We start from the raw sequence: 114,680 nt of genomic DNA on the forward strand, positions 1-114,680 counted from the left end.
CCAAGAAATAAACTAATTAGGAAGTAAGGCGAGCTACATTTCACTAGAATTGCACTATCACATTATTTATATTTGTTTATTTGTTTATTATACCCCATTAATTAATTAGAGCGTCATATGGTCAGAGAATTCTTATCATTTGTCAAAGTAATGATGAAGTGAATGCTTTAATAATTTACCAAAAGTTATAAAACATGATCCTTGATTTATGATTGAAATTTAAATTAAGTTGGTTGCACATGATCCTTGATTTATGATTTTTGGCAGCACACACACAAAAAATAATAAACTCTAATTAGGAAACACTGAAAATAATAAAAATGATCAACTCAAAAATAAGATAGCTATACAGCATATGAGCTTAACTAGTACTCCCTCCGTCCCATTGAAGATGACCCACTTTCCTTTTTAGTTTGTCCCAACTAAGGTGATCCATTACTTAAAATGGAAACACCTTTATCTTTACTTTATTCCCCTCTCTTACTTTACTCTCTCCTCTCAACACACAAAATAAATTTGCATAAAATCTCGTGCCGCCCAAGAAAGGGGTCATCTTCCTTAAGACGGAGGGAGTATTTGTTTTTTCTATCTTAATTAATTTGGATACAAAAATGGGAAAATTTGATGGAAACATGAGCACAGCAATGGCATAAGAATGATAAGATATATATACTGATAATCTCACCTTGAGACGATAAACAGATTTTATCCCTCAATAGTGATCAATACCAATTACCATAATATATTATCGCACTTACCCAAAAAAAGACACGTAGATGTGAAAAGTTTTATTGATTCATTCTCCCTCATATAAATTGGATTGGATCCCTACAGTGTTGGTAACTTATTAAACCATGTTGTGCACATTATTCACCAATAAACTAAAGTTCAAATTTAATCCTTTTTATATTTGCTTTAAAACTTTTTTAGATCTTTTATAGTACTCCCTCCGTCCCGCTTTAGCAGTCCCATTAATTTTTCTGCTCTCTTTTTGTGAAAATGATAAAAAATAGTTAAAGTGGAGAAATGGTAAAGAGAGACAATAATGTAGATAAGACTCTTTTCTATATTATTCTCTCTCTTAATTTACCATTTCTCCTCTTTAACTATTTTTTATCATTTTTACAAAAAGATGGCAGAAAAGTCAATGGGACTGCTAAAGCCGGACGAAGGGAGTATTAAATCTGTTATCTTTTGGTCTCAAACAATATGTTTTGGTTTAAAGTTAACCTTTTCCGTTAAATATAATGGAAAAACGTGATCAAATTAGTGACTTAGTTATGAATTTGATCAGTCATTAATCTAATTAATTTAATATTAAAATTTATAAATATTTTTTTACCTATAATAAAAATTAACTTTAAATCTATAAAATATTTTATAAAAATTAAATTACATTAAAATTTATAAATTATTTTAGCTATATTATTTTACCTATAATAAAAATTAAATTTGCAAATATTTTTAAAATTTTCATTCAATTGTATTTTTATTAATTTAATATGGTTTATTATAGTATGTATTAAAACATTTTATGATATTAATATATTTTGATATAGGTTAAAAATATTTTATAAATTTTGATATTGAATTAGTTAGGTTAATTTGTTAATTTGATTTATAATTAAGTCATAATTTGGTCCAGTCACGTTTGACAGTTAAATTTAACGAAAAATGTTAACTTTGGACCAAATCATATTGATTGGGATCTAAAGGTAATTTAAAAAATCAAAAAGTTTTTAAAAACAAATGTAAATGATAAAATTTGGACTTTAGTCTTCACCATACTACCGCTTTGGTCCACATTTCTATTTACATTTTTGTGATACAATGCAATTTTAAAATACAATAAATTTGTTATATTTTTCTTTTTGTTATTGTATTGCTCAAAATTATGAATCATTTTTTATAAATGAATGCTTCCGTTTTTTAAAAATAACAACTCTTTTCATTTTAGCTCGTTCTTTAAAATAGCAATTTTCAAACTTTCTATTTTAAGAAATGTTTAGACCCTTATACATTAATTTATTTACCACTTATACTATTCATGATCCACTAACATTAATTCCATTACCTTTTTTCTCTAGCTCTCTCTTACTCTACTATTTTTTTTTCTCTCTCTCTTACTTTATCATATTATGCATTAAAATCCGTACCGTTGCAAACCTCCTTATTTTTAAAAAACGGAGGGAGTATATTTAACTAAAATTAGTTATTTAACTTATTTAGTTAGTCATTTATGTTCTGTTTTGGGCATAGCTATGAAATTGGGCCTGATCTAGCACTATGGCCCAAACCATTCACCTTTCCATTCAATTCTATTGAGCCCATTCACTTTACTAGAATCTGACCAACTCATTTTTCAGTTATATAGAGTATTTATTTATCATCAAAATTGTTTGTCATGAGTCATGAGAATATTGTAAATCTTCTCTCCCTCTCCCATTCATTGTCTCTCTCACGCACGCATACACGTACGCATAGAGACAGACACGCAGAGTGATACGATTCTTTTGAGAATCTATCGGCGGATTCTACAAGGTAGACTAACATTTTCACCTTCTTTCTTATTCAATTCACAAATAAATTGAAAAGCTGTGTGTATCTTCCCTCTTTTCGTAATTTCTCATGAATTATTGGGTTTTATATTTTTCTCTGCCACTCTTTCACCTGTACCATTATTTAGGTACAAAAACTCGATTTTGAAGTTCTTGCTGGAATTTCGTCGGGGATTAAATTGAATTCTGGAATTTTTGTCTTCCTTTTCAAAGTTTTATCTTGCTCGTATCATCAATTTCGTGATTTATTGGATATCCTCTTTACCGTGTGTGTCTAATTTGTCGAATTATGTGATGGCCAATTTTTTAAATATTGCATGATAGTAGTAATAATTTTTCTATTCAGACGAACTTTTGGGTTTTTGAAATTTAATTTGAAAATTTCCGGCTTGAATTTCTAGGATGAAATATTTTTAACTTGTCTTGCTTATCTGAAGTCATTTGTTCGAGTTGTTACTGCAGCAAGTGGAAGATAATTGTAATTTCATTACCCTATCGGTCTGTATTGGGAAAAAGTTATACTCCATGTGCCAATATTGCCTTTAGATTTGTCCTTTTTTTTTAAATTTTCATGAGTCTTTTAGTTTAATGATGTCACTGGATTAATTTTGTTAGAGAATGGAACTTGCCCTGTCAATGCTTTCACCGTTAGTAGTATGATTTTAGGAATTATGCGAGATGCTTGATGATCATGAAGGTTCAAAGTTAGTTTTCGGTTAACATTTGCTACTTAGCTATGCCCTGTTCCATCAGTCTTGGAGACAATCAAAAGATAGGATTTTATACTTGGTCTTCAGTTTTATGTATGGAAGGCAAATCCTGTTGAAAAATTATGCCTCAGATATCGATTCTAGTTGAAATATATCAATCCTCAAAATAATATGTATGCTGGTTCATAAAAGCAGTATACTTATATCAGTAACTAGATCTGAACATATGAACCATAGTGATTTTATTCATATTTGAATAGTGTATGTGCATTGCCATAGAATCTTATTGCAATATAGGCCTATACGGTTGCTGTAATGAGTATGAATACTGGTTCATAACAGTATTATGCCACAAACTAGATCTTAAGAAGTTAACCATGTTAAGTGAATACAGTGTATATGCATTGTCATGTGTCTACAGGGAAACTAAGTAATCTAAATTGATTTAAATGTTTTTCCATGCTTTCTAGCTGCATTAGAAATGTGCAGAAGTGGAGATAAAGCTTCATACTTGTTTTCTTCTGCTCACTCATGAGTCATGACTCATGAGTCATGAGTATGAGCTCACCGAGATATTTGTAATTTTGCTGTTGCGAGCTCCTCACCGGTCCCTCCTATACATAGGGCTAAGGGCTGTAGTTAGTTTGCTGGAAACAAATTTGTTAGATCTCTACTTTTGCAGCTCCCAGATACTGAAACTCCGTGTGAAGTTTTGAGGTCATAAGTCCATTTGCGATATTTTATCCTCTTTATTAGCCGTAGTGACTAGTGTTCTCAGGTTGGAAAGAAGTAAGCAAAATAGTCACCTCTCCTTTTAAGTTTAGAAAAGATTACGATTTTTTATCCGCTCTATTTTGGAAGAGCTTAACCTTCCATTTTTCATCTAAGTACGGAAGGGTGATAACTAACTGCAAGAGGTCAAGAAGAATTACTCGTTGCTGAATACAGAATTTAGTAGCACTTATTTATTTTCCAAAAGAGTGTTTTATTTACTTAAATATGATTATAATAAGTGAGAATTATCTTTTATCAAATCTCTAGTCAAGCTTTACTCCTGAACACTCAGAATGTAATGAATGGTCTATGGAGATTCTTTTTGTCAACTGTTTTTGGTAACAACACGGGGACCCCATTTCGATGTTTGAATTATTTGTACATGACGTAGTTATATAATATCTTAAACTTGAAAGGGTATTATACTGTCTTGTATCAACAGATTTTCATATGTATTTTTTTCTGTCAAATTTAGGAATGGGATATCACTATGCCTTGACACTTTTATCATATAGTCATTGTACACTTTATCCTTTTTGGTAACCTCTGAATAGAATCTTAATTTGGAATATATGATATGATGGTGCATTGCATTTAACTTTAAGGAGCAGATAAACTCTGTGAGATTATTATAGGTGAAAAGAATAACTATAATACCTATGAAAATCTATAATCTGTGCCAAAAAATTAGTTGAATTCGAATATCATCTGAATTAGTTGCATACTATGTGAATTTATCCGCATAAAGAAGAAAATAAACCTGACTTCCATGATTCTCCAATCCTGCATTTTTGAATTGCATCTAAGTTATCAGTTAAAGGTGATAGTGATTTACCTGAACGATTTAGCTGGACGAGATGTGGACCCCAACATATACTTTCTCATGATGTGTTCTTTCTGTCTTGTCTTCTACAACTTGCATTTTTTCTCTCTGCACCAAAAATGTATGGTGGATTATATTCATTATAACTCACGATATAGCTAACACAGCATGTCAGTTTTTGTTGGATTCTCGGCTGTGTATATGTTGGCATATCCTGGCTCCTATACCAAGATCTTCTTTTGGTTTATTACCAAAATATATATGCACTGGGGTCTTCTTTATACATGATTGATGTAATTTTAAGTACTAGTATTAGTTAATTTATGACTCATTAATCAAAGTTTGTTGCATTCACCAGCAATCTTTGGGGCGTCATGTTAAACTCTCTAAAACTCTCTCATCAGATCTGATTACGCGGTGTGGAAGTGGTGCTCAATTTGCCAAATTCGATGCTTTATAGTAAAATTTAGTGTCTATAGCATTATTCCGACAATTGGTAATTGCAGAACTCTCTATTCTAATTGCAGCTTAATAATTCCGGAACTGCTAACAGATGGAATTTTGCAATATTTTTTCAGGCTCCTTTGTCCCAGAAACAATGAACCACCAATATGGTGAAGACCAAGTAAGTCTAGAAAACCCGTTCCAATTAGTTGTGTGTGCGTGCGACCAACTCACTCGTAAAATGACACTGCCTTATAGGATCGAGTGAGTGTAGCTGGATTTGATATCCCCAACTCTCCCGAAGCAAGTTACAACAACGTCTACCCTGGAAACGAAGACGAGGGGCGAGAACCACCATCCCTACCTCCCCATCTGCAGCATACTTTGTTGAATCAACCTACGACGAGTGATCCTTGTGCACCCCTCCCATCACCACAGAATGTTACACTAAATCATCTTTACATAGAGAATCGAGAACCTCCTCGCACAGTAGTTGCACTTGGGGTCACTCATCGTTTTCGTTCAAAATTTGTCACGGTTGTGCTGTACAAACCTGTTCCAAGAAGATGAAGATAAAGCAGCAGCAGCAGCAAGAGGTGATTTTCTTGATCACGGACCTCATCATCGTCTTAATTTGGCCTTTCTTTTATTTGTATCCTTGTTTGAGTAGTGGTAGTAGGACTTAGCAAAACTTGATTGATTTAGCATTGAAATTTATGTTTCATCAGGTTGCTGTGGTGAAAATTTCTGTGTTATTTAGAAATTACATGTGAAGTACATAAATAATTACAGTATTTAAATAGTTTGAAATAGATCGGATGCAGTTATGATTTGGTGTTCCATAGCCTCTTTCTGTAATCAGACGATTCATTAACTTATGTTCATACTTCATACCAAAAGGATCAAATCGAATTAATAAATTTAAACTAGGGAGTCGAGAGAGAATTTTTCACTTAATGCTCTTACAAAAAAGTTTTCTATATTCGAGGCACGTTGCTGAAAAGTAATGGAAAAGCATCAAGGATAGTATATAGAGGACTCTGTTTATCTTCCCAAAAATTTATGCTAAGAATCATTACATCATTATTGGACGAAATGACTGCCCAATCCAATAGAAAGACAATAGCTTACTAAAGAAGTTTAACAATTATAAAAACTGCTATTGCATTTACAACAGCTAACATTTTACAATAAGAAAATTGAATCGAGAGGATGTGAAGAAAGTGGTATTAAACAGCCGGGCCGGCTGTGGTGAAGCAGAGAGCGGGGAAGCAGGGCGGTGGAAGGAGCGCCGGCGAGGCAGGGCGGTGGTTGACTGGTTGTGGCGGGTGAAGTGATTTCTGCGGATTTGGGAGAGAGAGAAGTGGAGGCCTAATTTTGTAGAGGGTTTAATTAAAATATTAAATACTACTATCAGTTTGCCTTTTGTTTGGGCTTTTATTGTATTTAGATTTAGATTTAACTATTTAAGATTAGATTCTTCAATGAGAGATTTCGGATAAAGGGTCCAATTTCGCAGGCCTTTCGAAATTAAGGATTTAATTAGTTTACCTTTCGAAATATGGATCGTGGCATGCAATTTTTCAGAATAAGGGATTTTCGAATTTTTATATACTTAATCATTTTTGTTATCAATATTTTTTGCACAATATTTATGAATGGACCAAATTATCCTTAATATTTTCACTACAATTTTAATTCTTTTTTCTCTAATTTTATTTTCACCTAAGTTGTAGATCACAGCTCATCACCGCCGCCTCCACCCTCATTCTCATCGTCCATTAGCTGTCGTCCCCCCCTTTCTCTCTCACTTCCGATCCATATGGAAAAAATCAATTACAAAAACTCAAATTCCCCCACCCTCTTAACGCGATTGCGTCCTCTGTCCAGCAAGCTAGATTCTCAACATCCCTCTCGATCTCCTCTCTTAAAGGAAGATCTCGCCGCCTCTTCTTCTTCGCTACAGGTCACCTGCTACTGTCTGGCGAGGGTAGCCGCTATTGCTAGCCGCGGTCAAACTGCCGTCGTCGCAGGTCGCCGCTTCCCGGTGCCATTCCAGCTCGGGCTACCCCATTTTTCCCAATAAGTTCTTAATTCAATTCCACATTCTTTAAGGTTTGACTCTAATTTTAGGTTGTTCGATTAATTCAATTCAGTTTACGGATTACATGGATGCAAGTACATGAAAGAAAATTGGAATTGGATGGTGGGAGAGATAAAGATATACCTTTGCAGTTCGATTACCAATTGAGTGGTTTATGCAATTGTGAAGAAATTTGGCCTTAGTGTGAAGAGGAATCGGACAGGGAGAGAGAGGGATTAAGAAATGGAGCTTTGGAGCTTTCAGTAGTTCGCTGGCGATGAAGTTGGAATTAAGAAAATAAATTGGAATAAAAAATACTCCATTAAAATTGAGGTGAGAATTTAGGGATAATATTGTCCATTCATATATATTGTGAAAGCAATAATAAGAAAAAATAAAACAAAACACATAAAAATTCGAAAATCCCTTATTGCGAAAAATTCGCATGCCACGACCCCATATTTCGAAAGGTCAGCAAATTTAATCCTAAATTTCGAAAGGCATGCGAATTGAGACCCTTTTTCCGAAATCTCTCATTTTAATCAATGCGCAGGCATGTAGTATAATACTGTTATTCAATACTTAGGCAACATCTATATATTATGTAGTAGTACACGCTTAAACATGGACTATAATACTGTTATTCAGTATTGGTTCTTCTTTGATTTTTTTATTTTGTTGATATTAGTCTTTTTTATTATTGTATTTTTTAAACATGAGTTTTTATGATTTCTACTTTATGGGATTTTATAAAATATGTATCTTAAAAATTACTGTAACTTTTTAGTTAAGTAATTAAATTTATATATTAATTTATTTAATATTTTATACTCCATTACTCCTTTGAATATTTTATATTTTATATTTTATATTCAAGCTATATGGAGTACTGTGTTGATAATTTTGTGTATATGTAAACCCTTAAATTTTGGGTTTAAATTATTTGTTGATTTGTTTATTGAAATATTGAAAATAAAATATACTGTAGTAGAGAATAAAGTAATTTCACCATTCCACCACAAGTGATGGATTTGTTAAATTATTTGTTGATTTTGGGTTTAAATTATTTGTTGATTTGTATGCAAAACTATATACTCCCTCCATTCCACCACAAGTGATGATTTTTTTAGGCACGAGAATTAAAAAAATGATAAAGTAAGAGAGAGTTCAAGTTTTTTTTTTTTTTTTTGGTTAAAAAGGGAAATTGATCACTTGTGGTGAGACAATTCAAAATGGAAAGTTGATCACTTGTGATAGCACAACTCAAAAGGAAAAGTTAAACACTTGTGGTGGAACTAATGAAAAGTATATTGTAGATAATCTTGCTTTCTACAGTTTGTAGTTTCATATTGAAAACGTAAACTATTATTAAAATATATTTTTAAATATTAAAATTAGAATAGTTGTTATAAATGATGTATACATAAAATGTTGTCAATATTATCCAACAAATTGATTTGAAAATCCTAATATAGACAAAAGAATAGGTATATTTTGAAACCAACCATATTTTGAAATGGTAAGAAATTTCTTAGTTCAAATCTATTTTCAACTTATTATAAGCGAAATCACATTAAATTTATTTTTATGTATGATTTTTGCATCTTTTTTCTTTGCTAAGGCGTCAAACATAAAATTTATTATTAGATATAAAAATTACTGTTATGTAAATTGATGGCATGCAACTTCATTATTATTGTCTGATGGCAGAACAATTTATTATCGCTTTAAGATTTATATCAATGTAAATGATGATTTTACTTGCAATCACATTAAATTTATTTTTGTGTATGATTTTTGCATCTTTTTTATTTGCTAAGGCGTCAAACATAAAATTTATATTAGATATAAAAATTACTGTTATGTAAATCGATGACATGCAACTTCATTATTATTGTCTGATGGAAGAATAATTTATTCTCGGTTGGAGATTTATATCAATGTAAATGATGGTTTTACTTGCATAATTGAGGTGGACAAAAATGATAATATGGCATCGTGTGATACTAACGATTAAAAATAAACATAATTTATTTGGAGGAAATCATTAGATGAAATACCTTATTTACTTACGATATAAATATTTTAGAAAGCATTAAAGCATCCACAATGGCTTTAGGTCAGCCACAAACTCCTCCTGCCACATCACCAGCACTAAAATTCATCATCAGGACAAGCAACTGGACAAGCAATAGGTTAGCTACATCATCAGCACTATTAAAAAAAACAACTAAATTTACGAAATTAAACACAAAATACGAAATTAAATTTACGACACATGTACGGAAAAATTCATTAATTTCATTTAAATAAAAAAAAGTGCGTCCAAAAAAAAATTACATAATAAAAAAAATACATAAAACAAAAAAAACTATCGTCGTGCAGTCCTCCGCGCCCACAACTCTTCAATTAAATCCTTTTGGAGTTGAATATGGGCATCCACTTGGCGCATGTCGGCATGTGCCTGGAGGCGGTCGGTTTCATCGTGAGGTACCCCCCGTCATACGTTGGGGGTAGCCACGCCGTGGCTTGGACCGGCTTGTAGCCGCCGGTCTATCTCACCGGACGTATAGGCCTCCAATGCTTCGTACATTTGCCGTTCGTACTCCTCATCACTACTACCACTACTACAACCCGCGTTACTCATTTCGCGTTGTTGCTCTTGTACAGAAATTAAGAGAGAGAGAAAACTCGTTAAAACAAGTGGTGCGAATGAAAATGACGTGAAAATCGCGTATATATAGTGTTTCGATAATTTAATTAAAAAAATGCGCTGGCCGATCGCTCGCCGATCGCCAGCCTACAATGGCGGCGAACGCATCGGCCAGCGCCCGGGAATCAGCGAGCGCTCGCTGAATTTCTCGCTGATTCCACGCTCGCCGATTGCAATGGTTCGGCGAGCGGACCGGCCAGCGCCGAGAATCGGCTAGCCGGTCGCTCGCCGACCATTGTGGATGCTCTTATGATTCGATAAAAATACCCTTATTTAAGGTAATTTATTTTAGTGATAAGATTTTGATATTTACCACGTGGTATGTAATCTTGAGACTTTTGGATAAAATGAAATATATTTGAAAATCTAAATAGTTAGGGCATCAGCAATGGAGTGGAAAATAGCCCGGACTATGCAGGCATGCAATGGGGCGAACTATTGCCCGGATTATGCACAGTTCGGGCTATAGTCCGCCATTGCGGATGGTCGTCCTACGCCTCGCCCCATACACATGTCCTATGTATAGTCCGAACTATAACCCGTCATTGCGGATATAGCCCGAACTACTGTTTTCTAATTATTTTTTTTATTTTTTTTACTATTTTCCACTCTATAAAAATATTTTATCTTCATTTCTCACACTCCCAATCTCTTCCGATCTAAGTTGTGTGAGCAATTTTGGTTTCTTCTCACAAATCACAAATGTATTAAATTTTGTTTCAAATAGAAAATCTTTTTTTAGGAGTAGGACTATAGGACTATAATGATTAAAAAAATTTATTGTTTACAATTTGTGTTCATTAGTCAAAAAATTAGTTGGTTCGTGCATAGCACGAGTGTTAACACTAGTTTTAACAAATACTGTAATTCATTTTAGAGCATCCGCAACGCTGCGTGATGCGGTCTCGGTCTCGTCTCGACGAGACGAGACGGCATCGAGACAGCGATGCGGCTACCGTCTCGTCTCGACGAGACGAGCTGTCTCGACGCGTGACGCGTCCCGGCGAGGCCGACCTCGAGCTAGCGAGACACGCGCCCGGCGCCACGTGGCTCCGGGCGGCTGGCGTGACGCCCACTCGCCGACCCGCGAGTGGGCGTCGGATTTATGACGTCATAATTCAATTTTTTTTTTTGAAAATCAGATTTTTCGAAAAAAAAAACGGTAATATGACCGTTCAACGGTCATATTTTTAAATTTTTTTTTATATTCTATATATACTTTTCTCCATTCTCCATTTTACACACAAACACACATCTATTCTCTCATCTCTCTTTCTTTCCTCTCCAATCACTTCTATAAAATCATTCCTTTATTTTTTTCTTCTCCCAAATTTAATCAATTATGATCCATTTGAGCAAATGCGTCGAATAATGGAAGAATCGCTAGAAGAAGATCGACATAGAGAGGAGGAAGCCGCCGCGCCTCCTAGGCGACGCCGGACATACATCCATCGTAACCGGGAGGAAGCCACCGCAAGGTTGGAACGTGATTACTTCAGTCCAAACCCGGTGTGGGGAGATATCTACTTCCGTCGCCATTTCCGTATGTCACGCGCACTATTTTTGCATATCGCGAGTACATTGGCGGCACGGGAAGAGTTCTTCAGAGAAGGGTTCGACGTTGTTGGCCGTCCTAGCCACACGATGCTCCAGAAATGTACTGCGGCGATCCGTCAGCTTGCTACTGGACAAACGGTGGATGCGTTCGACGAATACCTGTACGTCGGAGAATCCAATGGGAGACTTTGTTTGTTGAACTTCTGCAAAGGCGTCTGGGCAGCCTTCACCGCCGAATTTCTGAAGAAGCCAACCACCGCAGATTGTCAGTTTCTGCTTTGTCTTCACGAACAAGTGGACGGATTCCCCGGGATGCTCGGGAGTGTCGATTGCATGCATTGGCAATGGAAGAATTGCCCTGTGGCGTGGAGGGGGTCATACACGAGCGGCCACAAAGGCACCCACCCCACCGTTATACTCGAGGCCGTCGCCGACTACCGGCTATGGATTTGGCATGCGTATTTTGGGGTCCCCGGCTCGAACAACGACGTCAACGTGCTCAACAACTCCGACCTCTTCGCTGAAGTTCTGAATGGTAAAGCGTCGGCCATCAACTTCATTGCTAACAATCGCCAGTATAAAATGGGGGTACTATCTTGCCAACGACATCTATCCGAAGTGGCCAGCCTTCGTGAAGACGTTCAACAGGCCTGCGGACGAAAAACAGTCTCTTTTTGCCCAGAAGCAAGAGTCTGCTCGCAAGGATGTGGAGAGAGCGTTCGAGGTTCTCCAATCTCGATTCAACATTATCAAAGCCCCGGCTCGACAGTGGTTTATGGAGAATATGGTCAACATCATGTATACGTGCATAATCCTGCACAACATGATTGTCGTCGACGAAGGACCTGAGGCGGGAAATTGGTTCGACCCTAAAACCCCGGGAAGCTCAACCGCAAGTAGTCCGCCTCGAACGGGAGTGCATCCGTCTTTGCAAGAGCGGTTGTCTATTCGGGCAAGGACACGTGATTCTACCGCCCACGCCCAACTCCAGGAGGATCTAATGGATCACATTTGGGCAAAATTTGGCAACCGTTAGATGATCGTCACTAGAGAACTCCTTCTTCTGCTTCTTTGCCTCCATTTTTTTTTATTTGAGTTTAAGTGTGCAATTTGTAGTTTCTAGTTTTTTAATTATGTTTTTTTTATTTTTTTTAGGTATTTAAATTGTAATTTTATTTTATTTAATGAAGTGTGTTTTTTATTAATTGAATTTGTTGAAATTAAAAATAAAAAATAAAATTGAATGAATATTTAAGAGATGGTTAAGAGATGGAGAGATGCAGGTGTTGTCTCTTAGTTAAGAGATGAGATGAAAAGTACAGTGAGGCCCATGAATAGTAAAGAGATGAGACGGTTAAAAGACGGATAGGATGGCCTAAAACATTCCTCTGCTCTTTTAAGTCTTTTCCATTTTATTCCACTAGAGAGAAATTGATTTCTTTTCGGAGTATTCAATACCTATTGTGAATTTATTACCTTGTCAAGAGGAGTGTGAATACCTTAAAAAAATTACTTTTATATCGAATTTAGTGATGAAATTGATCATTAAAACCTCAAAAGAGGAGATTAAAAAATTGAGTTAACAAGTCACTTTGGTTATTCTTTCTTGCTATATTGTCTAATATCGTGAAATTTATTAAAAATTAACTTTTTCTATGAATTTTGTACTTAGACATATAATATCACGAATTTAAATAGTTGTTAATCTTTTATTACTAGTGACAAAATATAGTTACATTTCATGTTATTACATTACATCAACATAAGATATGATTATCATGGAAAAAAGATATGATTATCATGGAAAAATGATAGGATGTGATTACAAAGTCCCTATATATTGTTATCCATCTCATTTTAATGTAGTCAGAATTTGTTGTCTATAGAAAAAATTCAATTACTATTTAAGTTTATGATATCATATATTAATTTTAAAGTTTATGGAAAAAAACAAATTTTTAAAAAGTTTAATAATATTAGGTGTTAATATCTTTTTTTTTCTTTAAAATTTTTCCGTCTTTCCCTTTTTTATCCGAATGCCGTAATGTCGATTGACCATGTCTATTAATTACGTAAAATTATTAATTTATTAGTGCCTTCACTCATCACACAAAAAAACCACGGATAATGAAAATTAAAAAATTGAAAACAATGAAATGCTTGATGATCTAAAAAAACAAGGTAAACACAAACAATTCTGCAAAATTGAAGAAACCTAAACAAAATCCCGTAACAAACCTTACCGAAATGAAGGAAGAGCGCAATGTAGAGCGAGAAGCAGATACAGCAGGTTATTCTTTACAGGAAGAGTGGGAAAGAGGGAAAGAGAAGAAGAAACAATTGGCGGTTTGATGGAAACACGATTAAAATCCCATTAAAAATTGCTTAAATTGGTAATCTCGTTAAAAAATTGCTTAAATTGGTCAAAATTGTGATTAAAATCACTGACTGTTAAATATTAACGAAATTGTTAACGGATGACCAATTGTGACCCGATTTGAAATGTACAGGACCAAAAAATTCAAAAGATAAAGTTTATGACCAAATTAATAAAATGAACATTTGTTGATGATCAATTTTGACCTTTACTTTTTATTTTATCATTATATGGAGGCTAAACGCCCGCTTACGTGGTATTCTTAGTTTTACCACAAACGGCTGAGATATTAATCCTTAAAATTATCAAACTTTTGTTAAATTTTGATAAACATTAAAATTGGTATATAAAATAAATTATCCAAAATAAAAGCTTTGATTGGGTTATAGACGGAAATAGAAAGAATAATGAGCATGTTAATTATCTTTGGAAGAATGTCTCATTGTCAAAATTAATTATATAGTTTTACGGAGTATTAACTGTATATATGCTTTTGGAAGAATCAAAATCAATAAAATAGTTGTATGGAGTATTAACTATATATGCTATGCTGATTATCTTTGGAAGATGTCTCATTGTAAAAATTAATTAAATAGTTGTATGGAGTATTAACTATATTGATTATCTTTGGAAGAGTGTCTCATTAGGGCATCCACTATAGGGGCGGCGTGCCGGCTGCCCCCTTCCCGGCGGCGCCGCGGCGGTGTATAGGGGGGAAGGCGTCCGCCCCGGGGGCGGACGAATTTGTTGGGGCGGAAGGGGTATCGCCGGCTTTGCGGCGAGGACGGGCCGCTGGAGAGAGAAAAGCAGCGGCCGCCGCGCCTACCTATTGCGCGGCGACACCGCCGCGGCGGACCGCCGGTTTCCCTTTTTTTTTTTTAATTTCAATTTTTTATTTAATTTATTGACTTATTTAAATAAATATCCACCAATTTGTCTTCCACTCCACACCCATTTTCACTCCACCCCCAATTTCACAACCCTAGATTTTACCGAGATGCACGGAAGAGACGAAGATTCACCCGGCACGGAAGAATCGGGATATGGATACTATCCTTCTTCCCAGCCATCTCAGCTGTGGGGATCGAGTCCCACCCCCCGGGGATCGAGTCCCAGTCCCCCTCCATTCCAGTCGTGGTCACCGACATCCCCGCCATGGCAACAAAGCCAATATCGGGCTCAATCTTCTCATCAGAGGAATTTGGGTCGTTCGGCGTTTGGAGATTATCGACCCACTATGGACTCGCCCAACCATCCGCGGCCGGATACCCCTTCTCACTCTTTCCAGCGCACCCAGACTCCCTTGTCTGATTTCGATAGGTTCACACTGGAGCAGATGATGGGGATGATGAGTCCGGGCCTTCCGGAGACCCCGCCGACGAGATCTGGCGGCGGCGGCGGTGGTGGGAGAGGCGGCGGCAACGGTGGTGGTGGGAGGGGCGGCGACAACGGTGGTGGTGGGAGGGGCGGCGGCAACGGCGGTGGGGGGAGAGGCGGCGGCGGCGACGGCGGTGGGGGAGGGGCGGTGGCGACGGCGGTGGGGGGCGGGCCGGCGGCGACGGCGATGGGGATGGCAGCGGCGGTAGCGATTCGCCGGTAACAAGTCGGGCCGTACACTACACCAAAGACGAGTCGATTGCTGTAGCGAGGGCATGGGATGCCGTCACATCCGACCCCTGTGTTGGCACCGATCAGACCGAGATTGGCTTTTGGAAGCGCGTTTTGTTGACCTACAATGAGTTCAAGCCGAGAGGCGCCAAACCGCGTGACGCGGAACAGATCCGGAAAAAGTTTGGGAGGATTCTGACACCCACCAGGAAGTTCGCGGGCATCTACGGCAACAACCTTATCAATGCTGAGAGTGGCCGCAACGAAGCCGACGTGAAGGCTCTCTCCGTGTCCCAATACAACGCGCTATACAAGCCTAAGTTCACCCAGTGGGAGGAGTTCCGCGTTCTCGAGAACTGCCCGAAATTCAAGGTCATCTGTGCAAAGGAGACCGAGGGTCACGCGGCGAAGCGCAACAGACGCAACAGAGCCGGGAACTACAGCAGCAGCAGCGGCGGACACTCAATCGACCTCAACGACGCCCAAGCGGAGGAGCCCTCTGATACACACACCAGGCGCTCACGCCCTCCGGGGCAGAAGGCCAGTATCCGCAGCGCCCGGATGTCTGCAGGTTCCTCCCGCTACTCGGCGGCCGAGTCTGGATCGCGGGGCGCGCAGGCGCCTTCTGGAGCTCAGTCCGTGGACCATGGGGCCCATGTGGTCTTGAACAGGAACCTGAATGTGCAGTTGATGAAACAACTGCAAGATAACTGCCGTTTCTACGAGTCGGCCACCGACCCGATCACCAAGTCGATATACTATGAGCTGATGTGTAGGATCAGAGAGGAGCTGGGGCTGACTGGTCCAGGGGCGACACCGGGGGCGACGGGGGGAGTGGGCGACGAAGATGAGGCCGATGTTTCCGACTCCGCCACCGAGTAGATGGTGGCGGTGTTTTTATTTGTTTTTGTATGTTTTTTTTTTAAAATGTTCGTTGTGTAATTTTCCGGTATCCATGAATATAATGAATATTTGGTCTTATCGCACTTTTTAATTTTATTATTTATTGTCTCGTTCTTTAATTATTTTTAGTCCGATAATTTTAATTGTAAAATTGAATTAAAAAATACAACAAGAAAAATAAAGTGAAAGTTGTCCACCAAAAAGTGTCCACTATTGCTGCGGACACTTTTTTTGGGGGCTGTGGACAAATAAAATGGGGCTATGGATAAAAAAAAAAGTTGTCCACCAAAACTTGTCCACCTATAGTGGATGCTTTTATCAAACTCAATTAAATAGTTGTACGGAGTATTAACTATATGTACTATGCTGATTATCTTTGGAAGAATGCCTCATCGTCAAATTCAATTAAACAGTTGTACGGAGTATTAACCATATATGCTATGCTGATTATCTTTGGAAGAATGTCTGATTGTCAAAGTCAATTAAACAGTTGTATGGAGTGTTAACTATATATGTATGCTATGCTGATTATTTTTGGAAGAATGCCTCATTGTCAAAATCAACAAATTAGATGTACGGAGTATTAACTATATATGATATGTTGATTGAGTAATTACCCAGTCATACCACCTAAAGACGTGTAATGCATATCTTATCATTGATATTGGTCGAAGTTTTGTGATAGGTACACCACACCGTACATATGTCCTCATGAATACGGGGGTGTTCTTATCGGCATATTATTTAGTTTTATGCAAGTCAACTTATATTTGTATAGAGAATTTTTATGCAGCTAATGTGTGTTTTAGGGAGATTCGATATAGAGAACAGAAAAACGGATATCTGAAAGTCGTGCAAAACACTTTCAAATCAAATCAATTTCGGTGGTTCTACCAAAGTTATTTGATCGGATAAAATTCAGAGAATGCAGAACATTCATATTTCTATTCGAGATATGAACCAGACGAATTGATCAGATTTTGAAGAAGATGAAACGATGCAGCTGTTGACGAAACAGTGCATCCGTTGGGAAAAATTAACCGAAAATAACTAATTTTCAAAGGTTTCCGAAATTGCAAATTAGTACTTCGATTTTCAGAAACAGCTCGACCCCAGCCAGGGGCTCTGCCCCTTGGACCCCGCTACCCGGGGGCGCTGCCCCCGGACCCCCGTTCATCTGTTTAGGGGCTTCGCCCCTAACATCATAATGAATTCAAATAAGCGTGCACTCCGCACCTCCATACATAAATAATGTATCATTATAACAATAACAGATCAAATCAAGTTAATCCAATTATACTAAAATATCCAACAATGTGTACCTGTAGATAAACTTCAAATATAAATTACCTAATAGTAATATTTTAAAGATCTAGCAAAGACATTATCTTGTGAGTAAAAATTCACATATTATTATCATGTGGTGCACTAGTCAATTATGATTACAGAAAAGAGAGAAAAGTAAAAAGATAATATTTCTGCAATTATAATTTTAGTTGAACGTACCATAATTAATGGTGTAGCTGATAATGTTCTCTGTGACTGGAGTATTTATTTTGTGTGGACCACAAGATTAGCTAGAGAGTTTACCAATACCATCTCGTCTCAATTTTTACTGCTTTCGTTACATATGATATCACCATTCACAAATAAAAATGTGCTATCCAATACATATAAGTCAACTGTGTTACTGCACCAAATTCTTACTTAAAGAAAGAACACCGTTTCAATTAGATATTACTCCGAATTAAGCATCAAAGGAATATTATTGCTATTTCCAGCATAAAAGGGCATGAGATGGAATTGCCAGCACCTAACTGGGAGCATTTTGTCAACCGTTATTAAATTACAAAAATATTTATATAACATAATATATCGTTGACAATTATAAAAAAATCATTTAAACAATCAAGCTTATTATTATTCAACTATGTCTATACTAGTTTAATATCAATGCGAGTTTGATTAATGGTGCTGTGTGCATCACATGTATAAATATATTTCCAGTAACATTTTATTAGATGAACACTGTTAATGCAAATCAAAATGATTAACTCCGTCATTTTACTATGTGCATAAGGAAATGAACTTTGGTGTTTGATTATTATGATTTATGTAGTCTATAATGGGCTGAAGAATTCATCCGCAGTGCTTAATATCTAGTTTGTGCATAATGAATTACATATTTTTTACTATATTCGTTAGTCATTAGGACTTTTTACTACCAAAAAAATGTCAAAATATTTGAGAGATTGGATGTCATTATAGGGGTGGCAAGATGGGCAGCGGGTAATGGGTAACTCCCATCTCGACCCGCTACCCACCGGGTATCGGGTACCCACTACCCGACGATAACGGGAAATGGGGAGGGATCGGGTAGTGTGTTTTAGAGTTTTGCGGGTAGCGGGTATACCCATTACCCGCGCGGGTATACCCGTTAGTCCCGATAATACTCGTTATTATTAGTATTAGCCATATATCATTTTTTAATATTCCCTCCGTTCCATATTAATAGAGGCGTTTCAAATAGTTAAGGTGGAGAAAAAAAGTAAATAGTTAAATAATAATAGTCATATACGCACTCATTTTGAAAAATTAAAAATAAATAGTTAGAATGGAGAAAAAATGAACTAAGAGAGATAATAGTGTAGAGAAGCTTATTTACATTATTATTTTGCCAAAATAAGAGAAGAAAATGAAATGTCTCTATTAAGGCAGAACAATGGGAGTACTTTATATAACCTATGAGTTCTTTTGAAACATTTTTATATTATAACGAACATACAATAGAAAACTCACCGTAACTAGCAATTGAGTGTCCCCTCACTTTTATTTTCAATCTATTCAAAGTTTACCATTGATAAAGTAAATTAGGGAACATTGATGGTTATAATGGTTTTCAAAATATTTATTAGGATTTCAGGTCAGGTACGGGTATCCGCAATGTCGGATACGGGATACCCGACACGGGTATCGGGTAATCCCGTTATTTTGCGGGGCGGATTTTGGGACAAAATTTTTGGCTAAAATCGGGTATGGGTACCCTACTTGTTGGGTGCGGGTACCCGCGGGTAACCCGTTTTGCCACCTCCAAATGTCAATAAACACTTGGAAGCTTCTTGGTATGAAGGAATAGAATAAGAAGGAAATGGAATGCAGATGAGGATGAGGATGAGAATTGAATGTCATTCCATTCTTGTGCTTGGTGAATGCAAGGAATACAAATGGAATGGAATTGTGTAGTGTGTAGTGTGTGTAATTTATGTGTAGTGTGTGCTGTGTGGAAAGAGTGTAGTGTGTGTGGAGTGTATGTGTAGTGTGGATTTTTAATAATTAATAATTAAAAATTCTAAAATTTTAGTTTTATTATAAAATCTAAAAACTATAAAACTGAGTGATATTTTAAATATAATATAATAATTAAAATTTAAAATAAGAAGAAAAGAACACAAGATGGAATGAAATAGCTATTTCTTAGCAAAATGGAAAGAATGACCATTCCCAAAGAAAATGAAATGGTAATTCCAAATAAAATGATGATTCTCGAGATAAAAAAAAATACCATTTAAACAAAGGAATGGAATAGTATTCTATATTTAAACAAAGGAATGGAATAGTATTCTATTCCCTCGTTCCATTCTAGGAATATAATCAAATGCGAACTCTAAATATTGTACAAACTCCAAACTATGATCTTGACCTTTAAAAAATGTCAACAGATTATAAAATAATAGCAACAGAAAATATCAACACAGTGTCAACATTGACACTGTGTTAACATTGTATTGAAATTATATTGACATCAAAATCTTAAAATTTTATACGGTGCTAACATTTTGACACTATATTAAAAAATTTGAAATTGTACAATTTTTCATTTTATAACTTCCCTTCCATTCCATTATATACCAATGGCCCCTGAAGTTAGGAAATGACAACATCCAAATAATAGAATATTGATTAAATTGTTGGCATCAAATTAGAATATGCTCTCACAAACTCTATAAATACCACTCCACCTTCTCCATTTGAGAGCACACCTACAAAACTTAAATCTTCTTCTCTTCACTTCAAATCCTCACTTCCTAGTGTTGAAAGAAAGCCGAAAATGGGCGAAATCAATGTGCCTCTTCCACCCTTGTCCATCACTGCCGACAGTACTAAGTTCTCTCTGCCGGTAGATTCGGAGCACAAGGCAAAAGTCCTGAAAGTCACCTCCTTCGCTCAGCCCCACATGCGATCCTTCCACCTAGCCTGGATCTCCTTCTTCACCTGCTTCATCTCCACCTTCGCCGCCGCCCCCTTGGTCCCCATCATCCGCGACAACATCAACCTCACCCGCTCCGACATCGGCAACGCCGGCGTCGCCTCTGTCTCCGGGAGCATCTTCTCCCGCCTCATGATGGGCGTCGTCTGCGACCTCATTGGCCCCCGCTACGGCTGCGCGGTCCTCAACCTCCTCGCCGCCCCCGTCGTCTTCTCCACCGTCTTCGTCTCCTCGCCCCAGGGCTACGTGGCCGTCCGCTTCATGACGGGCTTCTCCCTCGCCACCTTCGTGTCGTGCCAGTACTGGACCAGCGTCATGTTCAACAGCTCCATCATCGGCACCGTCAACGGCGTCGCCGGTGGCTGGGGCGACATGGGCGGCGGCATCACGCAGCTCCTCATGCCCTTCCTCTTCCACCTCATCAAGATCTCCGGCGCCACCCCCTACACGGCGTGGCGCATCGCATTCATGATCCCGGGATGGCTCCATGTCATCATCGGGGTCATGGTGCTGACCATGGGTCAAGACCTGCCAGATGGCAACCTTAGCACTCTCCAGAAGAGTGGCGATGTTGCAAAGGACAACTTTTCCAAGGTATAGTAATTAATTAATGTCATTAAATCTGTTCAAATTTAATTTAATTATTCTACTGCAGGTATTCCGCCACGCTCTCACAAATTACAGAACATGGGTTTTTTTCCTTCTCTATGGCTTCTCCATGGGAGTTGAACTTTGCATTAACAATGTCATTGCTGAATATTTCTACGACAGGTCAGCTCACTTCGCTATCCTTTTATAAAGTCAAATAATTTACTAAACTGATAAATTAAATTGTTTTGTTTCAGGTTCAACCTGAAGCTACACACAGCCGGAGTAATCGCGGCCACGTTCGGAATGGCGAACTTCTTCGCGCGGCCCTTGGGCGGCTACGCCTCGGACATAGCCGCCAAGAGGTTCGGAATGAGGGGCAGGCTGTGGATCCTATGGATATTCCAAACACTAGGAGGAGTGTTCTGCATGTGGCTGGGGCGCTCCAACTCACTGGTGATGGCCATCGCCTCCATGATCCTCTTCTCCATCGGCGCACAAGCCGCCTGCGGAGCCACGTACGGCATCATCCCCTTTGTTTCCAGAAGATCGCTAGGGCTGATCTCCGGCCTCACCGGCGCCGGAGGGAACTTCGGCGGCGGACTCACGCAGCTCGTGTTCTTCTCCGGCACGCGATTCTCCACCGCGGACGGCCTCACCTACATGGGAGCCATGGCTGTGGCGTGCACGGTTCCGGTTGCGATGATCCACTTCCCGCAGTGGGGGAGCATGTTCCTGCCGCCGTCCAAGAGCGGGAAGCACACGGAGGAGAGCTACTATGCTTCGGAGTGGAGTGAGGAGGAGAGGGAGAGGGGCTTGCACGGCGGCAGCCTTAAGTTCGCCGAGAACAGCCGGTCCGAGCGTGGGAGCCGGGCCGAGATCGCAGCGTCCTTAACCCCGCCGGGCTCCACTCCGCTTCATGTTTAGCCACAACCTTTATTGTTATATTTTGTGTAATCTAAAAGCGTTGTATATCATGATTGGTCGTATTTAGTTGTAAATGTACAACCATGACCGGCGCTTTTTTAATTCTTGTCACTCTATTGTATTTTGTACTTACTGGATATGGATCAAAATGTTGGCTTCTTGCTTCGTTGTTTCGGGGACCATAAATCAAATTAATTATCAGTTCTAGCAAAAAAAACCAAATTCGCTTCTAAATTGATAAAATATTTATTGAAATTCGTTTTCTCTATGTACGTGTGTATAAGTTTGTGTTAAAATGACAACATTTCTTAAAGTGACACCAGCAATTTTATAAACGCTACACAACAATAATATAAACGCTACACAACAATCTATAGATTGCTGTCTAGCGTATTAGATATTGTTGGCTGACAAAAAATTGCTGTAAATTGTTGACTAGTGTATTGGTTTTAGTTGTCTAGTGTATTAGATATTGCTGGCCGAGAAAATTTACCCTTAAGCATTTTTTATGATTGTCACATGACAATTGATTATTCGTCCACGTGTACAAATGATTGGCTAGGAATAGTGATATGGTGTTATTTTAAGAGGTGTTGTTATTTTAACGCACCCTTGTGTGTGTGTGTGTGTGTATATACACAATGACGGACCCAGGATATAAAACCCGTGGGGTCGGACTCGGTTGAAGTTAATACTTACTCCCTCCATCCACGAATCCACGAATAAATGTCCCGTTCACTTTTCGCACCTATCTACATTATTCTCTCTCTTACTTTATCATTTTTCCACTTTAACTATTTATTATCATTTTTACAAAACAAGTGCAAAAAAGTGAACGGGACATTTATTCGTGGACGGAGGGAGTATAAAAGATTTTAAAACTTTTTTTTCTAAATAATACTAATATTTTATATATTTTAGAAAGAATTATAGTGTAAGTAACATTATATTTTGTTATGCAAATTATTGATTTCTACTAATATCCACATCTATAATGAACACATCACATAGTATTATAGTACAATTTAAATATTTGATGTGTTCTTGGATAGTTATATTTCAAAGTATTTATATTTTTTAATTTCTGATATGGTATGTGATTTACCAATATTATCATGCAATTATATTTTTAATTTTTTAAAAGGTACTACTAATAAATTATGATAAGCAAATTTAGTAAATTGTTTTGTATCTACTGAAATTATACTACTGGTAACTATCAAAATAAGAAGAAACTTATAAAACTGTGATGCTATCACACACAAAGAATAGAATACGAATTATGATGATTTCCAAAAAAAATGGATAATAATAATGAATTAAAATATTTAAAAAAAACGCATTTAATAAGCCCAAATACCCAACTCATTTAGCCCAAATCTCAAAATACGTAGTATACTAAATCTCAATAAATGAATATTGAACCAAATCTCATTCTTTCTTCCCGCTATTCATCTTCTTCCCCAAACTTCTGTACTGAATAATTCTCCATCTCTCCTCTTTCTTTGCTTCTGTATTTCCCTTTCCTTCTTTGTTCTCTAATTTCAGTTCTTTTCGATGTTGTGGAGACGATGTCGTGGGATCGGAGGTAGGGATTTTGAAGGTCGGAGGGTTGGGTAATGGTAGATTCCGGCGGTATTCATGGACGGATGGTGGGGTCGGCCGACCCCACCCGACCCCACCTGGGTCCGTCATTGTATATATATATAGGTGTGTGATCAAATTCTAACTATGTTATGGTAATAACTAATAACTAACATCAATTTTGTATGTTAAAAACATCAACACAAAGACATAAATTTATCAATCTTCTTGTGCTGATAAAATTATGTCTTTGTGTTGACATTTTAAATTTATATGTTGTATTGATATAATTATGTCTTTGTGTTGATAATTTTAATGCACAATATTGAAAGTTATTAGTTATTACTGTAAATTAGTTAGCAAACTAACACAACCCTATATATATATATATAATATATATATATATAGGGTTGTGTTACGGTCAGAACAGTGTTACGGTCAGAACGTCAAATCATGTACATTTTATGCACATATAATGTACCACACCCATATGTAATAATGTACCACTCCAAAATAATGTACATTATATGAGGATGTACATTATTTTGGGGTGGTACATTATTACATATGGGGGTGGTACATTATATGTGCATAAAATGTACATGGTTTGACGTTCTGACAATATTTAGCGTTCTGATCTGAATACATCCCTATATATATATATATATATGGGGTGCACTATGGTGCCACCATAGATAGGATAACACCATACCACCAATATAGTCCGTTAGATCTCGTCTATGGACGCCTAGGATTAAGTTTCGTGAAAAAACACGGGTTTGCAGTCTACTGCATTAGATATTGCAGTCGTGGTAAACTGCAATATTGTTGTGGTAAGACTGCAATATTCAATGAACAACACTGCAATCTGGTAACGTAAAATTAGAAATTTCCTATTTTACCCCTCCGTGTTTTTACACGTGGCAGCATGACAAGCACACGATTTTCAGATCCAATGGCCTAAAATGGTGGTATGGTGTTACAATAAAGAGGGTTGTCATCTTAGTACATCCCTATATATATATATATATATATATATATATATATATATATATATTATATATAGGGGTGCACTAGGGTGCCACTATAGTTAAAATAACATCATACCACCAATATAGTCCGTTAGATCTCATCTATGGACGCCTAGGATTAAGTTTCGTGAAAAAACACGGGTTTGCAGTCTACTGTATTAGATATTGCAGTCGTGGTAAACTGCAATATTGTTGTGGTAAGACTGCAATATTCAATGAACAACACTGCAATTTGGTAACGTAAAATTAGAAATTTCCTATTTTACCCCTCCGTGTTTTTACACGTGGCAGCATGACAAGCACACGATTTTCAGATCCAATGGCCTAAAATGGTGGTATGGTGTTACAATAAAGAGGGTTGTCATCTTAGTACATCCCTATATATATATATATATATATATATATATTATATATATATATATAGGGGTGCACTAGGGTGCCACTATAGTTAAAATAACATCATACCACCAATATAGTCCGTTAGATCTCATCTATGGACGCCTAGGATTAAGTTTCGTGAAAAAACACGGGTTTGCAGTCTACTGTATTAGATATTGCAGTCGTGGTAAACTGCAATATTGTTGTGGTAAGACTGCAATATTCAATGAACAGCACTGCAATCTGGTAACGTAAAATTAGAAATTTCCTATTTTACCCCTCCGTGTTTTTACACGTGGCAGCATGACAAGCACACGATTTTCAGATCCAATGGCCTAAAATGGTGGTATGTTGTTACAATAAAGAGGGTTGTCATCTTAGTATATCCATATATATATATATATATAGGGGAGTGTTATATTGCTAACTCAATACCTAATTGCTAACTACAACTAAATAATAGCCATTAGATATTCAAATTAAGAGCCTAGATCATTAACCAAGAAATATCAATACGATCAACAAAAAACGTCAATAAAGCCATATGATTAATTCCATAAAATATCAATAGGGGTATTAATGTCAATTAACTACATGTTTAGTTATAACTAACTTTTAAAAGAAATCCCAAAACTTTAAATTCGTATAACATATATCAAATTAAAGATAATTTTATAAGGATTCCAACGATATCTTATATGCATATGTTCCGACGTCAAAATTTGAAAAAAAAAATCGAAAATTTTTCAATTTTTTCGTAAAGCAGAAATGTCAACATACTATATAAAATATGTCAATATAAGCAATGGGTTAACATTGTTAAAGCATCGTGTTGACATTCTCAAAGCATTGTGTTGATATTTCCGAAACACTATATTGACATTTTCATCTAAAACCCTAATTTGGCGTTTTTTTTTTATCTTTTTTGATTTTATTAATAAAAACGAAAATTACACGTGGCAAATTGTAGACCACACGTTTTCTAAAATCCTATGGCCTTAAATTAGTTGTAGTTAGCAATTAAATGATGAGTTAGCAATTGATCACTCCCCTCTATATATATATATATATATATATATATATATATATATATATATGGATGTATTCAAATCCTTTTCTAATATTATGTTCTATTGTTCTTTTTAATCTTGGCCTTCCATTTTAGAGATCTAATGGCCCAAAATAAAGGCTGATTTATTTACTTTTAATCCTTAAAATTCACGAGAAGGGCTGATTAGTAATACTTAATGGAGTTGGTTATGGTAACTCCTTGATTTTCTCCATATCATGATCCCAGCGGGTTTTTTTACAGAATTAAACGATACACTCTTTTTCTTTCTCGAATCTTTCTCCCTTTTTCTCTGTTGAAGACATTCCAACGTTGAAGACAAGCGCTGTTGAAACATTCTCCGTAAACTATTATTTTTGGTTTGTCGTCGAAAACCGTTTTTGGGAGCAATCGTTGATTGATTTCATTTTCTACAAAATGGAAAAAAGGTAATTAAATTTCTCCATTGTACAATTATAAAACCGATTGGCTCACTTAAATACAGATTAGTTGGAGTAATGGTTCATTGCAAATAATTTTTTGTGATCGATACAATAAGTTTTTATGATCGTTTTCGTAGTCTGTACATGTTTGTATATTTAACGCAAGTTTCATTTATTCCCCAAGGGTTTAGCAATGCTTGGGGGCTAGGGTGTAGTACGTAGTAATTACCACGTCTTCTCTTCAAAGTGAACGAGTTTCAGTTAATCCTCTAGGGTTTACAACTCCGCTGGTTTAGGTAGTTCTTTATACCTATACACGTAATGGACATGTAGCATTATATAATGCCTATAATAGACTCTGTAATGAACGATTAATGATATGTAATGCATATGTTTGCTGAGGCGTTTTTTCTCTCGTTTTATATAGTGCTGTATGTTTGGCGCAAGTTTCATTTATTCCCCAAGGGTTTAACAATCCTAGGGGCTAGGGAGTTTAGGATTTTCAATTCGGTTGGGTTAGGGAGTTCTTTTAACATATACATATACTGGACATGTAGCATTATATAATGCGTATAATAGACTCTGTAATGAACGATTTATGATACGAAATGCATATGTTTGTTGAGTCGTTTTTTCTCTCGTTTTATACAGTGTTGGTTGTACCTAAATGTTCTCCAGATTTGAAGCATATGGTTGGTCAGAAGTTCCAATCGCTTGATTTTGGTTTCGCGTTCTATGATGTATATGCCCGCACTGTTGGTTTTGATACGCGCAAACAAGGCATGAGGAAGACATACGGTGTTACTACTTGGTACTATGTCGTATGCAATAGGAGGGCAGCAAGAAGTCGAGCGAGGGTCATGCTAGCAGCTATACGAGCCGCCTGATTTCAAAGAGAGAAAAGGCTAGAAAGGAGGCGAAAAGACCTCTTAGACAGTGTAAGGCGTGCTATGAGATGGTCCAACACGACTCTAGAAACTGTCCAATGCTTAAAGAGATGGCGAAGGAGAAAGAGCTTTGCAAGGGAAAGAGGAAATCTTGATGTTTTTTGTACCTACTAACATTGTTAGTTTTCGTTTTCGGTCTAGTCTTATTAAAACCAACAGTTTATGCATAATAAATGTGCATTTTTTGGACGTTAATGTGCATTATAAGTGAAGAAATTGTTCATTATTTTGTTCTAGCTGTTAACTTATCACTTTAAACGTTTTATGCATAGTAAATTTGCATTTTAAGACCGTTAATGTGCATTACAATAACAGAAGTTTTCATTATTTAGTTGTAGCATTTAACTTTATATTACAAAAAATTGTGTTAGCCTTGCATTATTAACCTTTTACCGTACATTATCATTCACGAATATGTACATTATTGCAAGCAACGAATGAACTTGTTGTAGATTCCATTTCTGGATCAGGTCATCAATAAGCACATTCTGTTCATTATTCGATTTATTTCTCCAATTAATCCTTAACAAGCCTAGCAAGTGTTCATCAAAATCCAGTTAACTTGTTAGCCTTTTTCACATTATTAATCAGTACATTGGCATTACTTGGATCATTACATACATTATATATGCTTTAGTTATCAAGAGCTATGTATTGTTCAAAACTGGCCAACAAATAAGTCGTCTTTTCTACCTTTTAAAATACATTATCCAAAAAAAACCACATTGTTCAAAAAATGTAAATAGCATTTCAATGACTACTACTCCAATCAATTCAGCCTGTACTCTTCGACCCACTTCTCGAAGACGAACTTAGGCGGCCTCTCCTTCCAAAACTCGGTGGCATATCTATGGTTATTTGCACCTTTGGAGTTATGTGCGGAAGTCAGCAGCGCAGTAGCAACCTTAATTCTGAACATTTCCAAGTCGCCTTAGCACCTCTAGGCTAAGGCGACAGGAATCAAATCATCAATCGCTTGGTCAAAAGCAGTTCGTCGTTGCTTAGATGTTGTAGTACAGAAAGCAAACATAGATGTATAAGTTTGTGTTTTGTAAATGCATAAACCAATGGTCAGTGAAAACATAATGCCAAAAACCTAACAGAGTAATGCTCACATTCCAGCACATAATGCACGAAATTAAATGACATTCACTACACCAAACATCAGTTATGCAAACCAACCCATAGAATCTACAGATCAAACGATGCACAGCCGATGCTAATATAATGCAATGAATCAGACATATAATGTAACTAACAGTAAGTCATGCTTCTCATTTTATAATGCAATAAATTAGACTACTAATGCAGTAATGTCCAATGTGTAATGCAACATACCAAACTAATAATGCCTAATTGAAATTAATACCAATCATAATGCACAGATTAGCCTACATAATTCACAAAACCAACAAATAATGCATCAAAACAGGGGCACCAAGTATGTAACCATCAAATAATTCATGCAATCATATAACATTCAATGAACCAAATACCGATTGCTTATTGATTCTCAAAATTAACCAAAGAATGAACTCAGGAGCATTGAGCTTTTCCAGTTATGCAAACCAACCCATAGAATCTACGAAACACACGATGCACAGCCGATGCTAATATAATGCAATGAATCAGACATATAATGTAACTAACAGTAAGTCATGCTTCTCATTTTATACTGCATTAAATCAGACTACTAATGCAGTAATGTCCAATGTGTAATGCAACATACCAAACTAATAATGCCTAATTGAAATTAATACCAATCATAATGCACAAATTAGCCTACATAATTCACAAAACCAACAAATAATGCATCAAAACAGGGGCACCAAGTATGTAACCTTCGTCATCTGTTGGTTGGCTTGTGTATGTTCTGTCTCTCTTCGTCATTTGTTCTCTGTAAGACACAAAATCGACATCGGTTTCATTCTTGAATCCAAATCCACTACAAACCCAGAAAGCTACCGAAAACAACGCAATTTTACAGAATCGAAAACAAAACCGACCAAATCAGTAAAGGTTTGAACCCTAAAATCGACGAAACAAAAAAATAACTCAGAAATCAACTACACACTTCAATAATGGGAAGAACCCTAAATCAAATGCTCACAATCTCATATTTTCCAAAAGAAAACAACCACAACTTTTGTGCATTATTCGAATCGAAGTTCAATGGACGCTAAAAACTGTGAATCGCTTACTACGTTGTCTCCTAAAAGTAGACAATCGACGATTAGGAGTGTTTCTAACTCAAGAAAGGGATTTTTGAAGCACACCGTTTTTGTTAGTTCCTCTTTAATCGACGACCGGCGGCACGCTCAAAACAAAATCGAAACTTTGTAGTTGTGAATCATCGATCCACGGTGCTCTTCACAACGAGAATCGACGGTGAGTGCATTTTCGACAGTGAAACGGCGTCGAAGGGTTGAATAAACGGTGAAAATCGTCTTTTGGATTGATTTTGGTGGGAGGAAGTGGCGGCTAGGATTTGGAAATGGGTGGGAATTGGGGGAGACGAGATTGAGTCGTGGGTTTGAGGAGTGATACGATTGGAATGAGAGAGAGAGAGTGAGTAGATGGAAGGTCTATGAAAATCCCACTGAAATCTCGCTCCTTCCGTTTTAATTCATGGTTGTTTTACAATTTTACCCATATAATGCACAGAAACAATCTAATAATGCAACACGGGATGATTTTGTGAGGCTTCATCTAATCCATCCATCATACTAATCTAATGGTTGATATTAATAAAGAAATAGACTCTAAGGGGGCAATAGGACCCTAATGCTCCCCTATATATATATATATATAGGGTCTTGTTAGGTTGAGATTATTTAGCTAAATTGAGAAATGAGATGCAATATGGGCCACTAATCCACAAGCTAAACAAAATGTCAACAAATACAACATTATGTCAACAAGGGGGTAAAATTGTAATTTCTTTAATAAAAAAAGCGTGAAACATCCAAACTGATTTCAAACCAATTTCTAAAATTTCTCTAAAATCTCTCTTCCAAAATCTTCAAATCTTCATCTGCAAAATCTCGCTGATCTTCAAAATTCAAAACGTAAACATTCAAAATCTCGCTGATCTAAATGACGAATGAAGAGGAAAATCTGAAAGACGGATTGGTAGGAAGAGAGGCGGTAGACGCCGCTGGAGGCTTCTCGGAGGAGGATTAGTCGCTCGTTGATGAAGATCGGGAGGGTTTCGGTGGTGGAGGAGAGGAGGAAGGTGAGTCTGTACACGAAGAGACCTAATCGCATCTCGATCCCCGATTTGTCTAATCCGATGTTGATGTAGATCGTGCCGAGCACGATTCCGACTCCTATGGCTTGCAATGTGTTGCTGACGAGCAATTGTTCGTTCTGTAAATCAATTTCCAGAATCGGAAGGATAGGAGTGTGATTTCGTGGATTCTCGAGCTTCCAGATCTGATTTTGTGTTCAATTGGAGGAGGAGAGATGGATTCGATTGATTTTTCCGGCTACTGCTCCGGCTGTTCTAGTGGTTGGAGGTCGGTGAGGATTTCCATGGCAAATTTGAGGGGATCGAGCTAGGGGGGACGGTGAAGCTGTTGGAGAGGAGGAAGGCTTCGAGGGAGAAGTTGTCGCCGTGGTGGATCACGAAGCAGCAGCAGCCGCCGCAGGGCGTGCCGCCGGAGCTCTTCTCCGTGCTGTAGTAGGTGAAGAGAGCGTTTGTGCCGTTTTGGAGCCACCAGCAGCGCAAGGGGGCGGCAGAGGTGGTGGAGCTCGATCGGATTCTCCAGGTGTTTGATGAATTGATTCAGAAGGTGTGTGCGTTTATGCGTGTGAAAGTTTAGAGTGAATTGTCTCTCTAATCTAATTATTAAGATTCGATTTTTTTCCAGAATAAAATGTTCTTTTTTCTTGTTTATAGTGATGGTTGAATGTGTTCTGTTTTTCTAGCAAATGTTTAATTTCTTTTCAATGAGGGATTTTTTTTGGTGGATTGTTTTTCTTATTCTTGAGCTGAAATTGTTCTTGATGGAGTTGCTGTCTTACTTAATTCTGCTGATTTTTTATTGGTCTTGATATCTTACCATATCTAATCTCTCTCTCTGTTTGCCTCTTGAGCTAAGATTTCCATAGCTTCTTGGTTCCTGAAAGAAACATATTGATCTATTTGAGAGAAAGAGTGAGAGAGAGAGAGAGAGGAAAACATCTTGATCTTGTAAGGAATAGAGTGAAAAGCAGCACTCTCAATATTGATGATGACGATGATGATGTGCAGAGCCATAAAATAGTAGTTATCTTTTAATTACAAGAATTGTTTTAGTTGTTGACACTATATACAAGTTGTTGACAAGATGTTGACATTTCGCCTTCCGATATGGAAGGCGAAATGGAAGGCTTCTCGATCGACGTTGCCGAGTTCCCCAATTTCTTAGGCGTCATTCTGCTCGATAGCATTGATTTCAACGATCTCTTTCTCGGAATCGAAGACGGCGACGTTTTGCCCGATCTCGAGATGGATGCCGAGAGCTCCTCGCCGACAGCATTGATTTCTACTCTTTGTTGGATTTTGTAGTGAGATTTGCAATTTTACTCATTTTTCCTGAATTGGAATTTGTAGATCTAAAAATTGGAACAATAAGATTTGTGAGATATTGAATCCTTGTGTCGAAATTGTTAAATTTTTTAATTGACTAATAGATTTTGTGTATGTTGGTGGAAGCTCTGCGATGTTTCTGAAAGTAAGTAATATGTCAGCTACACTTTCAAGTCATGTCAACTACACGTAAAAGTCATGTCAACAATTATATGTCATGTCAACTACACTTTCAAGCCATGTCAACTACACTACAAGCTATGTCAACAATAATTATAAGCCATGTCAACTACACTTTCAAACCATGTCAACTATACGTACAAGCCATATCATATCAACTGCACACACATATAATGTCAACTATGTGTACAATCCATGTCAACTACACATCAAATGTCAACAACTATGTAGTTGACATCAAATGTCAACAACTGTGTAGTTGACATAAAAAAAAAATTAAAATTGAAAAAAATTAAATTTTTTTTAAAAAAAAAATAAATTTTTTTTTTTTTTTTTTTAAATGTAAAAGAAATTCAAAAAAAAAACATGTCAACTACACGTACAAGTCATGTCAACTACATGCACAAGCCATGTCAACAATTATAAGTAATGTCAACTACACTTTCAAGCCATGTCAACTACATGTACAAGCCATGTCACGAAATTATAAGTCATGTCAACTACACTTTCAAGCCATGTCAACTACACTTTCAAGCCATGTCAACTACATGTCAATTGATATGTGAATTATAACTGTTATTTTTTAGTTGTTGATATTTTAATACGAGTTGTTGACATTCGATATTCCGCCATTTTAGAAATGAAATGACGATAATACCCCTAGTTGGCATAATCATGTCAACTATACACATATAATGTCAACTATAAGTTGTTGACATTTGATGCAGCCACTCATTCATAATTTTCGTGCGATGTCAACAGCGTGTAGTTTATGTCAACTAGGGGTATTATCGTCAATAGCTTGCACATCAAATGTCAATAGCCTGCATCAAATGTTAACAACTTATAGTTGACATTATATGTGTATAGTTGACACGAATTGTATATGTAGTTGATATGATTTGTTTATATAGTTGACATGGATTGTACACATAGTTGACATGAATTGTAAATGTAGTTGACATTATATGTGTGTAGTTAACATTAATTGTATATGTAGTTGACATAGATTATATAGGTAGTTGACATGCATAGTTGATATTAAAAAGGGGAGATAACTAAATCTTAGCAACTAATTTTCAAATGAGAAATATTACCAAACAATAGAGTGCAAAATATTTCATGCTTTAATTTGGAGAAATAAAAGAGAGAGACACGTAACATTTGCCTCAAAAGCAGAATTCTTTACGTATTTTCCGTTCCTTTCATACTTGATAAATCATCCAACAACAATAAAAAAATTGTACATTTAACATTTCTTCAATATCGAGAATATCAAATGTCAACAACTAACAAATAACACTTATAATTGACATATCAATACCGAAAATATCGAATGTCAACAACTCGTATTAAAATGTCAACAACTAAAAAATAACACTTACAATTGACATATCAATACCGAGAATATCGAATGTCAACAACTAAAAAATAACACTTATAATTCACATATCAATAGCCAAAATATCAAATGAACTAAAACAAAGTTGAGATATCACAGTTAACAGGCAAGAAAAAGCAATAAAACTGCTAGACATTCAATTCAATCATCAAATAAAAGTTCAATCATCAAATTGGTCAATCATCTGCGTCGGACTCACTACCAGAGGAACTCCCTGAATCAGAATTTGTAAAAAACAAGCTCAAACGAATGAACATCTGTTTCTGTTTCCGTTTTCCATACTTTCACCCCAACACAATGTAGAAACGCAAGAAGAATCAGTATCAATACCACTCGAGGATGACGAATCGCTGCTTGAGCTGCCAGAACTGCTTGAGCTACTGCTGCCATTGCCTCTACCATCATTCTCCTGTCCAACAACACCATCATTCTCCTGCCCAACAACACCTTCTTTCACAAACTCAATCTCCACAACAACAGGGAAACTCGTTGCTGGCATATCGTCATCAATATCTACATCTTCTTCATCATTTTGTTTCATCATCTTGCCACAATCATCATTCTTGTCGCTCAATGCGCCCTACACAACATTACCAACAACATGAATAAACAGTGAAAACACCACAAAAAAGACAAAATCTTGATGCAAATTTAACTTACCACATCAGCATCAGTAACAGGACTGGAGAGCAGCTAGATTGTTGTTCATCATCAACGCTTGCCGCTTTGTCTTGCTCACCATCTTCTTCGAATTGGTCACAAACCGATCAAGTTCCCACAGCGTTTCCGTATCAAGAGCCTCAATATCAAGCTCAATTTCATTGACATCCTGTGCCAAATGCTCATCCCTCTTCCTGATTATCTGTACAAGTTGAGCCATCTTCTCTTGGGGTAAATTCTGTAATCCAAATCCAAGTTTTGTTGACATCCAATTCCTGATAATACTTCCAATTCTATAAACAAATCAACAATTAAGCTTGCAAAAAATTCAAATCCTATAACAAAAGCAAATATTGGAAAATCAATCTCTCAAATGAGTTCACATCCAATACAATTGAATCATCTACTGCAAAAATATGGTAATATGGTTGCAACAGAAGCAAAAATCTCATAAAAATGTTGATAGCAAAAACACAAGTTAATAGCAACTCATCAAATCATGATCAAGGAAAAACAACTACTTAGTCTACAGTCATCATAGCAAGCACTACAAGGCAAAAAAAAAAAAAACAGAGACGTATCAAAATGCCTCTATTTTACAGAAATCAGTAAAATTTCACATTAATTAAAATTAAAATTCATAAAATCGGCAACAACAAGTTTTACAGAGGAAGAATTGCAAGCGAATTAGACTAGGAGGTAATTAAACCTAGTAATCGATGCTTCTAGCGAATTCTGGACCAGCAATCGAATCACGTCGCTCGCAAAGCATCAAATAGCTCTCTCTGTCGAATAGCATCAAATTCTGGATACATGCTCCTTCACACCGATGTCGGCGATGCGCTTCGACACATCCGCCGTGGAAGACGACCAAAGCTCGCGCACAGGATCTGAAGTCAGCGGCGGTGGAAGACGATTCATGATGTTCAGAGTGAGAGTTTTGACGGAAGGATCATGAATAAGCCCCTGCAATTACCATTCTGCCCTTTCAAAATAAATTAATCTAAAAATATTTTTTGTGTGGTAAAATCTGGACCACTCATTTAATAAAAATGAGTGGCTGATATTGCATCTCATTTCTCAATTAGCCTAAATAATCTCAATTGATCATGATCATATATATATATATATATATATATATATATATATATATATATATATATATATATATATATAAAGTATACTCCTATTTTAATGAAAATAAATTGACTTTTTATAGTATACTGGATTTCAGGAGTAATGACCATATCTCAGTTTGAATAGTTTTTAGACTCTCACAGAACATATTCCATAGAATATTTCACACTCCATACTACAAACGAGTAATCAGCTACTCTACCTATTGATCCGTACGACATATTCTACTTATTAGGTGTAATTAACTTTTGTAATGTATAGTGAGTACCGGAGTAGTAGTATTTAATTTTTTGTTTTTCAGTAATTGTTGATTACATATATCTAATTATATTACTGTTAAATATGAGGTTGGTTATTCGAAATTATGAGTGACAAATAAAGTTTGGTTGGTTATTCGAAATTATTAGTTGTATGTACATATTTACATTCGTTTATGAACGTGTTGTGGTCTGATAAATAACCCATTGCGCAGACTATTTGCAATTTGACAAAAAAATGTTGAAAGTTGTTGATTGATAGGTACATCTCCCTACAACCAAACATAAAAACAGCTTCCCTAATTTCATCCGAATAAAATACATAAAAATAGACAAACGGTTGATTTCCAATACAAATAAAGAGAAAAGATATAGACGTACATAAATTCAACATACATAATGTCCTTAATTTTTTTATCAGTTCAAATTTTTTATATTAAAACTGATTTTATTGTTAATTACTCCATTCATCGCACAATATGTGTCACATTTGGTAAGGGCACGTGTTTTAAAAAATGTAAAAAATAGTGGATTGGATAAGTTAGACGATAGTGTTAGTGGAATATGAAGTCAATTTTTTATATTGATTTTATAATAGAACGTGAGTGAAGTAAGTTAGTGGAAAGTGAAACCTGCTTAATATTTATAGTAAAAATGAAATGTTACTCTTATTGTGAGACGGACCGTAATGGCAAAAGTGACTCTTATTGTTGAACGGAGAATATATTGTTTACTTACTAAATCACCCCTTATTATAATTTAAATCTTAAATTTCTTCATTCATTTCTATCCTATCAAACATTAAACGTTTTTTCATCATATCAAAATTTCTCATTAATGATAATAATACCGTTTTTTCGCATAATCATTTATAAGGGGCATCAAACGAAATGATAAGAAGTCAATGTATATCAGCAATAGAAAGAGCTGCATATCAATTTTAAACTATAGCCAGCTAAGATAAGTAATAAGAACATAGTTATCAATCAATTGGGTATAAGAGCATTCCCAATGGAGGTGGCGAATTCTCGGCGATAAATCGCCGGTTATCGCCGAATTATCGCCGGCCATTGTGGCGAAGTCGGCGATAATTCGGCGATAATGTTGCCGTTGCTTCGCCGAGTGGCGTTCTAACGCCGGATTATCGCCGAGCGATCGCCGGCCACTGTGGCGACGCTCGGCGATAATCGGCGATAATTAAAATTTTTTTTTTTTTTTTTTGAACCCAACGGCTATTTTACATTCCACCCCTATAAATATTTCCTCCACTTCCTCCATTCATCACCCACAATCTTCATTCTCTCCATTTTCAATCTCTTCTCCCAATCTTCAATTTTCATCAAAATTATGAGCTTTTGGAAGAAAAGTTCCCGATCGGGTAAGGATAAGGGTAAGGGGAAAGAGTCGAGTTCACAAATTCCCAACACGGATGAAGCAAACGAGCAGTGGATGCAGTCGTTGTTGGCGATGGGTTCTCCTCCCGGCCAACTTCCATACGGGGGTCCGTCTCCTTTGCAGACTCCTCCGGCGCGGAGACTTTCTCCGTACTTCAACTCTGCCGGCAGAATGCCCTTTCCAGCCGACGATGTGTATCGGCCCCAGTTCGACACCCCCGGATCAACCCCAGGCGACCAAGAATCTCAGGCCGCGACACTGAGCGCGGAGGACTTCGAGGTGGAAGAAACGCCCACCGAGCCGCCTTCTAGGAGCGGGAGGGGGAAGGCGCCGGCGTCGTCGGCTGCGACTGATACGGGTTCCGATGAGAGGCCGAAGCGGGTAAGGACTACTTACACTCTGCAAGAGTCCGAGCTGATAGCCGACTGCTGGGCGGACACGTCACAGGACGCGGAGCGCAGCAACTACCAGACTGAGATCATATTCTGGGAGCGGATTGCCGCGAAGTACAGGAGCCACAAGACTGCCTCAATGAAGGACCATGGCAGCGAGGCGATCCGTCGGCATTGGGAGCGCCTCATGAGGGACTGCGGGCACTTCAACGGTATTTATTCTAACTTGATGACTCACATGACGAGTGGCCAGAACGAGCACATGGTCCGAGATGAGGCCATCCGGATGTATAGTAGCCAGTACTTGTCGACGAAGGGCTTCAAGTATTGGAACATCTACGATAAGCTGAAGGATCTCCCCAAATTCCGGACGGGAATGCACGACGCGCTGCACGGGAAATCGGTGCGCTCGCGACTTAGCGTTTCGGAGAGCGAGGGGAGCGCGGCCCACATCGACTTGAGTGGGGATGGTCCGCACGAGCGCCCGGAGGGAGTGAAGAAGGCGAAGGGGAGGCGGAAGGGGAAGGGCGCAACGTCGGAAGTCGCGTCGGAATCCGTCATCGACTTAGAAAAAGCCACTTATTCGAGCAATGTCGCCAATCTGACCCAGATGTACACGCTGTACTTCACCGGCGGCGGGACCCCTGAAGAAAAGGCGGCCCTCTGGAAATGCATCCAACACCTGCAGAGTACGCTGGGGCTCGATCCCGACGCCCCTCCGGCCCCTCCGTCTTAGATTTTTTTTTTTTAAATCTTTGTTTATTTGCGTTTTTTATTTGTAGTTTTTTTTTTCTCGTTGTATTATATTTTCCAATGATTAATACAACGATGAATTGTTCATTATTAGTCTATTTATTAAATACATTTGTAGGGAAAATTAAATAATATAAAAAATAATGATGTAAAAATGAAATGTTGAGTTAGGGAGAAATAAGGGAGAAATAAGGGAGAAACCAATGTAGCACTTGGCTAAAAACTGGGGATAAATTTTGGTGCTGATGTGGCGCTGATGTGGCAGGAGTTAGGGAGAAATAAGGGAGTTTTTAGGGAACTCCATTGGGAGTGCTCTAAGTCAACCAAAATTTCTTAATAGTGCAATACAGAGTATAAAATTTTGATATTTGCAGCGGTCAATGGTAGCCCACATTTATTTTGGCATATTCGAAATTAAGCTATAAATTAATGATATACACACCTATATATCAAGTTGTGCTGAGCAGCTTCTTGTTACGATCCAAGGACATTAAAGTACAAAGATAGAAGATACTCCTAATTTAGTTGGAAATCAAGAATTATAGCATAACAACTAATATAATACTAAGATTTCTCATAAACTAAAACTAGACTTAATTGTATATATTGGTATTATATCTTGTTCAGACAGTTTATATGATAAACAATTCAGTTGCGTTCCCAAAAAAAAATACTCCTCACATATTTGACATCAGAAGCAATTTTAATTTGAGGATAGATCGCCTATGCATATACATATGATTATATATGCTTATAGATATGATTAGATGATTAGATGATCAACAAGGATTAGTATAGGAGCCCACTTGTATGATGCCATGTTTGGTTCAAGATTCAAGAATTATGTATAACAGCAAGTGGCCGTCAAAAGTCAAAACTAATACTCTCTATACAATAGACATGTTACGCCTAATTAATAAGATAGTGGAGTATATACTTATCAGCTGTTGCACATGAATTATAGTACTATGTGATAGCCTTTCAATTCACATCCGTACGTATATAATATTTCTGTACTATACTATATAATATTAATATACAATAATTATAAATATGGAGTCAACTAAACTTGATGCACATGCTCTCTCTAATCTCCTCGTCACACGCCTTGACTTTGTTGTAAATTGTAATTATTGGTCGTTTGTCGTCTCAAGCGCACGGCACGATGTCGCAGCTCAGATGTATGAGCATAGAGCAATATTCCATTTTTTGTTAAGGAATCAATATTCCTTGATCACTTCATCGTCTATTACATTGTTTATCTGAATATCTCTAGATTTTCAAGTATCAATGTCACTTCTGTTTCTACGTTGTTGTTCCTGAGGCCTGCTATTTAAATTAATTATGTTTTTTAAATTATTTACTGTTTATTGTATAATATGATTTCAGAAAGAGGCATTGATATATTATTTCGATCTCGATGTTAATAAATTATACTCCTCTGTTATTTTAAATATGAAAATTATTTTCATTTTGTCCTTTAAAAATAAAAAATTTCTATTTTAGAAAAAAAAAATTCTAATAAAGCAGAACCCATTGTTTACTATCATATTTTTTCTATTTCTCTTTTACTTTATCAATGGTGCATTAAAATCTGTACTGTTTCGAAAGTTTTTCTCTTTGAAAAATGGAGAGAGTACTATAAACTATAAACACCTTTGTTTAACAATAGCTTACGCTTATAGAAATTAATATTAAAGAATTTTGCGTGTTGTCGTGATTTACGTACAAAACAATATTAGTAGTTCCTTCCTTTTTTAACATAGATCGATTGAGGACCAGATCAGAAGTAGTACTTCCCACACAACATTTTACTATTTGCATATGGTATATATATAGTTAGTGGGTAGTGATAAAATGCAAACTTATATATTGTACAAACTCAAAACTCCTCAACATAGCTTCAACACAGTTTCAATACAATATCAACACAGTGTAAAATTTCAAGATTTTAATGTCAACACAGTATCAACACAATATCAACACAGCATCAATCATTGACTGCCGTTGAAATTCTGTTGACATTTTTCTGTTGATGTTTTTTTTGTAATCTGTTGATATTTTTCAATGGTCCAGATCATAGTTTTGAATTTGTACAATATTTAGAGTTTTCATTTGATCACATTCCTATAGTTAAATTTATATAATTGTAGTATCATCTTTTCCTCTTTGTGAGATGTTCTCTCATAGGATTGCATCCAATTATGATTAATACAGTATATGTTCTCTCATAGGATTGCATCCAATTATAATTAATACAGTATATATTCTCTCATAGTGTAAGGTTGGTGTATTAATAAACCTTAATTAACTGGCTGTGGTTTTCACATATCCTCGTGTGTGGACGTGCTCAAATTCGATTCACGAAGGACGTGCTCAAATTCGATTTTGCCTTCGTAATAATTTATATTGTATCTGTAATAATTTCATTATTCATAGTAACGAGAAAATAGAATAATAATATAATAAAAATAATAACATTTACTTAATGTACAGTACGTGTATAGTCATAAGTCAACTCTCCATTAAATTAGCTACCCACAAATAATGGCGAAGTTTCTTATATAATTAACTTAATTAAATTTGACCTTTCTTTTTTCAATCTTCCAGATCCAGCTGCATTTCATTAAATAAAGAACCCTTGGTAAAAAAAATACTACGTACTAGTAGTACTACTATGAATTCTAAAGAATTTATATCGAATTTAAGTGATTAACAATTCCAACATCGTTTTAATTTTAAACAGATACAACAAGTTTTTCAAAACTTGAATTGTGTACACAGAATCAAACACTTAAACTCGAATGTTTGCATCAATTCATCACTAAAACACTGTTTTTGCAATTACTGAACCCTGTACACGCATAGATATGAAGCACATGAACAATTGTTAATATGTACTTACATTAATAATCGAACTCCGAATGAAATTTTGTTTTTGGCATTTCAATGAACTTTATAAAGGATAATATTAACAATTGCACCTGATATTTATCCATCAACATTTTTTTGTGTCAGATGCAATGTATGCATACGTATTACTACTCTTCTTAGGTGCGTTCGATTGTCATGACTGATAATAATGAGACTATCCATTTAGAATTAAGTTGTTGGATTATTTTAGTTGGAGGGGGAGACTATGACTAATTATCATGAGACTATCCATCTATGATTAAAAATTGTAGGGTTCAATCTTATGAACCAAACATGATACATATTTAATCATGAGATTTAATTTTGTCAACCAAACACCCCCTTAGTTTATCATGAACTGAAAATTCAGCCGCCTACTTACAGATCTCATTAATGTCATGTTTCTTGCAAGATCAAGACATAAATGGCATATATATCCATGAAACGAAATTTGATAAAATCCATGAAATGAAACTTTTGTGGGATCGAATTTTATCTCATTGAATACAACCAATATATATGCCATGCTCTATGGAAGGTAGAGCTAACTTAAGTCGTCGGACCAATTAACAAAATTTTACGATGGCACTCATGGTGGCTCGACTGCATCTCAATCCTTAACAAACAAATAGACCAGAACGTATACGTATATGTCATTCCTTGCAATTAATGGTGATTAATATAAAAACAACTACTATGAGTTGTTGCACATTTTATGATTCTAATTATGATAGCCTTTCAATTCGCATCCGTACTTATGACTTATTTTGTGTTCCTACCTACTACTACTACAATTTTAAATATAAGTTTTTTAAATGTCTTATTCGAATAATGATTTTAATTAAAATTAACGATACAGTCAATTCTAAATCAGCTGCACATGCAATTTATCTAATTTCCACGTCATCGGCTTTTGACTTTCTCGTATCTATCGGTAGTCTCATTAATGCCGCGCGCCATCGATGGGTAGAAGATGGAAATTGGAAAATGCAATGATATTGCACAGCTTTAATTTGCTTGGAAATTTTAAGATTTATCAACTTAAAATATTGTGATTTGTAAATCTAGATCCATTGTCCGGCATGCTCAACTCCTTAACACGTTAGATTTATTTCTTTATTTTTTAAGTAAATGATAAAAAGGATTAATCTTTCATTTGATTCCACTCCATGTGTCTTCTGTTATTGGATATAGATAGATATGTCCGTTGAAATATATATATTCAACAGTTGGATTTTTACTAACAACTTTTGTTCTTTAAATCGTGGAAAAATATGTGACATCAACTCTAAGAAAAGAGATTGGAGAGTAGATAATGTTAGTGATCATTATTACTCAATTATAAGTGAAAGAAAGTGGTGAATTATGTGTAAAAATAATTAATAAATTAACATATCAAGGATAAATTATTGTGAGGCAATCTCTACAAATGTAAAGAGGTTAATATTTGTTAATATATGATGAAAATGGAATGATTAGGAAGAGAGAGTTTATCAAAGGATACCAATTTTAATTTTATCGGTAACTAGCTAAATAAGTGTCGGTACTTTTAAATGTTGTGAATGTAGATAATATATATCAAAAAATAAATAATATTTTGAAGAATTTCATAGATAAAATTATTTTAATCTTATAGTAGTATTAAACAAACAAACTCTAAATATCTGTAAATTACAAATTATCCATAAAAGTTTACTAGGATAATAAGAATGTTATTTGTAAGATCTTATAACCATATGAGCATTAACAGATCAAGTTTGGGCCGACAATGGGCCTAACCTAATTAAGAAAACAAAAGGCCCGCTCTACGGGCCGATGGGCTCTCAGGAAGAAGAAAGGTTACAAAAAAAACACTTGTTAACAATATAAAAACTATCAATAACTCTTGCACCACCAAGTTTACAATAGTAAGCAAAAATGTTTTACTAATAACATTAATGCATTTAACAAATGTCACTTGTTACCACATACATACAGAGAGAAGGACAAAAGAAAGAGATGAAACCATGGCAAAAGGATGAAGATAAAAGGAAATCCTAACAAATACTGTGTGGAAAAATGGATGACATAAACCATATTCAGCAGTAGTAGACTAGTAGGTGGTCTAATTCAAATTATTCAATGAGAATTGAATTATAAGCAATCACCTTTGTTTAGCAAATTTGCAGTGAACAGAAAGAAAACAAGATTCAGCATCATGTACTAACTAGGATTTAAGACACAGGTGTAGTGTATCAACTTCTTCATTAGCAACTTCATCTTATCTCCAAACTCATAGGCAATGTTTCCAAAGGCAGAAATCTCTTGGTGCTAGAAAGCAAACTCATTTTGTTATGATTTTCCAACTTCATCCCAACATCTAAAACAAGTATTGCCACTTCCAAAACATCATGTTGTGACTAGTTAGTTACAACATTATTACACTGCCCACCAAACTACAAGAATAAAAAATTCCAAAAATAAAGACTTCAGGCTTCAACAAATGCCACCCCTTCATTAATAACTTGGAACATTGATCATTTCTGACTCATACATCAAACAATCCAAAGCATGAACGAATTTCGTAAGCCAATAATTAATCTATCTTAAACCAACCCCAGATTTCACCTCACCAATTATATCAAACCCCTCCTTAGCTACCCTTCAATTAACTCAAACAAGAATAACTGACACCATTATGAACAACTGCGAATTTGTAGCTAGTTTTTTTCATTCTTATAAACGAATTGAATTCACAATTATGGCTACATAAAAACCCATCAACAGAACACAACCAAACACTTTAATAGCTACATATTACAGCGTGTGTTTATTCACAATAACTACAGTGGCCCGATTTCTTACTAAAATCCCTTTTTAAATTATTACAAGAGTGTAAATTCAATGCCCGTAGAGAAAGCGTAGTTGGTTCTGGAGAGACAGAATTGCAAGAACGAGAGTACATTAAAAAATATTTAATTTTTATGCCATCTGTCAACAACTAAATCTAGCACCAAGCATTTTTTCAACAAAACAGTAAGTACTACTAAAAGAAATTATACTACTGGTTAATTAAAGCTTCGGGAAATTGTTGGGTCTCGGTGGTGCATACCCGAACTCCACATTAGTATGATATTGTTCGCTTTGGGCAAAGCCCTCACAGTTTTGCTCTTGGGGTACTCCCCAAAAGACCTCATACTAATGGAGTAGGGGTAGCCCATTTATACACTTGCAAGTCTTGTTCATTCTCCGATGTGGTATATGGTTTGCTCTCTTTTAGAAATAATTATAATTGAAGGAAACAGCCATTCGCATTGTGATTTAGAGTTCTTGAATGCCTTGGTGTGGAAAGAGTGATGATAAAGGTTTACTTTTAAACCGTGCAAAACTAAAATACTGAAAAAAGAAATGACTTCACTAGAACGTATTAAAATGACAAAATAACTCCACTACTATGGAACGAAGGGAGTACTGGTATCAAACAAACAAATTCTAAATATTTGTAAATTACAAATCATCCGGAAAATTTACTTAACAAGAAATTAAGAATATCAATGTGTAACAACTTATAAGTTACTTGGGAAGTGATCAATTGCTAACCCATCATTTAATTGCTAACTACAACTAATTTAAGACCATGAGATTTTAGAAAACTTGTGGTCTACAATTTGCCATATGTGATTTTTGTTTTTATTAATTAAATCGAAAAAGATAAAAAAAAAAACTATCAAATTAGGGTTTTGGATGAAAATGTCAACAGTGTTTCAAAAATATAACACAATGCTTTGAGAATGTCAACAAAATGCTTTAAGAATGTTAACACATTGCTTATATTGATATTCTACATATATTATATTGACATATTTTATATACTATGTTAACATTTCTGCAATACGAAAAAATTAAAAAAAAAAGTTTCAAATTTTGATGTTGGAACATATGCAAGTGAGATCTCATTAGAATCCTTACAAAATTATCTTAATTTAACATATGTTGTGCGAAAAAATAATTTAAATCGAGAAAGTTATATGTGTTTTAAAGTTATGAGATATTTTTCAAAAATTAGTTACAACTAATTTGTTGTAAATTGACCTTAATACTCTTATTCACGTTTTTTGTTGATCGTATTGACATTTCGAGCTTGATGATCTAGGTTTTAATTTGAATATCTAATGGTTATTATTTAGTTGTAGTTAGCAATTAGGTATTGAATTAGCAATATAATACTCCCCCTACTGTAACCGTTACATATAAAAAAGAATATTTGGCAGACGATGGGCCTGTACTGATTTAGTGAAAAAAAATGCTTGCTCTATGGGCCGGTGGGCTCTCAAGAAGAAGAAGGGTGACAAAAGAACACTGGTTTTTGCAGATAACAAAATTATTAGAGAGTACTAAAACAATACAGTACAATTGTAAAAACCCATCAATAACACCACCTAGTTAGCAAAAATGTTTTACTAATGACATTAATGCGTTTAACAAATGCCACTTGTTACCACACACATACACAATACTAAAACTCAGGTGTAGTGTATCAACTTCTTCATAAGCAACATCTTATCTCTCTTAATTAGTGCAACAAAACAAACTCATTTTGCAATGGTTTTCAAGCTTCATCCCAACATCTACAACAAGTTTTGCCACTTGCAAAACTTCAAGTTGTGAACAATTAGGTACAGTACATTATTTACACAACACACCAAACTACAAGAATAAAAACGTCCAAAATAAAGCCTTTAGCAAATGCCAGCCCTTCATTAATAACTTGGAACATTGATCATTTCTGACTCATCCATCAAACAATTTAAAGCATGAAAGCTTTTGGTAAGCCACTAATAATATCTTAAACCAACTCCAGATTTCACCTCACCAATTATATCAAATCCCTCCTTATTAGCTACCCTTCAATTAACTCAAACAAGAATAACTCTCACCAACTCATTCTCCATTATAAACAACTGCGCATTTGCAGTTTCTTTCATTCTTATAAACGGTGATATTGATATATACAATTGAAGAATTAAATTCACAATTATGGCTACATAAAAACCCATCAACAAAACACAACCAAACACTTTAATAGCTACTACAACATATTACAGCGTGTGTTTATTCACATTAACTACAGTTGCCCGATTTCTTACTAAAAAACCCTTTTCGAATTATCACGAAAGTAAATGCAAAAAGATTCAATGTTTATGCCATCTGTCAACAACTATAAATCTACCATATCAATCTGCAGTTCCATGAAACACCACAAAATTAACCTTACATTAAAGAAATAACACAACGCATTTAATATGATTGCAAATTAAAGCTTTGAGAAAAATTATAATTGAAGGAAACAGCCTTTGTAATTTGTACTTGTAACCTGCAAGTTTGGATGTTATGTTAATCTACTATGTTAGTACCGTAATTACATATATTTTCCCTTTTTCTTTTCTTAAACTATCACTTCAAATTCTCAGGGTACGCTGGATACTTTAGTCGAAGAAATTAAAATTCTTGAATGCATTGGGGTTCACATTTAAACCGTTCTTAGTTTGATAATGCAAAACAAAAATAATTTAGCAATATCGTTTTAAAAGGGGGCAGGTTTCTCTGAGAACTTTAATGAAATATTTTTAATTTTGGACCTAGTCTAACCGAAAATACAGTTTTTCATTAAATGTGATTCATATCTGAGCAAATGTGGGTGATTCAAATTGAAAGATACTACTTAACTGATAATTAAGTGCACTCTGTATGAAGTAATGCATATTTAATGAAATTAAAAACCTTTAAATTTCCTTTACAATTTACATCTTACTATTAAGTTACTCGGGGCCACACCCCTTTTATATATTTTCGCTCATGATCACGTTTTAGTCCTATTGCTTACAATAATTTGAAGCCCCTAGATCTTTTTCATTATAAGGTTCAAATGTAGTAGTATTACAATATACTGTATACATATCCTTTTTAAAAATATGTGTATACATGTGACATACTATTACGGCAATTAATACACGTATGTACTATTATGAATTTTGAGAGCAATAATATTAAAACTCGGTAAGTCTATCTCTAACAGAAAAAAAAATTAATAAAAAGAAGATAAAAAACAGTAGATCACTAGATTGTACAAAAGTCAATATAATTGTTACCTAGTTGCATATATGCACTCATATAATTGTCCAAGAAAGTGTTCTGCAGATGTAGTGATAAAATGCAAAATGGCCTCTTATAAATTTTAGCTCTTGCTGGTAACTCTTGTAAAGTTTATTAATTCACATAATTTTAAGTAGTTTTTCATTAGTAGTTAAGTGTTTCTAACTCCAATTTTTTTGTTGTTAGATCAAGGTGAGAGAGCTAGCTCAAGGATCTAAGGTTAGACAGATTTTGGTATAGATAGCCCTTTTAATCACCGGCCACAGGATTCCTACCAACGAATTGATGGATTAAATGTGATCGCCACTATGCAAGTATTGACAATAATATCCTTAAAAATGAAGTTGGATTCTGTATTGTAATGATGCATTTATACATGATGGAAAGGTAGAAACCTGAAGAAAAAGTAAATAATTAGTTGTAATTGTTATAACAAAATTAATATGGTGTGAGGCTGTGAGCACAAAACATATGGATGAAGTTGGTGGAGAGGTAGAGACAGTAAAGAGCAGCACATGGTGAAAACCATAAAAACATAGAGTTACTCATGAAGTGAGGACTGAGGAGAGAGAAGCAGAAACGGGGCCTCTTGTCTACAAAATCTAACCATGTACTACTATAAATGCATTTCTTGTATTTAAATTTAGGGAAATTGGTCTCTAAAATCATGAACTTTGCCTAAAATTTGGTATTTCCCATGAACTTTGAAATTGGTATATAATATCACGAACTTTGCATTTTGTTTGGTATTTCCCAAACTCACTCAAATAAGATATTTTCATCAAAATCTTATTTAATATAGGCAACCTTGATATGTTTTATAATATTTGAAACCACTTTTTAAGTTCATAACATGTAGCATAAAAAGTCACGTTGAAAACTACGTTGATTTAATTGTGTCAAGTATGATAAAAAAGCCTCGTAAGTTAGTCAAATATAGCAATAAACATGCCGTGGGAAATACCAAACAAAATGCAAAGTTCGTGATATTATATACCAATTTCAAAGTTCATGGGAAATACCAAATTTTAAGCAAAGTTCATGGTTTTAGAGACCAATTTCCCTTAAATTTATTACAAATAATAAGTAGAAAGTAGGCATGCCTCCATGCATACTATTAATTATTTGACTTTATTTCTTTGGCAGAAATTCACGAGCATTCTCACCTCTCGTCACACATCTTCATTCCAACACCACCTATCTACATCTCGATTTCAGCTGGTAATACAAGGAAAATAAAAATAAAACATATCTTGCCATATAATGTATGAATGGTCATGAGTGATTTCAATATAGATAACTAGGAGTATAATTCTATTATATTTTTACAATACTATTGAAATTACTCAAATTTGTGCTCTTCTCAGTTGTAATTCAGTTAGGGGTCACACCTAAATATTAGGCTACATATATGATATGTATGCATTTATTGAAATTTAAAACCCCCAACCCCAAACACAATCAAATTATCACTATACAGTAGATAGCATTTATTTAATTCAGTAGAAAAAAACATTATAAGCACGCATTGGAGGTGTGACTATGAAAGAGACGTCTACCTATACACACCTCACCGCACTCATATATCTACATATATGCCTTTGTTGAATCCCCTATATAAGCAACCATATTTCATCTCATTTTCCATATAAACCATCAAACATATACATATCTCTCTCCATCTTTTTCTCTTCTTATAGAGAGATTAATCGAATCATGTCTACAAACATAATCTACATAGTATTCCTCGTCCTTGTCCTACTCTTCTCTCCTGCAATGTCAAGGCACTTGCCGATTCTACAAAGCGCGCCGTCCACAGCCCTGCCGGTGGAAGCGCGAGATGAGATAACCACTCCATTCAGGAACCACAGACAGCAAGCCTTTCACCGCGAGGCGATCAAGAATTGCATGCCAAAAGGGTCCCGCCGCTCCTCCGCCCCGAGCCGATACGTCAATTACCACATCTTAGGCTCGTCGTCCAACTGCTCCGGCAGCCAGCTGACGCCGCCGCCCACAGCACCATAGCCATTTTTATCGATTTGAATTAACGAAGCATGATTTCTATCTGCTTATTAGATTTTGTGCTAATGTTTTCGCATTGGAAAACTATATATGTATGCATGCATGTATGTCTATAGAATTGTATTTTAATTTTTTTTTTTTTTTGGGTGGCTGTGAAATGAGGAGTTGTTGGGTTTGATGTAATGAAGGAGAAATGATGTGAGATTGTTATTGATCAAAATATTTTTCAACTAATAGGGGGGCCCTATTGACTATGTGTTAACTCTGGTAGGGGCACGTTTGCTTCATCGATCGTACCATACCATATATAATTAAATGTTTTTTAGATGGTATTCTATTATAGGGTTGGTTCATTTATAGTATTACAATAAGAGTGATCACAATATGTTAGATGCATCGCAGAGGTAGAAAGAGGAGTGATAGTATTAAAGTTATACGCGTCCATCGAATTGAATATTGTTGCGCCGCGTTATACTTATTACCAATAATAACTTATAGATGATAAATTAAATATTCATATTCATGTAAACTTAATTTCCCGGGAAACAGTATTCTGAAAGTAAATGGGAACACGTGATTTCCATCACTCTTTTTCTTTCATTACAATTTACAACAACACTCCATTAGTAAAGTCAGGGACAGTAAAATTAGATTAATTTTATCAATTTGTTCTATACCTAAAAGATCAGGTGAAATAGCAGTACATAGACAGACATTAGACAATGGCCCCAGCAGTTATTTAAGTGCTGACTTGATTTAACGAAAACACGATGTCGATTTTGTATTTCGTCAAAGGTGTCTTGACTATTTGAGTAAAATATTAATGCTGAAAATAACACTAAGCTAATCTGACTTTGTCACACCATTTTAAACATTGCAATTAATACACCACCACTTTAACTTTTAATGCAATCACAACAATTTTGAGAAAACGATAGAACTACATCACTGAATAAAAAAACTTGAAATGCTGTAATTGGAGAAAATCATGTGAAAATGAAAAATATGGAGTATTTTAAAGAAAATCCAGCGAATGAATATACATCAACAAATATCGTGTATACCTAAGAAAACAAACCTGAATACAAACAAAACGTGAAATGGCACAGCAACAGAGTAGAAACGAAAACAATTTCTGATATCATCCAAACATTCAACAGACTCATCTGCTCGAGAATGACAACCTTCGGTCTACGGAGCTAAATCCATAGGCGAAGGGGAATCTAGAGTGCATAATATATGAGAACAGTGCCACCTGACTATTGCTGAGAGTCTAGGCAGCTTTCTTTGTAAATAAACGTAAGTGGTGATCACCTCGTTGTGTGCAGAAATTGAATTTCTGAGGCGAGCAAAAGTAAAAAAGCATAGCTCGCAGCATCTAACTGTACAAATCATCTTCATCAGCTCCACCAGCAGATGATGCGAAGGGGTCCGATGCAGCAGCAGTCCCAGCTGGTTGGTCAGCAAAACGGAATTCAGTTCCAAACCCACGTGACTGCTGCAAGGTCTGAGCAAATGCCTGGTATTTCCGTATGTCAGCATCACTCACACTTCTTCGAGCATATTTCATGGACTCCTCGAAATGTGAAGGCCTGATTTCTGATACTTCTTCTTCAACATCCTCTTCCATTGAATCGGGATTTGCTCCTCTTCTCCTCTCCCTCTCTATATCCTGAAAAACACATTAACGTCAATAACGTCGCTTGCCGGCATAATGCCAGTGGGCAACATTCTGGCTGAACTCACAAAATACCAGAGGCCAAAAGACTAAACATAAATTATCAACGCCAACACAAAATCACTCGGATCAAGTCCTCGATACCAACGTAAGAAGCAGAATACACAATATTTTCTAGTTATAAGCTACCTCACCGCTAAGAATCTTACTCAAACACCTAAAATCAGGGAATTTAATTGAGTCAATTCAAATAGCAACTGACATTATGAATAACACAGCAGAGAGTAGTGTGGATGGACTTTTCCTAATGTTGACTGATATGTAATGGGAATATGCATAATTTTCAAAACTGAAAGGATAACTCTACTTCAATGATAACCAGTATTGTGGTCCATGTAGGATACAGTAACCCTGAACCAGAGAAGTTAAAAGGGAAAGCTAACAAGAGTGGGAAGAAAAGCATACTTTCTCAATATTCTCTCTTATGGCATATTTGCAAGCCCTCTGGCATATTTCGGTGATATCTGCTCCACTAAATCCTTGAGTATATTTAGCAAGAGCTCGGAGATCAACATCCTTCGATAGTGGTGACTTCCGAAGACATGCTTTGAAAATCTGATGGCGTGAATCTTCATCTGGCAGGGGGATGTATATTAACTGGTCAAGGCGACCAGGCCGTAAAAGTGCTGGATCAATAATGTCAGGTCTGTTAGTAGCCCCAATTATGAAAACAGTCTTCTTGGCATTCATGCCATCCATCTCAGTGAGAAGCTGATTGAGAACTCGGTCAGCGGCACCACCAGCATCTCCAACACTGCTTCCTCTCTGCAAGGATACCAAAAAGCTTTGCCAGTAAGCTGTAACTGTATTTGTTCACAAATATGAAAACTGAATTTGCAGTCCGCCCAGACTACAGTAACATAATCGAAAGTAAAACATTAGTCAGCCTATTCTAATTATTCAGAAATTGGGAAGGTATATAACCTGTGTAGCAATGGAGTCAAGTTCATCAAAGAAAAGGACACATGGAGCAGACTGTCTAGCCTTGTCAAATATTTCACGAACATTGGCTTCACTCTCTCCAAACCACATAGTAAGCAATTCAGGTCCTTTTACACTAATGAAATTGGCTTGGCACTCATTTGCAATAGCCTTAGCTAGCAGTGTTTTTCCACATCCAGGAGGACCATAGAAAAGAACACCCTTTGAAGGGGACATACCGAATTTCTCAAACTTTTCTGGATGTTCCACAGGATATTGAACAGTCTACAACATAATAAGCAGATTATGATTAACTGAGATGAACAATCGCATATCAAATAAGCAAAGTCAGATCATCATTAGCAACTTATATTACCTCCTGAAGCTCTCTCTTAACATTTTCGAGCCCTCCAATATCTTCCCAGCTGCAATTCGGCACTTCAACAACCTGCATCAGTTATGACAATTAGCAAGCATAATTTACTATTATCAAGTGAATAAAATGATAGGCATAACATTCAGCTGAACATGCACTTACTGTCTCTCGTAAAGCAGAGGGGTTGCTTGTTCCAAGAGCAGTGTGGAAGTGCTCATTTGTAACAGCCATGGAGTTTAGTATCTCAGCATCTATTGTATCATCTTCCAAATCAATGACATCCATTTTCTCTCTGATACACTGAAGCGCTGCTTCAGTGCAGAGAGCTGCCAGGTCAGCACCAACATAACCATGGGTGTCTTTAGAAATCCTCTCTAAATCAACCTGCAATACCATTAACTTCGTCAAAAAGATGCTCATGTCAATCTAGTTATTTATAAAAGTTGAAATTCTTCATTATAGAAGTGCAGCCCATACATCCTCGGAGAGTTTCATATTCTTGGTGTGAATCCTCAGCACCTCGAGCCGTCCAACTTCATCAGGAACACCAATATCTATTTCTCTATCAAATCTACCAAACCTTCTAAGAGCCGGGTCAATGCTGTTAGGTCGGTTAGTTGCCCCCATAACAATGACATGGGCACGAGATTTCAATCCATCCATGAGAGTCAGAAGCTGAGAAACGATCCTCCTTTCAACTTCACCATGTGTCTTCTCTCGCTTAGGTGCTATGGAATCAATTTCATCAATAAAAATAATTGATGGGGCATTCTTTTCGGCCTCCTCAAATGCTTTTCTTAGGTTGCTTTCACTCTCTCCAGCCAACTTGGACATAATTTCAGGCCCATTAATCAAAAAGAAGAACGCTCCAGTTTCATTAGCAACAGCTCTAGCTATCAAGGTCTTTCCCGAACCTGGAGGTCCGAAAAGCAAAATTCCTTTAGGTGGTTTGACACCTATAGACTTGAAGAGCTGAGGATGCCTCAGAGGCAATTCCACTAATTCACGAATCTGGGCCATTTGCTTCCTAACACCCCCTACATCATCGTATCCCACCTCATCCAACCTATCTTCATCCTCTCGCCTCAAAGGCTCCCCTTCACAGAAAATCTCAGTATCAGGGGCAACAACACAATACTCCCCAGGATCAGTCTCAATGACTTTAAATTCCACGCTTCTCATTCCTCCTCTAACCAGAAGATGGTCACCTTTCCTCACTGGGCGATATGCTTCCAGAAAATAGGCTGCACAGATAATATCATTTTCTCATTAGACTTAGAAGTACGAGATAATCTGATGGAGTTAATATTCCATGAAGCATGTAGTACAAACTATTACGTTTATTACATTAAAGGGCTTACGTTTCAGGTAAACATCAAAAAGATCCCCAGTGAGACCTTCAATGGTGTCATCCAACGGCAAAATGTGGACACGCTTCCCGTATTTCACATCTGGGCACTGGTGCACAGATACAACATCCCCAAGCCGAACCCTCAGGTTCGTCCTCACAACTTTGTTCATCCTAATTTTCGGCTCTTCGCAAGTATCGTCAGCAAGGGCAATGCAGACAGTATCCTTTCTTTTCTTTCCCTAAAAACAATCAAATGCATCTAAATAAGAAACAGGATGGCCAATATCGTAGTTCCAAGTACTAATACTCTGTTAAACCAAAAGCATTTACTCCATGCCCCGTGAAACAGAAGCACAAATAATACACTTGGAAATATGCTCAAAAGTTTAGTAACACCGAGTTTGGACTTGGAAGTCAAGATTGGCATCCATAATAGGTTAGTTCAAAATCGGTATTAACACAATATTACTATATAAAATCAGCTCGGCCTTTTTAAATTCCCCAATTTTACTACTCCATATATAAAATGAGCTTATAGGAGCATGATCCCATTCGTGAACCATACTCACCGCAATCAGTCCATTCAACATGATTTCAACTTATAAGAATAACAAAGATAAACCCTAACCCAGCGCCATTCAGAATTGGGAGAGGGGGAACCCGATTCAAGGAAAGAAGAAAGCCGAGAGTAAAAGGAAACCTTGAGCAAAATAGTATCTCCACGGAAAAGCTGGAGCTTTTCCATGGTGGCGGGGTGGAGGGAGACGACGGAATTGTCATCGTTGACCGCTTCATCAACAACCAGGCGATTGGGGGCTTTTTTCCTCTCCAAGATCGCCGTCGAGAAGTCCTTCTTCCCAGCTTTCCTGTACCGGAAAAAGGTCAGATCAGCGGCATTAATTCACCAAAAATTAGCGGGAATCCTGAATTGAATTTAGGTTTCCGACTCACGAATCAGAGTCGGGTTGGTGAGCCATGGTTTGAGCTAGCTGAGAATCGAGTATCGGAGAACACAATGATGTTTGTTTGTTTGGATTGGGGTAAAATAAAAGGAGGAACTAACGGCGGTGAAGAGAGACAGAATCTAGTGTAGATTTATACTAGAATTTCAACGTGTATCTAATAATTTTACCGCCGATTCACAACTCCGTAATTAATACTCCTACAAGTCTACAACCATTCTTCGCAGTCAAATAATTCCTCATAATTAATGGTTAAAGCATGTGAAGCTGTGATTAATATACACACGTGACATAAATTTACTCTCCTAATTCACATCCAATTAATAATATACACGTCACATCGTTGAGTGTTAAAGCGTGTAAAGCTGTGATTTATATACACACATGACATCAATTTATTCTTATAATTTAAATATACTAGTTCCCTTTCATATAAGAGTACAACTTTACCGGATTAGTTTATTCGTAAATTGTGATTATGCATTTCGATCGTCCCAAATTAAAACAAAATTACAATGTCAACATATGTATATCTGCGGCCCACTACAAAGTATGGACTTGGGCCATTTTGGATTACATTACGGGCCATCTAATTAGGGTGTGGGCATTCACAAGAAGACCAGCCTGGTACTCCCTTGTTGTTTACGGGCTGAATCCCGATATACTAATATCAACATAGGGTTCTGTTAGGTTGAGATTATTTAGCTTAATTGAGAAATGAGATCAATTTTCAGCCACTTCATTCGAAATGTCAACTGCAAGTATATTATGTCAACTAGGGGTATTATCGTCATTTCATTTCAATAGGCAGAATATCAAATGTCAACAGCTCATATTAAAATGTCAACAACTAAAAAATAACACTTATAATTCACATATCAATAGCCAGAATATCGAATGTCAACAACTCGTATTAAAATGTCAACAACTAACAAATAACACTTATAGTTCACATATCAATATCGAGAATATCGAATGTCAACAACTCGTATTAAAATGTCAACAACTAAAAAATAACACTTATAATTCACATATCAATAGCGAGAATATCAAATGTCAACAACTCGTATTAAAATGTCAACAACTAACAAATACTACCTCCGTCCATAAAAATTCGTCCCAGTTTAACTGGGCACGGGTTTTAAGAATTGGCTTGACTTTGTATTAAATGAAGGTGTGTAGTGGAGTTTGGGTCCCACATTGATGCTATTCTTTTAATCATTTCTTTTAAATTGAGGTGTAAAGGGAAAACTAACAAATTTTACATCCATTTTTTTTTTTACAATTAACATCTATACTTAACCAATTTTATGTAATTAAAATGAGATTAGCAAAATTACTGAAAATTGATTAAATACAGTTGCAGACAATTTTACAACAACAAAACTTGCTCAATGTATGAGTAAATAACTCCAAATTGGCCTCTGCATTTCAAAATATAGGTGCTGACATTCTAATTAATTCCATACATTTTGAGAGGGAATTTCCCAAAAACCTACCACACTTAGGAGGGAAAGTAATTCAAACTAATGGAGGGAACATCATTTCATACACACAATAATTGAGGGAAACTCAAGCTACACCTATCTATAAAAGGAATAGCTACAACTACAAATGGTGATTTTTAGAACTAGTGCCCTCAGAAAAATTTCATCATTGGGCTATGGAGGAGCCTGCTGGAAGAGAGTCACGCATAATACCAAACACCACCAAAAATCTGCTAGCTCAAAGTCTGCTGCAATCGAGCCAGGCAGAAGAAGCACCATATGGAGCTATTGAAAAGGCAGCAAAACAGTTTGGAGTAAGCCGGAAGACGGTCCACAGAATATGGGCAGAGGCAAAACTTCAAATTCAGAGTGGTGTACCTGTGCACATAAGTGAAAGAGTTAAGGGCTATGAGCACAAAGATAAATTCCAGCTTAATGCTGTCAAGTATAGAGATCTTTCCGTCCTTGAGAGATCTAACATCCGTAAGATTGCTTCAAAACTTGATGTAAGCAAGAGCACAGTGGCTAGGTTTGTGAAAGAAGAGCAAATCAGGCCATACACAAATGCTATAAAGCCCCTACTCACTGTCTCCAACAAGTTAGCAAGAATGAGATGGGGTCTCAGCCATATTCAACCACTCATAGTCAATGGTATGTTAAAATATCACACAATGCACAATGTAGTACACATAGATGAAAAATGGTTTTACATGGTTTTACATGACTAAGACATCGGATAGATATTACCTGCTGCCAGATGAGATTGAGTCATATAGAGCATGTAAGTCAAAGAGGTTCATCACAAATGTGATGTTCATGTGTGTTGTATGTAGACCTCAGATTGCAGGAGATGGAGAAGTAACTTTTGATGGAAAAATAGGAATTTTTCCTTTCACCACTATGGAGCCAGCAAAGAGGAAATCAAAGAACAGGCCAAGGGGGACTATGGAGACAAAACCCATTCAATCAGTGAACAAAGCAGTGATGAAAGATTGCCTCATTCAAAAGGTACACTTTTTTTCCTCATAATTCATTCAATCACATAGTAACAGATCATATATGTGTAGATCATACCAGCAATTAAGGCAAAATGGCCAGAAAATTTAAGCAAAGAGATATTCATTCAGCAAGACAATGCCAAGCCTCACATAAATCAGCATGCATCCACAGATGGGTTCAAGTTTCATCTCAGGTGCCAACCACCACAATCCCCATATTGTAATGTGTTGGATTTGGGATATTTCAGAGCAATCCAATCTCTACAAGATGATAAAGTGGCTAAGGGAGTGGATGACTTGTTGAGGAATGTGCATATGTCTTTTGAAGAACTTAATCCGTACACACTCAACAATGTTTTCCTTACTCTACAAAGTTGTCTAACTGAGATACTTAAGGTGCAAGGGGGAAATTGCTACAAAACTCCACACATGAATAAAGAGAGATTAACAAAGATGGGGACACTGCCAGATGCTATAGAGGTGGAAGAAGAAGTTGTGAAGACTGCTGTGGCATACCTCCAACAGCCAGAAAATGATGTGAGCACGAAATATGACATCTCAGGTGTCAGTGAAGTTGTAGGCTTCTAGTTCAGCATGTAGAAATCATACTTTTTGTCAGTGGGTGTGTAAGCCTCAGAATTAGGTGTGGCTTATGCTATTCAACTGTTTTTTGTCATTTTGTAAAGCCTCCAAACCTGTATAGGGGTGGCTTCTAAAATCCTAATCCCTCAGAAAATTTTCATCATAGGGCAATCTCCAAACCTTGTAAGGGGTGGCTTCTAAGGGTGCCTATCTCACATAACAGCCTCCTAATCTTGTAAAGGGGTGACTTGTAATGTGAAATTGTTTCTATAATGAATTTGTATGGTTTTTAAAGCCTAATCCCTCAGATAGCATGGTTAAATCATAGACAAACAAGCCTCCTAACCTAAGAACAGGGGTGGCTCATTAATCAGAAAACTCAGCAACAAGAAACACAAACAAATTCATCACAGGGAACACAGTAGTATGTGTAAACCATACAAAATCATCACAGGGAACACATCAGTAAACCATACAAAATCAGCACAGGAACAGATCAATATGAACATAACTATCATCATAAGGAATAACTCAACATCAGCAATTATCACAACCACGACATCCAGATAAAACAACAACCAAGTCAATCCAAACCCATAGCCTCCAGATCAAACAAGAACCACAACATCCAAACCCACAACCTCAATACTCATCCACACCCCAGCCTCCAGATCAAACAACAACCACAGCATCCAGACCCACAGCCCCAAAACCCATCCACACCCCAACCTCCAAACCCTTCACACAACCACATTTTTCAAACCCTTCAAACAACCAAGCCTCCAATCCATCGAACAACCACAGTCTCCAAACCCACATTATCCAAACCCGAAATATAGAAATTTGAGGGACAACATACTTAGATTAGATTAGAACCAAAAACTTTGGCAGCAAGATTGCAAACATTTCCTTCTCCACGTCTGAATATACGATGGGGGAGGCTTGAGGTATGTCGACGGAGGTGGCTGCTGCTGGTGGTGGTGGACCATAAAAGGGGGTGGCTGGTGGTGGTGGACCATAGAAAGGGCTTTCACCCCCAAAGTACTCAAACATCTCAGATTTGGGAAGGAATTCAGGTTCCGTTTCGGGGACAACTGTGTCCGTCAAGTTTTCGACTGGATAGCGGGCTCCGATAGGATAGCGGGCGACTATGGGAGGGTATGAGGGCCATAGATGCTCTGGTGTGTCTGGGACAACGAGGTCGTCCAGATCGTCGGAGGAAAAATAAGGACAGGAGTCGGGATCTTTCGGCATCGCAAACCCACAAAATTAGGGTTTTCGAAAGGTGATAAAGGCGGTGGATGGTGGCTGAAATCAATTCACGGAGGGAGGCGTTATATACGAACTAGGGTTTAAGTAGAATGAAGGAGGCGGTGGGGGAACGGCTTCCCTTCCATTTAAATCATTGAAATGGAGGATGTTGGTGGGTGGGAGAGTTTAATGGAGTTAAGCTTAGGTGGGTGGGAGAGTTAAATGGAGAGAGGTTGTGGTGGGTGGCTGAAATCAATTGAAGGAGGCGGTGGGTTGGTGGAATTAATGGAGGAATTCACACCAAGGGTTGAGGGATGTGAGAAGTGTTAGAGTTTGTATACTAGAAATCACCTTTCGAGTGATTGAATACTGTTTAAACTCTTATTTTATTTTCCAAAGGAATAAACAGATTATTTTTGTCATAATGTTGTTATGTTTTACATTTAATGGATGTTTATTACATGTTTAAATGTACAAGTAACTTAACGAAGTCTAAGTCTTTGTTTTAGTAGACCGGTTGTGGGCGTCGTTCACTTTAAGGTAACAGGGTCAGTTCTAAACAAAGAAAAAGAAGAATTTCCCAACCTAGATAGGCTTAGACTACCTATCGTGAAAGTTTGCAATGTCAGTCCGATTATTTCTAAGTCTTACTGAAATAAGATGACGTTGGTGTGGTATAGCACTGAATGGATCTAACAGCGAGACAGTCTTTATGCTATCTACTGAAAGACGAGGTCTTGTAAATTGTTATTTTTTAATCAATGTACGTTAGCATTGAGCATACGATATTGATTATACACTACTTTGACTTACCAAATGGTGCGGGTTTTTCGCAACCCAATAAGCCTGGTATATTGGGTAGTGGTGATTAATATCTAGCGGTGCTAGGATTGCTATTATGTTGAATCGTGCGCGAGGTGAGTCTCGTTTGATAACATCCTCAAGAGAAGCTTGAAATAATGTTTTATTATTCAGAACCTAGCTAGTTGGAGTTTAATTACTCTATGAATAATAAATAAGATTTTCTTATTGAGTCCTCTCTTAGAATAAATAAGATATTAATTAATTAAGTCCATAGCAGACAATAATTAATTAATGGATGTTTCTATCTTAAGCGCGGGAAATAAATATCAAGCAATGGAAACCCGGAGTACTTGTAATTTCGGATTTGGATGGGGAGTGCAATATTACTTCTGTAGTGGCTGCTCGTAATATTCCAATTATAAGCTTATATTAAATTGGGTTTAATTTAATTAGTAAAAAGCTAATTGGAAGAGCCCATATCCAAAGCCTTCCATAGATCCCTGTCTGGGCCCAATATGTGACTTATTATAAATAGGAGAATAAAAGAGACAGAAAACACACTTGCTTTTTAATCAAAATTTTCGTCCCCCTCTCCTATACTGTGAGGGACAATTTCCCCTCCTCCGAGGGAAAGGATTTCCATCTTCTTTATTTAAGTCCTAGTACACTGGTGAGATTAGCTCACCCTGATATCAGTTTACAGTTCAGGAACCAGACAGAAGATCCGTGGTTTTGTACTAAAGATCTTCACGTGGAGAAGGCGCTAGCTATCTTCGATTCTTTGGAGAATCATCAAGGTATAATGGCTAAACCGTAGAAAAGCATGTTCTAGGTTTCAATTAATTTAAAGCATGTTTTATTTGAGTTATGAGCATGATACATGTGATAATTGCGTGAATAAAATATGTCTAAATAATCTGCTAAATAGATCAGAATTATTATGTAACTAATTTATGTGAGCGCTTCCGCTGCCAACCCCTTCAAGAAGATGGTGAAGAAAGAGTGTTGACCGAATGGGAGGAGAAATGGCAAGTTAGTGTAAATAAATTAAATATGGAGAGTAGTTTTATTGTCCATATTTAGTAAATTTGAAGTGAGACAAATTTTCAGGGACGGACTGAAATGGTAAACTGGGACGAATTTTCGTGGACGGTAGTAACACTTAAAATTCACATATCAATAGCCAGAATATCGAATGTCAACAACTCGTATTAAAATGTCAACAACTCACAAATAACCCTTATAATTCACATATCAATGGCGAGAATATCGAATGTCAACAACTCGTATTAAAATGTCAACAACTAAAAAATAACACTTATAATTCACATATCAATAGCTAGAATATCGAATGTCAACAGCTCGTATCAAAATGTCAACAACTAAAAAATAACACTTAAAATTCACATATCAATAGCGAGAATATCGAATGTCAACACCTCGTATTAAAATGTCAACAACTAACAAATAACACTTAAAATTCACATATCAATAGCCAGAATATCGAATGTCAACAACTCGTATTAAAATGTCAACAACTAACAAATAACACTTATAGTTCACATATCAATATCGAGAATATCGAATGTCAACAACTCGTATTAAAATGTCAACAACTAAAAAATAACACTTATAATTCACATATCAATAGCGAGAATATCAAATGTCAACAACTCGTATTAAAATGTCAACAACTAACAAATAACACTTATAATTCACATATCAACAACCAGAATATCAAATGTCAACAACTTATAGCAAAATGTCAACAGGTTTCACCGAAATAAATTCTCCACTTTCTGGATATTGCGAAACCGAAAACGGAAACACGCATGATATGTTTACATGATAAAGCATTAACTGACCACGACTGCGCGAGCTTTGGATTCCATACAGATGAGCAACAACGTTAAAAAAAAGTAAGCTCATGAATTCTTCACAATATCCAACTGATATAATGCAGCTACTCAAAGAATATAAAAACACAAGAAATTGGCAGCAAATTAAAAATATCTTAATTGACAAAACAATCACATATTTTTGGAACAGTGAACTTAGACATATCTTAGATGGTTTAGTTACTTCTAATCATGAAGATCATCAACTCCACATTATCATCATGGAAACTGATCGAATAAAACGATTAATTAAACTCCAAATTCAGCGAATTTGAGATTCAATTTACCGCAAGAGGTGTTCCTCGCCGGATCGGAGACGACGAGCAGCAACAATCGGGATCAATTGATCTCCAATTAAAGGAAATTGAGGCCGAGGATCGTCACAATCGTCAAAGAAGAAGCCAATCTGAACAACGGCGACGACGGTTACGAATTCGTGAGGGGGTTCGAGGAAGCACTCCTCCGCGCCGCTGCGCTGGAGCACAATCACCATCGAATTCATACAATTGGAGCTCATCAGCACCTGCAGAATCTGCTCATCGTCGTCGGAAACCGGAATGTGACGCAGCACCGCCACCTCATTTTCGCAAGCCCTAAAAACCGCGAAATCCGAATTTTCCCCCAAAACCTGCTCCATTATCCTCACCAGCACCTCAACGCCGCCCAACCTCTTAAAATCCTCCTTAATCCAAGCCCTTTGGCCTAGCGGTAAAGGGGCAAGGATACCGCGTCCATATCCTGGAGGTCACGAGTTCGACCACTGGGAGGCGCAACCTGGGATTAATTTCCCCTGTGGACCTGGCAAGTTGACTAGCCATTACCCAGCTTTGGAAGTTGGCTGGCAACTGGCTGGGCAAGTTGACTAGACATTACCCAGCTCTGGAAGTTGGCCGGCAACTAGCCATAACTCAAACTCAAACATTGACGATCCTCTATAAAAAAAAAATAATAAATAAATAAATAAATAAAAACCTCTTAAAATCCTCCTTCACCTCATCCTCCAATTCCACGATCGACCTCAGCCTTTTTAAGTAGCTGACCTTAAACGGCGTCGAATCGATCTCCCCTAACGCGGCGGCCAACTCATCGCGCTTTGCTGCGCCGGCGGAGGCGGCGGCGTAGATCCGCTCTTCCGCGATTGCCAGGCGTAAATCAGACGTCCATCGCCGTCACCGTTTTCCGGCGGGCGTGCATGGTGTAGGTCACGACGTCACCGATGACGTTCTCCAGAAATATCTTGAGGACGATCTGCGTGAAATCGAATTCGCCTCAGCCACATAGGAATTCGGAAACGATCTGCGTGAAATCGAATTGATCAACCGAATATTGGCAGAGAAATCGCAGATTTTTTAGACGGATCGAGCTGGATCGATTTGATTCTAGATTGAATGGTTGATTTGGAGAAGAAATTGCGGCAATGTGATTTTGGGAAGAAATTAAAACATAAAATTACCATTCTGGCCTTTCATAATAAATTAATCTAAAGATATTTTTTGTGTGGCAAAATCTGGACCACTCATTTAATAAAAATGAGTGGCTGATATTGCATCTCATTTCTCAATTGCCCTAAAAAATTTCAATTGATCATGGACCTATCAACATATGTATATCTAGGGATGTCAATTCAACCCGAAACCCATGGGCCGACCCGGACAACCCGGTAATATGAGCGGGTTAGGGCTGTAATTTTATTACCCGAATACAAAACGGGTTAAACTGGTTGGCCCGAATGGGTTGGCGAGTTAAACGGGTTGGCCCGAACAGGTTGCGGGTCGGTCCGATGGGTTGTGAGTTTTAATTATAAAATATTAAGTTTTAGGGGTTTTTTATATTTTTGAATCCTCAATCTTCATTCTACACGATTATTAGTTTTATTCAATCTTCATTTTACACTTTTCCACTTGATCCCACAATATAAGCTTCCAAGTTCCATCTCAACTCATTATTGCACCGTCCGATCATCTGCCACTAGTGTCTTACCACCACCAATGCCAATGAAGACAAAATTAAGAACTAACCCATCAAAATCTTAATATATTTATCATTTTAATAATGATTTACGTAAGATATGATTTTTAATTTTCATAAAGAATTAGTTACGAACAATGCCATAATAATGACACGAACACAAGCTTTAATTTATATTGTAGTTGATCGAGATGAAAGACTTCTTTTCAAGTATTATTAAAGAAAACTATGAAAATTTGAAGATTTTATATGATTCTAAACTAAAAAGAAAAAAGTATCTAAAATTTAAAATCATTTTATAGAAGAAAATTTTGATACAAGAGATTATTTTTGAAAGCTTTTAGGCCCAAATAGCCCGATGGGTTAGCTCAAAACCCGACGGGTTAGGGTTAGGGTTAGGGTTGAAAATTTATGACCCGAAAAATCCATAACCCGAATAGCCTGCACCCAAATAGCCGACGACCCGAGTGGGCAGGCCCGAACCCGAACGGGTTAGCCCGATTGATATCATCCATCATATTTTTCATTTTTAATCCAATTATAAAACAACAATGATTTTGAAGCCTAATTAAGAAACAATGATCGCTAACAGTTTGTAATTGGTTGGAAACATTCACCAATCTTCCATATTATTCCAACTCATCACCATACATCGCTCAAACTTGCCATACAATCAAGAAAAATTAACCTACGAATTATTGATATATTTAGCACACTTAATTTTAATGCTAAATAGATTCAATTCCGGTTCACCACCGCCAAAAAATTACAAAAACAAACTTCTGCCTAAAAAAACAAACATAACAACCACTTGCATGTATATTCCTCGAGAAAGGAAACATTTGATTATATAAGCATAGAGAGAGAAAGAGAAGTTTATCCTCATTGTGTGCTGGCATTCTGGCTACATGCACCAATCATAGTTATCAATAGTAGCAAATCTTGTAAACTAATGCCCCTCATAATTTTGCTTCCCATTTTTGTGTATTTAATTGGATTGAAGAACCAATTTATCCATTTATTTTACTCTTAATTACACTTTCCCATTCTTCAATTACACACTTACTAATATACTAAAAGATAAGATTCTTGCACATTAATTACCTATGACCGATTTAATGATTTATCCATTTATTTTACTCTTAATTACCCTTTCCCATTCTTCAATTACACACTTATACTGGCTTGCACCATGTTCAGACCCCACTAAAAAAGCTACTTCTACGAAAGAGGGAACTCATTTACACACTACCGCGCCTCTTACAATTATTTGAAAACTATAGAATGTCACAACACATACTTTAAGATACACAGTTGTAGTATTAAACATTATATAAATCCTAGGTGACAAACATTTTTATATAAATAACTTTTAAACCAACAACAATATATATAAATATCGTGAATATATAAACATCAATGAGAATCTCCAATTCCCCTGAAGACCTAAGGGTTCCTCTGCAAGATTCGTCCACGGAGAGTCAAGGCCTAAGATCAGGCCTAAAGGCATAGTCAATGGACAATAGGTGAATATTCACGTACTACCCCTTGTTTCTCCCGAGAGACGGAGCATGTTAGGTTAGCCCAAAGATAATTATCGGTTCAAGAATGTAAGGTGTCTCTGTGTTTTCAGGATAAGACGGGGTAGCGAAAATTCCTCGAGCCGATGTTCGAGCACCAAACGCTAAAAATATTTAATTAGATATGAAACTATTGCTTTTATAGCATGTCCATTTTTTGGCCTTGGAATATTGTTGTAGCTCATCGTTTTTCAGTATTAGAGCGCAAAACAAGTTCATTTTGTGTCATCCATTTAAAAAATAAAACTTTTATAGAGGTATCCAAAAGCTATGTCAAGTTCTCGAGAGCCAAAAAATTAGTTAAGAATATAAAAATATCATACAAAGTTTAAAGTTTAATAAGATATTTGATAAAGCAAATAGAATAATTTAGAATTTAAAGTAATACAATAGTAGTATATACTAAAAAATTTATAGTAGATCATTATAGTGTAGGACTTAATGTATGCTTCTTTTAAGACAAAGAAAATTCCAATAAATCAAGTTGACAACGACTTGTGTGTTATTTGTAGTTATATTCTGTTGACAGGCATGATTTGGCGCAAATAGCTTGTTCAAGATATAAATTTAAAAAATAGAATAGTAGTACTCCATTTGCAATATTCACGATTTGAAATGGTAGACAAATGAACACTCAAAAACTAAGTGAAATAGAACAAAAGGCACATTGCCCGGAATAAATGGGGGTCAAAAGTGTTACTATTAATACTGCAATCTTTAATGATCTTTTCCACTTTTTTAATGGAGATAGTATCAAATTTTCAAATACTATATTTTAGCTTTTTTATCTATAAATTTAACTACCCCCAACACTCCTACGCTGAAAAAATAGAACTATTTTTTTTTATAGACAGAGAGTACTTATATTCTTAATTCAAATTTTCCCTAGCAATATTTTCCGCCTTTTGTAGATCCATTTGGTGGTGACGAGTTTTTGAGCATGGCGTGCAATGAGTGTGCAACAACGACACGTAATATGGAGACTTGGGACAAATGAACGTTAACTTAACCAATGTTTTAATCATGATAGAAAAGAAGTAAATAGAAGTTTGATGGTGAATTGTTTTACCCTGAAATTCGCGATTGAGGCTTAGAATATTTCGTCGTTGCGAACACAGTGGCAATGAGAAAAGAGTAATTCCAACAGAGGTCGGTCAAGACTGGTCACCTAGGCCTCTCGACATTGCAAAATGCACGTCGGTGATCCGAAAACTCTCAATTACCGGTGAAAGTTCGGCCTTTCATTATAAATCTTAGTTATAATATACAGCTTAGAAAAAATAATAAACATAAATAAAGTATAGTACTATTAAGTATTTAAGTTTTAAATATTTTTATATAGAAAATATTAAAAATAATGAAGAGAACATTTTTTGTATAAATATTTAAAATTTCAATGCTTTTTATAAGCGGTGAACTTCTCTCATTGCTGGACTTCTTTTCTCTTTCTTTTTGTTTTGGCTCCATTATAATTTCCTCACTGGAGTCCTCACTTATATGCAAAAATCCAGAACCCAGATCCAACCGTTGTGCATTTTCTCGCTTTACCTCATTTCTGATCTCTCTTCCTCTGCAAGTATTTGCTGCAATTGCAGGGTGTCTTCTCGTTAAGAGCATTTGAGGTATCCTAGAAACGCTGCTGCTTGTTATTTTTGTGGGCTTTATCTTTTTTTCTCGCATCACATTTGTGATTTTTTTTGGGAACCGTTGTGTTATTGGGTGCCAAGTTCTGATACTTGTTTAAAGTGACAACTTGGTTAATTTCATTAGGAAAAGGTTTGAGCTTTATGAGGATTATACATTTTAATTATTCTGCTAAGGAGTTTATGAGAAGCTCTTGAATTCTTGTGCTCACAATATTAAAAATATGTTTAAATGTCTTGGAATTTCAGCTGGACTTTGTGGCAAGCAAAGGGGGCATGATTTCCTCCAATCAAACTGTATATTATATGTAAAGCTTTGTATGCTATAGTTCTCAAGTTTGATTTTATTAATGATATATAAATGGCTGCTTGAAACAGTGTTTCATCATATGCAATTATTGGCTCTGATTGCTTTCTGAGGCTGATTCAGCTAGCTGATGTTACTCGAGGTTGGGATGAAAGGCTGAAGACTAGTTTGTTGGAGAGATTAATTCTTGAAAGTTTAATGGCAAGTGTTTAGTTTGTTAGGCTTGTATATGACAAACAAAGAACTTTAGAAGCACCTTAGGATTTGAAAAGATGGAAGAAATACAATCCCAATCAGATCACTATAGGTCCTCATCATCTGAAGCTAGTAGCCCAGCAAGTAGGGTGCCTTCAAGCAATTTCTTCTACTTAAGAAAACTGGGTGCATTTAGACAACCTATTTCATTTGAGGACTCACCTGACTGGGAAGACACGGATATTGAAGTGAAGGTGGACGAAGGGGGAGCTGACTCAATTAATGCTGCTACTTCTCCCGGCTCCCCTTCCCTTTCGAAGATCAATAGTGGCTCGCTTCCATCACCTCCTTTGCCCGAGGGGGCTAATGTTGCACGAAAGACTGCAGGGGCCTCAATTGCATGGAAGGATTTGACAGTTACTATAAAGGGTAAAAGAAAGTACTCTGATAAGGTCATTAAGAGTTCAAATGGATATGCATTCCCGGGGACAATGACAGTGATCATGGGTCCCGCCAAATCGGGCAAGTCAACGCTCTTAAGGGCTCTTGCAGGTTTGTGTCTTTAATGCCATTTCATTTGTTTATCCTTACGAACTAGTTGTATTATCGAATAAATGTGATTTTCCTCTTTTTCCTGAAATTCAGGGAGACTGCCTGATTCTGCTAGAACTTTTGGCGAGATATTTATTAATGGTGTCAAATCGCGCTTGCCATATGGAGCATATGTGAGTTGTTTTTAAGCCATAATTCTCATGATATGGTTTCTTGGAACCTATTTCATCTTATATAGGGTAACTCATTGTTCATGATCATCTTATTGTCTGGAAACAAATAATTGTATAACTGAATATTGAAAAAGATTAATTTTTTGATATTAATAATGTACGCGACTCACTTGGTTGCAAAAGTCAAAGTAATTGCCAAGATGGAACCATTATACATGCCATGTTGGTCCTATTTTACTTTCATGGTATTGAAGGTTGATTTAGAATTTTGTTGCTTTGCATTAGGGATTTGTTGAAAGAGAAAGCGCTCTTATTGGATCATTAACTGTGCGAGAGTACCTTTACTACTCAGCATTGCTTCAGCTTCCGGGCTTACTTTATAAGAAGAGGAGTGCGGTGGAGGATGCCATCCATGCCATGTCATTGGGGGATTATGCAAATAAGCTCATAGGGGGGCACTGTTATATGAAGGGTCTACGCAGTGGTGAGAGAAGACGAGTTACAATCGCCCGGGAGCTCGTGATGAGACCACATATCTTATTTATTGATGAGCCTCTGTATCACCTTGACAGGTTCATTTCAATTTTTATCCCAAATCTAGTGAATTATCCTTGCACTGGTGATGTGTGTCACAGTCAGAGCTATGCTATATTGCTCATGCTTATTTGCTACATCTCTGTCTTTGTTTGACTGAAAGATCCTACTCGTCTTTCAACTACTGACAAATTCATTGGCACGTCCAGTGTATCGGCACTTTTAATGATGGTTACCTTGAAGAAGCTTGCAAGCACGGGATGCACTCTAATATTCACCATTTACCAGAGCAGTACAGAAGTGTTTGGCCTTTTCGATAGAATTTGTCTTCTCTCTAATGGAAACACATTGTTCTTCGGGGAAACCCTTGCTTGTTTGCAGGTAACAAACCTGAATATAAGTTTAGTAGAACTTATTGCGGTGTTTTTACATATTCCAGATAAAGTAGAATTGGATACCTTGCCCACAAATAAGGATGTTACCTTATAAGTAGTCTGTCAGATTTGGTAAAGTTAATATATTGCTGGCTTTCTTTTTGCGGTATTAGGTTTTTTTTATTAACATTCCATTTTAGCATTGGATTAAGATATAATTACTCATTTTCTTGTTTCTGTAGCATTTCTCGAATGCTGGATTCCCTTGCCCAATCATGCAAAGTCCTTCCGATCACTTTCTGAGAGCCATAAATACAGATTTTGATAGGATTATTGCCATGTGCAAAAACTGGCAGGTATTCTTCTCATGCCTTCCACTGCACGAATGATCTAACAGCTGGATAAAATCTCTCGTGAAATTTTCTTGTTCATCCGTTTCACTATATTGTTAAATATCGGTGTCTTCTTATGCCTACCGTTATATAAAGTTGATTTAAAGATCATTCATGGGAGTCTTTTCAGACTAGCATGTTCTATGTGGTGTATTTATAATGAAGCCCGATGTTATAACAGGACGACCATGGGGAGCTTTCATCAGTTAATATGGACACTGCTGTGGCGATACGCACTCTTGAAGCAACATATAAATCATCTGCAGATGCTGCTGCTGTCGAGACTATGATTTTGAAGCTCACTGACAAGGTGGAGAAATTATTCGGACGAACATTCTTGCTTTATAAGGATTCACATTAATATTTTGTCTCCTTTTAAGTTGTTTTTATAGGGTTTTCCATTTTTAAGCACTGGAGCTGGATTCTTTGCCCCTTCATTATTGAAAAGAAAATTACTTTATACTATATTTGTGTAATTATTTTAGATATTGTTTGTAGATGGGCAGATCATGCACGCAAAACTATACGTAGACGAAGTTTACATGTAATTCTTGAGATAGTTGCTGTTTGTCTAGCGATCTTTGATATCACGGAGCAAATAGTTAATGTGATCTTAGCTTCAGTTACATTCCTAATTAATGTTTTGCTACATCTGCAGGAGGGTCCGCGTCTCAGAAGCAAAGGCAGGGCAAGCTGCGCCACCAAAATTGCAATACTGACTTGGAGATCTTTGTTGATCATGTCTAGGGAATGGAAATACTATTGGCTTCGTTTAGTTATATACATATTTCTGGCACTATGTATTGGTACGGTATTTTCTGGTTTGGGGCACTCGCTATCTTCAGTCGGGGTAAGTTGTCTATTCCAACAAACAATTCAAGTTGTGCAATCCTAATTGAAATAGGTGTGATGCGAAGTTCTACTTATTAACTTATGCTACTCTCTTTAATGCTTCTTTCTAATTGCAGACGAGAGTTGGAGCTATATTTTTATTCGTATCTTTTACATCGCTTCTGAGCATAGCTGGTGTCCCCGCACAGCTCAAAGACATCAAGGTAATTGAAGTTTCCTTACTTTCCTGTGGTAGATTATGAGCCTGCATTACTTTCATCTGTCTAATCTATCACCCAAGTAAACACCTCCTTAATGTAATAACTATATCGCGCAGATCTTCATCTGTGAAGAGGCAAACCAGCACTCTGGGACATCAGTTTTTCTAGTCGGACAATTACTCTCAAGTATCCCGTTCTTGTTTCTCCTCTCCATCTCATCGAGTTTGGTCTTCTATTTCCTAGTCGGGCTGAGGAACGATTTCAGCTTGTTGCTGTACTTTGTCCTCAACTTCTTCATGTGCCTTCTAGTTAACGATGGACTGGTGCTACTCGTTGCTACTATCTGCCGAAACACTTTAAGGAGCATCATAATATTGGTGAATATACATGTAAGTTGGTGCATCCAGCTACGCGGATTGAGCTCGTCTAACTGCACATTTTTCATTTCCATCTAAGAAACGCCAATGTTCATCTTTCAGATGGTAATGATGCTTGCAGCCGGACTCTTTAGGATTCGAAGTGCGTTGCCCCGGGCAGTATGGATGTATCCTACATCATACGTCGCTTTCCACACTTATTCTATCCAGGTAATGTTGAGATCCGTTTTTCTTGATCCGAAAACACTAAACAGTGCAACTCGTACAATGCTCTCTTTAATTAGAAGAAACCCTTCCCTGTATTGGTTCGGATAGGATGAACGAGCTTGTGTATTGTGATGCAGGGGCTCTTGGAGAACGAGTACAGTGGGACGTCGTTCGCGGTGGGGCAGGTGAGGTCGTTATCAGGTTATCAGGCCCTCCAAAACGTATACGATGTATCGGTTGACAGCGACTCTAAGTGGAAGAATTTGGTGATTCTGTTTGTGATGGCGGTTGGTTATCGCCTTGTTGTTTTTGTTTTGCTGCAATTTCGTGTTAGAAAGGCCTTGTTTTCTCGTTGCGTTTCACGTTGTAGTAAAAGCACCAACAATCCCAGATAAAACCAGTCATCGCTGAATGTAGTCACATTTTGTTGCCTTTTTTTGACGAGGTAAAGATGGAATCTCTTTTTTAATTCTCTGAAAATAGAAAATTTTGTTACTCATGTAAAAACTATACCACTTGTGCATTTACACGACAAATAATTATAACCCCTCTTTCTCTGCATTAAAAATTGGGCAAATTGCACACAAAAGCTTTCGTATGTTCAATTTCTGATTAATACAACTCTAAAAATAACTGATTATAACTCACTCTTTTTCAATTGTCACATGGCCAAAAAATTTGTGCATCCATCATGTCGTCTTAAGCAATTTTCTTTTACTTTGTCTACTTTTTGGCCACTCAATAGAAAATTTGTCCTAATACGGAGTACATATAAAAAATAAAGACACATAGGATGCCAAATTATGAGACAATAGATAAAATTGTTACTCCTATATGATTGGCTATTGTTGAAAGTTGGGTGATCAACTGAAAATTAACTTAATTTTAGTATGATTTTTTTATAATTTTTCCTAAAACAATTGTGCGAGATGATCATTGAAATTATAGATGGTATGGAAAAAATGTAAGGTACGCAGACAGAATTCAACAATACCATAACTAGTTTAATTCACATGATGTAAGATTCTATGAATGTAATCTCTTGCAACAAAAGCTTACCAAAATTTTGCGTATGTCCACTTTTTCCTATTTACACGTTTCCACCTCATGTGTGAAGTGAATCATGAGGCTCTTTGGAGGCCAGACAGCCATTGGTGGTAGAGAGGATTAAGACCCTGCCACTATTTTTTTATTATTATTTAAGATATTGTTAATTTTAATTAAATTGACCACTGTCACCTTTAGCTCTTATTAAATTGATGCAATAAAGAATACTTGTTTGAAATTTGAGGTTTATAAGGAATTGAAATTAAAATTGAAACGAAGAAAAATACAAAAAAAAAAAAAAAAGGTTTGAGAATGGAAGCAAAAAATGTATACTTACTTGGCCTTGATATAGGAATAGTTAATCATAAGTAGTTACACTACAATCAATGTATCCACTCTAAATTCTAATTGTGACTAGTATATTGGTGGATATATACACGCATTTGCCAACAAATAATTAGGCGGCCAAAAACATGAATTACGGTTTGAGATTAAAGAATGTGTAACATGAGGGTCCTCAGTTCTAGACCACACAAGAGATTGATGAAAGTTCACCCCACTAAAATTCGACACTTTTCAACTACAACAGTATTTTTGTTCGATAATAGGGTCTGGTCTGCCTTTAAATTTAATAATCCATTTATAGTGACCTTTCATGAAATTGTCTTAGGGTGTCTCCGGTGGCGCCCCTCCCACTAGGACCTCCACTATCCCTTCCCATAAAAATTGTCTGTCACGTCAGCACTAGCCCTTCTCATTCCACTGCCACATCACTAGTCCTTCCCACTGCACTAGGACTTCCCACTAGGACTTCTATTAGCCCTTCTCACAATTATTTAATTTACGGAATTATTAATACGTCAAAACGAAATACGGAAAAATTCGAAAACTTCATTAAAAAAATTACATAATTAAAAAAAATTACATAAATTGAATGAAATGAAGTTGGGGGAGTCCTATTTATAGAGTTTATTAAAAAAAATTAAAATTAAAAATGTCGGACGTCCGACCTTCGCCACAGTGGCGGACGTCCGGTCGGACGTCGACACGAGGGGCGAGCCCATGGCAGGGGCACTCGGGACGGGCGTGGGCGGACGTCCCGCTCACTACGGCGGACGTCCGAACGGACGTCGCCGACGGGCGAACGAGACCACCGCCGGTGGAGACACCCTTAGCTATGTGCGATGCTCAACCATTTTTTCCATAACTACTAATTGTATTTTCATATATACTTTCATCCCGTATTTGAACATAATCATGCGATTCATGCCTGACGTTTAAGTCTTAATGATCTCAAGTAGTAATAAATACGGAGTAGTTTAAATTGAGATAATGTAAAGTAAGAAAATAACGTGAAAGTACTAAATAAGAATATCATTTTTGCAAAACAAGGTTCGAATCGAAACGTGTCACTATAATAATATAACTGATTCGCATAATTTAAACCAAGAATATGCATCCTACAACGTGAATCCCGATATAATAATATGAAGCTAAAGTGGTATAATTTCAGGACATCACCCAAAAGCACACAAATGAGATGGCAGTCATTATATTGTTTATTAAAATACTAGATTCAAACATTAAATGGTTCAAGAACGACAATGACAACTCAATACATCAACATATTAGTGGGGAGGGAGGAGACACCTCCGCCGCTTGGACGCCAGGGTATTGCCTCAGGAAGAGAATACAGCAGCCAGCACCCATTTCACATCTATCTCCTTAGTGCGCGACTTACACAAGCATCATCGCCCACTAGAATACCCGTCTGAGCCGCAAAGCTATGATGAGGAAAACTAGCCCGTGCGCCACCATCTCACCTTAGTCGAACAAACCAGCTCTCGCCCTCAAGTGCCGCTTGAAGTCCATGATGTCTCCCTCCCACCGAGTCACTGCCTGATTCTCGCACACCCATATCTCTTTCGCAACCTGGTTTATCAGTCTGAAATCGTGGCTAACAAGAACCAAGCCACCATCCCAGTTATTAAGTGCCTCGGCCAGTGAGTCGATTGTCTCAATATCCAGATGGTTGGTTGGCTCATCCAGCAGTAGCATGTGTGGCTGCCTCCAAGCTAGCCATGCAAAGATCACGCGGCTCCTCTGCCCATCAGACAAGTTCTTCATAGGCATCACTTGTGCTTTGCCAGTTAGCCCAAACCTTCCAACTATGGCTCTCATCTTCTCTTCTTCATGTCCAGGATACTCCATCATCATATATTGGAGAGCTGACATTTCCACATCAAGTTTCTCAGCCAAATGCTGATGGAACTGTGCAATCCTCAAGTGGTTATGGCGGCGAACCATGCCATCCTGAGGAACCAGATCCCCTGTCATCAGCTTTAGCAGTGTGCTCTTACCAGCACCATTAGGTCCAACCAATGCCACTCTCGAATCGAGGTCTACACCAAAATCAAGATTCTTGTAGATGAGATTATCAGGTGTGTAACCAAACTTCACTTCCACAAACTGAAGAACAGGAGGTGGGAGCTTTCCAACATCAGTGAAATTGAAAACAAGGACTTTATCTCGGGCCACCTTCTCCGTAAGACCACCCCGTTCCATCTTCGCCAAAGTTTTCTCCTTACTCTGGGCTTGACGGGCAAGCTTAGCAGATCCATGACCAAATCGTGCAATGTATTCCTTCATTGACGCTATCTGCTCCTGTTCCCACTTATATTGTTTCATCTGGTTCTCCTCAAGTTCAGATCTGGTTTGGACATACTGGTCATAATTTCCAGAGTAGAGCTTTATCTTCTTACTCTGCATATGTATGATGTTCGTGCAAACTCCATTCAAGAAATCCTGGGAATGTGAAACCACAACAAGAATTCGCTCAAACTTCTTCAACATCTCTTCTAACCAGACGCATGCCTCCAAATCTGTGCACATAAAAAAGTGAATAAATTAAGATAAAAAATTAGAAGAGAAAGCTAAAATAGTGAAACCAAGTAATTGACACGATCAGTTAAAAACTACAACAAGAAAAAGGAGCAACATTGACATTGATATGATATAAAGAAAAAGGAGCAACGCTGACATTGATATGATACATTCATAAACCAAAAAGTCACGAGTCTATGGGGCCACATAAATACTTTGAAGGTCATACTATCTACTGAGCGTACCAAGATGATTAGTTGGTTCATCAAGCAACAATATAGTGGGATTCATGAAGAGAGCTCTTGCTAAAGCGATCCTCATCCTCCAGCCACCAGAAAAGTCGCGTGTCTTTTTCTCTTGCATTTGCTTTGTAAAACCAAGACCAAATAAAATCTCAGCAGCTCGTTTTTCAGCAGTGGCTGCATCCAATGCATCCAACCGTTCATAAATGCGTTCAAGGGCTTCTCCACCACCATCATCCTACAACATATAAGACATGAAAATATATTGGAGTAATGCAATTATTATGAGAAAGAAAATAAAAACCATTCTTTAGCAATGAAATATACCTGGGTAGACAAAATTTCAACTTCTTTCTCCAATTTCAATCGCTCCTCATCACAACTTATAACAGCCTGAAGCGAGGACATATCAGAAGCTTCGATTTCTCTGGAAAGGTGATAAATATCCATGTGCTCTGGAATCGGAAGCTCACGGGCACCTATGGAAGCAAGAAGAGTAGACTTTCCACAGCCATTCAAGCCAAGCAAACCATAACGTCTGCAAAGATGAGGTAGCAAACATAATGTTCAAGTTAAATTATCATATAAATAAGAAAGTTTATAATCCAAGGAACACTGATTACCTGCCATAGTTCAGTTCTAGTTCAGAGTCAACTATGAGATCATGGCCATGGAAAGTCAGGGAAAGAGATTCTATCTGCATGACACAATAAAAAACCCTCTATTAGATTGCATTCAAGAGACGGTACATATTATACAAAAATTTTGGACATAAATATTGTTGTTCGGTTAAAAAAATGACAATTCGTACACAAGTTACCTACTACAGAGCATTCCTTACAAGGTTGAACTTATTGGATAGACAAGGCGCTCATCTAGGTGCACCAAGCTAGCAACAATAAACTAAACATGAGACTTCACCAGAAAACATAAAAAAGACAAAGAATCCATATTATTGGAGCATCATGTGATGCTAATTATTTTCTTTTTAGGCCTAGTCTAATTAATGACATATTCTGTATACTCTAAGTGCCAATTAACACGATACTAATGTCACAAACTCGATGTCAGGAAGTCAAATTGCCATAATTCACCTACTTGTTATGCCACTGGCATTATCAAAAGTATTCCAACATGTAGAAACCCATAAAACTATACAGTGCAATCTGATGGTGTAGATTATATTTTGACGGCTACAGCCTGCTTCCAAGTTTCATACAGTATTTGAGGGGCTATGACAGTCTCAAAATCACAGTTGAATAACTAAATCTAACTTTATAACTACTCGACACGGTAACAAACCATTCAAAACCTCATTTAAGCCTCAAAATGAGTGGGGAAAAGGCAGATAAGAGAAACGGATGGATATATTTCTGTTTTTGGTCTATGTGTACATAAATTCACATGAACAATAAATAATGCACAAACAGTGAAGGATTTGTCATAAATCCAGAGAAAAAACAAACATGATGGTCGCGCAAAGAAAATTTATCAACAAACAGCAACCCCTTTGTTTTAAAAACTGAAAAAGTAAAAATTCCTAGAAGAAGAAAAAAAGCAGTCAATAGAAAATTGGGGATCGAGTTCTCACCCGAATATCTCGGGACAAAGGATGGGAGCAGAGAACACCGGTACACGTCCGATCAGAAATGACAAGATCTCCAACTCCGCTGGCCAGACTATCAACATTGCTGCTACCGTTCTCAGGCGCAGCCGCAGCCGCCTTAGATGCTGTGGCCTTACCCCCTCTTTTAGCGGCGGCCGCGGCCTTCTTCTGAGCCGCCTTTTTCTTACTCGCATCAGACACCATCTGCAAAGCAAAACTCAATTCTCTGACCACAAAAGAGAAGAAATTCGAAATCGAATATATAGAAACGCAAAATCGCGTGAAAAGAAGCAGCCCTGGAAAATTTACCTTGAATTTTGGAGAGAGGTGCAGCGAGATCTAGGGTTTGGCAAGGCTTCCTTTAGTCTCGGCCAAAGCTTCGTGCGGCAGCTTTGGAATGAAGAGAAATGCGTGAATAAGGGTTTGGGGTTTGGTGGTCGTAACTATATAGAGGTGAGCGAGGGAGGAGGTGCGCCACGTGGCAACGAATGAAAGGTGCGGATTTACTTTGACGGTGAGCTTACGTGCTTCATTTAGATAGCTATAATTCTTCATTAGGGGAATTTTATGCAATTACTGAGAAGTATGTACTAGTACTCACTTCATAATTTTCCAAGAAGACACGAATTTTAATAAATAATTGCTAATTAAAGTAAGAGAAATATAAAAAATATAATTAAAATATTGATTCTTGAAAATGGATTTAATTTCATTGGAGAGAAAGAGTTTTTAAAATTAAAATGTACGGTGAGACAAACTAAAAAGGAAATAGTGTATATTCTTGTATAACAGATAGAATAATACTTAGTAGCAAATTAAGTATGATAAAAATACAAAATACTAGTACCTTCTTCTACTAATACTCTAGCACCATATAAATTAGGAGCCCTTGATTCCATGAAATTTAATTGATATTATATTTTTTTATTAATACAGTACTAATTTCACGTGATGTAAGAATTTTTATTAGAGGCTGTATCGTGTTTGCGCGTTCAAATCCGGATTTGACATTGATAGACCCATTCCAATTTTATTTAATTTTTTGATGATACAAAATTGCTTGTGACAAATCCTAGCAACTTCATTGTTTCATAACGTGTTAATACAACTTTTAGTCCAGAATTAAAAATCACCAATATTTCACATTTTAGTCATTTTATTTAATCAACTATGATGGCCCTTTTACTTTTGAATAAGGTTCTTGCGCGTGAAGTTGCTGACATGTTTATTTTATACTACTCCTATCATGCTTTTTAAAAAAAATATCAATTGTCACTTAAATAACTATACTCTTTAGATTAATTTTTAACCATAAAATCATTAGTAACTCTTATCCGTATATTAGAAGAATAATTTTTTTACATTCGAATGATAACTTATTTATTAGACTAATAACTTATATTTATAAAATTTACTTTTATTAAAAAAATCAACTTTAAAAAAAATTGCAATAATGAATCATGATGTGTATTACTACTGCCCACACCAAACCAACTATAGATGCTTTAAAATGGAGTTTTATGTAAAAATATAAGATAAGTAAAAGTAGGATAAACTAATCACTTTTAGCAAAAATGAACTTGTTGTGGATAGAGAAACTTTGAGCTACACCCGGTGCATACACTAGCTACCATCAACCCACGCAATTTCAAGCGCTTTGGAAGCGGTTAATCGGTTATGGGGAGAAAGAAGTGCACAAATTCTCTGGTGACGACGATCACATTTGCAGAGCGGAGACAGACAATCACATTTGAAGATCGGAGATGGAATTAGAGGAAATACAAATGGCAAATGCAATTAATCTATGCACTGATTTTAGAGAATTCGACGATGGTTGAAATTGAAAGTTTAGTATAGTGTTATAGTCTGGATATAAATTACTCCATGAACGACAGAATCACAAAAATTAAGCATTGGAAAGAGAAACTAAACGAAAGCTAGAATAAAATTGCCCTTCAAAATACCTCAAATTAAAAAAAAAAACAAAAAAAAAAAAAAAACTCCAATGTAAAGTCTATTTATTCACCATAACTCAATAAGCATATTTATGTAGTCACTCTCACTCAAAGAAGTTTAGAAAAGAGTACTACAATGAAAATTTAATTTTCACATTCCGAAATATATGGTGATCAGAGCATACTAATATTCCAGTTCGGAAACTGTGAATATAAATAATGATAAAAGAAATTACAGCTTTGATCGGAGTTTGCCAATGACTTCACGCCGGACGCTGTCGATCAGTTCTCGCCTCAGTATTTTCCCTGCAGCCGATTTCGGGACACTGTCCACGAACGTAACTCTCCTCAATCTTTTGAAAGGTGCAACCTTATATATGAAATTAGTTAAGGAACTATTAGTTGTCATATATATATATATAGTCCAGCACAAGACTTCCCTGTTTCTTACAACACCTAAAAACATGTACCTGATCGGCAATGAATTTCTTGATGTCTTCTTCAGACAGTGAGCTGTTAAGGGCCCGAACAACATAAGCAGCTGGGACTTCACCAGCTTCTTCATCCGGATATCTATCCAAACATCAAAATGTTATTAATATAATCAAGCATTACCCAAATTTGCAATTCTCACACAAGGTTGCAATTACAACATCTCTAAAGATGACATGACTCACGGGATGACCACAGCATCTGATATCTCGGGATGGGAAACGAGCAGCCCTTCAAGCTCCGCTGGAGCAACCTAGCAAGAGAGGACGGTTAACAAACTTAAGAGTACTACTCCCTTATTTCAAAGTTGATACATAAAATGGTACATGAGTTCTGATCATGATGTTTCTACAGAGAGTAAATACCTGAAACCCCTTATACTTGATGAGCTCTTTAATTCGGTCAACAACATATAGCTGGCCATCCTCATCGAAGTATCCAAGATCTCCCGTATGCATCCAACCTTGTTCGTCTATCGTATCCTTTGTGGCCTGCGGATTCCTGAAATAACCTGATGAGGTACAAAAGAATAGTACAACATTAACAATGAAGATTCATTGTATTAAGCACAACATCATCTGCCTTTTTCTTGATAATACTACTATCAAATATTTGCTGCTCTGTTTAACTAATCATTAGCTTGTTATGAAGCACACAAACACACAACATATATAAGTAAAGTAGTTTTCTAATAGTAAGAATACCTTGCATTACATTCTGTCCTCGCAACCAAATTTCCCCCAACTGATTGGGCGGAAGAGGCTTCAATGTTTCGACGCTAGCTATTACACACTCCATTCCAGGAACAAGCATGCCGGTAGAACCAGAATGTCGAGACCCTGCGTTTGGATCCTCCACAGAAACAATTCCACAGGTTTCTGTCATCCCATACCCCTAAATAGCAGTTTTTTTCATCAGAGTACAAACCAAGCAGTAAATTTATGTCAAACTAGACTAAGACTATTATTGCCAACTCCACCTAAAAATTACCAAACCTTTACAATCTAAACACTTTGAAGTAGTTTAACTTGCTTGTGAACCACATGATTCACATGATTCTGGTTTATAACAATGCTAGTGGAGTACTACTTAACAGCAAAGAAGAAAATAAAAGTAGAATGATGGAAAAATTACTTGCATAACATCAGCGAGAGGGAGTTTTTTAGCACATTCCTGCATGAGCTCCTTGCTGAGAGGAGCAGCGCCTGATCCAACATGCTTCAACGACGACATATCGTACTTTTCCACCAAAGCGTTCTTGGCCAGCGCCAGTATGATCGGCGGCACCACCCACAGCTGCGTCACTCTGTACTTCTCCACCGACCTCAGCAACAACTCAAAGTCGAACTTGCTCATCGAGACGATGGTGCTGCCGAGCTGCAGCTGCGCGAGCAGCACCACCGCCAGCCCGAACACGTGATACATCGGCAGCACGCACAGGAACACGCTGTCCACCACCCCGAGCCTGTCCACATCGGCGGTGCTCATCTGCGTGGCAGCGATGAAGTTCCGGTGCGTCAGAAGCACGCCCTTGCTCGCGCCGGTGGTCCCCGAGGAGTAGAGCAGCGCAGCTGCATCGTCCTGTTTGATTCCGAACGAATCGCCGTCGATATCCACCGACCCCTCATTTTCCACGAGCTCCGAAAACAGAGTGATTTTAGGGATTCCCCGTGAAACATGATGGTTGGAATCACCGAGCAGAACAATAGGGAGGCCGAAGTGTATGACCTTGGGGAGCAATTCCTGGACCGTGAAGATCATCCTGGCCGTTGAATCCTTGAGCTGCTTGGATACCTCTGCGGCGGTGTAGGCGGGGTTGGCGGTGGTGACGACGGCGCCGATGGCGGCGATTCCGAAGAAACAGAGGGGGAAGTGGATGGAATTGGGGGATAGGATGAGGACGACGTCGTTTTTGTGGATGCCGAGGTGGAGCAAGCCCTGGGCGACTCTGGAGACCATGGATTTGAAGTGGGAGAAGGTGAGGGTTTGGGCGGTGTGGGCGTCGATTAGGGCGGGCTTGTGGGCGAAGGAGGAGGCGTTTCGGAAGAGGAAGGAGACGATGGAGAGGTTGGGGTTTGTGGGGAGGGATAGCGGCGGCCGCACCGATCGGAACACGCCGTCGCTGCCATAGCCGGATTTGGATTTCTCCATCTTCTTTGAAATGCAAGTGAATGAATGAATGTGGCTATATATAGAAATAGTACAGAAATTTGGAAATCATTAGATGACACAACTTCTCAACAAACAGAGAGAGAAAGAGCACGCTTCCTGTGATACAGTCAGTTATTAGCATATTCCTTCAAGGCATGGTCACGCTGAGATTCTCTTTCTTCCTTGCATGCATTCTTGCTCTACACTGCCAATTTCCAGAAGCTGGCGTTGCATTTAATGCACTATACTAATTCATAGTTGGTGCCCATAAATTCATGTGTGTCAACGGAATCTTTCAATTAATAATTCAGTTATCCTCTCATTATGTTGGAGTGAGAAAAAAAAATGAGTGAAAATTGATGAATTAAAATTAGCAAGACTAAAATATAGTGAAGACTGAAGAATATTGGTGTCTGACTCTCGTGAAGTCCTTTTCGTCGCTCTATTTATTGCCATCGTCCTCATCTTTCCCACTGAAATACTAATAAACTGCGTGCTATGAATATTATTGCCATCGTAAACTCTTTTTTTCTGCTCAAATGTAAACACGTAGCTTGGGAATCACAACTCGCTTTTAAGTTTTAACAATATGTATCCCTATTTACTATATTACAAAAGTTTGAAATTGTTGAGATAGATAAAAATAGACATTATTAACAAGTTTATTGACACCAAATGTTCAAATTTTGCTATCTGCCCATGTATCTTAATCTGATTATTGACCTTTGATTGGATTTAAATAACAAATTTTTAATACAATCATCAACTTTTTATAAAATTTATTTATACACATAAAAGGAGGGTTTTGGAAAAATAACATGAATGCTATTAGTATTATTGTTAAATACTCTATGTTATAAATTTTATTATGATTTTAATGCAAAAAGTGACTTTTTTTTTAGTTTATCCTACATTAATTATGAATTGAATGCACATATGAATACATACAACATTTTTAATTCTACTAACCTTGATAATGTAAAACGTCAAATAAAATACTTAATAGCGTCCTAATCGATTTATGTTAATTCGGATTATATATTTCCAATTTTTTTTTATATTATTAAATAAAGTTATTTTTAGTGGAAGAATGTCGATTTTTAGTGGAAGAATGTCGATTTTTAAAATCACTAGTATCACACACGTGCGATGCACGATCCATTTTTCTTCATACTTACTTATTTCATTATGTAAAATAATCTTATGAAATGGAAAAAAATATCATATGAAACCTAAAATCATAATGTTTAAAATAAACGTATTATTATAAAAATATAAATGAAACAACTTTCGAAATTATAAATAGACTAATATTGATCAGATAATTTAGCAAAAAAGAAAATACGTGCATATTTTTTTTAATATCTTGATAAATTAAAACAAAGTATTTATATTTATATTTATTTTAAAAATTAAAATTTAAGGTCATTAAATATAATAAAATTTGCTTATTAATATATATTAAACATATAATTTATTATTCACCATTCAATAAAATAACACAATTTTTGTAAATTAAAATAAATTAATTTACATTTTATTCATATATAGAATTGGAATCAACATGAAAATCGTAACTCCATTTTCATTTCATTATTACTTACTTTGTCATTTCATAGTAATCATTTGTCACACTTTATTTAGAGGTGTCAATGTGTATCTCAAAAGAAAAAAAATGTAAAAAAAGTAATCAATCTTTTCAATTATATTTATAATTTTTATTTGCACAATAGCGTTATCACAGTTGTAACACATTTATTTAGATTTTAATCGCAATTACTTTAATACTTCGTCAATTAATCTGGATCTTATTGCCACTTTAGCATTTTGAGGTAATTTCCGCTTAACTAATTTTGAATTCTTTATTGTTGCTCTCATAATTTCAACCGCCACCCTATTTTAGGGCGTATCATTATTTTCCCATTTAAATTCTCCGTTTGGCTATTTGACTTGCAACATAATTAATCTTATTAAGCAATTAATAAGATTTCTGTTATAATATCTTATTAATTATTATTTGAAATGTTAAAAATTCAAAATATATTTATGCATGGGACATAGTACTTAGATTGCTCATAATCTCATCAATTCCATAAAATAAGAATGAATCTGGATTTCTTAATTGTCAATCAATCAATATTTCACCCATTTAATTAGTCTTATTCAAATAATGAAATCTCAAATTTCAAAACTAAATAGAAGTATAGAACCTCCTCATTCTCGGAATCCTTACAACATAATTAATCTTATTAAGCAATTAATAAGATTTCTATTACAATATCTTATTAATTATTTTTTTGGAATGATAAAAATTCAAAATATATTTATGCGTGGGACATAGTACTTAAATTGCTTATAATCTCATCAATTCCATAAAATAAGAATGAATATGCATTCCTTAATTGTCAATCAATCAATATTTCACCCATTTAATTAGTCTTATTCAAATAATGAAATCTCAAATTTCAAAACTAAATAGAAGTATAGAACCTCCTCATTCTCGGAATCCTTGCAACATAATTAATCTTATTAAGCAATTAATAAGATTTCTATTACAATATCTTATTAATTATTTTTTGGAATGATAAAAATTCAAAATATATTTATGCATGGGACATAGTACTTAAATTGCTCATAATCTCATCAAATCCATAAATTAAGAATGAATATGCATCCCTTAATTGTCAATCAATCAATATTTCACCCATTTAATTAGTCTTATTTCAAAAAAATGAAATCTCAAATTTCAAAACTAAATAGAACATCCTCATTCTCGGAATCTCTTCTTTGCCTCAAAGCCCTCTCTCCACCGCTAATCCAACCCGCCGCCCTCTCTCTTTCTCTTTCCCCGCTTCTAGGCAACTCCCTCCACATGACTTCTGGGCTACTTCTCCGCACGGCTTCTATGTTTGTAGTTGTACCACCACCACCGATGTTACGTTCTTTAGACAAGTCTTCCCATAGGGAGCTATGCGTAGTTGCGTCATTTTTTATTTTTTATTTTTTATCAATTCCTTGTTTCTACATGTTTGAGAATCTTCCTCGTTTCTGCACATTATGGAGTGGATGGTAGTGACGGAGTTGAGCCTCATGCGGTTTTGCTGCTATGTACACCTCTAATGATTTGTTGAGTAAGTTTTTGAGCTTATAGAGGTTAGTTCATGTAGTAACCATCCGTCATTATGGATTTATAACGGCAACTGCCACTATTTTTGTCATTATGTTATAATAAAGTCAAAATTAAATTTTGCAACAATAGAAAGAATTCGGGTAAATGCTAGTTTAAATGCTAAATGCCTGCTTTTGGCGTTCGATTTGTATCAATAGTAATTGCCATATTATTTAGTGTAATTAGTCAGTTTCCACAATTTTTATTTTGTGGCAGTCATATTTTTTTAATGATGACCTAGAGTGAACAATTTTAATCATTGTATAGCCGTTACATTTTAATGGTTGCCTGAATTAAATAATTTTAATTAGTTTATAACTGTTGAAAAATGTTGATTGGCCATATTATCTTTCAAAATATTCAAGTAAACTTATATGTTACGTGTCATGAGAATGTGGAGAGGTTTGTTGGCAGTTAATATATATAATTATTTATGGAAGATTTATTACATTCTTGCCCAATACTTATAACTATCTAAATGCATACCCGAAACTTATGAAAATTCAAAAGCGCGTCAAAACTCGCCTTTTATATTAGTATAGATTAAAATACAGTCGAGTTTGGTTATTGAGTGATATTTATATTTATATTTTATCTATAATAATTAATACCTATTAATTTTAATTAACGTTTTCTATGAATTAAATGATACTATACTATAGTTATATTGCAGCAAGATCTGTCCCTCCGTTGCCAACTGCGCTACGCCCCTGTGGACAATACTACAATAGTTATATGAGTATAATAGAGTATGGTAGAAATGAACATTAGTAGGAGCTAAATTTTAAAAATTTTATTTAAAATAAATTTTCAGCTAATTTAAATTATTATTAGGGGCTTTTATATACTAACATGTACAAAATATCAATAAATTTTTGATTTTTTTTTTAAATGGATTTATTTTTGGTATAGAGTCCGCCCTTGTTATATAGCGAACTTAAAAAAATATACATTATCAAAAATGATTTCTAATGCTTTTTATATTATTTTTAGTATCTAGCTAGTCACTAAAATTCACCTTGATGATTTCTGAATGACCTCCAAGTCCTATGAGGGTAATTTTAGAATTGGATATGGATCCTCAGTGCTCAGGCTGCGGTCTCTCACAAAGAAATAAAATAATCAAATTAATTAAATAAATAGATTAAATAAATATAATATTATTTTAATAATTTCAGCACAACAGGGGCTATTGTCTCTCACAAAGAAATAAAATAATAAAATTAATTAAATAAATAAATTAAATAAATATAATATTATTTTAATAGTTTGTGAGGAGGAGCAGCCCCTGCTGTGCATTTCAGAGGATCCATATCCGATAGAATTTGAGGTACTGTCATCATAGCAGAGATGTCTATTTTCAATATTTTGGATTTTTCTTTCTTTTTTCTTGTTTCTTCTGAATTTTATTCTTTCTTAGCAATGTATTCTATATTTACAAGATAGAGTTTTGTATCATGTGTCAACAGTGTAATTTTAGGTGTTTGGTCTATAAGTTAAAGGCTCGAGAAATGACCATGGCATGTCACATTGGGTTCATCTCTCACTTCTACACTCCGTTTCGCCCTCCCATCTGCTACCATGGATTCCAACGATGGTAATGGTTTCCACGACCACTGTAACTCATATGTCAATTGAGTATGCAGTTTGCGCGAAGATTAAGAGGTTGTGGTTTGGATTATGAGTTTTCGAGTTTGATTTGTTTTTGATTTTGAGATTGTACTTGTTAATAAAACTCTGTAATTATTGTCGGTAAAACTGTCACTATCAATACTGTAATTTAATTATGATTATAACCAAATGAAATTCGTCTAATAATTTATAAAATATGGTTTGACTTCATTAATATAGTAAATATTACTTAATTAGTTAATTATATCACCAATCTAATGTAATTTGTGAATGAGTTGGTTGGTCGTTAGGTGGATTCAATATATTGAATGGTTGTTGGAAGTTAGAATTGAATTGAATTATATCATAAAAAAATATCAATGGACATACCCACATTCCATTATAATATCATATGTATATAGTTACGTACTACAAATATCATTTTAGATACCCGCAACGTATGCGTAAATATCGACTTTAGTACATTATCTTGATTAGTACATTATTGTAATATCATTATTGATACCCCTATAGCATTATACATATAACATCCAACAAAATAAATAAATACAATTAAAAAAAATCTCACATCAACTATTATTACTTGATACAACCTGCGACACTATAAAAGTACTCCCATTTAGGCCATGTTTAGTTGTCAGGATTCTGTGTGGGAAAGTAATATGATCCTTAAATTTTAAATTCATGTGTTTGTTTCAGTTTTTAATCAAACTGGGAAAGTAATCAGAATCCCAGAACAAGGAAAGTTAACTTTTCAGGATTCTGAATCCTAACTTTTCTTAAGTATTCTTTTTCCAAGTTTTAGGATTCTTACATATTTAATGCAGTATAGTATAGTTTTATTATTAGTATATTAATTAATGTTTCAAAAATGATTTAAATTATAAATCATACTTAATTTCAGTATAATAAATATTATTATTATAATTATCATAATTATAACTATATTATTATAGTATTTAAATATAATGTATTATCATAGTAATAATTAATAATTTATTAAAAAATTAAAATATAATTATATAATATAAATCATACAATAATAAACAATAATTATTATTTTATAAATTAATAATTAATCAATAAAATCGTACTGAAATTTAAAACTATAAAATTTAAAAATTATATCTTTAAATATTTTGGTTATAATAATAATAATTATATATATTATTATAATTATTTATGATTATAATATAATACTCAATGTAACTAAAAATATAATTATATTATTATATATTATGATGGATAATTCATATTTAAACTATCCATAGTAATAATAAATATAATAATTCATTTATAATTAATAAATTATTATAAAATTTATTTATTATTTTTTTTATAAATAAAAATAAAAATAAGTATGTTTTTAGTTAGTGTTTAATCAAATATAAAATATAAAATCTTGATTTTTTTCTAAACACATGAATGTAAAGTTATTAGGAATCACATTCCGTGGATTCATTTTCCTGAAATCATTTTCCTTGCCAACTTTACTTTCCCGTCAACCAAACATGACCTTAGTTCATTTCCAGAATTGGCCTCAATTGCCAAAATTGTCTATAAGGGTATTTTGGGACAAATAATATCACCAAGTACCAAAAATGACATTCCCTCCAGTTAATTGAGTCGTATTCATTTTTTTATTGTCTCAAGTTAGTTAAGTCATTTAATTTTTTTGCAAAAAAATTATTCTCTCTCATACTTTCTCTTTTCGTCTTTCTAATTTTATTTTTTCTCTTACTTTATTCTCTCCATTTTAACATTTAACATATTAATTTCTTTAATCATGTATACCAAAGAAATGTCCCAACTACATTAGAACGGAAAAAATACAACAAAAAGATTAAAAATCATTTTTGTGCTAAACGCAAAGATAGAGTACGTACTATTTTTAAAGTTTACTCTATATGAAAAACAAATCAAAATATATGAACAAGTACTTTTTATAGATGTTTATAGATACCAATCCGACGGTTTATAGCTTATGGAAGTTAAATTGTTTTTTATTTATTTTATTATTAGTGGAATAATCCATTTATTTACTGCATTATTTTTATTTACATTTTTCATTCAATTTCCGAGTAGATTAGACGAGAGGGAGCTGGCGAGGAATAAAGAGCGTGATAAAAACTGGTTTACACTATCTTGCAATATCTATTGATTGATTTTTCAATATATTTGTATTCAGGTTTCTGAAATACGGGGTTAGATCCCCTGCTGTGGCTCCAAGCACAGCAGGGGCTGCTGTTACGTATAGTCAATATTTTTAATATTAAAATATAATATTAAAATAATATATAAAATATTAATTTTTTTTATTTTAAAATATTTGATGTGTGTAACAGCAGCCCCTGCTGTGCTTGGAGCCACAGCAGGGGATCCAAATCCCTGAAATACTCCGTAATAGTTGTTGGTATTGCTTTTTAATTTTATAAATTGGTTTTATCAATTGTGGCCACCAATGTTTTAAAAATCGGATCGGCCGGCGAACCGGTGAAGCTACTGGTTCATGGTTCAACTGGTCCAACCGATTTAATCACTGGTCGAATCGTTATACTATTATAAATGGAGTCACATTATCCACAAACCCACTCTTAAAGACCGAATCACCGAACCCTATCAAATTAGGGCTTTTAGATCTAGTTTTTTATGGATAAGATACAGAAATTTATAAACTATTTTCGTCTTCATCACGAGCCTATTTTAATTCATCCGAAGGTAAATAAGTCATACTAACATGTTACGAAGATTTAACTTCGTTCAGAATATATTACTTCATTCTAGTAGGTTTTTACTTCATTCCAGTAGGTTTTTACTTCATTCCAGTACGTAAATGTGGTTTCGCCGTCGCGTGCCGTTCTTTCTCTCTACAATATCTATCACCACCGCCATGACGCTAATATTGGTTTAATAAACACATGGAATAATGTAATAAATTATTGGAATGAAGTATGTGTAGAAACATTTGAAGTCCTACTGGAATGAAGTAAAAATCTTATCCAATGAAGTAATAACGTTCCTGAATGAAGTAATAAACTCACTTGAATAAATTGCATTTTTAAATGTTAATCAAGCAAAAACTCACGTCAATGAATTTGAATGAAACATATGTTGAATCATTTCAAAACCTACTGGAAGCAAGTAAAAACATGTTGTAGTTTCAAGGTATTAGGTACAGAATGAAGTAATAAACCTATACAATGAAGTAAAATGGGCTAGTAATGAAGCAGAAAAAATTTTCACAGCAGCACATCTCATCAAAAAAACTAGATCTAATGGCCCAGATTTGGTCTCTAGTTCGGTCTTTAAAATTGGTTCGACATTGATCACAACTCATTATAAATGTGTATATATATATAATTAAATAATATACCAAATATTTTTAGTATATCCCAAAAACATTACACCTCCACCTATAAAAGTTTAGTGAGTGATAGAATTTTATTAATTATTTTATTAATAAATATGATTAAATATATAAATTATACTACTAGTAAGTTATTGTAAATAAATTTTTTTAATAGTTTATGTATAAAAATAAATAAGTTTATAGTATTATTTTCAAAAATTAATGCGCAAAATAATATTATACATAAAGATATATTAATAAACATGAATTAAAAATATATATTGAGTAAATAGTATATAATCAAATAGTAGTACACTTTAAGTATAGTTAATCACATATTCATAATATATGTATTATACAAATAATAATAAAACAATGTTATACATATATAAAGTGGATGATAATTAAATATCACTACTAATTACTTTGCTATTTAACACGAATTATTAGTTTATATAAATAAAATATTTCGTGTTTAATATATAAAACTAACTTATGCTCATATTTCTATCAAAAAGTCCTTCTGGTGTAGTGGTAGAATTGTTGGTAAGTTCACCATGAGGTCTTGAGTTTGACCCCTACCAAGGCTGAAATTTTAAAATTAAATTTTGAAAAGCATTTAAACCGGTTTTCGGTTCCCGGCCAGACCGGTCCGGCCGGTCGATTTCGACGGTTCATGGTGGTTGAACATGTGACTGGTTCTATAGGGCGAACCAGACCGGACCACCTACCGGTTCATCGAACCGACCGATCCGGTCTGATTTTTAAAACATTGGTGGCCACGGATGTTTTGGAAGATGGGAAGTGCGAGTAAGATGGGGTTATGAAATTAATTAAAAGGAAAATGAAAATGAAAATTTGAAAGAAAATAAAAAAACTTATTATTATGTACTCCCTCCGTCCGCCATTAGGAGTCTCATTCATAGGCGGCACGGATTTTAAGAAATGTTAAGAAAAGTGGGTGAAAAAATGTTAGTGAAATAAGGGTACCACTTGTATATATTAGTTTTAAATGAAAGATGAGTAGAATGAGTTAGTGGAAGGTGAGACTTTATTACTACCATTTATGATAAAAGTGAATCGGGACTTATCACCGGTAAGGATCACCTACTCCACTAATTCTAATTCATTCATAATTTATATTTATAACAAAATGAAATGAATCCATTGATCACTTATTAAAATTGCTAATGTCTATAAAATTATTTTATTTTATTGTGAGTGTAGATTATGAATGGAGCAAGAGTATTGGAACAGATGATTATTACCGAACTACCACATAAACATCGATTTGGTGATTTAAATAAGCAATAATAATAGTGGATGATTGGATTCGGCAAGCGGTTATATGCCTGGAAATGGAATGAGAGTAAAATCAAGAACATTAATTGCCCCATTTCCACTTCACTGAAATCGCGAGGGTCCAATATCTTCACTAACAGGTATGTACTCTCACTCCCAAATAATCATATTCATAAGCCATGATGGCTTCTTCCCTCGCCGCCGCCGCCTGCCGCCTCCCCTCCGCGCATCTCCTTCCGCCCCTTTTATCTCAATTAACCCCACTCTTCGCTCTCAGACCCAAGGTCTAAATTAAAGATACCACCTTTAATTGCTCAACCCAACTTCTCCCTCAACAATTTTGTTTGCCTTCTCTAGTTACAACCCTTGTTGTTTTACCCCTTATTTGTTTAATTCGCAGGTTTTGTATAAGCCCAGAAGATTTATATCAACTACTATGGCGTCCAAAGAGTCTGCTGACAACAATCCAGGACTCCAAGCTTCTGTGGATGAGGCCACCAAAGGCTATTTCTTGCAGCAAACTGTGAGCTTTGAGTCCCAATTTTAGATGTGTTTTTCAATTCTTCTTCTTGTTGGCTGTGTTCACATAATCACATGGCTACTGTATTACTGAATGTGTATTAAAGAAATTATAGTTGGTGGAGCCTTATTATAGCATGATTTTATTGTCAAGAGATTGTATATGTGTACTACTTTTGTTACTCACCCGTGGGAATGTTTGGCTGAGAAGTGTGTGTTTCTGCATTCAGATGCTTCGTGTGAAGGACCCTAAAGTCAGTCTTGATTTCTACTCTCGGATATTGGGGATGTCGTGAGTCTTCGAAACTTTCTTTGAACTGCACACATACCTATTTGTGTTTGCTATTTTATGGAGTGATATGGATTCAATTATTATGCTGGATATGCAGATGTAAAATGAAATTAGGCCATCCTTTTTCGACATGCTGTATAGCTTGTATGCTTTTGTTTGTTAATGCTATTTGGAAGTTTTAATAAATCTCTGGACCGGAAAAGTTTAATTGTAACTGTTACCGGTTACTCCAGTATGCATGATTTTGACTTTTGAATATTATGAGTTCTCGTTTCTTAGTAACTTCAATCCTATAAGCTTATCATGCTCATGAATAAGATTTTCGATCTTTTTATGATATGGTACATCATACAGGAATATTAGATATATATATATATATATATATATATATATATATATCTTACGTGTACAATCTCTTCTTCTATATCGATGATGGACTCATGCCTTCAGTTATTCTGTTTGACCTTGTTCTGTTATTGCAAATGCTGAAAAAGAATGTACCAGTTTCAAAACTCCATCTCCTTGGCTATTTTTTCTTTTCCATCTGTTGTAATGCTCCAGCTCATTTCTCTTTTTGCCTCCACCTGCTTTGGCTGCATTTCATTGTTTTCAAAACAAAACTGAAACAATATTTGACAGTTTTAGAAGAAGAACTATAGCTAGTAGCTGGAACAGAAAAATCATTCGCTGAAATTTTAGTTCGTATTAAGGGATTTTTTAGAAGATGGAGAAGCACATTGTTTTGAAAACAATCCATTTTTAATTGCATTTAAAATGGAGTTATAGCATTTAAGTTACTGAATTACAGCTCTAGCACCAGATTCCTTTTATCATTAGTTGGTATCTCGATACAGTTGACAGCAGCTTTGCCGTCCTCATCTCCAGAATCATTGATCAATAAATTAAAACTTTTTATTTATTGTCTTTGTTATTTATGCAATGCAGGTTGCTTAAGAGGCTGGATTTTGAGGAACTGAAGTTCACCTTGTACTTCTTGGGATATGAGGTGAAATCATCACAAATTACAATCATTATGCTTTGTGTACGCGCATTATATACATGCTGTTATCTTACTGGGCACCTAACATAATTCGTGTATGGGTGGCATTAGGACACATCGTCAGCTCCCAGTGATCCCCATGAACGCACAACCTGGACATTTAGTCAGAAAGCTACGCTCGAGCTTACACAGTAAGAGCTCAAATCCCGCAGTGTACATGTTTTGAGAGATACATTCTTACATAGTAATGTCTAATGATCTAACTCTTTAACTTTTTCGCAGCAACTGGGGTACTGAATCTGATCCAGAATTCAAGGGTCATCATAATGGAAACTCAGACCCTCGTGGTTTTGGTATGTCAAATACCGAACCTGACCCTTGCTACTCTTTGTTCATTTATTTCTTCAATATGATGTGATTCTCTGATCACTGATTATCTGGAGAGTGCACATCTAATGTAATAACATTAAGTTACTAGACATCTATCCATGCCTTCTATAATTTGTTCTGACATACGGAGTAGTATTTAAAGTTAACTTTACTATCAATTTTTTATTTTGTGAAATCTGATTGTTTAATCCATTTTCTGAATGATGCTACTATACATCATACAATCGTTCCTTTTTTTTTTTTTTTATAATGGAATGGAGTAATCTGCAGGGGTGTTCCATTTTACAGGATGTTCGGTCACCTCTAACAATTTTACATGTGGTCTACTTTCAGGACACATAGGTATTACTGTCGATGATGTGCACAAGGCATGCAAGAGATTTGAGAGTTTGGGGGTGGAGTTTGTAAAGAAACCTGATGATGGTAAATTATCCTTTCATTTTTCTGAAAATAACGTATTACTCCCTATATTTAGTTGCTTTTTCTCAAACATACATCCCTCCTGTATCTGGTATTACCATTGTATTAATATGTCTCTATTAAAATCTTTACTTTATTTTATGTAATTCTTATCATGCATCAAAACCTCTAGGGAATCCTCAAGTGTCCAGGTAACATACTCCACCTGCTTGTACAATTGGAACTATGAAAGCTTCCCTACACAAAATTCACTCAAGAACTATATTTATTTTTTCTAGAATTGTTTCTTTGATGTAAACAAGGATTATTTTAGAGCATAGAATTAAAGACAGTTATTTCATTTTCATTCCTGAGACGTTTCATGAGACATTCTCAAAACTTCAAATAAAATTCCAATTCAATTTTCCTCTGCACTTTCTCACTGTAGGAAAAATAAAGGACATAGCATTCATCAAGGATCCTGATGGCTACTGGATTGAAATCTTTGACACTAAAACAATTGCCAAAACAACTGCTAAGGCTGCTATTTGATCTTATGAGCCTATCCAGGTAATTACACAACTGTTTGACATCTTAAGTTGTATTTTGCCAGAATAATTGTATACGAATTTTCTACCAAATCCTTTGATGTAGCAATTATATGATTAGTGTCTACCCACAAGTTAATCTATGCATAATTTTCCCATTATATGTTATGAAAAATGTTGTACTCCGACGTTCACCTAGGTATATCGGATTTTGGCTGTATTCTTTCCTGAAAGTACCTTTTTGTTGATATATACTACCTCTCTGATCAGGTACTTCCACGAGATGATAGCGTTAATGGATGCTTCCCATCTTAAATAGCTAGAATCTTTTCTCTTGGAAAAAAACCCAATAAGTTGATTTACACAGTACTCTGTTTTGATGAGACTGAGCTATGTTGTTTGTCGCATAAGTGTTGATCTTAGACCAGGAATGCTACTGCACCAGTCGTTATTTGGTTACTGAATTGATGCAACTTGGAAGTTCTTTGAGATATGCTGTTTGTTTTATGGTGATCCATCCTTCTACTTTTGCACAAACCTGCTTTTTCTCTTTCAAAACCTATGATTAATATTGTGTTCGACTTTATCTATCCAAACCATTTTTTTTTTTTTTTGCATTTGCCTGTGCTTGGACTGATACCCAATATTGAACATAGATGGGTCATGTGAGTGAAATAATTGGAAAGAGATGCAATAAATGTAGTGATTGTTGGGAGAAGAGGATTTTATGCTTGCTTGTCTGGGCAAAACAATACAAGAGGTTCAATTTTTTTATTACTCACAAGTCACAACAGAAGCCAAATGGAACACACCTCTTCTTCTTCTTCTGATTGTTGTGTGAATAAAAAATTTGAATGTGTCAGAAGTGATATTCAATGCTCCACTAATCTTGACTTTCTTTTTTGACCTTTGTACCTTCACTAGATGAGACATTCTTGGATAGACACAACCCAGTCACTCAATCTCCTTGAATTTCAGCAATTTTTGCATGGTTGTCGTCAACACCAAAATTTTCAATTAATTGTTAGTAAATGTCTTGTTTCCTAACGAGTTTTCAGCCGTGCAACTAAACAAACACCATTTTGTAAGTCCAATTATTCAATGATTGTTAATTTACTTTCTTTTATCAAAGATGAAACTCATAAACTCTTTTACTTCACTCCCAAAAGAACTAAGAAGATTGGAGTTAATACACAAAGAACTCTAATAATTGGTTGATTTGTTGCGACTTGACTATGTGAGTAGCTAAAAATGTGATTTTTGGCGATTTTGGAGAAAGAGGAGGAGATGGCGCATGTGGTGACATCATATCAGTCACATTGATTAGTTTTGGAGCTTATGTCACTTGCAATTTCCAATGAGGATATTTTTTCAATAAAATTTTCCGTGAAGATGAAATCATCATATCTTTCTCTACCGTTCACGCAGACACAGCTAAATCAATAATCAGATCTAATTTTTATACTACATGTGTACCAAAAATTTCGCTAGTTTTTATGAATTGCTCCCTTCATCCTATAAATTTTGTCACACTTTGATCGAGTACGAGTTTAAAATATGTAATAAAAAGCAAATTGAAAAAGTTTATAATGAGTGAGTCCTACCTTTATACATTAATTTTATAATAAAATGTGAGTAGGAATGAGCTAGTGGAATATAAGTTCTATTATAAAAAAAATGATAAAAAAAGAGTTAGTGGAATATAAGTTCCACTATAAAAAAAAATGATAAAAAAGTGAAATGCGATAAATTTTGTGGGATAAATGAAAATGAAAGAAAAATGTAACAAAATTTAAGAGGGGAGGAAGCGAGGAAGTAGTATATGACTTGCAAAAAGGGAGAGGGAGAGGATTGGTCAATGTTAAGCAATCAATAATTGGAAGAAAGCAATGAGGGGAGGCGTGATGGGCGTCGTGAAAACGACATCGTTGGATGCTTTGGTGTATTCATCTCCATAAACAGGCACCTACAGTGACTGTGCCTGCTGTTCCCCATTTTTATATACTTCCTTGCATTGCAGCCCTCTTTATTATATTGCTTCTTCATTTAACACTGAGATTTCCATTTTTCTGTCATTTTCTCTGCCTCGCAACCATGCAAATTTTAAATCTATCCCACTAATAATTCAATTATTCAAGGCAACGACTTTTTTTGATGTCTAAAACAAGGTACACTGACCTTTTCTTTTCCAAATATTTTAGGATAATAATAATAATAATAATAATAATAATAATAATAATAATAATAATTAAAAGACTCCTATTATCACAATATAAACAATTAATTAAGTGGTTGCAGGAACAATTTGAACAACAAATGCAGGTTCCATGTAAGTAAGGTGGATGCTGTTTGTCTTTAATTAATAAGAGGAGTAAATAATTTAGTTATTTATTGAGTGAGGAAAGGGAACATTGTGGGATTAGACTCGAGATCATCTTCCCGGTTCCATAATTTGGATGTGTGTTTTGTTTCTTTATGGTTGATCAAATCTCTGGAAATCCATCATACGAGTTCAGTACACTCTATATGTATATATCTAAACTTCAAAATAAATTACACAAACATCACAGATGTATTACTCCTAGTATATTGATGCAAAAAAAACTTAAATAAACTATGAGTTGTCAGTAGCAGTCATATAAATGAGTAGAGTTTTTAATGGAGTAGTATATAGTAGTAGTACAAGATTCAAAAGATAATAGTGTATCAGATTAAAAATAGTAAAACTAATTAGCCAGCGTAGAGAGGCGATTTGTAGAAGCGAGAGCGCAAGGCAAAAAATTAGAAGAGAAGTAGTAATGAATAAAAATGGGTTAATATTTTGATTAGTCACATACATGCACATCTGTAGCCAAAGCTATTAATTTCCATTTTGTCGTCCAATAGTAAAACCTAATATGAAAAGTAGTGCATTCCCATGGCTCCAGCCTTGCTCTCGTCGCCGCCGAAAAACAAACCCCCACCACCGCCGGCGCTGGTAATGACTTCCTCCAGATCATACTGCAACTCACTAGTATTATTCTCCAAAACCCCATTCCGCTGCTTCTGATGATCTTGAAGCGCCAACCAGTTATAATTTCCAACTTCTTCACTTTTGATCTGGCTGCAGCTCCCACTCACAAGCATGGGATTATAGTAGCCATGAAATTCCTCATTTAATTGGTTGCTGCTGGAGTAGTACACAGGAGGAGTAGTATTATTATTGTGTGGAGCTAAGAAAGTGATGGACTCGGCGGGGAGAGGTTTCCTCGATTGATCAACAAACGAGGTCATGTAGAAATGCGATTGTGGGGTTGATGTCTGAAGCGGATACGAAAAGGGTGGTTGGAATCTTGCTTGGAGGATTTTCTTCTTCAGCTTTGTGTTCCAGTAGTTCTTGATGTCGTTGTCTGTTCTTCCCGGAAGCTGAGATGCTATGATTGACCACCTACATTTTTAGTTTTACTACTACTAAATTAGTCACAAAAGAAAAAACAAGGGAGCTTAATTACTACTACCTGCTTCCGATGGTTCCATAAAGGGTGCAGATGATTCTGTCTTCGTCATCTGAAAATTGGCCGTGCTTGATGTTAGGCCTCAGATAATTCAGCCATCTTAACCGGCAGCTCTTGCCGCATCTCTTCAGTCCTGAATTGATCATATATATATATATATATATCAACTTGTTTTAGAGAGAGAGAGTACATATATAGAGAGAGAAGGTAATTAGATTGATTACCCGCTTTTTGAGGGAGAGCAATCCAGTTTCCGGCGGGGCCGTAGTTGTTGATGAAGTCCTTTAGTTTTTCATCTTCTTCAGGAGACCATGGGCCCTTCTTCACGTTCGCCTTATCGCAGCAAGGAGCCCTCCCCATCTCAATTCTACTTTCTCTCTCTATTTCCACTCCTTCTCTTCTCTGCTCCCCTTTTTATTCACTCATTTTCCCAACCCCAACTCCAATCTTTCTCTATTTCTAAATTAAATTAACTATATATAATATAGGTACCATAAAACAATTTAAATGGGAGTACTAGTACTACTCACTTATAATTATGGACTATTTCATGGACTATATAATACTTAGTAGGAGTATTTGCTAACATACAGATGCATGCTCTCTCCAATCTGTCAAAAATATATGAAATTAATTTTAACAAATGAATACTAATTATATTATTTGTATTATTGATATGTAGCGGGTATGTTGTTTGAAGTGAACGTAAATAAATTATGATGATAATTAGTATTATTGTAGTATACTCATTTGTGAAAATAGGAAAAAAAAATGTGTATGTTCTTTGTGGAACTTGATGAGGAAGAAAAGTGGGTATATATATTTTTATAGGAAAAGAGAAAATTTGTTTGTATAACAATTAAACTAGAACATTAATTTAGAAATACTGACATGACTGTCAAATTACATTTTTAGATCTTTGTTTTTGTCAATGTCTAACTAACCATGTCATATTTTGTAGCTAAATACGCACGGACATTATAATAATACTAGTATAATATTACTATTACACAAAATCCTTTTTAAAAAATCTAAATAGCTACACTAATTAAGATCCACAGTAGCTGGAGATATAAAGCTGCAGAAAATGGATCAGAAAATAGTAAAAACAGTGTAGGAATAAGTGATGAAGGATCCTAGTTCTCTACTGTTTATAGGATTAAAATTAACAACTGAGAAATAATGATTCTAATTATTATGACCCATCTTGTACAATTCAGGTGGCTCCATATTCAGTTTTGAATTGGCTTTTCAATTCTTTTTCTTCTTTTGAATTGTCACACACACACCCCTCTTTTAAGACGCCCACCAAAAGTCATTTGCTCTTTACACAATGAATAACTCTATAATTCATCGGCTAATTCTTGAGTGTATTACTTTTGTACTAAACATCATTTTTATTAATTAATTATCATATTAATTCAGTACATATACAGAGATCTACCTACATTCTAGATAACCTAGCTAGCCATTACATTCCAACCTGTACCTGTACTATATATTTGATCAAATTAGTTACCGGTCTTCAATTAGGGTTGAATGAGAATTGGACTAGATTTTTGTACCTTTTGTTTTATTATACACACAGCTTATACTACTATATGAATCAAGGGTATAGTAAGGGTCCTTATATATGTCCATTGACTTTGGTACATTTGCGTAATAATAAGTTAATCAATGGTTGGCTAACTAAGGTTGAAATTTTTTAACTATAAATGTTTGATTATTTTAGAATTATGTTTATTAACCAATTTTTTGAAAAGTCATAAATTTGACAGCAAGACAGCACATCATATGCAGTCAGTCTTATACTCTTACTGTCTTACATATGATACATTCCATTTTTTCCCATGGTTTATAGCCGGCGATAATTTGATAGTTAAAATGTTTTACAAAATGAAATAATTCAATATGATCGTTTTCAAACTGTCGTTACAAAATTTTATTTTCAAAATAACTAGATCTGCTTATATATAGGCAAAATTAAAGAATTTTCATAATTTTCTTGGATTTCTTTTTGCCAAAACTCTATACGTGGACAATGCATAAATAAATAAATAAATAGGAGTAGTACTAGTACAACAAAATTAACAGAAAAGTGGTGTCAGCACTGACACTAATTAATCACTTATTGAGTTTTGCGATTTCATGAAGAGCGGTGGTCCAACCAATAGACCGAAGGTTATTAATTAAAATTAGAAACGTTAAAAAACAATAATATTATCAAATCAAATCAACATCAACATCAGTCCATTTTTATTTTCATGATGGGTTATTCAGATCGGGTTGGTGGCTTTCTGGTTTGCTTTTGAATTTCACGTGGAGTTGGTATCCATTTTGACTTTGCAATGGGTCGGGTTTTCGGTTTCGGAGGCCCGCTCTATTTTGGGCTTTTTAGCCCACAAACAAATTCATGATTCATCACATTATCTAATTAATAAAACATGCTCTCTTTATGTTCCATCTCAAACTTATTAAATTTTATAAAATTGGCATGTTCTTGTTCGATTTCTGTAATCTGTATTTGTTTTACTTAGTTAGTTCTGAATCAATATATGCAGTAAGAAGAGCTCATTCTGTTCATCGCTTTCGTTCAAATCACAGTAAACAGAACATTGCTCAGAGCATCTGATACAGCTTTGTTTGGTAAATAACATTCAAATCATTGTGCTACATTCGTAATATTTCAGAGCTAAATGCACTGTTACCTGTAGTGAAGGTAACGTCTGTCTATGTTATCTTTACATCTCGAAGAAGTTTAGCAGCCATTGCTCCACACCTTCTCGCTTCCCAGTCGCTGATATCTTTATTCAACAGCCTGCTTCCTTCAAAATCCCCCTTCGTGAGATCATTGTCGTCTGAGGTTTGCTTTGTTTCCTCTGATTTAATCTCTTCGCCACTGCAATCAGTCTCATCAACTGTGCAGCCTGAAGGCTTGGGGCTCATCATGAAAAGTTGTATGCTTGGGTGTTGGTACAAACTGTGCATCTGCAAGGATCAAGAAATTCTTTACTTCTTCATTCATTCAAGATTGCCTTTATCATCTGAAGACTTATGTATGTTTGTATGCACACACCTTTGATTTAGGAACACTTTTAACTAGAAAATTTCTCTTCCACAACTCGAGCATCTGATCGTGGACATTCGTGGAGCGAAGTTCATATCCCAACTACAAAACCATGTTTATAAAATCAGCACAACAATCTCCAGTTCGCAAGAGAATGATAAATAAACAAATTTTACGAGTAATACCATGATGGTAGTCCTTGGACCGGATAATGAAAGAATCGTCTGCAGCAGAGGCTCTAAAAGGTGCTCTGCATAGACCTAGATAAGCAAGTAAGGTTCTTGCAGTAATCATGTTCGACAAAGCATAGAAAAACTAGGAGTAACAAAAAAACACAGAAACTTACAACATCGGTGCCAATAATATAATCGAAAGGTGGTTCAACAGCCCTTATATGATCTGCATTTCCCCAGTTGAGCTCTGCAACTTGAACGGATCCAAAAGACTCTACAAGGAACGAAACCTTCTTATATGGAGTATCACACAAAAACAATGATGATAATGATAAAAATTTCAACTGCAGGTTGTTGAGAAGGAGCAAGAAAGGGATTATCGGTGATGAAAATGATGGTGAGTACCAGGATCAGAAAGCGTCTGGAGTATTCTAGAGGTGTTTCGTTCAGCATTTCTCATAAGCAAAGGCAAGACCTCAGTTTGATCAGTTGAAACAACGTCGCATCCCAGCAATGCCATGCCTGAAGAATAAGGCGGGCTTCATCATATAGTCGTCAAAAATTTGGAATGTTTCAGCAAATGAAAACATTTTAAAATTACCGAATCCAGCCACACCACAGCCCGCTCCGAGTTCAATTACACGCTTCCCTTTCAATTTAGATGGTGAAAATCTCCCCTTCCTACAATTCTTTTCCTACACAGTGAGGTACTACAGTTTAGCTTATTAAAAAAGAGAATGACTCAGTTTGTGTCTAAAGCCCTCTGCTATCGATCGGGATTGCTAGGCTATAAAACTTCAAGTTACCAGAAGATGCAATTATTATTACAGTAATCTGCAGCTCCTTCATCATTAGTTTAAAGTATCACAAAGTTTTTATGGAAGAGTCAAAACAGAAGAGAGCAATGGATGATTTTTACCAGAAATTTGGCAAACACCATTGATGCATCCCAAACGGTAGTTCCTAAATGCTTTGAATTTGGATCCTGCCAAAACACAATATAAGTGACTGCAAAATGAGCAAAAATAAGAGGAAAAGGTTCACAATTTAAGATTAAATTTGGAAAAAAGTGAACAATTAGCTTCAGGACAAAAGATCACTCTCATTAACCTGGATGACTTTAGAGAAGAAGAAATTACTAGGTATTTAATTCCCTTTGCTCAACCTCATTAGCAAATGAAGTTCTAATTTCAGTGAAAGCAATTGTACATGTATATTTCTCAAGTAGGTGATGTCGGGTGTTAATGTCATGTAAGAATAAATACCTGCGCAAAATGCAGCTGATGGCCAAGAACTTCAAATGTCACTGCCGATGTGTCAGGTGAGTTTAGCCTGAGATACAATTATAAATTTATCACTCAACCAAAAATAAGAACACAGGGAATAATGTGGATGAGTTCTCAGCAGTCATTCATTCAACTTGATGAATTTAGAAAAGTAGAACTTATTGAACATAAACACACAGAACTCATTCAAATTTGCATGATAGGAATAAATGATGTTACTAAATGGACTGGACTTGCATTCACAATTATTCAATTTAACACAAAACACAATCATTTCCGAAGATATGTCATTCACCACTAACCTGTCTGCCTCCATTTGAAAATGTGGTAGGTACAAATTAACTCTTGAATTCCAAAATCTTCACTGCCCTACAGAACAGAAATTGGTTATTATAAAGAAATTCGTCTTCAAATTCAATAGTGTACACAAAAATGAAAAATACAGCAAGAATCCCCTTTTTTGCCTTCCAGATAGTTACACTTACTGTTCAAATAATCAAACCAAACAAGAATTTGCAATTCAAGAAAGAAAGAAGCATACTTGGTTGGATATGCTTGATAAATACTCAGATTAACTAGAATAATTCAAGTAGTAAGATTTATTGGCAACAATTACAAAGAGGAGGGAATTCCTATTTTCAAAGAAGGATACGAAAACGAAACATCGACGACGTCGTTTCCATTCGTATAAGAGAATCTGTAGAATACTGAATACCATAAGTGAAAGCAAACCTGGGATTCAAGGTGCCAGTCGATGTGATTATCACGCAGTTGATTAGCAAATCCCTAGTCAGCTATCGAAAGTGAAAACCGACTCATTGCGCACGAAAAGACTCTTTAATCCCTAATGAATTTGGTAATTTCTTTTTTTTGTTAAACAAAAAAAAATCTTTCTACGCTTAATTCCTTGTCACCTGAACTTAACATGGCAAAAGATTTGATTATGGGTTCAATCAATCAAGCAAGAAGTAGCACATGGAAATAAATTACAGGCAAGTGTGCTGATTTACATAAGTTTGTTTTATGGTTACAGTAGCGGAGTATCTTTTTTGGTTCTGTTCAAGGATCAACAACATAACAGAAACTTGTTCTTGTTGGCATCTCTATGTGCAGCCATGAATCATCATCTCATCAATCATCAATCATCAATTTTTTCATTCCTAAATAGGGAGTATAGAATTACGTGATCAAACTAGATACAGACACTCCACTCTTTTAAACTTTAATCCTACTAGTATATGCTAATAAAATTAAAATTCATTTTTTCCTCTCACTCATAAAAATTTCATTTTGATGTAAACATCAATTACCGTACAGTACATTAAATCTTTTTTATACCATACATGACTTTTGTCAGAATTTCAAATTCTAGTAGTAGTAGTAGTACTAAACAAGTGTTTCATTTAAATTCGTTTGCCTTTATTAGATAAGAGAACTAATTAAACAAATGCCATCTTCTATATCAATAATGCTGATCTTGTATAATGGCATTTTGATCATCTCAAAATAACATATACTATTCCCATTATTTACCTTTTACTTTCTTGTGCAAAAAAACCATAAACAGATCTTTTCGAAAATTAAAATCACCTTCATTACAACAAATCATAGAAGGCCTTGTATCACTTGCAATACATTGTCAGAAATCATGTTTTTTTTTAGAAAAACCATATGTTTCAATGATTTGGGGCTGCATTTGATATGTATTGATAAACAGTCTCTATATTTCTTCTGTAAATATGTATATATGAACAGCTCCTGCTCCAGGAAGTGTATTTACATTGGAGCAAGATGATCATCTGCCTGCGTTAGCTTCCCCTGCATCCACCTCCTCAGCATTTCCACCGATGCCTTTGGTTGATCCATCGGAACCATGTGGCCTGCGTCATGCACCTTGAGGAACGTGAGAGGCCCGTAGCCCTTCTGCTGCCCGGCCTCAGCCCCATCTACTGAGAAAGGTTTTGTGGCAGCTGCTGCAAACTTCTTCTGTCCAGACCATTCCATGGCATGCACCCATCTCGAGTTCCCTATCCATTTCAAATCAAACGAGTCAGTTTTTTATGCGTTTACAAATACATGGTTTCTTAGGAAAAATGTAAGAATCCTCACCTAGCCAATTGCAGATGAGATCATACTCTCCTGCATACACCAGTAGCTTGATTCCATCCTCCAACATTGCAGGGATTCCGACTTCAAGATTTCTCATCCAGTCTGTCACCATAGCCTCGTACACGGATGAGCTACAAGACACAAAGTCTATGTCTCCGACACCTAGAGCATCTCTCACTGATCTGAGGTTCAAGAAATCCTCCATGTTGGAGAAGTCATAGCACAGGTCGCCTTCACACTTCTTCCTTATGTCGTAGTACTGCATATGAGAGGTGAAGAATATGATGCTTTTGGTATTGGCTCATTAGGCCTAGTGGAGATTCTGAAAACAGTAATGCATCGTACATTTTTACCACCGGAGAGGTCCACTATGTGGTTGAAGATGCGGTTGCAGACCATATAAGCCGCCAAGCAAGAAGATCCACCATCAGCACCTAAAGAAGCAAAGTAGAGTCATATTTTGCCTCAAGCAACAAAGCAGAGTCATAGTTTGCATCAACCAAAGTAACTCACCACAAAGCTTGATTGCCTGTTCACAATCCGAGACTGTCTTCGTCATACTGTTGTAATCCGACTGTTGGATCAGTTTCATGTCCAATGCATAGTCAGTATACGCTTTGTACTGTATCTCCGGGTTAGTAAGCCCGTTTCCAATGGCAAAGCCCTGCCAAATGATAAAACAAAGGGTCCATCAGGAAATATGGAAACAGATATGATAAAAGGCAGCAACTCATAAACATAATAGTACACTACTAAACCTTAAGATTAATGTGAAGTCCTTGCTTGTCTTTGTTCCCTTGATGAACACGAGCAGCGAAGGCAGGAATATAGTGTCCAGCATACGACTCTCCAGTAATATAAAAGTCGTTCTTCAGAAACTGAGGATGCTCTTTGAAGAATGCCTATAGAGAAGAGGTTTCATCATTGAAAAATGAAAACAAATGCACAAATGTGGTCAGTTTCTGCGCCTGCATAAATAGGAGACAAACCTGCAAGAAGTCGTACAGATCATTGCTTACACCCTCCTCGTCGTGCCTCATATCATCATCATCAGAGCTGTAGCTGAAACCAGTTCCAGTTGGCTGGTCGACGTATATAAGATTTGATACCTGAAAATGAAAGAATTCAAATCTGTAATGCTTACAAAGACAAGACTGAGCAGATCACAAGCAATCGAATCTTGGACAGTAACCCCAAAAAAATACCTTATCCCATCCAAAATCATTCCATCCTAATGACATGTTGCTTGTTATATGGAAGGGGCCATTTTCATAGAACAAAGCCAACTCACTACTGCATCCTGGCCCTCCTGTAAGCCATATAACTACAGGATCCGCCTTGCTGCTCCTCGACTCGAAGAAAAAATAGAACATCCTGCAAGCATCATCTCAACTTGTCAAATTTCAAGATATCACAATTCTGCCATAACTAATATAGCTCTCAGGAATCTAAACATCATTTGCAGCAACTCTGCTTCTAAGGAATAATCATCAAGCTAGGAATCTTAAAAGCACTTTCTTCTTAGTCAATTGGATGGCTGCAGACTTCATTCAATCATACTATCTATTAGCAATCAAACAATTAGATTTGTTTGAATCACAGTCAGCAGCAGTCAGCACTCTCTCACACACAAACACGCACATCAATCAGTTGCAAAAACAGAGTAAACCTACACACACAATGCACAAATTGCACACATGCTCAATATCCGCTTCTCTCTCTCACACACAAATACACACAAAATCACGCACACAGTCGTGAGCGAATTCATATACCTTGCATCCTTAGTGTGTGGGAGTTTATAATAGCCAGCATGATGGCCTAAATCCTTGACGGAAGGCTCCGAATCCGCCATGAAAGGGAACCTGAGCGGCTTCTCGACGATCGGCGAAGCGGCGAGAACGTCCTCGGCGGCGGCGTGAAGGTTGGCGCCGCGCTTGGGGAACAAGTTGAGTGATCGGATTAGTTTGTCCGCCTGAGTGGTGGGGAACTGGAAATTAGAAGAAAAGGCAGACGCGTCGGCCGATGAAACAGCCATGGAATTGGAAAGCAGAAAAAGGAATAGAAAATGCGTAATGCGAGGACGGAGAAATATGGTAGAAGCCATTTTTGTAGATGGAATGCACAAAAACAGTTTTGCTGTGACTTGTATATATAAGAGAGGTTGAGTGAGAAAGCAGATATGTTCATTGCATTTTATGCGTTTCTCTTCTTTTGCTTCCTTTTTTTCATTTTCTTTATTTACGTAATTCAATTTTTTTTCCAATTGCAAACATATTTTAGCCAAAAAAATACTGATATAAATTTAAAATAGGATAAATTGTTTGAAAATTATGTTTAACATATTTTTTCAATTTTCTCATGATAAAATATTTTGATTTTTTTTGTAATGTGTTGTTGATTTGACACACATGTTTTAAATTGTTGCCAGCATATTAAATCATCATTGTAGAATATTACTACAAATTAGACCCCTTAGAAAAAGTGATACTCCTATTAAAATTTTGGATTTTTATGACAGATTTTTAAATCTTAGTGACGAGCTATAATTTAACCAACATTCATGATTTTGTGTAATTTGCTATTATCTAATCCTACAAAATATGTGACAAATTTCAGAAAATTCAAAATAAATGTTACAGTAATAAAAAAGAAGGGACGTAACCGGAAGTTGTTATAATAAATTATGGAAGTGGATAGAAGATGACATATAGACTGATAAAAAGATAGTTAAGCGAAATTTATTTGGTAAGATGGTAAAGTACAATTTAATTGCTGAATTTCATTGATCATGATCATGATCATGATCATATTGTGTATTTAACAAAAACTGAAGAGGGATCAATGCTTGATGAAGAGATTTCTTAAAAGGGGAGACAAAGTGCGAAGTTTTCACGTTTAAATTATTGCAAAAAATGTGACTTTTGTGCCATACATTAATTTATGTTTATTGCTTCTCCAAGAAATCTACAGTTAAAGGAAAAATATTGATCGCATTCAACAATTAATATGATGAAATTCATTGATCATTATTGAAAGACAAAATGTGTTGGGATTCGTTGCTTGTATCAATGGGACGATGATTAATATTACGTCTATACAATGTACTATTAAAAGCATATCAATAGTACTATGCAATGCATTTTTAAATAAAGAATTTATGACATGTAATTCTTTGTCAACAATTTTTACAATTACGAAATAAAAGGATTTGAGATTGAATTCGAGATATTTATGATAAAAAAAATTATTGTGTAAATATGATTAGTTATTGATTTGTATACAACCATTGTTTATTAATTTGTAACTTTCCAAATTCCAACTCCTCTAGGCTCTAGATCTAGGATTCTAGACGATATTCTACATAATTCATAAATCATAAGCAATTTAGAGCACTCCCAATGGAGTTCCCTTATTTCTCCCTTATTTCTCCCTAACTCCTGCCACATCAGCGCCACATCAGCATCACATTTTATCCCCAGTTTTTAGCCAACCCCTACAATGGTTTCTCCCTTATTTCTCCCTTATTTCTCCCTAACTCAACATTTCATTTTTACATCATCACTAATTTAATTGTTTTATTTTTATATATAATAAAGCTAGCTTATTTAATTTATAAAGATAAATCAAATAAATAGTAATAAAGTTCGTTGTATTAAACACGGGTACACATTACAACGAAGAAAATTAAAAAAAAAAAAAGTACACGAATGGAAATAAAAAATCAAAAAAAAAATTCAAAGAAAAAAAAATTCAAGGGCGGTGGGCGCGGTTTCTATTTGCCCACAATTCTTCGATGATATCGTGTTGTAGTGCTTGATGGGCCTCCTTCTGGTGTATGTCCATGAACGCCTGGAACCGTTCATGTTCGTTGTGCGGTACACCCTGGCGGGCGGACTCGGTTGAGACACCGTGACTCGATGATGCAACACTTGGGTCGTTGGTGACGTCGAGGACGCCTTCGTGTTCATCTTCGATGATCATGTTATGCATGATGATGCACGCATACATGATATCGGCAATATCCCCCTGGTAGAAAAAGCGCGTCGGACCCTTTACCAGTGCAAATCGCGATTGGAGCACCCCAAATGCCCTCTCCACATCCTTGCGCGCAGACTCTTGCGCTCGGGCAAAATACCTTCTTCTATCTCCGAGTGGGCATCTGATCGTCTTCAGAAACACGGGCCATTGCGGATAGATGCCGTCAGCCAGGTAGTACCCCATGTTATGCACATTGCCATTGGCCGTGAATTCGATGGAGGGGCCTAATCCGTTGATCCGCTCGTTGAAAAGGGGCGAGGAATTGAGAACATTTAGGTCGTTGTTCGACCCGGCTATACCAAAATAAGCATGCCAAATCCAAAGCCGTTGGTCGGCAACGGCTTCAAGAATGATGGTGGGATGCGTACCTTTGTAGCCGGTAGTAAACTGGCCTCGCCACGCGGTTGGGCAGTTCTTCCACTGCCAGTGCATACAGTCGATGCTGCCGAGCATCCCCGGAAAGCCGTGGGTCCTCCAGTGCCAATCCAGTAGGAACTGGCAGTCAGCTGCGTCCGGCGAGCGAAGGTAGTGCTCCCCAAATATCTCTCGCACGCCCTGACAGAAATTCTTCAGGCACTCGTTGCCAGTCGTCTCGCCGCATTGCAGATACTCATCGAACATGTCGGCGGACCCTCCATATGCCAACTGCCGGATGGCAACAGTGCATTTCTGTAGGGGCGATAGTCCGGGCTTCCCTGCTGCGTCTCGCTGGAGCCGGAACTCGGGGTAACGCGCGGACAACGCATTAACAATGCGCAGGAAGAGGGAGCGGCGCATTCTGAACCGGCGACGAAATACATCTGCCGGATAACGTGGTTCCTCCGCGAAATAATCGGCGAACAGCCGATCGTGCGCACCAGTGTGGTTGCGAGGGATGTATCGGCGCCGCCGGCGGATTGGCCGTTGGGGGGGTGGCTGCTGCATTCGAGCGATCTCGCTTTGTATGCAGCGGGAGATATAGTTGTTGATTGGGTTGTTGGCGAAACCCGCTACATCCCATCCGGTGGGAGCGGGAGGTACCTCTTCTTCGGAAGAAGAATGTGATATTTCCTCGTCGGACTGAGCACGAGACGATGAATCAGAACTCATTTAATAAAGATGGAGAGAAAAAAGATTGAAAATTTGTGTGAATGAAGTTTGTGGGTGATGAATGGAGGAAGAGGATGAAATATTTATAGGGGTGGGATAAAATAGCCGTTCGGCCAAAAAAAAAAAAAAAAATTTTAAAAATCGCCGATTATCGCCGAGCGTCGCCCACAGTGGCCGGCGATCGCTCGGCGATAATCCGGCGATAAATCGCCACTCGGCGAAGCAACGGTAACATTATCGCCGAATTATCGCCGACTTCGCCACAATGGCCGGCGATAATTCGGCGATAATCGGCGATTTATCGCCGAGAATTCGCCACCTCCATTGGGAGTGCTCTTAACACAACTATTTTAAACCTATATGGAGAACCAAGGCGGACAAAAAAATTTAAACTGAATAAATTTATAGAGCTTTATTCATTGTATTTATGATGAGATTTGAGCATTATAGTTTTACATTATTTATTTTATTTTGAGAGGGAGGTCATAAACTGCTTGCCTAAGATTAACCTTAAACGAAGGGCATAATTCCGCAAATTTCGGAACAGATGTTGCTTTCATGATTATTTTTGAGAAAATAAGTTCACACATGCACACCAACCACGCAAGAGGTTGTTGTTCTTTTTGTATTTTATAATCCACTTTTTTTATTTGTTAAAATTGAAAATAAAAATGTACTCCTACAGAAATTGTTATTCTATTTTATTAGTTAGCTTACCACTTTTCCTAGTCTTTATATAAGGCTTTTTGTTGTAAGTAGTAATTTGTAGTCAACTTTTGTCGCAATGTCAATAATGATTCTTCTCTCTCAAACTCTTCCATCACCAATTTACATTTATCTTATGAATTGGGCAGCTCTCTTATGCCTTAGTTATTTCGTGTCCAATTACTTTTTTGTTTATAATTGATAGAAATCACATGAGATCAAGTGTTCCGCTTGTGACTTGTCTAATTAGAAATAACCATTATATGTTTGATTTTCTTCACGAAAAATATAGGTGGATGAAGACAATATACTGATTTATCAAACCGAAATGAGTAAAATATTAATCATCACTATTTTTACTACTTTAGAGAAAGAGACTAATATATTTAGCTGTTGCTTCAAAGGCATCGATAATTAAAGTTGTAACCGTAAAGCAATGGGCTCATCTTTTTAGTACAATAGTCTAGTCCGTTCACATCTCTTTTAATATACTCCAAATATATAGATATTATATTCCCCGTTTTATTTTAAAATTATATACTAGTAATAGCTAATCAGCGTAGGCCACAAAAGAACAACCCCAAATGTTGGAATTTTAGTAATCGATTTGACTAATTAAGATGCAATAAAATTTGAAGGGCCCAAAATATGTGATTATATGTCATTCGACTCAAATGATGAGGTCATCTTATTGATGGGAATTAGTTATGAATTCTTTTTGGTGATTGATCACTTTTCCTCAAAATATAATAAAATAGCACCTCGAGAGTTTCTTGGTTTGTGTATATCATGAATTCTGGATATTGTTTTATCATAACTTCGAGTTTAAATTTATTATTTTTTGTAAGAATCAAATAATACTAAGATATTATTCCTAACTCAAAAAATTTCTAGATACCATTCCATTATTTAGTTTCTTCACCGCATATAGTATTATATAAGTAGTTATAATTTTTGTTTCTCTTAATTTTGATATTCGTAGTTTACTTTCCCAGCAAAAATATTACTACTGCTGTAATCTTCCATAAAGAGAAGGCCCAACACTATAATGAATTTGGGCCAAGCCCAATCCCAAAAGATTCAAGTCATACTAAATAAATGATTAAAATGAAATAATTGACACGCACGTAGATTAACCCGAGCCAAAAGCATTACGAGAATGTGAATAATTTTACAAGTCTAGAGCTTGGGCTTAAAACCAGAGAAACTTCCAATATGGGCTAAATTTGTCAGAACAAGCCTACTTAAATTTTAGCACAAACATAACATTCTCGATTCTTTGTGGTAAGTATGGATTAAATATCTTACATAATCGCATTTCTGGTAGTAACTTCTCGTCGGCGTTATAGATATTCTATGTGACATTTAAAAATAATACTCTAAGATTATAATTAATTAACTAGAACTGTATTTAAATGTTTCTAAGCCTAATAGAGCTAAGCTGAACGGTAAGATGGAGATCTTGTTGAGTGAGTGACATATCATTATAATATGAAAGCGACAAACTATATTTGCGAATAATTAAGTCAACTGATATACAACAATTAGTTAGAATATTGTACATTTGTAAAAGTTCTACTACTTGTAATGTTTTTTTAGCTTCGTCTTCGATCATGCGTACATCCAATTATGCATGTTATAGTTGACTTCTGCCTCTGCAATTATTTTTATTTCATTTTTAATACAAATATCAATTAATTGGTGTCTTCAGGGGTTCCTGAAAGGATCAGCACCTTTCATGACTACTTATAATTAAAATATATAATGACAACATGTTATTCTTAATTTGGTGTATCAACAATATTGATTTTATGGTCTACATCAAGTAATGCAATTGATCTAAACATGAATATTAGTTCAAAATCCAGATTCAACTTATATCCAATTTACGGCTAAAATACCAAAACCTAAAAATATATTATAAACTTATAAATTTGAATATGAATCTTTGATAAATCACACAAATTTGAGTATATATGTTGTCTACAAATATATAGTTGAAATAAACTAAGAGACCGAAATATTGTAGATCTATTAGACAGTACTGGTGTTTTTTTTCTTTGTTAAATTTTATGAAGTTAATTAGAGGTCAACGATCCTAATGTTAATTTGGTACATGTAACTCTGTGCTGTCTCATGTCCAAGTTAGTTTATACTTTATAGTAATGTGTAATACTTGACTTGTCAGCTTGTTTAGTGTAGTCACCTATTCCAATGTTTATGTTCTTTTCCTTTTGAGGTTTGCAAGAGACACTTTTATAACTATTTTTTTTTCATGTTTATGTAAACTGATGTCATTATACACATTGTCACATTACTTTATTAAAGAAATATGGGAGGATTTTATTTTCCATTTACTTATAGACTTCTGACCAATCTATCACAATAGCTAACCCTTTGTATAGAGTTTCATTTGTTTTTTAGTTTTGTTGGAAAATAACCTCTCCAATTTTACGAACATATATAGTTTTTTAATCAAAGTCAAAATTTGATTCCAAAAAAACTTTTTGATTTTATATATTTATTCGATTTTTTTTTTATTGTACATACTACTAAGTATATATGTTAAACCTCTAGTCCCAAAGAATAGTGCTATTATTTTTTTTTTGCCATGACTAACAATTTGTCTAAAATTTAGGATCAATTACATTTTGACCAAATTAGTAAGTGAATTATCCTTCTAATTAACCGTTCAACCTAATTTAACGAAACTGTTAACTAGTACATCGTTCTAATTGACCACTTATTGTAAAATTAATTAATTCGAATGATAATTAACTTACTAATTTAGTCAAAATGGGATCGTAAATCAATTTATGAATAAAATGTTTTTCGGGTAAACGTGGAGGACCAAAGATTTTGTACTCCAACATTTCGATATACTTTAGTTATTGAAAATGTCAACTTAATCACGGGAATAATGTTTGTGACTAAATTTCATACAAGATTTTGATTAACTTTTGGATTGCAATTTATTTCTTTTCCTTGGTACCAGCTACCGGGAGTCATTTTTTTGGAAATGGGGGAAGTTTTTTGAGGTCTTAATATTCCAGGTAATTATGAGGTGTTGAATTTAGTTTGAGATGACAAAAATGAAATTCGATTTTCTCTTCATTTCAATTTGATGTGTTTGAATCTTTTTAAGGGCTATACTATGTTTTAACCTTTAGTCATAGTGGTTGATTAGGATATAGGGTGGATTACACTCAATTAGGATTTGTATTTAATTATTGGTAATTATTTTTTATTTCCAGGTTAACAAATTGATTATGGTTATTTATTTTGAAATTAAATTAAAAAAAAAAGGATGACAGAATAAATATATTTGGACTGTAATCACGTATCAAAATTTCACAAAGTTTGATGCGTACGTGCTAAATTCTATATCAATTATGCTGGTCATCCCTTTTTAATTTAATTTTACTAGCAATATTATTAACACAGTAAATAATTCAATAAAAAAGTTGATATTTGAAAGAACAAAGTAGAGAATAGTGATTTGTTTGCACGTGAAATTCAAGAGAAGTAGTTATGTAAAATTAGTTCCGTGAACGATGCCATTTAGGCCTGTCAAATCGGATATCCGCGGATACCCGATCCTGAATTTCCCAAAATCTAATACCCGATACCCGATCCGAAAATTATTTCGGGTACCCGGATACCTGACTCGGGTATCCAATCCTAAAAAAACGGGTATCTAGTCCCAATTTTGGAATTTATATTATTTTTTTAATTATATTTTAAAGAAAACTAACTACAAACTTTTAGAAATACAACTTGCAGTTCGAAGTTTGATACAAACTTGAAGTAGTTTGAAGTTAAGTGGAAAAAAAACTACTGAAATTTAATTATTTAATTTTTAAAATAATAGAATAAATAAATAATTTATTAAATTTTAAAATAAAATAAGAAAAATCGGGTAATTCGGGTAATTTGGATATACCCGATCGGGTATCGGTAACCCGAAAAATCGGATATCGGATATCCAATTACCCGATATTTCGGATTTGGATATCGGGTATCCAATACCCAATATCCATTTTGACACCCCTAGATGCCAACAAAATTCATGAGATTGTTCAGCTCGGAAGATATCGTCTGGATTTTATCGAATTAATTATTTCAAAGAATATTCGGATTTGATTATATAAGACGAAAAATAATTTGATTTGCAATTGAATTACCTATTAATTTGCAATTTGTCCTTTATCATCCCAATTAAATATCTTGAGCTGATGTTAGCTTGCGGTGCTTTGCACGTATAATAAGAATCTATTTGAATAATAATAAGCATTATAGGGTGAATGAGCTGGTTAAGTATATTCTAGTGAATCAAGTGGGCCACGTTTTTTTTTTTTTTTTACATGGGAGGTAAGAGTTTCATTTATTGTAGTGATTCTTAATATTTTTATGTGAAATAGACTGAACTTCGTCGTAAT

The 114,680-nt window shown here is 35.8% G+C and overlaps 11 protein-coding genes across 20 annotated transcripts; 5 read left to right on the forward strand and 6 right to left on the reverse strand.

The window, feature by feature from the left end:
- Positions 1-2,398: 2,398 nt before the first annotated feature.
- Positions 2,399-6,136, forward strand: LOC125191323 (SNF1-related protein kinase regulatory subunit beta-3-like). 6 transcript variants are annotated; one of them, XM_089057929.1, is made up of 4 exons: positions 2,399-2,541; positions 5,224-5,361; positions 5,444-5,490; positions 5,568-6,136. In XM_089057929.1, exons 3-4 carry the CDS (start codon positions 5,464-5,466, stop codon positions 5,877-5,879), a joined length of 339 nt encoding a protein of 112 aa, XP_088914055.1. In that variant the 5' UTR covers positions 2,399-2,541; positions 5,224-5,361; positions 5,444-5,463; the 3' UTR covers positions 5,880-6,136. The 6 variants fall into 6 exon arrangements, with proteins under 6 accessions (XP_088914055.1, XP_088914057.1, XP_047944812.1 ...); XM_089057931.1 differs by having other exon boundaries at positions 5,270-5,361; XM_089057930.1 differs by lacking the exon at positions 2,399-2,541 and adding an exon at positions 2,560-2,686.
- A 14,464-nt stretch (positions 6,137-20,600) lies between these two features.
- LOC125187128 (high affinity nitrate transporter 2.6-like) lies at positions 20,601-22,492 on the forward strand. Its single transcript, XM_048083660.2, has 3 exons — positions 20,601-21,411; positions 21,473-21,588; positions 21,663-22,492. Exons 1-3 carry the CDS (start codon positions 20,659-20,661, stop codon positions 22,330-22,332), a joined length of 1,539 nt encoding a protein of 512 aa, XP_047939617.1. The 5' UTR covers positions 20,601-20,658; the 3' UTR covers positions 22,333-22,492.
- Positions 22,493-50,570: 28,078 nt separating this feature from the next.
- LOC125188498 (cell division cycle protein 48 homolog) lies at positions 50,571-55,061 on the reverse strand. The gene is made up of 9 exons (XM_048085358.2): positions 54,917-55,061; positions 54,666-54,831; positions 53,976-54,204; positions 53,092-53,858; positions 52,777-52,998; positions 52,615-52,686; positions 52,242-52,523; positions 51,723-52,082; positions 50,571-51,251 (listed from the first exon to the last, which is right to left on the reverse strand). Exons 1-9 carry the CDS (start codon positions 54,940-54,942, stop codon positions 50,958-50,960), a joined length of 2,418 nt encoding a protein of 805 aa, XP_047941315.1. The 5' UTR covers positions 54,943-55,061; the 3' UTR covers positions 50,571-50,957.
- A 2,169-nt stretch (positions 55,062-57,230) lies between these two features.
- Positions 57,231-58,000, forward strand: LOC148926465 (uncharacterized). Its single transcript, XM_089058569.1, has 2 exons — positions 57,231-57,422; positions 57,482-58,000. The coding sequence occupies exons 1-2, from the start codon at positions 57,231-57,233 to the stop codon at positions 57,998-58,000; spliced, it is 711 nt and encodes a 236-aa protein (XP_088914695.1).
- An 8,918-nt stretch (positions 58,001-66,918) lies between these two features.
- LOC125186636 (ABC transporter G family member 3) lies at positions 66,919-71,770 on the forward strand. Its single transcript, XM_048083042.2, has 12 exons — positions 66,919-67,117; positions 67,517-68,192; positions 68,286-68,365; positions 68,651-68,937; positions 69,109-69,280; positions 69,516-69,629; positions 69,847-69,975; positions 70,324-70,515; positions 70,634-70,720; positions 70,834-71,106; positions 71,197-71,304; positions 71,439-71,770. Exons 2-12 carry the CDS (start codon positions 67,718-67,720, stop codon positions 71,694-71,696), a joined length of 2,175 nt encoding a protein of 724 aa, XP_047938999.1. The 5' UTR covers positions 66,919-67,117; positions 67,517-67,717; the 3' UTR covers positions 71,697-71,770.
- Positions 71,771-73,889: 2,119 nt separating this feature from the next.
- Positions 73,890-77,541, reverse strand: LOC125187771 (ABC transporter F family member 1-like). The gene is made up of 6 exons (XM_048084403.2): positions 77,389-77,541; positions 77,065-77,283; positions 76,097-76,170; positions 75,801-76,011; positions 75,477-75,711; positions 73,890-75,230 (listed from the first exon to the last, which is right to left on the reverse strand). The coding sequence occupies exons 2-6, from the start codon at positions 77,281-77,283 to the stop codon at positions 74,173-74,175; spliced, it is 1,797 nt and encodes a 598-aa protein (XP_047940360.1). The 5' UTR covers positions 77,389-77,541; the 3' UTR covers positions 73,890-74,172.
- A 1,625-nt stretch (positions 77,542-79,166) lies between these two features.
- On the reverse strand, positions 79,167-81,949 carry LOC125190709 (putative CoA ligase CCL7). The gene is made up of 6 exons (XM_048088079.2): positions 80,661-81,949; positions 80,231-80,420; positions 79,892-80,037; positions 79,712-79,779; positions 79,505-79,607; positions 79,167-79,404 (listed from the first exon to the last, which is right to left on the reverse strand). The coding sequence occupies exons 1-6, from the start codon at positions 81,675-81,677 to the stop codon at positions 79,267-79,269; spliced, it is 1,662 nt and encodes a 553-aa protein (XP_047944036.2). The 5' UTR covers positions 81,678-81,949; the 3' UTR covers positions 79,167-79,266.
- Positions 81,950-91,120: 9,171 nt separating this feature from the next.
- Positions 91,121-94,768, forward strand: LOC125186182 (lactoylglutathione lyase family protein / glyoxalase I family protein). 2 transcript variants are annotated; one of them, XM_048082527.2, is made up of 9 exons: positions 91,121-91,269; positions 91,530-91,652; positions 91,879-91,940; positions 92,886-92,946; positions 93,052-93,131; positions 93,223-93,293; positions 93,664-93,753; positions 94,178-94,299; positions 94,548-94,768. In XM_048082527.2, the coding sequence occupies exons 2-8, from the start codon at positions 91,566-91,568 to the stop codon at positions 94,279-94,281; spliced, it is 555 nt and encodes a 184-aa protein (XP_047938484.1). In that variant the 5' UTR covers positions 91,121-91,269; positions 91,530-91,565; the 3' UTR covers positions 94,282-94,299; positions 94,548-94,768. The 2 variants fall into 2 exon arrangements, with proteins under 2 accessions (XP_047938484.1, XP_047938483.1); XM_048082526.2 differs by lacking the exon at positions 91,121-91,269 and adding an exon at positions 91,276-91,413.
- A 2,302-nt stretch (positions 94,769-97,070) lies between these two features.
- Positions 97,071-98,210, reverse strand: LOC125186181 (transcription repressor MYB4-like). Its single transcript, XM_048082525.2, has 3 exons — positions 97,996-98,210; positions 97,775-97,904; positions 97,071-97,704 (listed from the first exon to the last, which is right to left on the reverse strand). The coding sequence occupies exons 1-3, from the start codon at positions 98,129-98,131 to the stop codon at positions 97,170-97,172; spliced, it is 801 nt and encodes a 266-aa protein (XP_047938482.2). The 5' UTR covers positions 98,132-98,210; the 3' UTR covers positions 97,071-97,169.
- A 2,117-nt stretch (positions 98,211-100,327) lies between these two features.
- On the reverse strand, positions 100,328-103,243 carry LOC125186180 (S-adenosyl-L-methionine-dependent methyltransferases superfamily protein). 4 transcript variants are annotated; one of them, XM_048082524.2, is made up of 10 exons: positions 103,030-103,243; positions 102,600-102,661; positions 102,277-102,343; positions 101,931-101,996; positions 101,613-101,706; positions 101,417-101,533; positions 101,185-101,285; positions 101,024-101,098; positions 100,848-100,940; positions 100,328-100,759 (listed from the first exon to the last, which is right to left on the reverse strand). In XM_048082524.2, exons 2-10 carry the CDS (start codon positions 102,611-102,613, stop codon positions 100,502-100,504), a joined length of 885 nt encoding a protein of 294 aa, XP_047938481.2. In that variant the 5' UTR covers positions 102,614-102,661; positions 103,030-103,243; the 3' UTR covers positions 100,328-100,501. The 4 variants fall into 4 exon arrangements, with proteins under 4 accessions (XP_047938481.2, XP_047938479.2, XP_047938480.2 ...); XM_048082522.2 differs by having other exon boundaries at positions 102,600-102,666; positions 103,030-103,242; XM_048082523.2 differs by lacking the exon at positions 103,030-103,243 and adding an exon at positions 102,839-103,017 and having other exon boundaries at positions 102,600-102,666.
- A 624-nt stretch (positions 103,244-103,867) lies between these two features.
- Positions 103,868-106,550, reverse strand: LOC125186179 (serine carboxypeptidase-like). Its single transcript, XM_048082521.2, has 8 exons — positions 106,182-106,550; positions 105,612-105,780; positions 105,396-105,515; positions 105,165-105,308; positions 104,920-105,070; positions 104,752-104,840; positions 104,407-104,665; positions 103,868-104,324 (listed from the first exon to the last, which is right to left on the reverse strand). Exons 1-8 carry the CDS (start codon positions 106,511-106,513, stop codon positions 104,074-104,076), a joined length of 1,515 nt encoding a protein of 504 aa, XP_047938478.1. The 5' UTR covers positions 106,514-106,550; the 3' UTR covers positions 103,868-104,073.
- Between the last annotated feature and the right edge of the window lie 8,130 nt (positions 106,551-114,680).

This window comes from Salvia hispanica, chromosome 5 (assembly GCF_029641045.1).
Source record: "Salvia hispanica isolate PSC_SH4W2 chromosome 5, Shi_PSC_v1, whole genome shotgun sequence".
Classification (NCBI taxonomy): domain Eukaryota; kingdom Viridiplantae; phylum Streptophyta; class Magnoliopsida; order Lamiales; family Lamiaceae; genus Salvia; species Salvia hispanica.

What these genes read in the sequence shown, in the direction of transcription:
- LOC125191323 (XM_089057928.1), top strand. Translation starts at nt 5,419, where the DNA reads ATGGAATTTTGCAATATTTTTTCAGGCTCCTTTGTCCCAGAAACAATG. An exon ending in ACCAATATGGTGAAGACCAA is followed by an intron (nt 5,491 to 5,567) that starts GTAAGTCTAGAA and finishes ACTGCCTTATAG; the next exon opens with GATCGAGTGAGTGTAGCTGG.
- LOC125187128 (XM_048083660.2), top strand. Translation starts at nt 20,659, where the DNA reads ATGGGCGAAATCAATGTGCCTCTTCCACCCTTGTCCATCACTGCCGAC. An exon ending in CAAAGGACAACTTTTCCAAG is followed by an intron (nt 21,412 to 21,472) that starts GTATAGTAATTA and finishes ATTCTACTGCAG; the next exon opens with GTATTCCGCCACGCTCTCAC. An exon ending in GCTGAATATTTCTACGACAG is followed by an intron (nt 21,589 to 21,662) that starts GTCAGCTCACTT and finishes GTTTTGTTTCAG; the next exon opens with GTTCAACCTGAAGCTACACA.
- LOC125188498 (XM_048085358.2), bottom strand. Translation starts at nt 54,942, where the DNA reads ATGGCTCACCAACCCGACTCTGATTC. An exon ending in CACCAACCCGACTCTGATTC is followed by an intron (nt 54,832 to 54,916) that starts GTGAGTCGGAAA and finishes TTTCCGGTACAG; the next exon opens with GAAAGCTGGGAAGAAGGACT. An exon ending in GAGATACTATTTTGCTCAAG is followed by an intron (nt 54,205 to 54,665) that starts GTTTCCTTTTAC and finishes GATTGTTTTTAG; the next exon opens with GGAAAGAAAAGAAAGGATAC.
- LOC148926465 (XM_089058569.1), top strand. Translation starts at nt 57,231, where the DNA reads ATGTGTGTTGTATGTAGACCTCAGATTGCAGGAGATGGAGAAGTAACT. An exon ending in AAGATTGCCTCATTCAAAAG is followed by an intron (nt 57,423 to 57,481) that starts GTACACTTTTTT and finishes ATATATGTGTAG; the next exon opens with ATCATACCAGCAATTAAGGC.
- LOC125186636 (XM_048083042.2), top strand. Translation starts at nt 67,718, where the DNA reads ATGGAAGAAATACAATCCCAATCAGATCACTATAGGTCCTCATCATCT. An exon ending in GCTCTTAAGGGCTCTTGCAG is followed by an intron (nt 68,193 to 68,285) that starts GTTTGTGTCTTT and finishes CCTGAAATTCAG; the next exon opens with GGAGACTGCCTGATTCTGCT. An exon ending in CACAGCTCAAAGACATCAAG is followed by an intron (nt 70,721 to 70,833) that starts GTAATTGAAGTT and finishes TATATCGCGCAG; the next exon opens with ATCTTCATCTGTGAAGAGGC.
- LOC125187771 (XM_048084403.2), bottom strand. Translation starts at nt 77,283, where the DNA reads ATGGTGTCTGATGCGAGTAAGAAAAAGGCGGCTCAGAAGAAGGCCGCG. An exon ending in CTTTGTCCCGAGATATTCGG is followed by an intron (nt 76,171 to 77,064) that starts GTGAGAACTCGA and finishes TGTGTCATGCAG; the next exon opens with ATAGAATCTCTTTCCCTGAC. An exon ending in TTGAAATTTTGTCTACCCAG is followed by an intron (nt 75,712 to 75,800) that starts GTATATTTCATT and finishes TATATGTTGTAG; the next exon opens with GATGATGGTGGTGGAGAAGC.
- LOC125190709 (XM_048088079.2), bottom strand. Translation starts at nt 81,677, where the DNA reads ATGGAGAAATCCAAATCCGGCTATGGCAGCGACGGCGTGTTCCGATCG. An exon ending in AGGACAGAATGTAATGCAAG is followed by an intron (nt 80,038 to 80,230) that starts GTATTCTTACTA and finishes GTACCTCATCAG; the next exon opens with GTTATTTCAGGAATCCGCAG. An exon ending in AGAAATTCATTGCCGATCAG is followed by an intron (nt 79,405 to 79,504) that starts GTACATGTTTTT and finishes TTCATATATAAG; the next exon opens with GTTGCACCTTTCAAAAGATT.
- LOC125186182 (XM_048082526.2), top strand. Translation starts at nt 91,309, where the DNA reads ATGATGGCTTCTTCCCTCGCCGCCGCCGCCTGCCGCCTCCCCTCCGCG. An exon ending in TCTTCGCTCTCAGACCCAAG is followed by an intron (nt 91,414 to 91,529) that starts GTCTAAATTAAA and finishes TTTAATTCGCAG; the next exon opens with GTTTTGTATAAGCCCAGAAG. An exon ending in TCTCGGATATTGGGGATGTC is followed by an intron (nt 91,941 to 92,885) that starts GTGAGTCTTCGA and finishes TATGCAATGCAG; the next exon opens with GTTGCTTAAGAGGCTGGATT.
- LOC125186181 (XM_048082525.2), bottom strand. Translation starts at nt 98,131, where the DNA reads ATGGGGAGGGCTCCTTGCTGCGATAAGGCGAACGTGAAGAAGGGCCCA. An exon ending in TGCTCTCCCTCAAAAAGCGG is followed by an intron (nt 97,905 to 97,995) that starts GTAATCAATCTA and finishes TGATCAATTCAG; the next exon opens with GACTGAAGAGATGCGGCAAG. An exon ending in TATGGAACCATCGGAAGCAG is followed by an intron (nt 97,705 to 97,774) that starts GTAGTAGTAATT and finishes CTAAAAATGTAG; the next exon opens with GTGGTCAATCATAGCATCTC.
- LOC125186180 (XM_048082524.2), bottom strand. An exon ending in TGGTGTTTGCCAAATTTCTG is followed by an intron (nt 101,707 to 101,930) that starts GTAAAAATCATC and finishes CTCACTGTGTAG; the next exon opens with GAAAAGAATTGTAGGAAGGG. An exon ending in CCAGACGCTTTCTGATCCTG is followed by an intron (nt 101,286 to 101,416) that starts GTACTCACCATC and finishes CGTTCCTTGTAG; the next exon opens with AGTCTTTTGGATCCGTTCAA.
- LOC125186179 (XM_048082521.2), bottom strand. Translation starts at nt 106,513, where the DNA reads ATGGCTTCTACCATATTTCTCCGTCCTCGCATTACGCATTTTCTATTC. An exon ending in ACAGGCAATCAAGCTTTGTG is followed by an intron (nt 104,841 to 104,919) that starts GTGAGTTACTTT and finishes TTGCTTCTTTAG; the next exon opens with GTGCTGATGGTGGATCTTCT. An exon ending in TCTCATCTGCAATTGGCTAG is followed by an intron (nt 104,325 to 104,406) that starts GTGAGGATTCTT and finishes TGAAATGGATAG; the next exon opens with GGAACTCGAGATGGGTGCAT.